Consider the following 116,043-nt stretch of genomic DNA (forward strand, 5'->3'; position numbering starts at 1 on the left):
CGAAGTTCGCCAACCCAACAAAACAACTGTTTTTCGAAAAACGCATTTGAGTTATCGGTGGCCGTGAAACGATGGTGGAACATTTTGGAACAAACGTTTTTAAGAAGAACTGCACTTTTTCCGGGTCGATTTGTGCATTTTTACTGGTTTGAAGCTGGCCAGCTTGTTATCGAAAAACGATAACGAGCCTGGAGCCGCCCTCGTTGAGGAACAAATTGGAACAATTGTAGAACATTTTGGAACAAATCATTCTGCTCCGATTTGTTGTATTTTGAACCTTCTCTGGCAATGTGGGTTGGCCAACTTCAGGGAGGTATTCTCAATTTTATAAGTAATATCTATGAAACATTTTGTCATTCTTTCATTGTGAACCAGTGAATAAAACAATATTGATTGGCATACGTTATCACAGTTAATATTAAGAGAGTCAGTTTAGGGTAGGCTGATCTGAACCAGTTAACGGGGACCAATTATTGTCAAATCCAGTGATTCGTCATATAGAGTCCAATGCCAAGGCTACTCAAGGCTTAATGAACCGACACAATTTATCTTACTCAGGTATGCAATACTGAGTAGTACCAGTTATATTAACTTCAGTGAAGTGAAAGGAATCGTCTCATTAAATCCATTCTTTAATTCACTCACCGCTCAAAACCTGAGTGAGCAGTTCTCGCGAGATGTGATAATTTCGTGTCCTCTCTCTGGTTCTTCCAACCTAAAGTCGATTTTAACCGGGTCTTTTCCTACCTTTATGTTTTTTGACCTTGCGGACAAGGTACAATTCTCATCAAGATGAAATTTTGCCTCCTTCCACCGTTAAATTGCAAGTTTTACCCTAGAATGTAATTTCCGTGGACACTTTTTGATGTCCTACGCTCCAGATTTGGGGCTTCCCGCCTCTACTACAGCCCAAGGAAGTATGAGAAATCGCTTTCGCAAAGTGCAGTTTGTTCTACGCAAGTGAGGCTACGTTTTGACGTGTAGAACGTATCTCTCGGGTAAAATTTGCAGACACAAGATGATTCCGAAAATTGTCTTCCACAACTAAAATTCAAAAAGTCTAAAATCGGTTTTTTGGGACGGTTTTTCTACCTTATGTGCGATCGTTCTGAAACTTTTCTCATATTGTTGGTGCATTCGTTCTACACATTTTGCAAAGTGGCGGAGTAATGTGGCACCATTAGAACGGAAAATATAAAGTTAAATAAGTTCCAAAGCGGCGAAAAAAATGGCCTAGCAAGCAATAAGTGTAATTTCCGTTCCACCCATTGCTTGCAGACCATTCAAAATTTTGATTGCGAACCAATCCTTGTGTGTTTGCCTTGTGGACAAGTTGTTCCAGTAAAATTTTGGTTCCGGTGGCACTTCTGGTTTGGCTTGTACACCTCATTTCATGCAATAATGTAATTTCCGTGGACTGTAATTTCCGTGGACAAAATGAGGTTTTCGTTGCGTTTCACGTGATTTTGGCCTCGCAAGGGGCCTCAGCTCAAAAGTATGTCGATATTTTTCTGTTTTAAACCTCTCTTATGGAGGGAATGCCATTCTGGAGGGAAATAGGCATGGGGAATGGGAAGGCAAGCTGAGGAAAGTCGTGGCGTAGTTTAACACAACATCCATCAGGTCAAACCCGCCGCAAGTCACAAAATGGACCCAAACGAGCAGCGAGCCGACTTTTTGCAAGAGTCTAAGCTTTCGACTCCACTCATCAGATTGGTCAAACACTGTATTTTCTGGACAACCAAGCGGTTTTATGCTGCTTTGTTCGGCGCGGCCGCCATACTGCCTTGACAGTTGTGACTGCGAGTCAGTCAAACCGTTCAACGTTGATTATTCAGATCGGAAAGCTTAAGGGGGCACACCAGTGAAAATCGTCAAATTTTTGCCTTCTTTTTTATTTTATCTTATTTTTCTGCTATTCATCCCGAGTCGAATGCCGCAAACCCCACCCCAAAATTCCAATTACTTTGGCTTGTGCACATTTTTGAAGTTGCTAAAAGGGTTATTATTTTTGGATATTTTAGACCAATTGTGAACGTTCAGGTTTTTCACCCAAAGTTTAATTACAAAACCCTTGAACCACCCAAACGCAGTTAAAAAGAGGGTCATTTTGGCGCAAAACGAACTTAAATACTTCAAAAGGCGCATTTATAATCCGAAAAAACACGTCAAATCTATGTTTCTACTAAAAGGGCTTTTTCTCAAAACACCTTTTTTGTACCTTTGTGCCACTCTCACGGGCGCAAAAATAGAGATAAATTAATGCGGTTTGCGGCAAAATGTTCGTTAAACTTGCGTCTATGGTCTGAACCTCGGAAATGACCATCCTATAAATAGGACGTGAGCTGCAGCCATGAAAGCGCAAAAAATTTGGTTAAAAAAATTGTTTCTATTTTTGCCTTTTGAAAAAACAAATTCAAAATCATTCTTTTTGCATGCCCGTGGTTCAGACCATAGCCACATGTGTCCTGTTGAGAAATTTTCAAATCCCGTGCTCGAGGCTCAATCCAGAGAGGCGGAATCGTGGCAGGAGTGAGACGAGGTCGCAGAAAAATGAAGTGCACTGGCGCTCCGTCTTGCCATCGCCACCCCACCCTCCCATACTGATTTTTCTTTTCTTTGATATGATTTTGAGCCACGAATAAAATATCAATCGAATACGTAGGTTACTTTTCTCACAATGATCGTTTTTCAAAACCTCTACATTTTCACTGGTGTGCCCCCTTAACCGAAAGCTTAGAGTCTTGCGAAAAATAGGCTCGCTGTATTTTGGGATCTAGCTGACCATTTAAGACTTGCGGTGGACTTAACCTGACCGATATGTTAAGCGACATGACGTCTTTCCTTAGCTTGCCGTTCGAATGCTAAGACCCAGTTTATCGAATAAATTGCAGCAATCTGTACCTCAAACTCAAAGAGTAATCTTTCTGAAAATATAGGTTAGTAAACGTGGGTGCCAGATATGCTTCCAGGAGGGCTAAATAGACCGCACCGCGAGCGGGCCGCTGTCTCGACCCGCCGATCAACTTTTCCTTAACTGATCGCACCCATTATTAATTATTTTCCGGACATAGACACGCAGGAGCTGATCAAGAGGGACTTTCCTCCGTTGTCCACTGTAGGGTTCATCATTTGCCAAGTGTGAGAGGTACCGCCTGGGAGGTAAACACTATGCAACCGTGGTCAGAAGAAAATGAATTCCCAGTTGTTCCCGAGACACGGGAATTGAGCCGGGAGAGGTGGACACCGGACTCAGTCCTGCTCAAAGAGGCTGTTCTAGGGTGCCCCCCCCCCGGGGGGGAATGTATTCCTCGTCACATACTGGTCACACTACGAGTGGGACCTTGTAGCCGCATAGGTTCTTCTCCGCCAGTATAACGTGGCACCCCAGTAAGGACGGCCGTGTCCCGTTTGGCAGTGCACGCGGGCATGTGTCGGGCCCGAAACGGCATACGATCAAATTGTGGTCTAGCCCGAAATTTTATTGTGAGGTACGCAACATGGAACCAGAATGCACAGATGTGGAGGGAGCTGCCTAAACTGCTAGGCGTTTGCGTTCGTATCGCACCTATTCTAAAGGCCCATTAAAATGTAATTTCCGTGGACAGTTTCTGAGGCTGTGTAATTTCCGTGGACGGCAAAAAAATTAAAATTGCGATATTTCCTATATTATTGGGGTGATAGCTCGCCCCGATGAATCCATGATCCCTAGTGATGTTCTTAACAAGATAAATGCAAAAAACCCGGTTTCAATTGAACTTTTTTTCAAAAAGTTTCAGGGCCCAAAATTAACCATTTCGCGAGAACTGCTCGAGTCGTCTCTTTGAACCCAATATCAATTCAAACTCTATTAGGATTAAATATACACAACCATACATTGATTCTATTAATAAACACATGTTAGTACTTTTGCACTCTTGTCAGCTTGCAGCATTGCAATAGAATGTATTTCTCGAGTCCAAACTAAGTATGCCTGCTAATTTCAACACAAGTTATTTATGCATTTCCCTGATTTCCTCTACTGTGAAAATTTAAAAAAGAGGATGACACTATAGAAAATGAAACAAGTAGATGCCCACAATACAAAAGGTCAAAATAAAAACATTCTTTTTACACTGCTCTGTCAAAGTGCACTGACCTGAAGAAGATTCCCTTCGAAAGGGGGAGGGGGGAGAGGGGAACGAAACACGTAAATCATTTTCACTGCCATTCTCCATATTTCGCTGTGTTGATACTCTAAAATGGTTTTAATCATTCTAGAATGTGGAAAAACTATGGCCGATCTCATTTCCAAACCCTTCAGCTCGTTATTTTGTTTTATTTGCTTTTGCTTCTGTCCCGTATTTGAGAGCTGCGGCCGCAGGTATGAGAAATTCGTGTGCTGAGTGCTGCCAACCTAACCATGCTAATAACCTGATTCAAAAGTATGTTTTGAATATTTCAAACGATACTAAACAACGATTTGAAACAAACTCGTGTTGGGGGGTACTAAGGCGACGTTAAATACGAAATCTTGAAACTATAGCCACTGTAGTTGCTGAGAATCGTTGGTGAGTACAAACAGACAGACAGACAGACAGACGCACGACCAGTCACTTTTCAGCGCGCCCAAACACGGCAAGGGCTTCGCTATCGCTCAGCCAATAATGGAACGAGAAACAATTGGTAGGAGAAATGAGGCCGCCCGTAGATTTTCACGTTGATATATGGGAGAACAACAACGGTACGTCATTTCGACGGGCATTTTACGTTGACCTCGAGGTTGATTCGACATTCTCTTTTTACGTCTAATCGACGTTTTCTCAACCAAAATTTAACATTGGGAAGGTTAATGTGCGTTCTGTGCAAAAGAGCAGCAGCTGCGTCCTTGGCTGATGAGACAGCTGGTGCTCTTGGGCGATTCCGCGCGTGGAAGTCACTTTGGCAAACTCATGTCAGAGATTTCCATTTCAGCACTAACAAATCTTGTTTCGCACCATTGCCCAGCTTAAAGTACCGTCAACTACCCATACTTCGGACACTTCGGAAGTGTGTTTTTTTTGCCCGTCCCGTACTATTTATAGAATAAATACCGAAGGACGGGCATACTCTGATGCGTGCTGTGCGTTTGTTCGTCCGTCTGTCCGAGGGCTTCCCATGGTCTGATCTTCACCAAATTTGGTCTGCAGCCTCCTTGGGTGACCCTTAACCATCCGGTGGTGGCTTTTTCGATCCGAGCCTCAGGGGCGCTACTGCAGGTGCATGGTGGTAGACATGGGGTGGAGGATTTCGGCAACGGGTGTAGCTAGAAGGGCATGTATGGGTAGTTTTTGAATCGGAGCGACGAGACAAAGTCAACGAACGGCGGTGGTTTCGAGTACATCGGAGAGGTTTGTACCAGGGTTCAAATCCCAGTGGAGTAAATTACGGCTAATCGAGGGGTCGGCAACTCATATATTACTTCGTACGCGGTGGCTATATTACCCGTATATTACCTGTATATTACCATATATTACTTGCATATTACCACAATTTCGCCTCTATAATACCCCTATATTACTTTATATTACTTTGTATTACTTTATTGGCTGAGCGATAGCGAAGCCTGTTACTCCAGTGGGTTTGAAAAATTTTTCCTGTCTGTCTGTCTGTCTGTCCGTGTGTGTGTGTGTGTGTCTGTGTGTCCGCACTACTCCTCCTGAACGGCTCGGCCGATCTCGGTGAGATTTTGCACACTTTTTGGGTATGTCCTTGGCTCGGCACACGCAAAATCTCACCATCCTAGGTCAACTGGTTTAGTTTTTATAGCCAAAAAACACTTAAAAAACGGCGAAAAATCGAGTTTTTTGTAGGCAGATCGCTTCTGTCGTGATAAAAGGGGGGTCTGGGGGGCGGAGCTCGGTTGGGAAAAAGTACAAGGGTCAAGATCGAGTTATCTGGAGATGAAGCAACTCTTTCTAGAATGAAGGGGGGTCTGGGGGGCGGAGCCCCCCAGCACGCAACAAGTTAGGAAAATTGACGATGGAGATGGAGAAGCCATTGCCTGCCGAAGGCAGGCTAGCGCCGCAGGCCAAGGTAGGTACGCCAGGCGCGGATTGGAGAAACAGGCAGCGAGCAGACATCGCGAAGCCTGTTACGACAAGACGCGGTCTGGCGTAAACCTACCTTGTATTACACATATATTACCTATGTTACTGGTAATATACGTATACTCCCTCGTACACGGCCAAGGGAAGTTGCCGACCCCTCGCGGCTAATTTTATTTTTTAAGTTTTCCGATGTATAATATGTTTTTGAGGCTGTTTATGACGAAAATAACATCCATTTTGACCAAGACCCAGGTTCAAATCCCGTTAGGGTTGAACATAGACGAAATTGGCGAATTTTGAAATGAACGGGACGGGCCAAAGTTGCCGATTTTTATCACCACTTTTCCTGTTATTCTTCCCTAAGTCGCCAAATTACATTATGCTGTCCAAAGTAAGGGAAGTTGACGGTAATTACCTGACTCAGGAGAGAGGCCATGACAGTGGGTATTGTAAGTTCCGTTAAGTCCATTCAAGCCTAACACGAATTTTGCGGCTTTTTGGTCGATTTAAATTTTCGCATCACTGAGAATCCAAACGCTATGAGTATAGCGTCAATTGGTGCAATGCAAAAGCATTGCACATGAAGTGCAATGTCTCCCCATTCCCATGCATTAGCATAGGGCCTTTACGGGAAGCATTGCACGTAAGGTGCAATACGGCTATGGCATTGCACGTATGGTGCGATATCTCAGTTGCATTGCACCATACGTGCTATAGGGACATTCCATGTGAAGTCAACCAGGCCTTAGCCACCATGGGCTCCGATCCGGTTCTCGTTTTCGGGGTTTGTTACCCCTATGGTCCCATGAAATAATCGGTACTTGGTTTGGGGTCCGGCCCCCCAGGGGCTGGGCTATGGCCAATTTACTTTTTTGCTATATATTGAAACAACGCAACTTTGGAGGGCAAAACCTAACCCAACCATTCGTCGTAGGTCAAATCCGAGACCAGATTTGGAAAGAGGATGAAAAACTGAATCTTTTTTGTCTTTGAAGTTTTTATGTCCAAAAACTTTTTATAACTTTAAAACTTTAGTGAAGTTTTCAAATTAGCGCCATTTCCTAGATCCTCAACCGATTTTGACCAATCTGGGCTTAAAAGATAGCTTAACACTAGAAGCGCCGGGTTTTCGGATTACCGTAAAGCGCCGAGCGGGCCAATTTGACCCAAGGGCATTTTCGTCGTACGTGTCAACTGTTGAACCGCCATTTCGACTCAAAGGGAACCTAAAACGGATTTGTAGACCCTTAGCAACTCAAAGGACAATATTTGGTGCACAGGGGTCTCAGGGGGGCGAGGTAGGCAACTCGCAAACCATGATTTGCTGTTCTTAGTGTTTTCTACTGTGCCTTGTTGCCGAAACGTTATTGATGATAATAGATGGCATAATTGTAACCGCCTTGTGATCGAGATAGTGATTTTTGGCTGAGCGATAGCGAAGCCCTTGCCGTGTTTGGGCGCGCTGAAAAGTGACTGGTCGTGCGTCTGTCTGTCTGTCTGTTTGTACTCACCAACGATTCTCAGCAACCACAGTGGCTATAGTTTCAAGATTTCGTTTTTAACGTCGCCTTAGTACCCCCCAACACGAGTTTGTTTCAAATCGTTGTTTAGTATCGTTTGAAATATTCAAAACGTATTTTTGAATCAGGTCATTAGCGTGGTTAGGTTGGCAGCGCGGCAGCGCTTACCAATTTCTCATACCTGCGGGTCCGCGGCTCTCAAATACGGGACTTAAGCAGATAAGCAAATAAAACGAAATAAAGAGCAGAAGGGTTTGGAAATGAGATCGGCCTTAGTTTTTCAACATTCTAGAATGATTAAAACCCTTTTGGAACATCAACACAGCGAAATATGGAGAATGGATTCGAAAATGATTTACGTGTTTCGTTCCCCTCTCCCCCCTCCCCCGTCAGAGGGGAATCATCTTCAGGTCAGTGCACTTTGACTAAGCATTGTAAAAAGGATGTTTTTATTTTGGCCTTTTGTATTGTGTGCATCTTATTTCATTCTAGTGTAATCCTCTTTTTAAAATTTTCAAACTAGAGGAAATCAGGGAAATGCATAAATAACTTGTGTTGAAATTGGTAGGCATACTTAGTTTGGACTCGAGAAATTCATTCTATTGCAATGCTGCAGGCTGACAAGAGTGCAAAAGTACTAACATGAGTTTATTAATAGAATCAATATATGGTTGTGTATATTTAATCCTAATGGAGTTTGACTTGATATTGGTTTCAAAGAGACGACTCAGGTTTTGAGCGGTGAGTGAATTGGTGATTGGATGATTCCCGTACGATTTTCCTAATCTGTTTTTCCTAATCTGATTTTCCTAAGGGACTCGTTTCCGAATGGATACTTTTCCTAAGTCATTTTTCCTAAATCTCAAATTTCCTACGATTTCCTAAAATGTTCCTAATAATGTAAATCAGTAGGAAATTTTTAATCAGGGAGATCACTGGCCACACAAGCTGAACGTCTGAATTTCAGTTACAAATTTGGTTCCAAATTCACAATGGCAGAAATAGTTGGAAAACAATTGCATCCTAATGGATTTCTATACTACACAAAAGGAACTCTGTGAAAGGAAAATTTTATTGGATTTGTAAGCGCGGCAAGACCGAAAAAACGTGTAAAGCAACTGCAATTGAGGGATCCTTTGACTTAACTTAGCATTTAACTAACACTGCTTTCGTAACGTAACATAAGACAATGTTCGCTAAAGGTTAAGTGTACGGACTTTTGAAAGTACTTCCAAAAGTATATCCACACAAATTCGAGACAACAAAATAATAACTTATCCTTTTGAAAACTTTTTTAAACGTTAAAGGTAATAATTTTAAGTACCCTATGAAAGGTGATATTCAGCTGTATTCCGTTTTAGGAAAAAAAGCTTTAGGAAAAGCGTCTTTAGGAAAGCCTGATTAGGAAAATTTGCTTTAGGAAGATTGTCTTTAGGAAAAATACACATTAGGAAAAATGGCTTAGGAAAACTGGGCGGGAACGGATTGGATTTAGTGAGACGATTCCTTTAACTTCACCGAAGTTAATATAATTGGTACCACTCAGTATTGTTTACATGAGTAAGATAAATTATGTCGGTACATTAAGCCTTGGGTAGCCTTGGCATTGGACTCTATGTGACGAATCACTGGATTTGACAATAATTGGTCCCCGTTAACTGGTTTAGATCAGCCTACCCTAAACTGACTCTCATAATATTTACTGTGATAACATGTTCCAATCAATATTGTTTTATTCACTGGTTCACAATGAAAGACTGACAAAATGTTTCATAAATATAACTTATAAAATTGTGAATTCATTAGTTAAGAAAAAAGAGTTATCGAATAGTGACCCAAGCATACGAGTAGCCAATTAAGCGATTCAATGCTGGCAATTGAATTTTACTCGACTGAGGGGTTTGCTTTGGTGTGGCATCAGGGAATTGGTGACGACAGAGGGTGCTTCATGAAGACAAATAGGAACAATATACAGAAATTGAGTCTAAAGTATTGTATGTAGTTTGCAGTGTACTGGTCAAAAAACTACATTTATTTCAATGCCAATCCTACATTCTCATCTAGAGCTACGCAATTTGGGGCAAAGCTTTCCAAGTTTAGATTTATGTATTTCCCTGTAGGTTTCAGTGCGCTGACCTCAGTATTGACATTTTAATTGTCCCCTAACCCAAAATTTAACCGATTTTTGGTTAATTTTTTTGAAATGAATTGTACTGTGATTCTTGCAGTTTTTTGAGTGCTGATAACGAAAATAACTCCCATTTTAACACCAGACCTTATTTTCATCCCATATTAGGTCATTTTGGACCAAAAATTTTAAGTCAAGTTTTATGTTGTTTCCTGCAGTTTTTTGTGTGCTGAACTCAAAAATGACTTCCAAAATTTTCCCAGACTCACACTTACCCGAATTTTGACCAATTTTGGACCAAAACTTTTAAATCGAGTTTGACGTTGATCCCAGCAGTTTTTGGTGTGCTGATAACGAAAATCACTTTCATTTCGACTCCGGACTTATATTTTCATCGCAAATTAGATCATTTTGGACCAAAATTTTTATGTCGAGTTTTACATTGTTTCCTGCAGTTTTTGGTGTGCTGAACTCAAAAATGACCTTCAAACTTTTCCCAGACTCATATTTAACCGAATTTTGACCAATTTTGAACCAAAATTTTTAAATCGAGTTTGACATTGATCCCAGCAGTTTTTGGTGTTCTGATAACGAAAATCACTTCCATTTGTACCCTTGGTCTAAAGTTCACTGAATATGAGCCCATAAGATGGACATTTCGTCTACTCAAGCAAAGTCCAAAGTGTACAAAAAATGTCAATTCGCGTCGCTCAGCCACACTACGCGCCCAGACTGAACGGCGCGTACCCCTAGTTAATGAAATTACTGAACCGTAGACCATTAAGACCTGGCCAAACCTTCAAAGCATAGCTGCAAGGCATGCCCGGAAACCAGGATTCATAGCAACGGAGAAGCTCATAGTAAGGAGGATTGAGTGCTCGATTGAGTGTGTGATAAAAAGGCTGGAATGTAAGAGACATGTGTAAACACCCTCGGGTAGTCAATAAACTCGCCATAACCAGCAAGGCGCGAAGTGGGTTCTAATTTGCGTCCGTTCGTCAACTAGCATTCAGTGATCTGTCCTGACCAGTTTTGCGCCTGCTGTATCCCTGAGATGGGTTTCCGTGTCGTTCAACGTCCTGGCCGGCTTGTACAAACATCTAGGGAATGATTAGTTGCCGAACGAGTAAAAATTTATGGGGGCAAGTAAAATACCTTGAAACACTAGACACGAGAGCAACAAAGTGGACATCGGTATATTATTTATCTCTTTACGCATGAGTAAGTGATGGAGTCCTTTGTCCCAAGGATTCGGGCTGAGCGTGCTATGAGTGCCACTGAAGGTAGACTAGCGCCTCAGTGTTCGAGAGACACCCGAAGGCGTTTAGAAGTCAATCGGGTTGCTCAAAATGCCCAAGACATTGGCAGTTTACGTCAAAGGAAGCTGCATGGTGTCTCCAGCCAGAAAATGCATTGCGGGTTGCCTACTTCGTTATAAACGCGGACCTAACGCATTCCTTATGACACGTAAGTTATTTTTAGTGGTGAAGAGTCAGTTAATAGCTCGTTGCGTTGTGTAGAAACGCGAAAATGTGGTCAAAATGCCGTGTGGGTCAATTTGGCCCGCTTGGCGCTTTACGGTAAAAGTCAATTTATCTCGGTCAAATATGGTCCGAGAACGTCAAGATTTCGAATTCAGATGCATTTCATCATTCTAGGAAAAGTCAGAAATTAGGGGGCTGCAACTTTCATTTTCAAAAGTCGAAATTACAGTTCAAAACTCAAAATGGGTCAAATGGGCCCGTTCGGCGCTTCTAGTGTTAAACCCTTCCCTAAACGAAAATGTTAACCAAAAAATGTGTTCGGCTTCGTTACCGAGAACGAGCCATTTTCGTGAACCCCTGCAACCACGTATTTCACCAAATTGTAGTGACGGCCGCACTCGATACCACACTGGACGCTCTCTTGGGTGTTTTCGGCTCAAAGCAAGTTTCCGGGTTGCTTTTCTAGGGTCAGGGGACCCAAGCGCCTGTCAGGTAGGCCAACAACCAGCAGACCTGCAACGCACTAGTGACGACAGGGTGGCCTACACTATAAAATCAAATGTGTGCTTAGTACAAAGCTGCCACTGTTAGAAATCCAGCCGCTTTAGAACGGAAAATTCGTGCAAAGTTTAAAAACGACTACTGATGTTCTCAAACGGCAAATCTCTGTTTTAAAACAAAAAATAATAATTCTAGAACAAAATTTTACCATTTGGTGATGAAAAATGCGCTTTCAAAACAAAAATCTGTTTGGAAACAGAAATTACGTGTTCACAAACGAAAAAACATCATTCGCACAACGCCCTTTTCTGTTATTTCCATTAACGGTAGGCATTGTTTTAAAAATTTGCGTTACTTTTTCCGTTTGAAAATGGTGCAAGTCATTCCTACCTTTGCTCGTCATTTTCACCGAACTGGTTTCAGTTACTGACGGCATTGCAATTCGAAATGGTCATCCGACATGTTGTATATCATATGACACTCTCAGGTTAGACCAGTGGTTCTCAACCTAAGGGTCGCGACCCCAAGTGGGGTCGCGAAAAAATTTTAAGGGGTCGCGGCGAGGTAGCTGGGGTCGTGTTTTGGGCCGATTTTAAGCAGCCACTGCGTCTGATCCGAGGCGGGCACTTTGCTCCCTCAACCGGCAATTGGTCTTTGAACCTTCCTTTAGCATGCCTTTGTTACGGAGTGTGATTATCAGTCTTAGTTTGGGAGCAGTATTGTCTCAAAGTTTACCAAAACGGTCAGAAATGTCTTTGAAAAATCGCGTTTTGGGCCTATTTTAAGCAGCCACTGCGTCTGACCCGAGGCGGTATTTCGTCCTCCTTCAACGGGCAATTGGTCTTTGGACCTTCTTTTAGCATGCCTTTGTTACGGAGTGTGATTATCAGTCTTAGTTTGGGAGCAGTATTGTCTCAAAGTTGGCCGAAACGCTCAGAAATGCACACTAAATTACTATGTAGGTTTTTCTGCGCGCTAATGCACGAAATTGTACATGCACTTCCTAACGCACGAATTTGTGCGCGACAATGCACGATTTCCTGCATACTTGCGCACGAAATCGTGCATTATCGCGCACAAATTCGTGCGTTACGAAGTGCATGTACAATTTCGTGCATTAGCGCGCAGAAAAACCTACATACTAATTTAGTGTGTGTCTTTGAAAAATCGCTGTGCCTAAAGTGGCATGCTAAAGGAGGGGTCCCGTGGGGTCGCGAAACTTTTCCTGGGGGTCGCGGAAATTTTTGGCTACAAATTTGGGGTCGCGAGCCGAGAAAGGTTGAGAACCGCTGGGTTAGACCAAATATTCCTCGTTTCCCGGCAACAAGCAAAAGTATTTTGGCTGCTTACGGCTGAACCGGTCTGTTTGAGAACGGAGAATTTTTAACAGTGTGTGGGAGTATGCTTGGAAGCATACATCTATAGGAGTGTGCTTGTCAAGCATACACTCTTAAAACCTTACGAAGTATTTTAAGCATACGTTTAACAAACTTAAATACTTTGTTATACGAAGAAATAGTTCGTAAATTACGAAGTAATTTCTTTGAAAGCTTATGTATGCTCAAAATACTTTGTTATACAAACTACATTTCTTTGTAAGGCCCAAAATAGTTTGGAAGGTTTTCTCAGTGTACATCTATAGAAGTGTACTTGGGCAAGCATGCATCTATAGATGTGTACTCAGGGAAGAATGCACCTCTAGCTGTGTACTTGGGCAAGCATGCATTCATCTCACCCATTTAAAAGCACACAGCCATAAATGCATGCTTGCCCAAGTAGCTATAGGTGCACATCTATAGACGTATGCTTGTCAAGCAGTTTTCTATAGATGCATGCTTACCCAAGCATACTTCTATAGCTGTGTGCTTACAAAGCAAGTTTCCGGGTTGCTTTTCTAAGGTCAGGGGACCCAAGCGCCTGTTAGGTAGGCCAACAACCAGCAGACCTGCAACGCACTAGTGACAACAGGGTGGCCTACACTACAAAATCAAATGTGTGCTTAGTACAAAGCTGTAGGAGTATGCTTGGAAGTTTACATCCATAGGACTGTGCTTGTCAAGCATACATCTATAGAAGTGTGATTGGGCAAGCACGCATGTATAGATGTGTACTTGGGCAAGCATGCATTCATCTCACCCATTTAAAAGCACACAGCCATAGATGCATGCTTGCCCAAGTACACAGCTATAGGTGCACATCTATAGATGTATGCTTGTCAAGCACTTTTGTATGGATGTGTGCTTGACAAGCACACTCCTACAGATGTATGCTTCCAAGCATACTCCCACAGCTTTGTACTAAGCACACATTTGATTTTATAGTGTAGGCCGCCCTGTCGTCACTAGTGCGTTGCAGGTCTGCTGGTTGTTGGCCTACCTGACAGGCGCTTGGGTCCCCTGACCTTAGAAAAGCTACCCGGAAACTTGCTTTGAGCCGAAAACACCCAAGAGAGCGTCCAGTGTGGTATCGAGTGCGGCCGTCACTACAATTTGGTGAAATACGTGGTTGCAGGGGTTCACGAAAATGGCTCGTTCTCGGAAACGAAGCCGAACACATTTTTTGGTTAACATTTTCGTTTAGGGAAGGGTTTAAGCTATCTTTTAAGCCCAGATTGGTCAAAATCGGTTGAGGATCTAGGAAATGGCGCTAATTTGAAAACTTCACTAAAGTTTTAAAGTTATAAAAAGTTTTTGGACATAAAAACTTCAAAGACAAAAAAGATTCAGTTTTTCATCCTCTTTCCAAATCTGGTCTCGGATTTGACCTACGACGAATGGTTGCTGAGATATCGCCCTCCAAAGTTGCGTTGTTTCAATATATAGCAAAAAAGTAAATTGGCCATAGCCCAGCCCCTGGGGGGCCGGACCCCAAACCAAGTACCGATTATTTCATGGGACCATAGGGGTAACAAACCCCGAAAACGAGAACCGGATCGGAGCCTATGGTGGCTAAGGCCTGGTTGACTTCACATGGAATGTCCCTAGAGCGTTTGGAATTTCAGTGATTTTATGCACAACCATCCAATCTCAAGTGCTTTCATTGACCAAAAAGCTGCAGAGCCGCAAAGTTAGGTGCGAATGGACATAACAAAACTTGAAAAACTCACCGTTATGGCCAAGGCGCCCATTAATGGGACAGCTCCGTCGCTGCCCGGGTTCTGTGCACCCTTTCGTCTATCTTTAGCAAATGAATCATGCACTGTGAAAATGGATTGTAATTTTACGACTTTAAATCCTACAGCTTGTGTTGTGATCTTGATTTATGGCGATGTATTGTTAAGTTACGAAAAGACGCGAAAAAGACGTCATCTTCTCATTATTTTAATTCCTATCTAGTAATACACAATGTAGTTTGTAAAATAACAGCTGCTGTTGTATAAAAGAATAAGTGTAATTTAAATCTTTGTGAATGTTCAAATCAATTTGCGTACATTAATTTCAGTCTTCAATGGTAACTAACACATTTTAACTGAAAGTAAGTCCGACAACATGAAAGTCATGAAAAGGCTGAAATTTACAGACAGCGCACCAAGAGGGAGTTTGGAAACAGGGGAGGGGAGACGCACAGTAGGCTATGGGCAACGCACGAGATCACTGTCCCGCCTTTGTGGGATCGATTCCCGCGCTGCGTCAAAGTACAGTTCGAGAGTTCTTCAGATTAATCATGATGTGGGAGCAGAATCTCACGTCCCAAGCCTCCCCGCAGCAATTTTGTTTTTTAGGCACGAAGTAGCCTTATAGTATACCCAGGATTCAGCCGGCCCGAGATTCGATTTGTGTGGCCCTTTATGCATTTCGGAAATTTTCTATACGATTTTAATGAGATTTTGCAGACTTGTAGAACTTTGAACGCTGATTCTGATGCTGAAATCTGGTTAAAAATTTGGTGGCCAATTTTGAGAAATTTCCTGTCAAAATCGCCGTTTCCATGGCAAAACTCGACTCGTCAAAGGAAAAAGAAGGTAGTGGGGGGAGCCGAGCCGAGCCGGACCAATACACTGTCAGAAAAAAAGTCCGTAAATTTACGGAGAAAGTTACTCTAATTTTGGGAATGGAGGCTCCGTAAATTTTCCATATTTTTACGGAGATTTTCCATATTTTTACGGAGATTTTCCGTATTTTTACGGAGATGAACCGCATTTTTGCAGAAATAAACGCATTTTAACGGTTTACTTCCCTCCTTCCACCTTCGATGTTAATGCAAACAGTGTCCTTTTAGGCGAAAGTGATATTCTCCAAAACTGTTTGAAGATCCACTTGACCGCCATTAGGATTGGATAAATGGACGGAAACCCAAAGGCGAGGTCGCTTTGGAGAAGGCGTACTCTTGGAACACCTTATCAGTTGGTCACCCAACCCAACGATAACGTGAATTAGTGTGTTCTTTTTGATAAGTAAGGCTTCTATTTCATTTATATACCTAACTTCCATATTTTTACGGAGAAAATCCATAATTCAAAAAAAAGGAGATCTCCGTTAAAAAAAATGGACAGTCTCCGTTAAATTTCCGTATTTTTACGGAGTTTTCTGACAGTGTAGCGGAGCTTCTTTTTGGGTCTGTACAGCTTACTCCAAAAGCTGAAATAGCACGTTCGAAATGAAAAATTTCTTTGACTGCAGGTAGACAAGATGCAACAATAGAATTGGTGTCGTTTCGAACGTGGCCATTTGGATCGGCCGGCCGGCCACTGACTTTTTATGAGAGTGTCCCGCACCAATCCCGCACCGCTGCGTCGTTGTTTTTGTTGTTGTTTTGTTGAAAATTTTTGTTACTCTTCAAATTGGAGTGACCCTGGGTGAGGCGCCCATGGGCGATCCATGGGCGGTCCATGGGAAATTGAAAGCGGATATCTATGGACAGTCCATGGACGGCCCATGGACGGCCCATGGAGGGTCCACACTGGCTGCATATTGCTCTGGCAAAGTCCTCCCACTATTAAGCAGTCTTTCCAAGTCAGAATAACATGGTGGGCTCTACATGAACTTTTCGCGCTTCACTCAATTCTAAATTCAGATTTTGTTTCGGACTAACGGCTCAAAAGTTAAAAGGACTTTGTGAAAATTACTTGGAGACTTAGATGCACGAGGAAGTCATTGTCAATTGGCCGTCCATGGACCGTCTGAGGATGACCATTGGTTGTCCATTTGTAATGGATGACCCATGGGCCAACCATGGATTGTCCATGGCCTGTCCACGGATCGACCATGGTCACCCCTTCACGACCATAGGCACCAATGGATTCACCATGGGTGTCTAAGGTTGCAGTATGGACGGACCATTGGTCGCCCATGGGCGCCTCACCCAGGGGAATTGAGCCATTTAACTGCGTACCTGTGCACATGCATCTGTGAATTATCTTTCCTTAATGTAGTTTAAGAGTCGCTTTAAGACTTTTAGTCTCTTTTTGAATAAGCTGGTCATGTAGCTGCTCCTTTTAGCCAGGTTTGATGGTACTTCTGATTCAGTTAGCACCATGATCACTTCGCTCCACCTCGCGACTTTCAGTGCTCATGTTCCTCGAACAAGACTCACCCGCGTTTCGAGACCATCCCTCTCGAGTTTATAAAGTTTGTCAAGCCAACCGTCGTGGTGTTGCTACGTTGTGAGTGAGAACTATTACACAGAATTGAAGAAAACATGACTAGAGAACCGTAGCCTTTTGAAACAAGCCAAACAATTCAACGTCAGCAACAATGGAGGGGCAGTTTTAATGCGCGACTATACTCGTGTTTTCGGCTTCGCGATTTTCGCAAGGGCGCAGACGCCGACAAAATTGTTGCCAACCCGCGAAAATTAATTTACTGCCTTCTTTCTGCTACCAAAATTTTCATAATGATGGACTTCAAAGATGTTCCTTTGTCAGATCACTGTGGAATACATTAGCATTGGAATTTTTCGAATTTCCCGGCATTTTGATTTCTCTTTATTGCCAAGGTTAAATTTTGACGGGTGGCACATCGACCACATTGGTACCACTGCCGCCGTTCGTAGCCACCCTTGAGCCACGCCCTACCTTTTACATAACTTTTTTGCTTTCCCCACTCTCCTACCCAAATTGACTTCGTGACTCCTAGGATTTCTTGAAATCGTATTTTTAATTTCTGCTTTATTTGCCCTTGTTTAGAAAATAACAAGCAGAATCGTAAAACTGCAAAAAATAACAGGAAAAGTAGCGATATACATCGGCAACTTTGGCCCGTCCCGTACATAAACAAATGCGTGAATTTCGCCTTTGTTGAACCCTGACGGGTTTGAACCTGAGTCTGGGGTCAAAATAGATGTTATTTTCGTCATCAGCGCCCTCAAAAAATCAGAAACAATGCAGAAACTCGAATAAAAAGAATGTTCAAAATATACCCCACTAGGATTTGAACCCGGGTCCAAACTTCTCCGATTCGCTTGAAACTGGCACCGTTGGTTTTGTCTCGTCGCCCCGATTCCAAAAATACCCCTACATGCCCTGCTAGCTGAATCCGTTGCCGAAATCCTCCTCGACCCCATGTAGACCATGATAAACCTGCAGCAGCGCCCCCGGAGCTCGGATCGGATTTGCTGCCACCGGGCGGTTCTTAGGGTCACCCAAGGAGGCTGCGTACCAAATTTGGTCAAGATCGGACCACGGGAAGTCCTCGGACGAACGAACGGACGGACGCACAGCATGCATCATACTATATGCCCGCACCTCCGTCATTTTTTTACAAATAACAGGAAAAGTAGCGATATACATCGGCAACTTTGGCCCGTCCCGTTCATTAAGAAACGTACGAATTTCACCTATGTTTGACCCTGACGGGAATTAAACCTGAGTCTGGGGTTAAAATAAATGTCGTTTTCGTCATCAGCACCCTCAAAAACATCAGAAACAATGCAAAAACTCAAATAAAAAGAATATTTAAAAATACCCCGCTGGGATTTGAACCCGGGTCCGAACTTCTCCGATTCACTCGAAACTGGCACCATTGGTTTTCTCCCGTCGCCCCGATTCCAAAAATACCCCTACATGCCCTCCTAGCTGTATCCGTTGCCGAGATCTTCCATGACCCCATGTAGACCATGATGCACCTGCAGCAGCGCAGCGCCCCCGGGGCTCGGATCGGATTTGCTGCCACCGGGCGGTTCTGAGGGTCACCCAAGGAGGCTGCATACCAAATTTGGTCAAGATCGGACCACGGGAAGTCATCGGACGGACGAACGGCCGGGCGGACGCACAGCAGGGATCATACCGGATCATACTATATGCGGGTGATTCCGTGCGAAGGGGGTCATTTCAGGTCACCGGGGCCTTGCGCCTGAACTGAGGGTGATTTGGTAGCTTGGGCAATTCAAATTTGTTTAACTAAACGAAGACCATGTCCTCATGTGGATAAGTCAATCTAACTTCTGTTTTTCTAGGTTTTGTAAGCTGCTAAAGTGTCGTCTTGTAAGTTCCGTCATGGTCACCAACACCTAAATGACAACATTGCCATGCTGTAGTATATGACTCAGCCACATCAAAAGAAAACTGGCTATTTCACTCTCTTCCCTGACTTATTCTTCACCAAATTACGGAAGGTGACCTTTGTATCATCACTTGTTGAACCCGAAACAGCCTATGAGAAAATGTCCACCGTGTGACCATGTGACCTATGTTGCTTTCACAACTGACGGTCTACTGGGGTTCCTTTTCGTTTTAGAACGTTACGACCACTTGGGACCGAAAGAACATAAAAAACGCTTCCAGAAGCCTGTGCCCGCGGGACCTGGGGCGGTGTAACGACGCTTCCAGGCCGTCAGAATTGTTCAAAACGGTAAGGGTGTAAAAATAGATGTAAATTCCGTTTCGGGCCGTAGCTCCTCCATCTAAGGGAGAAAGTTCCCACAACCTTCGCTGAAAAACGCTATTTTGGATGCTCAAAGTGACACCGTCAACAGTTTCTACCTATCTTGCAACCCAGCGGGTCAGGAGACTAAACATTTCGCTTTGTAAATTCCGTAATCTGTAAATTCCGTCATTATTTCTGTAAATTCCGCCGTATTTCATAGGGGGTGAAATTAAAAGTCAACTTGTAGCGCTGCCACGCTCAGAGGGGTACTGTGGGGTACTATGTATGCCATCTACACCAAATTTAGCCCCTCAAGTTGAACTTTTAAAAAAACATTTGGTACATCCAAAATGACCCTCTACGCACGGAATCACCCATGCCCGTCCCTCCGTAATTTTTTTACAAAAAATTAAACGGGACGGGCCAAAAAAATGAACGGAACGGGCCAAAAAAGCAGAATCAAAAATTACATACTGTTTGTGCCAAAAAAAGTAACACTATTTTGTCCGTCATTTGACAAGAACTTTTTTACAGAGTTCATTGCCTATCATGGGAGGAGGCCGGTTGCTGAATAATTTAGGCCCCGAAAGTAGGCGCCATTTGGCGCCCTAAAAACTAGGGTAGGCTTAAAAGGCACACAGTTTGAGGGCATGTCATATTTTGAGTGTACTGTCCCGCTTTGATGGGCACAAACAGGGATACCTCGCACAACGTAAGTTGCGCAATAGACAGCCTCAAAGTTTAGTTACAAAAAGAGCCTAGTCAGGACCAGAATGAGACTGGGCGATTTCTAAAGTGAAGTAGATTGCTATCAGCATACAGCAAATGATGGCTTGTTGACATTAAGTGAGAGTAATCTACAACACAACCAGGTCCGATAAACCTGGTCAAACAGCGGAGTACCTGGTCCGATCTCTTCAAATATAGCAGGTGCCATCCACTTCACAGTCAGCTCTCCGTCGACACCGCAGCAACATGGTTCGTGCTCTGTTCGTTCTCGTCGCCCTAGCGGCGACTGCCTACGCCCGGGCCTGAATAAAATTTCATGTCTTCTTTTGCCAACTTTTAGCATTATTTGAGCAGATAAAATTTGTGTAAGGTCTGTTACCAATACATGTCCACATCAAATTACTTTAAAACATTGAGCGAGATATGATGTGTGCAAATTAAAAGTTTCCCCCAACATTCTAATGGTAAAATTGTTTAAAGAAGGTTGATGCACTGCTGAATTGAACTGTAAAGGCTAAGAATTTTTGTTTTTGAAAGAAACTTGAGTATTGATATTTTACTTTTTCTTCATAATGATTTGAAAATTTCAAGGCAGTTGAAAGCGAAAAAACAAGCGATAGACTCCACGCAAAGGAACATTTACAATTTATTTCACCAAAAACGTGTGTACGGGCAGGCCCTGCTCAGACGTAGAGATTGAGTTGTGATCAAGGCGGCAATGACTTACAGATATACAACAAGCTAGGGCCCGCCCTTCCGTCGAACCGAGTTGCCAGCTCCGCTTCGCTGCGCCGGCAACTCGGTTCGACAGGGGGCCGGCCCAGCTTGGCCTGCCGGCGGCCTTTTCTCGGGCCTTCGGCCCTCGCATCAGACCCAACTTGGCCAGTCGAAGGCCCGGGCCTTCGGCCCGCTCGCATCACACACCCCGTGAGCGGGTAAAGCAAAGTTATCGATGTACCATCGTGACTTAGGCCCGCCCTTCTGTTCACAATATGCAATAGTCCTTACACTTTTTACTCCAACTGTCCTTAGAATATGCCCATTTCATTTGTCTCTTCGCCCTCATTCCGAAAATACCCATATTAGCCATGCTACTGCAACTCCTTGCAATAGAGGCACAGCAGGAGCGCAAAACGAGTCCGTCGCACTTTTTGGCCCGTCCCGTTTATTTTTTGTAAAAAAATGACGGGGGGACGCACAGTGGTCTGGGTGACCGATTTAGGCGGACAAAATAGGCATTTCTATAATCTGTTAAATATCAAATATATCGGCACAAACCGTTAGCATAATGTTTGGGAGAGTTCAAAACAACTCTTTTGGATCAAGGGGTCACCTTATTTTTCACACACGGGGTCTCAAACTTAATGAATGCGCCAACGCTAATTTTCACTTGAAAAAGTTGTCCACAAATTAAGTTCTGTAAAATTGAGTTTTGGTCACAGCTAATTTCTGAAGATATAGCGTGAAAGAGCGTTCTTTGGCGAATACATTTGATTACTCCCTTTTGGGATTCGACCAATTTTTCGTTTTGCTATCGACTCGCGAAGAAAGTGTTGAGCAAACGGTGAAATTCAAACATTTCTAGAAAGTTTCATTCGGCTTCATTCATTTTCATTTCTGGTCTTAAATGTCAGCAATATATTAAGGAAATCGATGCAGAAAGAACCATCTGCTAATATCTGCTACTCTAATTTCTGCACGGTCCAACGCAACCACGGAACGCACAATGAGCGACACCGGCCGGCACACGCGCGCTCGGCGCACAGACGGACATAATACAATACTCCGGTAATACTCAGACAAAAATAATCAAACTGCTGAACGTCAGGTTTTACGGGTCGCTGAATCCGATTCTGTAAAAATTTTGAACCAGGGGCGGCTCAGTTTTCCAGAAAAGGGGGGTAGCTTTTGTTTTCAAGATCTGGCCTTCAAAAGAACAGTGGAAGGGTTTTGAGGACCGCTGAGTCTGATTCTGTAAAAATTTCGGACCAGGGGCGGCTCAGTTTTTCAGAAAAGGGGGTATTTCTTTTGTTTTTCAAGATATGGCCTTAAAAAGTACAGTAATTGGGTTTTGAATGCCGCTGAGTCTGATTCTGTAAACATTTTGGATAACAGGAGGCTTAGTTTTCCAAAAAGGGGGGTATTTTTGGAGTTTTATTTCCCTTTTCTGGAAAACGAACCGCCTCTGGTCCAAAATTTTTACAGAATATCAGACTCAGCGGCCCTCAAAACCCAGGAGCTGTACTTTTGAAGGCCATCCCGTACGAAAATGTTGGAGTCCGAAAAGCAGCCAAAAACAACCGTTTGCGGACCGTCCGAAACGGCTCCAAAAGTCGGACCGGGACAGTTCCTAAATCCGCCCTCGGACAGTTCCCAAAAACATTGAAAAAGACCAAAGTCAGAAAGATTCCGGACTTGTCCTGAGTACCAACGCTAGTCGAAAAACGGACAGTCCGAACAAATGCACCAGCCTGCTGCCCCTCGCCCCTCCCTTTCCCCCTTCCCCTTTCCCTTCGGACGCAGGTTGCTTCGGCCGGCCGGCCGGCCGGGGATTTTCCGCGGGAGCGCGCCCTAGCGCCGGCTGGGCTCACCCTACCTGGCTCGGCTGGGCGGCCACCACTGCCGTGGCGGCTCGGCTCGACTCGGCTCGGGGCACGGTGGCCGGTCAGACACGGCAAGGGACGCGATTTACAGCCTCCAGTGGAATATTACACACAAATTTTGATCATGCACTAACTGTAGCATACCTGCAAGTACATGCCTGCACAAGCGAACTCGTTGAAGCTGTTTGCAAATGATGGGAACACTTGGGGACGAGGGTGAAAGAGGAGAGGCGAATAAAATAATACACCTCCCACCCTCTCACCGCCCGTCCTTCAAGTTTGAGAGACACACACACTTGCGGTAGCCAGCAGCCAGCGGATAGTTGTTTGTTTGGGACACTTAGTACAGCAACGCACTCAAATTCGATCAATGTTTAGGAAAACGCCGTACACGACACCTCACCAAAAATTACTTCTAGAACAGTCGCGAATCGCCTGAACATCGCTCCGAGAAAGTAACGAGTGGAAAGTAGATGTGACTTGTGCGCGTTCCTCTATGTTCACTGATCACAGATGCGCTGCTGTGCGATGTGACTCGCTCAACAGCGCGCCGAAAACTGGCGAAAACTGCATCTCTGGCCGCGTCCGCCAGGTAACCTCGGCGACCCTTCGGGCCTTCGGCTTGCTTCGGCACGCCGGCGAGCGGCGTTTTCCGCGTACCCAGTTGCCGGGACGTCCGGGCGCCCCGACTCGGCCCGGGCCCGGGCCAGCTGCACCTAGGCAGGACTCTTTCGGACAGTCCTTGACTTTGAGTGGTTCAGAAACCAAGAAACGGAACTGTCCGGTCCGGACTCCGATTCGGCCCGGACTCTATTCGGGCCTAACCAGAGGGAAAGCGGAACTGTCCGGGGCTGGTGGACAAGTTTGGAATAGTCCTTGGCTAGGTTTCGGAACTCTTCGCTATTGTAAGGGATATCTTAAAAAACAAAAAAATACCCCCTTTTCTGGAAAACTGAGCCGCCCCTGGTCCAAACTTTCTACAGAATCAGACTCAGCGGCCCTTAAAACCAAGGAGCTGTACTTTTGAAGGCCATATCTTGAAAATAAAAAAATACCCCCTTTCTCTGTAAAACTGAGCCGCCCCTGGTTCGAAATTTTTACAGAATCGGATTCAGCGACCCGTAAAACTTGACCTCCAGCAGTTTCATTAGTTTTGTTTCAGTATTACCGGAGTATTGAATTATGTCCGCCTAAATCGGTGTCCCAGACCACTGTGGGACGGGCATATAGTATGATGCATGCTGTGCGTCCGTTCGTTCGTCCGTTCGTTCGTCCGTCCGAGGACTTCCCGTGGTCCGATCTTGACCAAATTTGGTATGCAGCCTCCTTGGGTGACCCTAAGAACCACCCGGTGGCAGCAAATCCGATCCGAGCCCCGGGGGCGCTGCTGCAGGGGCATCATGGTCTACATGGGGTCAAGGAGGATTTCGGCAACGGATACAGCTAGGGGGGGCATGTAGGGGTATTTTTGGAATCGGGGCGACGAGACAAAACCAACGGTGCCAGTTTCAAGCGAATCGGAGAAGTTTGGACCCGGGTTCAAATCCCAGTGGGGTATATTTTGAACATTCTTTTTCTTCGAGTTTTTGCATTGTTTCTAATGTTTATGAGGGCGCTGATGACGAAAATAACATCTATTTTGACCCCAGACTCAGGTTCAAACCCGTCAGGGTTGAACAAATGCGAAATTCGCACATTTGTTAATGTACGGGACGGGCCAAAGTTGCCGATGTATATCGCTTCTTTTCCTGTTATTCCCATAACTCATGAAGGCGGGCTCCTGGACCCCCCTTCCGACCCCTCGTTGAAGAGGTCTTGCCAAGACCTATCCAAAACTTAAGTAAAAATTTTCAGTCGGTCGACCCCCTTTTTTCAAGATCCTGATGTGACTAATAGACGAAGTCGGGCTCCTGGACCCCCTTTCCGACCCCTCGTCGAAAAGGTCTTGCTGAGACCAATCGAAATCTGCAATAAATTTTTTTAGTCGGTCGACCGGAGTGCATCGCTACACCGACCCCTGTTTTGACCTACCCCGGCTTTTTTTTTCACCGACCCCTTGAAAATATCTTTTTTTTGACCGACTCTTCAAACACCAAATTATACCGTTTTTGTTACACCGACCCCGCATTTGACCGACCCCGCATTTGACCGACCCCGCATTTGACCGACCCCGCATTTCATCGAAGCCAAATTTCACCGACCCCTAAAATAAGCGTCAAAAATGTCCCTTCTCGGGGACCACCCAGCGTGGCTGTGTCAGCCTCAACCAGCGTGGCTGTCTCAGCCTCAACCAGCGTGGCTGTCTCAGCCTCAACCAGCGTGGCTGTGTCAGCCTCAACCAGCGTGGCTGTGTCTGCCTCAAACAGCGTGGCTGTCTCAGCCTCAACCAGCGTGGCTGTCTCAGCCTCAACCAGCGTGGCTGTGTCAGCCTCAACCAGCGTGGCTGTGTCAGCCTCAACCAGCGTGGCTGTGTCAGCCTCAACCAGCGTGGCTGTCTCAGCCCCAACCAGCGTGGCTGTCTCAGCCCGAACCAGCGTGGCTGTCTCAGCCTCAACCAGCGTGGCTGTGTCAGCCTCAAACAGCGTGGCTGTCGCAGCCTCAACCAGCGTGGCTGTGTCAGCCTCAAACAGCGTGGCTGCCTCAGCCTCAACCAGCGTGGCTGTGTCAGCCTCAAACAGCGTGGCTGCCTCAGCCTCAACCAGCGTGGCTGTGTCAGCCTCAAACAGCGTGGCTGTCTCAGCCTCAAACAGCGTGGCTGTCTCAGCCTCAAACAGCGTGGCTGTCTCAGCCTTAAACAGCGTGGCTGTCTCAGCCTCAACCAGCGTGGCTGTGTCAGCCTCAAACAGCGTGGCTGCCTCAGCCTCAACCAGCGTGGCTGAGTCAGCCTCAACCAGCGTGGCTGTCTCAGCCTCAAACAGCGTGGCTGTCTCAGCCTCAAACAGCGTGGCTGTCTCAGCCTCAACCAGCGTGGCTGTCTCAGCCTCAACCAGCGTTGCTGTCTCAGCCCCAACCAGCGTGGCTGTCTCAGCCTCAACCAGCGTGGCTGTCTCAGCCTCAAACAGCGTGGCTGTCTCAGCCTTAACCAGCGTGGCTGTCTCAGCCTAAAACAGCGTGGCTGTCTCAGCCCCAAACAGCGTGGCTGTCTCAGCCTCGACCAGCGTGGCTGTCTCAGCCCCAAACAGCGTGGCTGTCTCAGCCTCAACCAGCGTGGCTGTCTCAGCCTCAACCAGCGTTGCTGTCTCAGCCCCAACCAGCGTGGCTGTCTCAGCCTCAAACAGCGTGGCTGTCTCAGCCTTAACCAGCGTGGCTGTCTCAGCCTAAAACAGCGTGGCTGTCTCAGCCCCAAACAGCGTGGCTGTCTCAGCCTAAAACAGCGTGGCTTTCTCAGCCCCAAACAGCGTGGCTGTCTCAGCCTCGACCAGCGTGGCTGTGTCAGCCTCAACCAGAAAGGGTCATCGCCCTCCCTCTCTGTCGCACTCCCGGGGTGCAGGTGCAAGAGAGACAGAGCGGCATAAGGCGGCCGGCCACGGCCGGCGCTCGGGGGGTTCACAGCCGCTTCAGCCACAAACGAAGAAAGGGGGTATAAAAACATATCTTTCTGGTTGAGGCTGACACAGCCACGCTGGGTGAGGCTGAGACAGCCACGCTGGTTGAGGCTGACACAGCCACGCTGGTTGAGGCTGAGACAGCCACGCTGGTTGAGGCTGAGACAGCCACGCTGGTTAAGGCTGAGACAGCCACGCTGTTTGAGGCTGACACAGCCACGCTGTTTGAGGCCGAGACAGCCACGCTGGTTGAGGCTGAGACAGCCACGCTGGTTAAGGCTGAGACAGCCACGCTGGTTGAGGCTGACACAGCCACGCTGGTTGAGGCTGAAACAGCCACGCTGGTTGAGGCTGAGACAGCCACGCTGGTTGAGGCCGACAGAGCCACGCTGGTTGAGGCTGAGACAGCCACGCTGGTTGAGGCTGAGACAGCCACGCTGGTTGAGGCTGACACAGCCACGCTGGTTGAGGCTGAGACAGCCACGCTGGTGGAGGCTGACACAGCCACGCTGGTTGAGGCTGAGACAGCCACGCTGTTTGAGGCTGAGACAGCCACGCTGGTTGAGGCTGAGACAGCCACGCTGGTTGAGACTGAGACAGCCACGCTGGTTGAGACTGAGACCGCCACGCTGGTTGAGGCTGAGAAAGCCACGCTGGTAGAGGCTGCGACAGCCACGCTGGTTGAGGCTGAGACAGCCACGCTGTTTGAGGCTGACACAGCCACGCTGGTTGAGGCTGAGACAGCCACGCTGGTTGAGGCTGAGACAGCCACGCTGGTTGAGGCTGAGACAGCCACGCTGTTTGAGGCTGACACAGCCACGCTGGTTGAGGCTGAGACAGCCACGCTGGTTGAGGCTGAGACAGCCACGCTAGTTGAGGCCGAGACAGCCACGCTGGTTGAGGCTGAGACAGCCACGCTGGTTGAGGCTGAGACAGCCACGCTGGTTGAGACTGAGACAGCCACGCTGGTTGAGGCTGAGACAGCCACGCTGTTTGAGGCTGACACAGCCACGCTGTTTGAGGCTGAGACAGCCACGCTGTTTGAGGCTGACACAGCCACGCTGGTTGAGGCTGAGACAGCCACGCTGGTTGAGGCTGAACAGCCACGCTGGTTGAGGCTGAGACAGCCACGCTGTTAAGGCTGAGACAGCCACGCTGTTGAGGCTGACACAGACACGCGTTGAGGCTGACACAGCCACGCTGGTTGAGGCTGACACAGCCACGCTGGTTGAGGCTGAGACAGCCACGCTGTTTGAGGCTGACACAGCCACGCTGGTTGGGGCTGAGGCAGCCACGCTGTTTGAGGCTGACACAGCCACGCTGGTTGAGGCTGAGACAGCCACGCTGTTTGAGGCTGACACAGCCACGCTGTTTGAGGCTGACACAGCCACGCTGGTTGAGGCTGAGACAGCCACGCTGGTTGGGGCTGAGACAGCCACGCTGGTTGGGGCTGAGACAGCCACGCTGGTTGAGGCTGACACAGCCACGCTGGTTGAGGCTGAGACAGCCACGCTGTTTGAGGCTGACACAGCCACGCTGGTTGAGGCTGAGACAGCCACGCTGTTTGAGGCAGACACAGCCACGCTGGTTGAGGCTGAGACAGCCACGCTGTTTGAGGCTGAGACAGCCACGCTGGTTGAGGCTGACACAGCCACGCTGGTTGAGGCTGACACAGCCACGCTGGGTGGTCCCCGAGAAGGGACATTTTTGACGCTTATTTTAGGGGTCGGTGAAATTTGGCTTCGATGAAATGCGGGGTCGGTCAAATGCGGGGTCGGTCAAATGCGGGGTCGGTGTAATAAAAACGGCATAATTTGGTGTTTGAAGGGGTCGGTCAAAAAAAAAGATATTTTCAAGGGGTCGGTGAAAAAAAGCCGGGGTGAGTCAAAACAGGGGTCGGTGTAGCGATAGCTACCCCGGTCGACCCCCTTTTTTTGAAGATCCTGATCTGGCCAACTTGTAAAAGTGGCCGATGGGGTCGGGACCGGGTCCATTCATCTTGTCTCGTCGCCCCGATTCCAAAAATACCCCTATGTGCCCTGCTAGCACCAATAATGGCGGAAATCCCCCTCCCGCTCATGTAAACCATGATGCACCTGCAGCAGCCCTTGTGCGACCCGGACGGGATTTGCACCACCGGATTATTTGTTTGGACGGTACTCCTGAAATACCCTCCAAATCTGGTTACTCTAGCTCAACTCCTTCCTTGTACACAGACGCCAACAACAACAACAACAACACACAGACACAAAGGCAAATGCATAGGCCCTCCCCCTATTTTTTGAATAGAAGGGCGGGCCAAAAATACAAGAATACAAAAATGCAAGTGCAGAGATACAAACTAATAAAAATGGTAACACATTCACTGGTAGAACTCACGCGTACTTTTAAGCCTTTCTTCAAGCGTAGGAGAACTACGCTCGGCTTCATGCGTAGTTCTACCCCTCTCCGCCTATGGACGTTGCCAAAATTGTGGGTCCTTTTGAGTCTTTGGGCCACAGTTTTCTTGTTTTTCAACGTATCGACCTGCGGTTTGATTCCTACGACTGGGCTTCATCTCCCCTACTATCCCACACACTAACCGGGCAAGCAGTTCAAGCATTTCCCTGTCAAAACAGGCTAAAGCTGGTCAAAATGTTACTTCCATGCTGTCCATTGTCCAAAAAGTCCGTGTTCCAGGGCAAAAATCTCCTGAACTGTTTGTCGGAGAGCAAATCCACGAACAGGCTTTTGTTCCGTTGGCAATCATTTATGACACCCTTTGACAGCAATTTACTCCAGTGACTCACACCTCCTGCTTTATTGGATGAAAAAAACCCACCGTGTACTGGCTTTCAAAAATCATCAAAGTTTCACGCCTCAGCGCCGAACCTTAGACCGTCCCTTATTTTTTCAAATTGAACCGAGGCAAAAGTTCGTGGTGCCAAATTGTTCCATTTGGTGAGAAAACACCTCTGCCAAAGTTTGGTGGCGCTACGATATCGCATGGCCGAGCCTGAGGGGCCTAAGTGCAAATTTCAAAAATCGGCTGATTTCGGAATTTGAAAGTTGTCTTCTAAGTAAACACGTCATTTTGATGCCCGTAGGGCAAAAATTTCAAGCGTTTTGCCGTAGCTCGAACCGTTATGGCCGGAACGGCGCTCTGAACGCGCTCCGCCACCGCGCGGATCGCCGATCTGGACCCAACTACGACGCTTTTGGGCTGCACCGAGCCGCCCCGGAGGGCAGTGGATCGCTGCGTCGCTGTCAGCACCTTCTCAAAACATGTGTTTGACTAATTGCATAGTAATTGGTAGGTTAGATTTCAATACAGATGTGGTAAAGACCAAATTTTACACCAAAACACGCGAAAAATGCTAAAATGGCTAAATTTGACACTTTGAGGGCATATTTCAGCATTTTCCTGTTGAGTAATCCCACTAACCACATTGGAATTTTCAGAGATAGTTCAGATACATGTTTAGGGAAGGTGCTGACAGCGACGCAGCGATCCACTGCCCTCCGGGGCGGCTCGGTTCAGCCCAAAAGCGTCGTAGTTGGGTCCAGATCGGCGATCCGCGCGGTGGCGGAGCGCGTTCAGAGCGCCGTTTCGGCCATAACGGTTCAAGATACGGCAAGACGCTTGAAATTTTCGCCCTACGGGCATCAAAATGACGTGTTTACTTGGAAGACAACTTTCAAATTCTGGAATCGGCCGATTTTTAAAATTTGCACTTAGGCCCCTCAGGCTCGGCCATGCGATTTCGTAGCACCACCAAACTTTGGCAGAGGTGTTTTCTCACCAAATGGAACAATTTGGCACCACGAACTTTTGCCTCGGTTCAATTTGAAAAAATAAGGGACGGTCTAGCCGAACCTGTTGCGAGAAAAGTTCGGCTCAACCCCCAGAATGAGCAGCACGGTTTCCTCTTTCCGGCGCGGCGGGCGGATTTTCGCTGGAGGGCTCCATTCCGGCTGGCTGGACCATCAAAGGTAAGAATCCGGCATGTGGCAGGTTTGTGTGTAACATTCCGTGTCATCAATAGCCAGCTTTCTACTCGGCCCATCGATTTCGGTCCACCTGGCCATTTTGTGCCTTCACGTCTTCTACACTTGCCTTGTTAGTATGAGTCCCGGACGGAGGAGTCTGGCTTTCAAGTGCCCGCACTGCGTCGAGTTGGCGAGGCAGCGCGATGGCCTCACCGACCACCTCAACACAGAGAGAAGCTCCAGACAAAAAAACCACTAGGAGCGGGCGCTTGTGGTGTTTTATCGGTTCCTTGTATGTATACGAACTGCCGAAAAGACACTTGGACGAAGTCCGACACCCCCTGTGGATTTGGTAAGGGTCTAAACACCCCAAAAACAGCTTTTTTCGAGGGTTTGGGACTAGATGGGTTCTCGCAAACCGAGATCCAAAAAAGTACCCAAATGGGTCTTAGATACTCAAAAAAATGTGCTCTTTCGAATGCCGTGTCGAACGAGGCTCTACGACGTCGGGTTTGGATGCTACGGGCTCTCAAAGTTGCTCAATTTCACTATTTTTACTGAAGATTTGAGCATATCAGGGCCGTTTGAAGTAGACCATCGGCGATTTCGCTCCTCTTTGTCTTAAATGGTGCCTACCCATAGGTAAACACCCCCACAAAATTTCAGCCATGTCAGGCAATCATTAGAGGAACTGTGAACAATTTATGTTTTGGGTCATTTTACCACTCGGCTTAGGTGGTTTTGGGTCCAGAAAAAATAATTTTTTTAGCTATCTACTTTTGATCAGCACCTCTTGAAACGCCTTTTGAACATGGTGCCTCAAAACTTTGTTCGAGGACAAACTTGGAGAAAAAGACAAAAAGACAAAAGTGAAATTGAGCAACTTTGAGAGCCCGTAGCATCCAAACCCGACGTCGTAGAGCCTCGTTCGACACGGCATTCGAAAGAGCACATTTTTTTGAGTATCTAAGACCCATTTGGGTACTTTTTTGGATCTCGGTTTGCGAGAACCCATCTAGTCCCAAACCCTCGAAAAAAGCTGTTTTTGGGGTGTTTAGACCCTTACCAAATCCACAGGGGGTGTCGGACTTCGTCCAAGTGTCTTTTCGGCAGTTCGTATACATACAAGGAACCGATAAAACACCACAAGCGCCCGCTCCTAGGATGTCGCCGACCAAGTGGTTTTTTTTGTGTGGAGCTTCTCAGAGCATGCAGCAGAGGTGGAGGACGCGATCCGAGGCATGAAGGGTGCACAGTCTCGGGCCGTCACGTATCGACTTCAGGGCCTCGGGTGATGGACGAGACTGCGTTCTCCGTACTGCTGTCTCGGCTGCGGCCCCTCATGAGTGGCAAGGCCTTTGAACTGACCACGTCGGCCCTGAATCAGACGGTGGCGCGAATGACGGGCTACATAGGACGCAGTGACGTCGTCATCTTTGATCCTCATGCAGACTACGTTTCCTTCCTGGAAACCGCGATGGGGTAAATAAAAGCCTGCAGTCAGAAACAAAACACAAAGTTAACCTCATTTTCCGTGATGATTGTTAAACACGAAACCTTGTGCTATTTGTTTTGTGCAGAGACGGGGACTTAATTGCCGTCGACCAAGAAGACAACCGAAGGAGTCTGAAGAAGAAATAGGCGGAGAGGAGCAAGAGGAAGAAGATGATGGCACGGACAACAGTGAAGACAGTGATTAAGTATGTTAAATGTTAACAAAACTATGTAAAATTCATATGAAATTACGTTCCTTTTTTGGTTAACCACAGACTTTCCTATTTACACGATTTTTCAAGTAGGAGATGGGTTTTCATAAAGAACAAAGATCGCAAACAGGGTTTGCAATTAGCATGAATTTCATTTAATGAGATGATTAAATTTGAAAATGGTAGAATATTTTGTTGGCTGAGCGATAGCGAAGCCTGTTACTCCAGTGGGGTCGAAAAGTTTTTTCTGTCTGTCTGTGTGTCCGCACTACTCCTGAACGGCTCGGCTGATCTCGGTGAGATTTTGCACACCTTTTGGGCATGTCCTTGGCTCGGCACAGGCGAAATTTTACTATACTAGGTCAACTGGTTCAGTTTTTATAGCCGAAAAACACCTGAAAACGGCAAAAAATCGACTTTTCTGTCTTGAAGAAAGAAGGGTCTGGGGGGCGAAGCCCCCTAGCTAGGGTGGTCCACTTTTTTTAAAAGTTTCAAAAATTGAGGAGCGCCGTTCATATTCTGAAAGTAGGTGTAAAATCATGAATTTTGATACAAATATGATAAGATTTGGACCATCCTTAGGGGTCCATCAACGCGCCTGAACTTTAAAGAAAAGTTGAAAATGTAGCGGTATACTAAAATCGATGCTGTTACGAGAGTCTTTGTCCGATTTTCGATTGCAAAACGGCGATCTTTTCAGAAAAGTGCGCTCTACTTGATGATGTACATAAAATGACGATCCGACGCATTGCCTATTTTCCAGGGGCGTACAATCCCGTTTTTAGCCTCTAAATCCAACATGTTCTTGCGTTTTGAAGGTGTTTGAGTCGTCCGATCGGATTTTTTGGGTCACCATTCGACGCGCCTGATCAAAACCTTTCAAAAATGGCTCAGGCGTCAAAGTCGGTTGGTTTGCCTACTGTACAGGAGCAAAAAACCACTGAAATTCGCTTAAAAATTGCTTTTTCGGGATACGAAATATCCTGTTTGGCATTGGGTCGGATTTCTTGTGGTGCCATTTGTCGCGCCTGGTCAAAAACTTCCAATTACCGTCCTGGGTGTACAAATCCGGTGGATTGCCGACCCTACAAGCAAAAAATGTCGAATGTCGAAAACTTCGTCTGTAGGATACGCGACCCTCTGGATTCAAGCGCTCGAAACGGTAATCGAATGTTTTTGACCGGGTACGTCAAATGGCACCACAAGAAATCCGACCCAATGCCAAACAGGATATTTCGAATCCCGAAAAAGCAATTTTTAAGCGAATTTCAGTGGTTTTTTGCTCCTGTACAGTAGGCAAACCAACCGATTTTGACGCCTGAGACATTTTTCGAAAGGTTTTGATCAGGCGCGTCGAATGGTGACCCAAAAAATTCGATCGGACGACTCAAACACCTTCAAAACGCAAGAACATGTTGGATTTAGAGGCTAAAAACGGGATTGTACGCCCCTGGAAAATAGGCCATGCGTCGGATCGTCATTTTATGTACATGATCAAGTAGAGCGCACTTTTCTGAAAAGATCGCCGTTTTGCAATCGAAAATCGGACAAAGACTCTCGTAACAGCATCGATTTTAGTATACCGCTACATTTTCAACTTTTCTTTAAAGTTCAGGCGCGTTGATGGACCCCTAAGAATGGTCCAAATCTTATCATACTTGTATCAAAATTCACGATTTTACACCTTCTTTCAGAATCTGGACGGCGCTCCTCAATTTTTGAAACTTAAAAAAAAAGTGGACCACCCTACCCCTAGCCTCGACAAGTTAAAAAGTTACAAGAATCAAGATCGTGTTATCTGTAGATGAAGCAACTGTATCCAGAATGAAGGGGCCCCCTAGCATGAAAGAAGTAGGAGGTAACGGGCGATGAACAAGCCAATTCCTGCGGAAGGCAGGCTCGCGCCGCAGGCCAAGGTAGGTACGCCTGGCGCGGATTGGAGGAACAGGCCGCGAGACATCGCGAAGCCTGTTACAAGACGCGGTCTGGCGTAAACCTACCTTGTTGTATTTTTCGGTGTTTTCACTTTGATTTTTTTAGGGCTGAAGTAGCAGTTGAGCGATTCTCACGTTTCGGGGTAGTTTTGGCGTCTCTGATTTGCCGAAAGTGAGAAATATCCAATTAAGTTTTTCTGATTCTTGGGGTCCTGGATGATACTAGAGTTATGGCAATGGTATTTATAGTAAAGACCTTGTACTACCTTCCTAAAAACATGAGCCATAAGGTATTCCCATACGTTTTAGTGGGTGTTTTGATCACGGAAATTACGTTATCACGGAAGTTACAAAGTGTGAAAATCGGCTTTAACGGCTGACTCGGGCTTGCTGTGGCTTAAAAGTCGTTCCAGGGTCAAATGATACTCTAAGCCCGACATTTAAGCGGAAAATTTTTTCACCTAGTGCTGCTGCAACATTGGGTAAAGGGTGCCACGGAAGTTACAGGTAATTGATGATACACGCCATTTTATAATGCTCTAGCCCGCATTGAGACCGTGTACAGCATCTTAGATTTCCGCGACCCATGCAATTATATCTCAGGGACTCCACTTTGATGGCTTGTGTCATGGAAAGTTTAAAGTTTGGCTTGGGGAGAAGTCCACAGCTGCCTTTTCGTAATTTGTGTAGTGAAATTGAATATACGGAGGACATTTTTCGTTGCAGCATAAGTACCTTTGAAAGAAGTCTGGCGTATTGGTCTTCGGTCGAAATTAGCTAGAGACATGCCAAGCTTCGAATCCCCATCGACAGTTGGCAGCATTTTCGAACCACACCACCACACTGGGGGCGGAAAGTTCGAGTATGTTCTCTTTGGACAATCACGGAAGTTACATTTAGGGTATTCCAAACGCTACGTAGACCAAACCAACGAACGTGAACTTTTCGAAATGTGTGCGTTTAGTGGGCAATGGCCCTCCCTAACATCAGAAACAAACCCCATGTCGATATCTGCGCTCGTTTGGGCACAGGAGTCAGAAGAAACGAAACTACCCCGAAACGTGAGAATCGCTCAGTTAAGGGATTGCCAATGAGTTTAATGCACCCTTTATGTGATGCTCTTTCGATATGTGCAAAGCTATTTGCGAGCAATGGCCTAGTTTGAATAATCTCGACGAAGTCCGTGACACCTGCACGGAGCAAGATCGGAGCGAGAGCTTCGCCTCACTGCCGCTTTATGGTGTTACCGACCCCTGCTATGAGGCAGCTCCATAAAGGTAGAAAAGCAGTAGTGTCTCAAGTTACCCTTGCTGTCACAAGTTACCCCGGTTTACACTGTGGCAAAAAGCTACGGAAAATTCTGTACACAGCTTGTGTTAATTCTCCGTAGCCCCGTTATCAATATTCTCCGTAGGCTCTTACAGTGATCTCCGTAGGACTATACAGTCTTCCAGGTCCTACGGAGAAGACTGTGCGGACTTACAGAGAATACTGTACGGCCCTACGGAGAATACTGTAAGAGCCTACGGAGAATATTGATAAGAGGGCTACGGAGAATCCTGGCAAAAAAATTAACAGAATTTTCCGTACCTTTTTGCCACAGTGTACGGTACCCTTTGTTTGTGGTTTTCACGCTCAGCCTCTTTCATAGCAAGTCCTGACCGCTTTGCCGAGCCCACTCTGCAAACTGAAGTGTGTACATAGTACACTCTTACTGGAGCATACTTCTAAGTACACTCTTATTTACAGCATACTTGCTAGGCACACGCTAAAATAGAGTGTACATTGCATGTACACGCTAAATAAGAGTGTACCTGGAAAGTACACTTAAACTAGCCCATGCTTTTAGATAGGGCTAATCGACTGTATTTTAGCGTGTACTTGCAAGGTACACACTTATTTAGCGTGTACATGCCAGGCACACTCTATTTTAGCGTGTGCCTAGCATGTATGCTGTAAATAAGAGTGTACTTGGAAGTATGCTCTAATAAGAGTGTACTATGTACACACTTCAGTTTGCAGAGCAGCTATGCCCAGCCCATCAGTAGATGTGCTTGTAATGGATGCCTGAACCAAGGGCTGAGCCTTCAATTCCGGACTTTTCATGGCTGCTGGACGAGACACCTCCACCCTACTTCAAGACAGTTGCTTCTGAGCCACAGCATTTAAAGAACTCGCGTTCAGGTGCATCTCAGAGGTCACCTTCCCGAAGGAGCTCTTTCTTGGACAGATCCTCTTCAGTGGACAGGTGTCCATCTGCTAGCAATGGAAGATCAGGAACCCCGGACTAGTCCTTCATAGGTAGCAGCCCTCCATCCAAGAAGAGCCCAGGTGATTTTATTTTTTATTAAATTTTATAAAGGTCCTTATAAAAATTCATTGGAGTTTTATATGATGAAGTAAGCTTTTATAAGGGCATTCGTATAAAATTTCATAACATTTTATTAAGATCTTTATAAAATTTTATAAACACCTTTATTAAATCTTATACATGACTGTATATAATTATATACAGCGGTATGCAATCTGTATATGGTTGAATGAATCGATTGGTCATGTATTAAGTTTTATACAGGTGTGTATAAAGTTTTATAAAGGGTTTTATAAAAGTTTATACAGGGTTTTATAAAGGTTTATACAGGGTCCCTTATAAATTTTAATACAAGTTTGTACATTTTAATTAAAACTTAATAAACATTTACAAATGTTTATAAGAACCTTTATAAAATTTTATAAAAAATACTCGCGCTGCTCGCTGGGGGCTCCGCCCCCAGACCCCCGCATGTGTGGAGCGCGTGCCGAAGTATTTTCAGTAAGTCCGTGGTGAACAAAGGCAAATTTTCTAAGGAAGTAAATGTCCTGCTTCTTTGAAAGCTCTATTTAACCGCTTTTGACCATATAATAAGGCTACTTTTACTGCCCAAATAGATAGCTTGTATTGCATTGGCTACTGTGGCAGTCAATGGGTGCATACAAGGTCCGGAAAATATTGAAGACTGCTTTGACAAGGATAGAGGTGAAAGGAAAAAAACCTTAAGTCTCTACGACCACTCCTCGACCCCAAACATTTCTTTGAGTGAGTAAGTGAGTCAGTCAGTCAGTCGGATTGGGGCTATATAGATTCTCGAAGATGATTGCCCAATTGCCGGTGGCGGGGTCCCGATTACGGCACAGTTTCGGAAATTCTCGACCAGACCTACCGATGGGGCGAATAAAATTTTTTAGTCATTCGGTCCCCTTTTTGGAAGATTGAGTAGCTTTGCTCGGAAACAGTGAGAAATTTTCAACTTTTGAGATTTTTCCCAATTTTCCCATTAAATTTGGAATCGAATGGAAAAATCCGCAGGTCTCTACGACCACTCCTTGACCCCCAACATTTCTATGAGTGAGTGAGTCAGTCAGTCGGATTGGGGCTATATGGGTTCTTGATGATTGATGAGTGAGGAAGTCAGTCAGTCGGATTTTGGGGCTTATAGGTTCTTGATGACAATTGATGATTGATTTTGAGTATGTTGCCGGTGACGGAGACCCGATTGTGGCACAGTTTCTGAAATGTCTCGACTTGATTTACCGATTGGGCTAATAAAAATTTGTAGTCGGTCGGTCCCCTTTTTTGAAGATTGAGTGGACTTTGTTAAATTTAGGCCTATTTAATTGTTTTTGAGGATGTTGCCGGTGACAAAAACCCGATTGCGGCACAGTTTCGGAAATGTCTCGACCAGACCTACCGATGGGACGAATAAAAATTATTAGTCGGTCGGTCCCCTTTTTTGAAGATTGAGTGGACTTTGTTAAATTTAGGCCTATTTAATCGTTTTTTAGGATGTTGCCGGTGACCAGGACCCGATTGCGGCACAGTTCCAGAAACCGCTCGACCAGACCTACCGATGGGGCGAATAAAATTTTTTAGTCGGTCGGTCCCCTTTTTTGAAGATTGAGTGGACTTTGATAAATTTAGGCCTATTTAATCGTTTTTGAGGATGTTGCCGGTGACGGGAACCCGATTGCGGCACAGTTTCGGAAATGTCTGGACCAGACCTACCGATGGGGTGAATAAAAATTTTTAGTCGGTCGGTCCCCTTTTTGGAAGATTGAGTGGATTTTGTTGAATTTAGGCCTATTTAATCGTTTTTGAGGATGTTGCCGGTGACGGGAACCCGATTGCGGCACAGTTTCGGAAATGTCTGGACCAGACCTACCGATGGGGTGAATAAAAATTTTTAGTCGGTCGGTCCCCTTTTTGGAAGATTGAGTGGATTTTGTTGAATTTAGGCCTATTTAATCGTTTTTGAGGATGTTGCCGGTGACGGGAACCCGATTGCGGCACAGTTTCGGAAATGTCTGGACCAGACCTACCGATGGGGTGAATAAAAAATTTTTAGTCGGTCGGTCCCCTTTTTGGAAGATTGAGTGGATTTTGTTGAATTTAGGCCTATTTAATCGTTTTTGAGGATGTTGCCGGTGACGGGGACCCGATTGCGGCACAGTTTCGGAAATGTCTCGACCAGACCTACCGATGGGGCGAATAAAAAATTTTAGTCGGTCGGTTCCCTTTTTTGAAGATTGAGTGGATTTTGTTGAATTTAGGCCTATTTAATCGTTTTTGAGGATGTTGCCGGTGACGGGGACCCGATTGCGGCACAGTTTCGGAAATGTCTCGACCAGACCTACCGATGGGGCGAATAAAAATTTTTAGTCGGTCGGTCCCCTTTTTTGAAGATTGAGTGGATTTTGTCGAATTTAGGCCTATTTAATCGTTTTTTGAGGATGTTGCCAGTGACGGGGACCCGATTGCGGCACTGTTTCGGAAATGTCTCGACCAGACCTACCGATGGGGCGAATAAAAATTTTTAGTCGGTCGGTCCCCTTTTTTGAAGATTGAGTGGATTTTGTCGAATTTAGGCCTATTTAATCGTTTTTTGAGGATGTTGCCAGTGACGGAGACCGGATTGCGGCACAGATTCGGAAATGTCTCGACCAGACCTACCGATGGGGCGAATAAAAATTTTTAGTCGGTCGGTCCCCTTTTTTGAAGATTGAGTAGGTTTGCTCGGAAACGGTGAGAAATTTGTTCCCCTTTTTTGTAGATAAAGAAGGTTTTCTCGGAAACGGTGAGGAATTTTCAACTTTTGGGATTTTTCCCAATTTTCCCATAAAATTTGGAATCGAATGGAAAAAACCGCAAGTCTCTACGACCACTCCTTCACCCCAAACATTTCTATGGGTGAGTGAGTCAGTGAGTGAGTGAGTCAGTGAGTCAGTCGGATTGGGGCTTTATAGGTTCTTGAAAATCACCTGGGAGAACCTCTCAGCCCACAGCCAAGTTCAGGTCACCTGATCGAGATTAGTCGTGCTTGGATCGCCCATCAACAGCAGGCAAGAGATCTCCTTCACCTCCATCCAATAGAAGATCAGGAACCCGGGACTGGTCCTTCATGGATAGCAGCCCTTCACCCAAAAAGAGGACCTCTCAGCCTGCAGCAAAGTCGAGGCCACCTGAGCGAGATAGGTCCTATTTAGATCGCCCATCAACAGGAAGAGGTCTCCGTCACCTCCAAGAAATGGAAGGTCCACGAGTGCACGGCAGATTCGGATTCCTCGTTGCATTTTACGTCAGGTCAGAATAGCTTTATCGCTCAACAAAAAATTGCCTTTTAACAAGTTTTTTAAGAGTAAAAACTTAAAATGTCGATACGGACGAAACCACTTGAGATACCGACAATTTGTGGGCATGTTCCTGACCACTAGGGCTACCTTCGTGCCAAATTTGGTCGAAATCGTCAAAGGATAACCAGGTCCATGTAAATCTTATATGGAATGACCTCGAGAGTTTAGGTCCAGCTGAAACTTTCCCAACCAACTTGGGAGTAGTTTTGATTCTTTCTGAACTTTTAACGGCCTTGTAACGGTGTGAAAGCAAAATTTTCGCTTTCCGGAAACCGTACACAGCTCTGGGAATACATAATCCATCAATACAACTGTACGACACTTCAGCAAATGACATAGCTAAATGGGAAATACCACACTTGTCAGAGAGAGCGACCGCCATAGCGCCGCGCTCCCCCTGAACGCAAGCCACACCCACACACCAGCCCGATGGGTGGCCTAACGGCCCGGTGCAACGCCCCCACAGGCACGCCCGGCCCGACAGCCAGCCGCGGCCGTACCCCCCGCGACACGCGCCCGTGACGCGTGCAAGGCAAACGGCCGGGCCCACGACCTCTTCAAGAAAGGCCCAGCCGAGGGCAGGCTGGGGCGGACTCCGGCAGCACGCCGGGGCGGCGCCGCCCTGGACCACGGGCGGCCACTATATAGGAAGGCACCGGCGAAGCGGGCCTCAGTTCTGACCATCACGCTCTGTTGACGATACGCGCAAGCGGCTCCGCGGAAGATCTGAGTCTACGGTCAAGCAGGCGCGCGAGATGGGTTGCCTACCCAGCGCCGCGCCCCTCCCCGTTCTCGCCCCTTCCAGAGTTTCACTTGTTCACTTGTAGCTGTTATCGCACTGGGGTTGTCATTGTTTGGTTTGGTGTCTGCGTTGGACTGGCGTGAAATCGGACATGCGACTGTTCTGAATCGGAGCTTCAATTTTTCAATCATGGATTCTTCAGGTGTGTGTTCTTTGTGGTTTAGTCGAGGATGTCTTGAGTTCGCTCCGTAGTGCTAGAGGGATATAACCTAACCTTTTCATTTCAGAGCCTGATGTAAGCTTCTGCTGTGATCCGTACATAGGCACGAGAAGAAAGTAGTGAAAGGTTTGAGAAAAATTTCTGCCAAAGACATAGCCAGTAATCAAAATCTTATTGCTGGTTCGTTTTGGTGATGGTGAAGAGAAGCTGTATTCTTTGAGAATCATGAAAAGACCTCGCCAATAATCATTCTTAAAGATATTTCAACATTGCTGCACTCTTCTCACAGAACTGGCAAAAGGTCTTTATACATTTATACTATATTGTACACTCCCGACAAAAATTAGCGGAACGCTTTTAGTCATCGTCATATTTTCAAATTACGACACATGTATAGGAATATTCTTATACATTTTCAGCCCATATAGCAGAAAGCTATACAAATCAGAATATTCCTATACATGTATCGAAATTTCAGCCGATACATGTATAGGAATTTTCCTAGACTATTGTATGGTAATATTCCGAACATTTTTATACAGTGTCTGGTTGAAAGAGGATACAGAACATCGAAAGAAGTGTGCCTTGGGTCTTTGCTTGGCATGTGGCCTCCATAAATGCTTAGAAATGTACGAAGCTAAGCCTCCTCTGATGCCTTTAGTATTAAGGGACAGAGTCATGAAAGGTATAAAAGTAGAGTTTAGAGTTTCAGTCCAGAGAAAAATGTGGTATTTGTTTTATCGTTAAATTGTGTTGCAGGCTTGTTTCCTCATATCAAAGTTCGTGAGCAGCAGGGCGCAGCAGAGATCCTACGTCTTTCCTTGGGAAGATTGCAAGAACAATACTCCAACAGATTCCTGCCCTTGAGGAAAACGCATGTTTTAAAACGATTTCTCTCAGTCGTATAAAATTAGTTCTCAAGTCTCTCTATGCACATGTTGTTTACAGATTTGACGCAAGAACAAGAGAAACCACGCCACCGGACAGAGGTTTTGGAGGCTGTATCAAGACGAAAGGTCTTAAATTAATGATTTAATGGAAAAAGTGGTGTTACGATGGTCTTATGCAATAATTATATTTCAGTGGAATGCTCCTTGTGTGAGACATCGTCAGAAACCTACGTGCCGTATACTTCTATCTCATAGCCAACAAAGGCTCTCTAAATTTCTCATAGACGAGCACCCCCCTCCCCTCCAGTCGCGTCAGTCAGGCAAGTGAGTACGCTCTCAGACTCCGACTGGTCATTCATCCCCTCCGCTCGTATACACACCAAGTGGCGACGAGGACTCCCTGCGAAGCACAGCTCAGCTGCAACACTAACACTGACGGAAATTGATCAGAAGACGCACTCAACTCCGATGCAGGATGTACGACTCCCTGAACGAGGACGAGCTGGAGATCGCCACCCTACTCCTCACAGACCGGCCGTCATGCTGGGGCATCGCGGAGGACGCGGACCCCTGGACGCTCGTCACGGAGTAGGCCGCACGGGAGGTCGTGGCCATCACTCCATTGCCGACCTCCCCGGCGCCGCCCGTCCAGCCGGTCGCCCCCACCCCTCGCTCACCTGCACGGCAACCGTGCGGTTCAACTGGGACGAACAACCCCAATGGCTTGCCCCCAATGCGAGGGGTGAATCACTAGTGTACTCATGTGTACAAATTTGCCCGTACTCAGTGTACTCACAACTTAAGGGGAGGTTCTACTGAAAATCTTACTTTCTTCAAATTGAGTCCCATTATCAATATTCATTGTAAATTTAAAGTATTTCATAGTAAATGGTTAAATTTGAAGTTTGGAGAGCAATACCTAGCCCCCAACCCAGTCGAAGAGGAATTTTCTGCTATTTCCAGTCGTAACTTGAAAAATTCTCCTACGCAAAGTATTTCAACGTAAACTGATGTTCTGGGCATTTTTCACTTCTTTGGTTCATAATTGATAAACCGTGGCATTAGTAAGATACTGGGCTGTGTTTTTAAGACAGCATGTCAATAAATTTTCAAGAAAATGTTAAAATTTCTGATATTTTAGTGACTTTTTTTCTGAAAAGCAACGACAAAATAAATTTGTTGGGTCCCATGTCTTGGTGATGTCACGCTTTATTGCATATGAGCCAAAGAAGTGAAAAATGTCCAGAACATCAGTTTACGTTGAAATGCTTTGCGTAGGAGAATTTTTTAAGATATTGCTACAATAGGCTGAAAAAACCTCTTCGACTGGATTTGGAGGGAGGTATTGGGCTCTAAATTTCATGTTTGACCATTGACTATGTATTACTATACATCTGCAACAAATTTTTACACTGGGTCTCAATTTGAAAAATGCAATATTTTCAGTAGAACCTCCCCTTAAATAAGGGCGAAATTCTGTACATTTCCGCTTGATTTGGCGTTGAGTGTCGTTTAAAACGCTACATAAAGCCTTTAAATGTTTACAAATGCGAAATTTGTGAGCAAAGTAAGGTGTACTCACCCGTACTCATGTACTCATGTGTACACCAGAACGCTGAGTCATTCACCCCTCGCCCCAATGGCACTGCACTCACCGCCGCGGCGTTTACCATATCATTTCGTGATGTTGCCATAAATTTTCATTTTCAGCTTCTACGTGACGAACTGAGGCAGTTGTTTAAGAATGGCACAATTTTAAGAGAAAGGACTAATTTTGGAGAAATATTAATGATGGTTGTTTGGATCCTGGCTACACCAGACTCTTATCGAAGTGTAGCACTTCGCTTCGGAGTCCATTCCCGTCAAGTACATAAGCACTATAAGTATGCGATCAAGGGGACAAGTGAGCTTAAGCCCTATTGGGCCCAGGTACATCTAGTGGCCTAAAGAAGCGGAAAGAAACAGGAACAGGACAAAAACTACTCTATCCAGACGCACAGGCTTCCCAGGGATTGTTGAAATGATGGATGCAAAGCACTTCAGTATAACCAAGCCTCTAGAAGATTCTGCAGCACACAGGAATTACCATCACGGATATAATAGTGCAGGCTGTCTGTGACGAGAACCTTACGGTCAGAGATAAAATGTAGGTGAAGCTGGGAGCCTCCATGACTCAAGGATATTTAGAAGAAGTCCCCTGTGCCGTAGTATTCCGTAGAATCAAAATCTGTTTTCCTCTGATGAGCATATACTTGCAGATTCCTCATACCCTCTGCAGATAAGGGTATGTATTTGTAACATTTTCCATGCCTCTTAATGTAATACTTAAACTTCATAACTATCTATGGTACTTTTTTTTGACTGAGAAATCACTTCTTTCCGCAATGACGGACACCTCACAGAGATGCAGAGGAATTACAACAGAACTTTGCTCAGAAATCGTGTCAAAATAGAGCATTTATTTGATAACATTATAATGCTATGGAGACGTACTGACCACCTGCATGTTCGAGACATGGAGTACTGTGCAGAGCGCATAGAAGCTACATTTGTGTCACAGAATTTCCGCGTGTTACATGGAGAAGAGCTGCAAAATATAAGTGATTGCATGCGCTCAAGTACCTCACATTCAGAATTGAGCAAAACACCTTTTTTGGTATTATTCCGTATATTAAGGTTCTGAATGATGATGATGATCCATTCCCCTTCGTTCAAGATGCCGGAAGACAAGCCCAAGCAAGGCCTCAGAATGATGATGATGATGATGACCCACATGGTTTGCATGGGGAAGCAGCTGCACTCTCACGGGATTCCCAAGTTTATAGGAGTAGCAAAGAGGTGGAATATATGTAACAAGTTAGATGTACGCCAGACCGTGTCTTGTCGTAACAGGCTTCGCGATGCTGCGCCAGTTTCGACAATCCACGCCTGGCGTATACACTTACCATGGCCTGCGGCGCTACGGCAGGCTGCTTCCCTAGACAGACCGTAGAAATGGGCGTGATCCCCTCAAACATTAGCATTTGGTCATCAAATTCTACACTAATGGAACTTGACTTTGGGTCGGGGTGCGAATGGGTTCTATCTTCGTCACCAGCAGCCTCAAAAACATAAGAAACGACACGAAACTTGTCAAAAAGTTAAAAGTACATATAAAGTTGTCTTTTTCTGCCGTTTTTTATTTGTTTGTTTTGGTCAATATGACCCAATGGATTAAGATAGACAGCTGAATTCTGGTGTGCGGCGAGCCAAGGACATACCTAACAAGGTAGGTTTACGCCAGACCGCGTCTTGTCGTAACAGGCTTCGCGATGTTTCGCGGCCTGTTCCTCCAATCCGCGCCTGGCGTACCTACCTTGGCCTGCGGCGCTAGCCTGCCTTCGGCAGGCAATGTGTGCCCATCATCAGTGACTTCTGATTTGTTGCATGCTGGAGGGCTCCGCTCCCAGACCCCCTTCACTCTTTATAGAGTTGCTTTATCTACAAATTACACGACCTTGACCCTTGTAACTTTTCAACTTGTCAGGTTGGGGGGCTCCGCCCCCCAGACCCCCCTTTCATCAAGACAGGAGAGATCTACCTGCAGGAAACTCGATTTTTCGCCATTTTTTAGGTGTTTTTCGGCTATAAAAACTGAACCAGTTGAGCTAAAGAAGTGAAATTTCGCGTGTGCCGAGCCAAGAACATACCTAATAAGCCTGCAAAATCTCAGCCAGATCGGCCGAGCCGTTCAGGAGGAGTAGTGTACACAGACAGACAGACAGAAAAAGTTTTTCAACCCCACTGGAGTAACAGGCTTCGCTATCGCTCAGCCAATTACCCTGCAAAATCTCAGTCAGATCGGCCGAGCCGTACAGGAGGAGTAGTGTACTCACTCACAAACAGAAAGACAGTCAAAACTTTTCAACGGCACTGGAGTAACAGGCTTCGCTATCGCTCAGCCAATCAATTGTGGGTATGAGTATGTGGGTATGGGTACGTTGTTTGGTCCATAAAAATAAATGAATCTGTAACCTTATGCAGTCATAACACTACAAATCCAAAGGTCAGACTTCTCGCCACTCCAGAGGCAAGACATAAAAGTCTCGCCAAGATTTTGGTCAGACCTGAAAGTCTCGCCAAAATTTGGTCAGACAAAAAAGTCTCGTCACAAAACGGTCATACACAAAAGTCTGACCCCAAAATGGCGAGACTTTTGTGTCTGACCACCACCGCAGGGCCGTCATGCGCCGGACGGTTACGGCCTTAAGGCCGTGGTCAGACACAAAAGTCTCGCCATTTTGGGGTCAGACTTTTGTGTATGACCGTTTTGTGGCGAGACTTTTTTGTCTGACCAAATTTTAGCGAGACTTTCAGGTCTGACCAAATCTTGGCGAGACTGTAATGTCTCGCCATATTTTGGCGTGAAGTCTTTCCATCCAAATTGCAGTGAAACTGGTATTTGTACATTCAAAACTCTGCATTGTCACTAGCCAGTCACGTCAAGTTTCAAAATAACATATGTTATAGAGATCCACAAAATCAACAAGCTTTTCAAGAAATTCAAAATGCATCATTGTCACTAGCCAAATCACATCAAGGAAGGAATAACATATGCGTTGTAGAGAACCAAAAATGAAATATCAACAAGCTTGTAAAGAAATTCAAAATACGCATCATTGTCACTAGCCAATCACATCAAGTAAGAAATACGAGGTAGGTTTACGCCAGACCGCGTCTCGTCGTAACAGACTTCGCGATGTCTCGCGGCCTGTTCCTCCAATCCGCGCCTGGCGCACAGTACCTACACTCTACCAAAAATGTCCTGTAAATGCCGTTAATTTATTACCAGTTTTCACTGTAGGTCAATTCACAGCGTTTACTGTGATCTGCTCACGGGATTCACTGTGATCTTGTTCACGGTGTTCACTGTGATCTGGTCCCCAGTAAACAAAACACTGTGAGTTTGACGCCGCTGAGCACCGAAGTACTGCAAATCAGGCTCCAATTCACGGCGTTTACTGTGGCCAGATCACAGTGAACACTGTAACCGAGATCACAGTGAACGCCGTGAACTAGTTCACAGCAAACGCCGTGAATTGCATAACAGCAAACATTGGTAATAAATTAACGGCGTTGACAGGACATTTTTTGTAGAGTGTACCTTGGCCTGCGGCGCTAGCTTGCCTTCGGCAGGCAATGGCTTGTCCATCGTCGGCTACTTCTAACTTTTTGCATGCTAGGGGGCTCCGCCCCCCAGACCCCCTTTAGTCAAGATAGAGTTGCTTCATCTACAGATATCACGGTCTTGACCCTTGTAACATTTTACTTGTCGGGGCTGGGGGGGCCCGCCCCCTAGACCCCCCTTTCTTCAAGACAGAAGTGATCTGCCTGCAGAAACCTCGATTTTTCGCCGTTTTTAGGTGTTTTTCGGCTATAAAAACTGAACCACGTGAGCTAGGATGGTGAAATTTCGCGTGAGCCGAGCCAAGAACATTCCTCATAAGCCTGCAAAATATCAGCCAGATCGGCCGAGCCGTTCAGAAGGAGTAGTGTACACAGACAGACAGACAAAACTTTTCAACCGCACTGGAGTAACAGGCTTCGCTATCGCTCAGCCAAAAATACCTCAAAATCTGCAAAATTTGGCATTTTGAGATTTGGAGACAAGAGTTAGCCTCAAAATTCATATGTTTAAGCGTAAACAAGGTAGGTGTACGCCAGGGCGTGTCTTGTCGTAACAGGCTTCGCGATGCTGCGCCAGTTTCGACAATCCACGCCTGGCGTGTACACCTACCTTGGCCTGCGGCATTCCGTCAAACCGTATGAATAAGCGTGATCCCCCCAAAAATTAGAATTTATTGATCAAAATTTTCACTAATGGGACTTAATTTTAGGTCGAGGGTCTGTTTGGGTTCTACTTTCGTCATCAGCACCCTCCGAAACAGAGAAAACGATATTGAACCTGTGTAAAAGTCAAAAGTACCGTTAAAGTTGTCTTTTTTTTCTGCCGATTTTTAACTGTTTTTTGGCTAATATGACCGAATGGATTGAGGTAGAAAGCTGAATTTTGGTGTGTGGCGAGCCAAGGACATACCTAATGACCCTGCAAAATCTCAGCCAGATCGGCCAAGCCGTTCAGGAGGAGTAGTGCACAGACAGACAGATATGAAAAACTTATCAACCCCACTGGAGTAACAGGTATCGCTATCGCTCAGCCAACTAGGATTGGTCTGGTACTTATAAACAGACTTGTTTTTCAGTGCACAGTCGATTAAAACTGCTATTGCGGGCTAGTCAAATCAAGTTCTGACTTCCAAAGTGTTCCTACGGCTTCTTCTTGTTCTGTTCTATTATTCTCCCAACAATTTTTTATTCCGAAACCAGAGGTATCCCCTACAACGCAATTCAAAGTTTTTATGGACCGCACCGGTGACGACCAACGTGACCATATGGTTACAATTCTAACTTCGTTGTTAGTTATCTAATTCTGGAATGGAAGGGCATTTTGCTTTGTCAAGGACCTCAATAAGAGGAAAAACAGGGAGTTCTTCACTAACCCGAATTATCACTTGCCCGAATTGTCACTAACCCGAATCTTCACTAGCCCGAATTATCACTAGCCCGAACATCCCACAAGGCAGTTTCACTAACCCGAATTGTCACTAACCCGAATTATCACTAGCCCGAATTTCCTGAAGTAGTTCCGTCCTTTTGCGATATTATGGTTGTGTCTCACTAGCCCGAATTATCACTAGGCCGAATTGTCACTAACCCGAAGGCCACGTCTGTGGAATAAGTGTTTCACTAGCCCGAAACTCGGCACTGGGGTGGGGGAAGTATCCGCTGCTGCTGGGTTAGATCTGCCGCGAATAGGGCTGGTCTGTCGCGGTTCGAGTAAGAACTGTCGCGATTAGAGTAAGATCTGCCCTAGTTAGAGTAAGATCTGTCTTAGTTAGAGTAAGATCTGTCTTAGAGTAAGATCTGTCGCAGTTAGAGTAAGATCTGTCGCGGTTAGAGTAAGATCTGTGTAAGATAGAGAAAGATCTTAGTTAGAGAAAGATCTGTCTTAGTTAGAGTAAGATCTGTCTTAGTTAGAGAAGGATCTGTCTTAGTTAGAGAAAGATCTGTCGCGAGCCCGTTAGGTTAGGTTAGTATAGGTTGGACAGTTTAGTTTCAGACACTCTTGAAGACACTAGCTGTGGCCACCCCCTCCACATTTCGGGTTAGTGACAATTCGGGTTAGTGAGACAGGGAATGGAAAAGCTCCGCTTTCGGGCTAGTGACAATTCGGGTTAGTGACAATTCGGGCCAGTGAAACAACGCTCCTGCACGCATGTTTTCGGGCTAGTGATAATTCGGGCTAGTGACAATTCGGGTCAGTGAAACAAATTTCGTTTTGGACTAAATGGTCGTGTTTTCGGGTTAGTGATAATTCGGCCTAGTGAAGATTCGGGTTAGTGACAATTCGGGCAAGTGATAACTCGGGTTAGTGAAATAGACTCGAAAAACACCCTAAACAGTAGTTTCAGTCGGTGGGGAGTAGTCTGGCCGTTACAGGGTTAACAGGATTTGCCTTACTTAGAGTACGGTGTTTACCGTACCTAGAGGTAAAGCGTTTACCGTACCCATGTAAGTACGGTGTTTGCCGTACCTAGAAGTACAGCGTTTACTGTACCTGGAAGTACGGCGATCACCTTAAAACTGCCCCTCTATTGTTGCTGGTTTCAAAAGGCTGCGGTTCTGTAGTCATGTTTTCTTCAGTGAAATAGTTCTCACTCACAACGTAACAACACCACGACGGTTGGTTTCACGAACTTCATAAACTCAGGAGGGATTGTTTCAAACCACGGGTGAGTGTTGTTCGAGGAACATGAGCACTGAAAGTCGCGAAGTGGAGCGAAGTGGTAATGGTGCTAACTGAATCAAAAGTACTATCAAACATCGCTAGAAGGAGCAGCTACATGACCAGCTTATCCAAAAAGAAACCTTAAGTCTTAGTCACAACTACATGACTTAACTCCAGAGAACTTGATTTCAGAACACATTTGTGTCAGATATGACTTACTTTAAGACTTTCTAGATCTCCATCCTTAGCAGCAATATTTAGCTTCTTTGCTGCAGACATTTCCACTAAGAATCTTTCCATTTGAAACAATGCCCAGTCAACATTTCAAGTAAAAATGCAACTTAAAACTAAAGAGGCGGTGATAATGGCGATGGATAGAGAAATCTGTTCACACTGTTCTAAGTCTATTAACACTGGACATAAGTCGTCTATCTACTGTGAAAAGTGTCAGAAGTGGCCATATAGACCCTGTTCAAAAGTGGAAAGTGAAACCTTTGAAAAGGTAAAAAGTGGTGAAATCGTGTTCAAGTGTGACAACTGCACGTGTGCTGATAAGGTTAAGGAGGCCACCGGGAATGACAGCTTGAGCTCTGATGACTTAAATCTGAGTACTGAAACCACAGTTGACTCTCAAGAGCAACCACTATACTAGAACTTACTAAGTGTAACAAACAGTTAACAGAAGAAATAACTAATCTCAGACTCAAAGTTGACAACCTAGAGAAGAAGATTGAAAAACTCATCAAGGTGACAAGTGACACAACCGAAAGGATGAATGTCAACAATCTTAAAGTGATTCCGCTCGCTCAACAGGTTAATTCACACCCTGTGATAAAAAGGTAGGTTTACTCCAGACCGCGTCTTGTCGTAACAGGCTTCGCGATGTCTCGCTGCCTGTTCCTCCAATTCGCGCCCGAACCTACCTTCACGGAAAAAAAGAATTTGTTGTGACAACGAAAATGTATGTTGATTTTGGGATAGCAAAAAAAAAAGTTATTGGGCGTACTATAAATTTGTTGTGAGAACGAACACTTTGCTCTCACGACAAATTATTCGTCTGGAGCACAAACATTCATTTTTATTATGTTTAGTACTCCTGACGATATAGTTCGTTGTCAGAACGAAATGTTCGTTCTGACAACAAATTGATAGTACGCCCAACAACTTTTTTTAGCTATCCCAAAATCAACATACATTTTCGGTGTCAGAACAAAGTCTTTTTTTACGTGTTGGCCTGCGGCGCTATCCTGCCTTCGGCAGGCCATGGCTTGCCCATCGTCGGTTACATCTAACTTGTTGCATGCTGGGGCGCTCCGCCCCCCAGACCCCCCTTCATTCCAGATAGAGTTGCTTCATCTACAGATAACACGACCTTGACCCTTGTTACTTTTTAACTTGGCGAGGCTGGGGGGCTTCGTCCCCTTTCTTCAGGGCAGCAGGCATTTGCCTGCAGAAAACTCGATTTTTCGCCGTTTTTTAGGTGTTTTTCGGCTATATAAACTAAACCAGTTGAGCTAGGATAGTGAAATTTCGCGTGTGCTGAGCCAAGAACATACACTAAAAGTGTGCAAAATCTCAGCTAGATCGGCCGAGCCGTTCAGGAGGAGTAGTGCACACAGACAGACAGACATGAAGAACTTTTCAATCCCACTGAAGTAACAGGCTTCGCTATCGCTCAGCCAATTACCTGCTGATAATGCCAATAATGCACATATATCGGTTGTATACGATGAAGGGTCTTTAGTTTCGATTATCGATATTATCGAATGGAAAAATATCGATGCAAAATTTCGATATATCGTGTGGAAAATATCGATATACCGATATCATATAGCCCATCTCTAATTTTTTGATTTTGATTTTTTTTAGGAAGGTCCTGTGGTGGTCTATCACCCTTATTGGTTTTGGGTTTGGCCAATAGAAAACTGAGTAAAAATTACGTTCTCTTTTCGTTTTTTTTTCCGCAATTTTTGGCCCATAGTATCGCCATTTTAAGTCTGACTTAATGAGCGCCGTTAGACTTTTTTTCGCCTTTTCACGATGAATCGATTGATTTAAGTTGCAGTTAAATCAGAGTAATAAATCGCCTTTTTTACGCATCTAGATTATACTTGAATGCCCGCACGAAGCCGGTTTAGGCGGCCATAATTCCATTTTTTCAACTCTCACATCTTCAAGTTTGTAGGCACGAAGTAGCCTTATAGTATCCCCCAGGATTCAGCCTCGCTGGGATTTGATCGCGTGGCCCCTTATGCAAGTCGAAACCTCTCTGTACGATTTTGATGAGATTTTGCAGACTGGTAGAATTCTGAGACGTGATTTCAATTCTGGAATATGGTTGAAATCTTAGCGATAAATTTTGAGAAAATTGCCGTCAAAATCACTGTTTCCATAGCAAAGCTCGACTCGTCAACGAAAAGGGAAGAGAGAGGGGGGAGCCGAGCCAAACCCAACCAATAGCATGGCTCCTTTTCGCTTGTGTACAGGTTACCCCAAAAACGGTCGCTTCTTTGAAAAAGGACGTTCGAATAAAAAACTTTCCGCGACCGTGATAGAACAGATGTAACAAGAGCACAAGAGGGTTTTTTGGACGCAGTCTTTTCATTGGCACTGCCTGATGAAAATTTTTAATGGGAATGTCTTTGCTCATGCGCGGAACATTACACAGTCATACCAACATGAAAACCTACACTCATTGTGAGTTTTGTGTTTGTTTTATTTTCAATGTGTATTTTCTACCTCAAAATTAATCTGTTTAAATTATGACATTATATCTGAATATATTTTGAGGACACATGTTGAAGAAAAGATTTAAAAATATTGAAAAAATAGAACAATTTTTTCATTTGTCAACTCTTTACTGAATCAATAAAACAAAATTATACTTTTTAGCTCTGTCTTAGCTCTAGTTTTTGTTTGATGGTTCTTTTCATTCAGTTAGCACGATGACCACATCGCTCCACCTCGCGACTTTCAGTGCTCATGTTCCTCGAACAAGACTCACCTGCGATTCGAAACCATCCCTCCTGAGTTCATGAAGTTTGTCAAACCAACCGTCGTGGTGTTGTTACGTTGTGAATGAGAACTATTACACAGAATTGAAGAAAACATGACTAGAGAACCGCCTCTTGAAACAAGCCAAACAATTCAACGTCAGCAACAATGGCGGGGCAGTTTTAACGCGCGACTACTCGTGTTTTCGGCTTCGCTATTTTCGCAAGGGCGCAGTTGCCGAGAAGATTGTTGCCAACCCGCGAAAATTAAATTACTGCCTCCTTTCCCCCACGAACATTTTAATAATTAACTTCAAAGATGTTCCACTGTGGAATTCATTAGCATTGGAATTTTTCGAATTTTACGGCATTTTGATTTCTTTTTGTTGCCAAGTTTAAATTTTGACGGGTGGCACATCGACCACACTGGTACCACTGCCATTCGTACCCAAACCATCCCCTATCCCTTTTACACAACTTTTTTCCTTTCTCCACACTCCTACACAATAACCATATTGACTTCGTGACTCCTAGGATTTCTCGAAATCGTATTTTTTTCCATGACATCTCTTCCCAATACTCCAAGGAACCAGGATTGAACAGAATTTTAACGCTGGGACACTGAGGCAAACATACAGGTGGTCAATCACGCAACAAACGATTTGCGCCACTTTGGTGCAGTAAATATGCATGATTTCAAACGCAAAAAATACTTATACATTTTTGTGCAGCAAACTTTTTACTGACACCACGTTAAAGGGCCTTTCTTCACGAACATTTGCATACATTTACTTTTGATTTTGGACGATTTTTGTGGTGTCCAGCTTCATTTTTACTACTCTCTTACAAAATTGTTAAAATTAAACCTTTGCAGAGGCGGCACTTTTTTGTTTAACGCTGTTAAACGGCCTGCTTCAGTCCTTGCGGAAGCCAACATGCCAAAGAACAAAACCCAAAAGAATTTAGCTGCACCTACCTGCACCTTTGAATTGTAGGGTCTCCCAAACATCACCTAAAAGGAGAAAAACGGTCCCGCGCAGCGCAACGCTTCACTTCGTAACGGAGGAGTTGCTGCATAGTTTTCGTTTGTAATGATTAGAGTTGTGCATGTCAGAGTTTTCGTTCAACCTGAGTGCATGTTTTGGTTTTTGCGTTGCTCAATTCATGAAAATGCAGAAAATTTGTCAGACCATGTCCTGGCGTAACAGGTCCATATGCATCAGATATTGTCAAATTTCGCACTTGAGGTGCGAAAGGACGGTCCAATGCATCAGATATTGCCAAAAACGGATTCTCCGCCCCTCACAACCCCCGACTACCAAGTTAAACGTCAAAATAACCATTGGTAAGGCCTGAGAGAATTATGTCCGCCTAAACCGGCTTCGTGGCCCACTTTGCGCCCTTCCCTAGGAAAAAGTGAAAAACGGTAGTTAACAAATAAATTATTTTATACCTGTTGAGAAACATTAACTTCTTTTAGTTCTGAACATTTCAAAGCAAGGTCACTATATTTTTCTTTTTCTCTTGCAAGGGAAAGTTTTAACTTTGCATTCTCACTTCGAAGGTCTCTATTAACTGAAATTACTATAAGAAGGGCAAAAAGAATTATCAGTCGTTGGCAATGAACATTCTTAATCCTCAATTGTAGTTAAATGCTTACAACGACTAGAAACTTTACTCGCAAAGTTGGAGGAAGAATTGAAACTCTTGGCAGGACCTCGGGGGCCCTGGGCCCTTGATTCTCGAAACTGATTGTGTGGACGGCTTCATGATGCCAGTAGACAACTTTAAAATTGGTGGCTACATTTTCAACTTATGTCCGTCTCGGCAACGCCGTTTGAAACTGTAGCAGGGTGATAAAAGCTGCGAAGGCAAAACAAACTGAAACTGTAGCAGGGTAATGGTAAAAGCTGCGAAGGCAAAACAAACGCAGCAAAGCCTCTCGGGCCGCCGCATCGATGGTGTGAGCGTCGTATTACTGCCGTCCGCTGGCGGACGTCGGACCCCTCGCGGCCACATTCTGGCTAGCACGCTGACACAGCTACCGGCTTACCGTTGCGATGCACCGCGCCTGCACCCGGCACCATGTCATCGGTTCCCAAAACTCATTACGGTTGCCTGGACGCCTTTCCGACCCATCGACGAAATAGTCTTTGCTGAGACCAATCGAAAACTGCTATGAAACTTTCAGTCGGACTTTCATTTTCGGACTCGCCACGTTATTCACCAGGGATCCTTAACTTACCTCATAAGGGCATCATAACGTTGTCATAAGAGTTAAAGTTATTACCCTTAACTTCTAACATCTTTTCCAAAGGGTAAGTTATTTTTTTATGTCTCGAATTTGTGTGGATATACTTTTGCAAGTACTTTCATGAGTCCATGCCCTTAACCTATAGCGAACGTTGTCTTATGTTACGTTATGACAGCAGTGTTAGTTAAATGTTGAGTTAAGTTAAGGATCCCTGTTATTCACATGAAAATGCCTACTGCAAGTTCACTCTGTTTCCTTTTATTGAGACGAGGCGCTGTCTACGGTTTCGGGATTGCTTCGCATTCGACTTCCAGGCAAAGAACCGGAGTGCGGCTGGTGCTGGTGCTGCGTGACATTACCCGAAACCGGTAGCGGCCGTACGGTATTACCGGAAAGTTGGGAAACGTCCAGCTCACCGATTCGTTCTTCAAAACGTAAACCCCCTGTAAAGTGAAGAATTGAATCAAAAGTGTGATTTTGCATGATAGGCCAACCAAATAACTCCGAGTGCGTACCGATGGTATGACACAGGGAGTCGCCTTGTCTGTTGGTGCGCCGGTGTGCTTCGCAAGGATGCGGAAGAAGTCGGGAGCATGTTCACGGATTGCAGAGCATCCCAGTCTTGGGAAATTGAGGACGAAGGCGTTCTCTTTCCATTGGTTGTTTGATCGCACGGCCAAGTCAACGCGAGACTGCAACATGATAAAAATGCTCTTCGCGATGCTGTGGGTAGCTACAAGGAACAAAAGAAAGAGGAGACTTTACTGTTCCGAGCGCATACTTACGCCTTACAAGGCAAAAATAATCGCCTAATAACGGAGAGAGTAAACAAGACGTGGATCTAAATCAGGTCGAGCCGGATGACTCTGCCACTCTCAGCCTGGCATGTTTTGTTAATGATGTTGAAAATATGTACTATAGCCTATTGTTTTGAGGTCACAGCTATCATAAAGTTTTTTTTTTTTTTTTCAGTAACTTTAGGAAAAAATCGAGGGGGTATGCACTAGCGTAATAGTCGGTTCACTCTATCTGTAATAGCACGCGTAATAAGACGCGTAGTAGTCGCGTAATAGTCGCGTAATAGCCAAAATTGTCACATTTTTATCAATTTTGGAGTGTTTTAGGCCGTTTTTTCGCTAAATTCCGATTAATTTGTGGCGTAATAGAGCGTAATAGCGTAATAGTCGGTACACAGGTTCAGAGAGTGCATACCCCCTCGGAAAAAATGTTTACAATGTACATTGAACTGTTATTATGTCAATTGATATTTCCTCATTACGTTCATGATACTGATAAGCTCACATTCAAAGAAATATAATCCATTTCCATGGTGAAATTTGGCAGCGGAAACGAAAAGCTGTTCATTTTACAGTGTCTTTCTGAATCGGACACCATGCCCATTTACCTACCAGCCAATACCAAGGAGAGCTGTTGTGAAATGAGGTATACTGCATAACTTACACTGGAATATTTTCTATGTCTCCAGTAAATTTGTCAGTCTATCTATTCGGAGGCGCTGCAGCAGACATACATTGCAACTCACATAACCGGAGGGGCATTCCACGCCAGTTCATCCGGGACCCCAAATTTCACACCTCGGATTTGGGTTCTGATGACTTTTTCTTGAAGTAATCATCACTAACAACAAAACCTTAAAACAGATTTTCAAAATTTCAATTTAAATAGGAGATATGGCCAAAAGAAATTTTCAAAATCACACATTTAAAAAAAAAAATTAGAATATTTTTGTTTGCTTTTTTAATGGTGTGGTGGTCTAAAATAAAGAATGAAAACCCATCTTGGGTCATACGTCTCACCAGTTTGGTTAAAAAGCTGGAAAACATATATATTTTTTTTAAATGTGTGATTCTGAAAATTTCTTTTGGCCATATCTCCTATACAAATTGAAATTTTGGAAAACTGTTTTATGGTTTTGTTGTTAGTGATGATTACTTCAAGAAAAAGTCACCAGAACCCAAATCCGAGGAGTGAAATTTGGGTTCCCGGATGAACTGGCGTGGAATGCCCCCGGACTCAGTCATAAACTGCATCAGAAATAAACAATTTATTTAATTGTTGATATCTTCAAAACTTAAACAAGAGGAAATTAATTTTGCAACACGCACAATCTATTTTTTCAAATAAATCACTGTTGACACACACAAACACTGAGAATGAGTTACCACCATCACCTTTTCATTGAGTGACGCACGCATCGTCGCTCAAATTTGGGTGACGAGCCAGAGCCAGCGGTGACTAAATTTTGGGCAGTTAAAAAAAATCGTCGCCCATATTTGGGTATGGCGTCGTCGGTCACGTCATCTATACCCGATTTCGTCCTGCCAGGGCCACCACGATGACCGCCATGTGGCGTTGAGGCCTCCGGGCCGTCGGTGCCTAACGCTGTAGTTTCGTTCTTCACCCAGTAGCTACTTTCTGAGATGCGAGAACGTACCACGAGGTCGCCGTCCGGGCGGAGGAGGAAGTGGTGATTTTTTCGAGGTCAAAGGAGCTCTGTCTATGAACCTACTTGGTGTTCGGGACTTTTGACTTAAGGGTTGGGTTGAAGGGGTCCTGGCCCACCTGAAAACCATAATTGGTAAAGTTCCGGCCAGCCGTTTGACCAGGATGGAGATGAACTTCATCCAATCAGCAGTAAGGGAAGGTGGGGTACCATGTGACACGGCCACCCTGTGACTTTGGCTTTTTCTCCTAAACGGCTTGCTATCCAACAGCGGTAAGAAGACTCAAAGTAAGGTATCATGAAGGAGAATCGGCGTGCAATGGGTCGCGACTCTCCTTCGAAAAGGACGGGAATGGTAGCGATCAGAATTGAAAACAGTCTTAAAATAGCTCATTGGAAACTTTTTCTATTTCCCGCCGCGTCCGCTTTTTACCTTTAAAACACATTTTAAGGACATATGCTATGCAAGATGTTCTTCTTTGATGTTTTAAGCGCAATATAAGCTTTGGCTCGATTCTCTACGTCATAAACTTTGAGCGTTATTGCTGTTTCCCCTAAAACTGTTGATCTGGGCACCATGTGACACCACTCTCATTCGCTATGGGATTCCACGATTCACTCAGTTGAATGTGTTCAGCCCATGACATTTGTACACTAATAACTAAAACCTTCATTGCTCGGGAACCGAAGATGATAAATTGATAAACTCAACGGAAATAAAAAGCTGGAAGACTTCTTCATTCATTCTTTGCGTATAGGTACGCTGAATAGGATTTAAACCCTGACAAAAGGCCACTGTCACATGGTGCACTAAGGCTGTCACATACTGTACTACGTAGGGTACGAAGTGACACTTTGACTTAGGCCCATTCAACTCGGGATAACTCAGCAACCAAAACAGATAAATTAGAAATCTCAACAGCAATTTTAGGGTGAAGAATCATTCTGTTCACATGACTACTTATGGATGTCATGTGATTGGTAGTATTGGGTTGACGGGAACTTAACAAAAACCGTCACATGGTACCCCACCTTCCCTTAACAGTCTGAAATTCCAGCTGTTCGACGCCATCCTGGACAAACGGCTGGCTCAAACTTGACCAACTATGGTTCAGAGTCTTGTACTCAAAAGTCGCCCGATTTTGAGCTTTATTCATTCTTTGCCAAAGCAGTCCAGGACGCGGTGATAAGGAGGTTCTGCGAAGGTTCGAGCCACGATAGGGTAAATTATGGCCGTCTAAAGTAAAGATAGAAGAGTGTGCAAGTGTCAAGAGTACTCAAAAACAGAAATAACTGCAGATTCAAAGCAGATAGGAACGTACGGCAGGATAGCCGCATTGATAAAAAAAAAATTCGTGTGTGACAACAGTGTGTCGCCTCTCTTCTGTATTTTTAGTTGACATATCGTTTATAAAATTCGGAGTTATTTCTAAAAATGTTATGCGTATTCAAATTATGTTTCTCCAGTCACAACAGCTATTAAATTTTGATTTTATGCCTATCGGAAATTCTGTGTCGCAATTTATGAGTGATCACAGTTATGTGAGTTGCAATGTACGTCTGTTGGAGGCGACTAATCAGATCATAATGTCACAGAAAACTGTTCAGTTACTGTAAAGTAAGACTAAAGATTCTTACCGAGATTTGCCACCTAACATTAATGCGGTCTTTTATAGATTCATTTTTTATCATTCTCTGAACAGTAAACTTTGTGACTTACGCTTTGCAGCTATGAACAAAATTCAAAATTAATATAGCTAGTTTTCATTCACAAGGTCTACAGATAAAAGAAAGCACGCATAGAGGCTGAGAGTGTGATTTGATAATGGTCTTCTTCTTTATACTTTACCCAATAATTGTCCTTCATGTCTTCTTTGAGTGACAAGTTTCCGGAAATGGTCTGCAGATCGTAGGGTCTTGAAGGGTTGAAGTGGCTAACACGGATAAGTACTTCTATGGTTCTGTCCGATGGGCAGGTGTCGAATTTATGGCCAATTGCAATGTACGGGCCCTGAACAGGGATTACATTAATATCAAATTCATGATGTTTCTCCGTTATGTCTGTGGGATGCAAGAAACGGGTGGCACCAAAAACACTAAACCTTCCCGTAGTTTCCTCGCACCGGAGGTTTACCCTCAGACGACCCATCACAAATAAGCTACACTGTAAGAAAACCGTTAAATTTATGTATTCGGGTAAGTGAAAGACGCCACATAAAACGTGAAGTGTCTAAACTTACCCCGGTTCACTGCAAATCCAAAAGGTGATACATGAGTGCACTGTAAAAAAATATCGTGAATTAACGAATATGAGTACACGATTTGTTTCATAAAAAAAAACGTTACAGTTGTGTCAATTCACAAAATGTATCGTAATCCTACACAATCATTACAAAATGTATCGTAATCCTACAAAATCACTTCGTAAAGAGAGAAATCTTTCTAAATTGGCGAATTTACAGACAATATCACTACGAAATGTTTTGTTAAGTGAGGCTTTACGAAATATTGCCAAAAAACAACGATATCAGTTTGAGTTATTTTCTTTTGCAAAGTTGTCGTTTATATATGAAAACTTTTCGTAAACTTTTTGAACTAAAACATTTGTTGTTACAAGAAAAAAAATATTTTTGGAAGATTTTTGACAGCACGCTTGTTAAAGCTGAAAATCTTAATAATGAGCCGAACACATTTCGAAAATGTACGACATATGTCGTATATAAACGACATTTTTGTAAAATCACAAACAGTTCGTAAAAGAAAACTACCCAAACTTTTCTCGTTAATTTACGAGAAATTTTTTACATTGTCTTTTAGCAAAACAATTGAGTACCGAGAAACAATCTTGCCCTCAAAACGGCGATACACAAAAGTATTGCGAAAATGTGGCAATTACAATGAACTAGTCCCCTTGCCATCCCTTGTCATTGTCAAATCCTGGAAATACTCCGAAGTATAGCCAAAATGCGACTCTTTTGTTTATCACCTCTTAGAAGGCCTTTTGTCATCACCTTTGGATTTGGAGTGTTTATGCGTGTGCCAGAGAAACAAAGCACGACTGTGAAGAACTGTTGAAACAGGTCAAAGTACGCTGGCGCTACTTCCGACAACAAGAAACGTATTTTGGGTACTTTGTCCCGTAGCCGATGTGTACCCCGCACTCCCTTACCTGACACGATACCTACAGCAAACGAGTTGATAGTTTTGGTCCGAACTTGGTCAAACGCCATTAGCAGCACGATTGTCCACAGTACGATGAAAGGCAGCAGCACAGACTCCAACCTGACAGAATAGTTGCATCAATGCTGTTACCAGCACCTTCAATTTGGTTGCCTTAACTTGCCGTGATATTTTACACGCAAGATTCGTAAACTGACTCAGCCGGTCTATGAGCACTCGTGTACTTCTTCTAAGTACAGATGTTTGACAAGCTGCCAAGGTAAACAGTTCGGTCACAAAGGGGTGATCTTCAAAGACTATCTTTCAATGAAACAGAAAAAGAGCGCAGGTTAAGTCGAAACACACTGTAATAGATTTGACCTGGCCCACACCCAGAATTTTCACCACGAGCGGGTTTGACCTGTCTGAAAGTGAATTGCTATGCGTGTTCGCCTGCACTTCAGCCCCACACGGTAATGCTGCCCTGCATCCACCCTCATTCCAGGAACGTGACATCACGTTGCAACGAATGTAACAAAATGTCGCGTTCCTTCGAGCGCTGTGTTACATTCTTTTGGGTGTGAATCGGCCATAAATTAGCTTATTCTTATTCAAACGAATGTGACACAATGTTCCAAGGCGCGGTCCGCGCCGCTCACATCTCAACTCCCTCACTTGTAAATTGGGCCAAGTATTCTTGAATATTATAATTACATCGGCGGGTACCCTTTCACATTCAGCCTACTTCTCGCGGCGTGTAAAATAACATTGACGACAAAATGAAGTGGTTGGTATGCAAAAAAATAATCGTTGAACGAAATCTTAACTACGAAGCAGACCGCGCAAGCGTGCGCAGCGAGCTTAACACCAGCTCCTTCATGAGAAATCACGCAGGCGTTTTGTGGCGTATTTGCCATTTTCCGCCATATCTGGATCGGGATCATGGCTAGATCATGGGGCTGCGGCGGACAATTGTGGGGGCGTTCCATGGTAGATTTACACGAGTTTAATCGACCATCTCCGATTTTGCTCATATTTGGCTCAAATGCTGCCCTCATAGGGGGTAACATCCGTGCAAAATCTCACAGCCGTAGCCCCAGTAGTTTCCGAGATATAGCGGTTCAAAGTTTTTATTTAAGACTTTCCAAAACTTTTATATAAAAAGTGAAAAATGGGTCCCATTTCCGTACCGTTCACTCTAAAAGGACGAAAATGGTATCATTTACGTAAAATCACGAGAGGAATCCGAATATGCCCCCGGAAGGATCGTAGCTCAACTCCTTCTATCCGAAATCGCAATTTTGAGCTTATTTTTCAGGCACTTTTGAGGCTTTGGTTGGGGGTGTTCCCAATCGAAAAATCGACTTATTCAGGGTGCAATCGGTAGGTCTCTGACCGTACTTTCAAGTTCAAGTGCCAAAAGTATGAGGTATGGCCCTCGTTTTCGCTCCACAGCCCGTTGAAAAATAAAAAATCGCCAATTTGACCCATTTTGAGGCAAAATGGCACATATTTGAGGCCATATTGCAGGAGATCGGCACCAGGTACAGAGGTCTGCCAGGGCTCATTTGAAAGGAAATTTCATGCCCTTTCGATATGTGAAATAAAAATCGTGGGTATTTGCCTTCTTTTCACGGTACACGCAGATATGTAAAAGTGTACAAACCTCAAAAGCGACATAATTCACCAAAATTTGTTTAATGACTGAAATGAAAGTCTTGTGTGCCTCTACCGCACTAAAAACGGTTTTGTTATTCATTTAGAGTGCAGGTACCTTCTGATACGCACCTCAGTGCGAGCATTTTGGTGCCAAGTCTATCGAATGAGGGATTTATTTGAATGGTACAGCCTCGGCCACCTCGTTGATGGAATAATTGTTTCAAGCATGGCGGCAAGGGGACGTCCATTAACAAAGGAAACGCAGTATTGGACCCTTGGAGACCCGCGCATTTGACATGTGATTGACGTTATTACTCTCATTGCAGGAACGTGACATCACGTTGAAACGAACGTGACAAAATGTAAAAAAAATGACAAAATGTCACGTTCGTTTGAGCAATGTGTCTCGTTTGTTTGAATGTGAACAAGCTGATAATGGGCCAATTCACACCCAAACGAATGTGACACAATGCTCAAACGAACGTGACATTTTGTCTCGTTCGTTTCAACGTCATGTCACGTTCCTGGAATGAGAGTGACTCGTATGAAAGAGCACCGGCAGCAACAAATACAACAAACGACGAACACAAAGCTATGTTGCTCATACCGAGTTACACCATTGGTCCTTGGGGCACTTCGGTCCATTTCAAATTTCTTGGGGATAGAGCAACCGCAGTGACTTCATGCGGGTAATAGAACCTGGGTCTGAACCTCCAGGTTTATTTTCAGAAGTCTCAGAAGACATTTCACGGCAGGCAGACTTATGGCTAGGGAGCGCAGTTTGATTTTGAGAAAACCAGGTAAAAGTAAAATGTTGGCCGCATAAAACCATCTCGTTTACTCTACAAACTCAAGTGTGTACATAGTACACTCCAACCTGGAGCATACCTGGCATGTACACTACGGGTTGGCGCACTCCGACCTGTAGTGTACATGCCAGGTATGCTCCAGGTTAGAGTGTGCCTGCATGTCGACTGCAGGTGGAGTGTACTGTGTACACTTGAGTTAGTAGAGTAGTAGCACTTCCATCAGTCCTTGGCCCAACCAACCATTTCATGTTAAAGCCTGTTAATTTGGCTTTAAGGGGGCAGTAGCGTCTTTTGCACGTGTTTTGACGATTTTCGAACCTCCTGTTTAGACGTTAATATAAAGATAAGTATGAATGCCAGAGGCAAACGGCAGGCACCATTTGAAAGATAAAAGTTTTTACAACATTTTCAAAAAAAAATATTTTGTTTTAGCATTGAATTAGGATGTTTTGTGTTCTATGCAAAAATGGTCTGCAAAATTACATGGTGTCACTGCGCGCACGATTGCAGCCAAAGTTTTTAACTTTTTACCAATCGGTAAAATGCATCTGAAAAAGCATGAAATTGCCCATAAAATGACCCTTGGGTTTTAATATTGGGCCAGAAAAAATGTGGTTCGTTTCCATCTTAAGTTGAAGATGAGCGTTTCAATAGTTTTTCTTGCCCAATATTGAAACCCAAGGGTCATTTTATGGGCAATTTCATGCTTTTTCAGATGCATTTTACCGATTGGTAAAAAGTTAAAAACTTTGGCTGCAATCGTGCGCGCAGTGAAACCATGTAATTTTGCAGACCATTTTTGCATATAACACAAAACATCCTAATTCAATGCTAAAACAAAATATTTTTTTTTGAAAATGTTGTAAAAACTTTTATCTTTCAAATGGTGCCTGCCGTTTGCCTCTGGCATTCATACTTATCTTTATATTAACGTCTAAACAGGAGGTTCGAAAATCGTCAAAACACGTGCAAAAGACGCTACTGCCCCCTTAAAGCCAAATTAACAGGCTTTAACATGAAATGGTTGGTTGGGCCAAGGACTGATGGAAGTGCTACTACTCTACTAACTCAAGTGTACACAGTACACTCCACCTGCAGTCGACATGCAGGCACACTCTAACCTGGAGCATACCTGGCATGTACACTACAGGTCGGAGTGCGCCAACCCGTAGTGTACATGCCAGGTATGCTCCAGGTTGGAGTGTACTATGTACACACTTGAGTTTGTAGAGTAAACGAGATGGTTTTATGCGGCCAACATTTTACTTTTACCTGGTTTTCTCAAAATCAAACTGCGCTCCCTAGCCATAAGTCTGCCTGCCGTGAAATGTCTTCTGAGACTTCTGAAAATAAACCTGGAGGTTCAGACCCAGGTTCTATTACCCGCATGAAGTCACTGCGGTTGCTCTATCCCCAAGAAATTTGAAATGGACCGAAGTGCCCCAAGGACCAATGGTGTAACTCGGTATGAGCAACATAGCTTTGTGTTCGTCGTTTGTTGTATTTGTTGCTGCCGGTGCTCTTTCATACGAGTCACTCTCATTCCAGGAACGTGACATGACGTTGAAACGAACGAGACAAAATGTCACGTTCGTTTGAGCATTGTGTCACATTCGTTTGGGTGTGAATTGGCCCATTATCAGCTTGTTCACATTCAAACAAACGAGACACATTGCTCAAACGAACGTGACATTTTGTCATTTTTTTTACATTTTGTCACGTTCGTTTCAACGTGATGTCACGTTCCTGCAATGAGAGTAATAACGTCAATCACATGTCAAATGCGCGGGTCTCCAAGGGTCCAATACTGCGTTTCCTTTGTTAATGGACGTCCCCTTGCCGCCATGCTTGAAACAATTATTCCATCAACGAGGTGGCCGAGGCTGTACCATTCAAATAAATCCCTCATTCGATAGACTTGGCACCAAAATGCTCGCACTGAGGTGCGTATCAGAAGGTACCTGCACTCTAAATGAATAACAAAACCGTTTTTAGTGCGGTAGAGGCACACAAGACTTTCATTTCAGTCATTAAACAAATTTTGGTGAATTATGTCGCTTTTGAGGTTTGTACACTTTTACATATCTGCGTGTACCGTGAAAAGAAGGCAAATACCCACGATTTTTATTTCACATATCGAAAGGGCATGAAATTTCCTTTCAAATGAGCCCTGGCAGACCTCTGTACCTGGTGCCGATCTCCTGCAATATGGCCTCAAATATGTGCCATTTTGCCTCAAAATGGGTCAAATTGGCGATTTTTTATTTTTCAACGGGCTGTGGAGCGAAAACGAGGGCCATACCTCATACTTTTGGCACTTGAACTTGAAAGTACGGTCAGAGACCTACCGATTGCACCCTGAATAAGTCGATTTTTCGATTGGGAACACCCCCAACCAAAGCCTCAAAAGTGCCTGAAAAATAAGCTCAAAATTGCGATTTCGGATAGAAGGAGTTGAGCTACGATCCTTCCGGGGGCATATTCGGATTCCTCTCGTGATTTTACGTAAATGATACCATTTTCGTCCTTTTAGAGTGAACGGTACGGAAATGGGACCCATTTTTCACTTTTTATATAAAAGTTTTGGAAAGTCTTAAATAAAAACTTTGAACCGCTATATCTCGGAAACTACTGGGGCTACGGCTGTGAGATTTTGCACGGATGTTACCCCCTATGAGGGCAACATTTGAGCCAAATATGAGCAAAATCGGAGATGGTCGATTAAACTCGTGTAAATCTACCATGGAACGCCCCTGTGGCAAACGCGTGGTCTGTCAAGTTAAGGACGCGCGTCAGACGCGCGTCTGCGCGTACGCGCGTCCGGTTTGCGCTGGCTGCTGTTGGAGGACTTTTGATCCATGCATTGCATTAAATTTGTTCAACCCGTACCTTTTTGGAAACGGGAGATGCCACGGAGGAAATTGATAACGATATGGATGAATTAGAGCATTTTGATGACGCGACAGTAGGTTAGGTTATGTTGGTATTATTTGCTCGCTAATGGGTTGGTATATATAATCTCCCATCTAACGTACTTTGGAACATCTTGTCACACACAGGGTTCAATCAAATCAATGGAAGTTATTTTACAAGACAAAAGGGAAAGTAGAATGAAAACCGTCAACAATTCACCAAAATACTGATTTATTAACAGCATAGACACAGCTAGTTTCCAAGGTTATGAAGGGAGCTTTTCAGAGTCAGGACCAGCTGCTCATATTTAGTGAAGTGCGGGCTTTCTCCTGTGGCATGTGCCACCCTTGACTTCATCAAGACGAGATCTTCTTGCACACGCCAATACTGCGAGTACAAAAAACATGAATCAAGCAGAAGAAAGCAATGGGTTTAAAGATTCGAACTACTCAGCACTCACCTCTAGCCACTGTTGTGGTGTTTTTACGGCACCACCGTTTGAGTTCAGCTGTTCTGAAATTATTTCCCGGGTGATTCCGTGCGTAGAGGGTCATTTTGGATGTACCAAATGTTTTTTTAAAAGTTCAACTTGAGGGGCTAAATTTGGTGTAGATGGCATACATAGTACCCCACAGTACCCCTCTGAGCGTGGCAGCGCTACAAGTTGACTTTTAATTTAACCCCCTATGAAATACGGCGGAATTTACAGAAATAATGACGGAATTTACAGATTACGGAATTTACAAAGCGAAATGTTTAGTCTCCTGACCCGCTGGGTTGCAAGATAGGTAGAAACTGTTGACGGTGTCACTTTGAGCATCCAAAATAGCGTTTTTCAGCGAAGGTTGTGGGAACTTTCTCCCTTAGATGGAGGAGCTACGGCCCGAAACGGAATTTACATCTATTTTTACACCCTTACCGTTTTGAACAATTCTGACGGCCTGGAAGCGTCGTTACACCGCCCCAGGTCCCGCGGGCACAGGCTTCTGGAAGCGTTTTTTATGTTCTTTCGGTCCCAAGTGGTCGTAACGTTCTAAAACGAAAAGGAACCCCAGTAGACCGTCAGTTGTGAAAGCAACATAGGTCACATGGTCACACGGTGGACATTTTCTCATAGGCTGTTTCGGGTTCAACAAGTGATGATACAAAGGTCACCTTCCGTAATTTGGTGAAGAATAAGTCAGGGAAGAGAGTGAAATAGCCAGTTTTCTTTTGATGTGGCTGAGTCATATACTACAGCATGGCAATGTTGTCATTTAGGTGTTGGTGACCATGACGGAACTTACAAGACGACACTTTAGCAGCTTACAAAACCTAGAAAAACAGAAGTTAGATTGACTTATCCACATGAGGACATGGTCTTCGTTTAGTTAAACAAATTTGAATTGCCCAAGCTACCAAATCACCCTCAGTTCAGGCGCAAGGCCCCGGTGACCTGAAATGACCCCCTTCGCACGGAATCACCCTCCCATTTTTTCTTTTGCGATGGCTCCAGTACCATTGTTTCGAGCATTGATATGAGGAGATTCTTTTGAGAAACCGTGACAGCCATCTGAAAAAAAAGGAAAAACAATTTTTGAAAATTCCTCTTTAGGGAAGACCGATTGCCCAATTCCTTTAGCACATGTTACAAGCACACTTGTCCCAATGAAAATAAAGATATAAGGAAACATGGTCTTGTGTCAAGACATGTCACAGTGCGAGTTAATTGCCATTCGAATAACCTATCTCCATCCCAGTGCCACCAGGAGAATTATGTGCCACGATTAATTTACCTTTTATCACAATATTTTTCGATACACAGCAATTTTCTTTTTCCCTTATTGTAGTTGAGCTTTGGAGGAACAGGGGTTGAGCCTACTCCAGTCCAGTCTAGGCGCGAAATTTTCAAGTTGAACCGGGGAACCTGTGAATATGTATCGCATCGCCTATTCGCCCTCCGCATTAACGTTCGCCAATTGTTTCGCGTTGCAACTTGTTGGCGGTTTGGCGGTATCGTATCGTGAGCATTACAACGCGTTCGTCGTCGAATTAGAAGGGATGCAGTGAGTGAGCTAGTCAATAATCAAGAAAAACTTGGAAAACCAGTAGGTGTTCTTGAGAATTGGAAGAAATGTCGGAGAATGAAGAGATAAGTCCGAAACGGCCCTGTCACATGGAGACGCCGGAGGCCTTCAGAAGGGAAAGTGTACCATCATCCACCCCAGGTAAACGGAAGTCTTGTGCGAAAAAACTGTATTCAGATGATAACGAGACATCATTTGTGACAATAAAGAACATTCCACACCCATTTATGGAGGTGAGTTGAATCCTTGAAGTCTTGTGTTGTAGGTTATTATGGTGGGCTATCTCTCCTATAACATTTTTATTTTGCTTCAGTTAACTTTCATAAACTTCCTGGAGAAACTCATTCGGAGGAATCACATAGTGAACGAGGAAGATTATCCATCAAGACCGCTAGCTGTCAAGGCAGATGAACCATCGAAACAGAAACCCGACAAGGCGGTGATTCCAAAGATCGTTCTTAGCTGCACTCCGAATGAAAACAATGTCATTGTGGAGGTGAGTAAAAGTTCTATTGATCAAATTCCGTCTTTGCACATTTGTGTTGGAGCTGCATGTCTTATTTGTGTATTGCAGCTCCCATCTAAAGAAATAGCTGCTGGTCTTGTCAAGCTGGTCACAGCGAAGTATTTAAGGAGGACTCTTGTGTTCGAACCTGTGGTGCATTCTGAGGAAGATGATTCTGAGATGTATGACATGTCAACATTAAACGATTCAATTGATTTCATCGATAATGTTGACACTGTTAAAGACAGTGAAAGAGATGTTACTGATGACGTAAATGTTGCCACAAACAGTACATTAGACATAAATGCCAATGTAAATGTGTCTCATTATTATGTGTTTGTGGACAATGTTCCACAATACAATCAGGTAAACTTGAAATACATTATATAGCACAGTGATGCATTACTTAAGTCATCCAGCAGGTTGTTATGTATGTTTTCAGAAATATCTCAAATTTGCACTCAATGATATACTGTTAGATGGAGGCTGTGCGAACGAAACCAATTGCATTATCTCTGTGATTCCTGTTGGAGAAGAGATTATGAAAGTTGAGGTTGGGATGAGCGTTCCTTTCATTGTTAGCACTTTCTTACTGCTCTCGAAAATGTGTTGCCAATAACCTGTTTTTCCAGCTTACAGATGAGAAGTGTGCACATCACTTATTAAGTTTGAAGTCGAATGACTTTCTTGACAGTACAATCAATTTCAAAAGTATTGTACCCACTCCTGTGCCATCTGAAAAATCTATTTTCACACAAGAAGAAGAACAGCTCAACAACAATGAGATTTATGTGGTTGACCTGCCTGAAAAATATAATGTGGTGGGTGTCAAATGAATGTAAAGCCACATCCAGCTAAGTTGCTTCAATCCCCTCGTAAAACGCACAAATAAAAATTAATAAAAATTGTATTAAAATTTTAGTAATTTTCTTTAGTTTTTTGTTTAAACTTAAAAATTGAGTTAAAATTTAATAACAATTGAATATACTTTGATATAAGATTTAATTAAAAGCAATGGCTAATTAAATTCTTGTTAAGAAGTAATTAATTCTGTGAGCACTTAAACAAGCTTTAGTTAAAAGATTTTTAATTAATTTTTATAAAAGTTGACAAATATTTTGTAAAACACTAGTCATATTAAGAGCCACTCAAAATTTGTTAAAACTTAATTAAAATTTGTTCAGAATTGGTTAAATACTTTCAGACTTATTAAAAATTTGTTCAGACTTAGTAAAAAAAAATTAAGACTTATTAAAAACTTGTTCAGACTTAGTCAAAAATTTTTAAGGTGTAATTTTAGGCATCACTTGGGAGCTTACACACTTATAGGGAGCATATGGAAGATCAATATAGACAACAAAATTTTCAAACGCAGTCAATGTATTTCAATATGTGCTTCCCCACACATACATTTAAAGGGACACTTTACTCTTTGTACCACATCTTACACAAAAAAAGAAAACAATTTCTTACATTACAAATTTGATTCATAATGGTTTGGCCTAAGACACACAAAGTCTCTTACTTTTAACACTTTCTCTATGATACTACCCAATTCTACTACACAAACATTGTCCGTTTCCAAGATAGGAACTAGGTGATTTAATATCACACCCGAGTTAGTGTGAGAAATTACTCTCAAGTGGTCGACAGCAAAGCATCTAATCAAAGCCACTTTTAAATCAGGGTTATTCCCAGCAACAGCAAAACATTTGATATCACCATATTCTTTCTGTTTTGTAGCATTGTTGGAAAATGCCACTGTGAAATTATTTCTCTTATTCTCTCTGGTGTACACAGTGGAAGTTAAGGTATAACCTTGGCTCAGTTTGGCCCTTTTGAAAACTTTGTATGCGGCATTAAAATGCTGTGAAAGTAACAAATTTTCCTCGGCACTCAATGTAGTCTTTCTGACCTCATTGCAAAATTCTACAGGTACATCATTGCAGTCTAGCTTTCTTCCATTCACACGTGCATCTAATATTGCTACACCACATGTAATCTGTACAGTATTGACAAGTTCCTGACATTGATTCTTTGTACCATGGATGAGATCTGCTATTGTACCGTTAAAACCCTCTAAGTGGAATGCACCACTTGCCCACAGCGGGCCAAACCGTTTTGTAGCCAGCGGCAGGTGCAGGACATTATGTACATAGTATGTGTAGTGTTCTGCCTTGTAAAGTTTCTTGAAATCTCTGCAGAATATAATTAGCATAAGTTCTGATTTAGCAATGTCAGAGTGGGCAACTTCAGATCCAAGAAGAAGGTGCAGCGATTGCACAAATAATATCCAGTGTTGAAAATACTCTTCTTTCATGCAATTTTTGAAAATGATAGGAGAGTAATACAAAAGAAAAGATCTCAGCTCATTGGCTTTCCATTTAGCAGAGAAAACAGTTGGACGAGGAATTCTTGTGATAAAGTGAGGAACACGAATAGCAAGGAGGAATGCATCAATCTCATCTTGTTTATCTTTTAGACTCCAAGGTCCATCTACCTCAAACCACAAGTGGAAAAACTCCTTGACAAGACACAAAAGCAAATGCATGTATTCTGGGTACACAGCAGAACTCCTATCACATCCAGGAATATTTGACACAACACTTAATCCTTTGACTCCTTTGACTGGTACAAAGTATTTGCTTCTTGAGTTTTGTCGCTTCTGTCTTGACTCTCTGCCTTGTGCATCCATGCGCTTTGATGTGCGAAGCTTGCTCTTGTATTCCTCAAAAGTAAATACCCTTCTTCTTTTCTTTTTCTTTACTCCAGGCAATACTGGTTGTGCTGGCAGCTTTTTCATCTTCTGTTCGCAAATGTTGCAACAGTATGTCCCACCATGGTTTTGAATATTTTGAAGTTGAGCTCTAGCAGGTGCATCAGCACAAAACCCAGGTGTTCTAACAGGACTTATGTGATTTACCTTTGTTTGGGGATGAGTCCATTCCACACCTGGACCAATGTCAATTAATTCATCAACAGTAGGTTTTAAATATGTGTTCATGGAAGGCTTGCACTCATCTAACCAAATGCCACTGATAATTACAAACTTGTACCTCAACTTAGGTGGCACTTCAGCTATCACAAACTCTGTTGGCCAGAGAGTCAAATTTGCACTATCATGAATACTGAGGCCATCAGTATGACCAAGTAAAGTCAAGGAAAAGGGCGAATCAACTTTAGCACCTTTAAAAACAGAGCCATCACATAAATCATACAATACATTCTCATCTTGGCAGGAAGCTTTCCTAAATTCAGAATAATTGGAAATTATGTCAGCTAAATCATGATTTTCAAAAAAGTTTTTAATCTGAGCAGCTATTGACAGTTGCAAAAATTTATGACAGACTTCTCCCTGACAATTCTCACATTTTTGCGGATTGGGCCCAAAATAATAAAGGCAATTGGCACAGTAATAATGAATTTTTTCAGGAGGTAAAGGGCTTAAGTCTTTAACATATTTTAGTAATAAATGCCCTGTCTTTGGCATACTGTGAACTTTAGGCAGAAACTTAAGCATTCCTTTTAAAACGTCACCTATTACTATTTTTTCCAATCGATGTTTTACAAACAATTTCATTAATGTCAGAACGCCTTGATCCACAGTCAAAGGGCACCCTTGATAGACTTCGGGGGAAAAAAACTCATTGTCAGATTCTTCACTCTCTTCCATATCACTACAGCTTGTAGCACTGTCACTACTTTCTTCACTGCTTGTTTCCTCTTCAGAACTTATTTCTATGCCGAATCGTTTTACTGAACCTTCAGAACTACTGCTTTCCGTGCTTGATTCTGATGCACTATTACTGCTTGTGTCACTGCTTGTGTCACTGCTTTCTTCGTCTGCTTCAGACCTGCTGGTGCCATTCGATAAATCGTCCCGTTCTTCCATACTTGTTTCTTTTGTTTGAATTTCATCATTTCTTGCTGCATTGTCTGGCCAGTACTTTGTAGATGAATTAGGTACCTAAAATAAAGAACAAATCGGATTAGTTATTAGGGAATAAATGCAGTACACACACAGGCTACTTAGTCTCATGCATACCTCATTGTAAAACTCATACTTCTTTTTAGTCGAGAATTGTGGTGGAGAAGCAACAGATTCCTCATCACTGGTTTCATCTGATGATACCATGTATCTAAAGTAAAGAAACAAACATTCTGATTACAGAGGGTAAATGGTAAAATAAATAAGTAACTGAGTAAACTTTCACTTTACCACAGACTGGAAGTTGTCGATTAACCTCAAAGTCCTCGCTGTAACTATGTATATCTTCAGTAATGGATAAAAAAAAGTTGGAAATAGAGAGCCTGACCCCAGGCACCTTTATTACAACTAGTTTATCTTGTACCTAACTGATGCACAAATTATTAAAACTTTGAAACATACGTTAATATTATAATATTGTACATAGAGCAAACTAGCCGTCAGCACAACTCTTCTGCTTGAATCGAGGCGTGGTGGCGACGGTGCTGCTCTCTGGTGGGCGGGCCTTCGAACCGCTTTTCATTACTGCCATCACACTGAGTACCTGAAAACCTTTTAATTTCCGTGGATCCATGCATATTTTATCTGTTTGTTTCAAAACTGACAAGGATGACCATTAAAATTAATATTTTTGTGACTTTTCTTTTACACTTTGCCAAAAAAGAAGGATTTTTTTAGTTGGGACTTTTGGTGAGATGAAGGTTTGTAGGTTGGCGGTGGCGTTTTCTCGCCTCCACAATTCCGGTTCCGGTTTGATTGGACGGGACAGTGACAGGTGGAAGCATGGTGGAAGTAAATTCGTAAAGCTGCGCGTACTTACTTTTGTGCTTGCAAAATCTAGGAGAAATATTTTGTCACATCAACATTGGCGGAGACTTCCTCTTTCTTCCCACAATGAGCGACAATAAGCGGTACTTCCTGTTTGACTCGCAGCAGTACTTGTATTGCGTCCCAAGAAATGATGTTGTCTCCACCGATCCTGCTTCGCTGAATGTGACTGACAGTGCTAAATTTCGTTACGGGAATCTGAACCTCTCTGGAACAGTTACCTTCTTTTCTAGTAAGTTTGTCTTTCTTTCTGTTTTATGATGCGATTTTGGGCACCGTATTGTAGTCTAACCTATAGCCAAACATTTGCTCAATGCTTTCCTTCGGTCATTAATAATTTTAAAATTTTATTCGTCTAGGCAAAGAAAGTGATGTGTTAGCAGAAATTAAACGCATGAAGAAGGCTAAGCGTCGTCCAAAGGATGGCAGTTTCCATGAAGACAGGCCACGCAAAGCTGTTTTAAAAACGCAGGCTCAAAAGTCAGCAAACTGTGAGTCATCAGGCAAGCGTTCGAAGAACAGTGATAAGGTATGGGTGTGGAAGTGAGAATCTCTCGCAAACCTGACAATAAATGAATTATCTAGACTAAATGTTTAGCGAGGAGTTGGCGCAGTAATACATGAGTCATTTTGTTAGCTCCTGGGACAGGATCTCACAAGTATTTGTTAATTGTTTTGATATTCCAAATTAGATACATACTGAAATGTACTATTTTTACGAATGAATGTTTTTCATTGATCAGAATGCTTGATGGTAGGCAGTATGTCTTCTCGCTAAAAATTTAGTGGCTATTACGCATCACCTTTTGTCTTTACTTTTGTGTAACAACTGTTTTGTATTATTTCAGGCCCAGGCCAAGAGGCGAAAAAAGGAAATTCGAAAGACACACAGAGAAAATGCAGAAATTAAGACAGAACTACTAATGGAAATGGTAAATAATGAACATGATATCAGTGATGGTTCTGCAGCAACAAATAGCGTTTCAGACGCTTCTTCAATTGCTCCCTCCAGCAAGGTTTGTACTTTACTATGTATAAACTGTTTTTTTGTGCATTTACATTGACCTATTGGTTTCGGTGCTAACAACCTTAAAGCCTACTCGCTCTCAATACTTGTAAATAATGATTAAAGTATTATCTGGCCTTTTAAAGTAATCTATTTTGGCAGAAACATTAAAAACTTTTTGATGTAATTAATGGGAGTCTTAGAGTTAACACTCTTTCGTTGTCAGGGCCAGGATATTTCATATTTTCTTAAGCAGTAAGTGATTGTGCGGCATCTTTTCCCTAGCATTGGCTTCAGATGCTAAGCATTTTTTATCCCAAGCACTAAATGAGCCATTATGAATTGTATAGGAATGATGTTAACATGTTTACAAGCCAGCTACTACAAGAACATTGCTTTTGAAGAGAAATGTAGTATTACTATTGTTAATAGAATGATCATGTTCTTGTTGTTGATTGCATGGAATCGTTTTCGTATTGCACCTATACAATGCAGGATGACCAATTTTATGCTTGGGATAGAACTTGCTTTGCATCTAAAGTCACTGGTAGGGAAGGGATGCCGCCAAATTGCTCGTTCGATGAAAATTTTTGGCACCTCTTTGAGAAAGGTTATAGGACAGTGTCATTTTATTATATTTTATTTAATTAATTACTAAGCACATTTCACAAAGTAAGGTTCATATAATTCATTAAGTTTTCTTCTGTTTTAGATTGTTACTTCCAATAATGAAGAGGCCAAACTGAGGGCACTTAGCAGGGGCACGAGTGATTCACTGGAGCAAACAGTTTCCACCCCAGTTCTTCCGATAGTGAATGAAAAGGATAACCCGGATAAACCAACTGCACCAGAACCCAAGACAACCTCTGTTACTTCTTGTAACGAGGATACCAAGCTGAGAGAAGTAAACAGTAGCATTTGTCATACAACTGACCAAGCAATGGTCATTCAAAATTTTTCCCGAGAGACTCAAATAGAAAAAGACCAATCAGCAGAATGTAAGAGAAGCTCATCTGTAGAGACCCTTCCTGCAGGCAGCACCTCAGAAGAAAATTTCTATCGCTCCAAATCTAAGAAGAAACATAGATCAAGATCCAAAAGGCGTGGCTCTTCAAGAAAACGCAAATCCAAGTCTAGAAAGCGTAGGAGGCGATATTCCTCAACAAGCTCTTCGACTTCTAGTAGCTCATCTGAGTCAAGCTCCTCCTCCACCTCAACTTCTTCCTCCTCGACCTCTTCATCTTCCACTTCGTCCTCCTCCGAGACCTCATCCAGTTATGAAAAAAAGAAGCGCCGCAAGAAGCGCTCCAAGCATTCAAGAAGAAAGTACAAGACAGTTAAAAGGAACATGGAAATATATAGTGGTGTAAACTACCTCTATAATGAGTCTTCCGTTGGGGTGAGTCAAGTTTTAGGATGCATATTGTTTTGCAACTTAATGCGTATTTATTGGACTTCATATTTCAGGTAACAAAGCTATGGGATGAGTATGATGTGTACGTGTTGACAGAGGACCTAGAAAAAACTACGGCATCTGCCAAGTCAGTGACACAGTTTATCAGAAATATGGTGGACAAGGTTTACACCATTGAAGCACTTTTGAATGCAACACCTCAGGGATTCCCTGCACGGAGCAGGGGAAAGAAGAAGCTTCGAAAAGACAATGTCCTTCCCAGACTCCACCCAGATGGAAGACTCGCCATCATAGGTAAGCTCTCAAATAATCTTGAAAGTATAATAGATATGTTTTGCCATAAAATGTAACTATAATTTGGTCCCTTTAATTTGCAGCAAAGGCCAAATTACTTGAACTGCAGAGGAAGGATTGGAGACCCAAGCAAGGGGAACTGAAGATGAACCAGTCATTCACTGGTCGCTGCAGTGAAATTCGAAATGAAGTTTAAATATTTTGGTCATCAATCCATGTTTTTTGTTGTATTTTTTTTTTTTTTTGTATTTGAAAATATTTTAGTTTTGGACTTTGTGTCACTATATGTTGACTACTCTACAAACTCAAGTGTGTACATAGTACACTCCACCTGGAGTGTACATGCATGTACACTTCAACCTGGAGTGTACATGCCAAGTGCACTCCAGGTTGAAGTGTACATGCATGTACACTCCAGGTGGAGTGTACTATGTACACACTTGAGTTTGTAGAGTATGTAACTCAATGCTTTGCCATTAATGTTTTGTTTCGTTTTGCAAGTATAATGGATATCTTCTCCATTAAATGTAATTTAATTTAGTGCCATTAATTCATAGCAAAGACAAAAATGCTTGAACATAAAAGATAGGACTGGAGGCGCAGGCAAGAGGATCTAATGATTGCCTAGTCTTTCGGTTGGTGCAGTGACATACAGAAGGAACCTAGAATTGGTCCAGTCATTCCAGTTTTTTTGATACAATTTTTTTGTATTTTTGTATTGTATGTTATAGTTTTGAACTTTGTTTCACTATATGTTATGTAACTCTCTCAGTGCTTGCCATTTATTTCTGTCATTTTTGTTTGTGGACTGTAACAATTACTCAATTACTCTGCAGTTGTGTAAGGCAAGAGATTGCTATATGTTTTGTGTAAAAGATGTTGAATTTTGAACTGATATTTTTGTCAACTTTTGTTCAATAAATATATTTTTTCTGATAAATTTGTAATTTTACGTCCATCATTTCATCTCTGCAACACTGTTTCCTTCTGATAGACTGTTATTTAGCACTTTTGCCTGATTTAACAAAGTTTTAATAAAGGTTTAACAAAAATGTAAACAAATTTTAACTTCTTTTATACTTTTTTTAACATAAAAAGAAAGCAGCTTTGAATAAAATTTAATTTACTTCATGTTAACTTTAACATAAAGAGCAAAAAAAACACTACAAACAAAATTTAACTTCCTTTATATTAAATTAAATAAAAACAGCGTCTATTAGTCTTAACAAAGTCTAAAAAATTGTATTCAACCAAAACATAAATTTAATAGGAGTAAAATAAATTTTTATTAAATTCTAATGAAAATAGGTAAAAGTTTGACCTGCTGTGGGTCATTGGCGGCCACTGCATAGGACTTTAATAAGGCTTTCTTTAACACTAACTAAGGTGTTTTATTAAAATTTCGTTAAATTCCATTTAAAATTTGTTAATTTTCAGTTAAATTTAATTAATGGCATTTTACGAGGGTCTGTACATGTGATGGTATTTATTTTCAGACACTCTTGAAATTTTCGGTCAATGACTTGCTCTGGGATGCATCTTGTACAGAGAAGGATACAAACGGCATTCTTTCATGCACACAAGTTGGTGAAGAGTGGTTAAACTAAAGGTATGAGTGAACATGTCGAGGGGTCCTATTCAAAAGATCTTATCTGGGCGTTCCCCCCAAGACAATCTTAGGAGGAATAAAAACAGCATTCTTTCATGCACACAAGTTGGTGAAGGAGTTGTTAAATTAGAGGTATGAGTGTACATGTATCTCTTTGGTCCTATGCTTACTGCTCTGAGTTTTTTTAAATAATTTCTCTCTTTATTCCAGCTTGTGAATGAGAAATGTGCTAAGCACTTAAAACATATAGAATCCCTTGCATTCGGAGAATCTGAAATACTGTTCTGTAAAACTAGGGACATTACTGTGAATGAAATCATCAATGTTCCAAGTCTCGGAGACTGTACCTCAACTGCTCAGAAAAAGAATGCCTCATACCTGCTCACCAATGATGGCAAAACTCTTTTCCTAAAGTTATTGGTGGCCACTCGAGACCTTTTCAAGACGAAAAAGAATTACCAAGTTGGATACGCCCGCATCATGGCAGAGTTGGCGAAAGACGGCATTCAAGTAGACTTACATGAACTGGCGACAAGGAGGAAATACTGGTTTGACATTTACAATAAACTTCTCATTGGTGGGTCGACCACAAATGAGATGTACAGGAAGCCGCTTAGTGTAATTTTTGGAGGTGCCCCTGTTGAGACTGTGGCGGAAACCTCTTACCAAACTAATGTTGTTGACACCACAGATGAGGCCAAGGTAGCTGCTACAGCTGCCCTCTTTACTAAGGGTATGTGCCACCATATTTGACTTGGGAAGAGATTCACATTACTTTGTAATGGGTTACCTTAGTCATTGTTACGCGCTCCGCTCAAAAATCCGCGCGACCAGAGCCAGAGCGTCGGAGCGTCGTCTGCTGCGCGTTGGCTGAGCTGCCGTCCGTCGAGAGAGCGCCACTTGTCACGAGCCGACGCTGCCGCCCGGCCCGCCCGATCAGCTGTTCCCCCCCTCCTCTCGCTTGCCGGAACGGGCAGTGCGTGCTGACCGTCTGGAAGGTTCGCGTCGCTCCGTGTCCGAGTCAAAGTGGACGTCGACGGCGTGCTCTGGTGCTCCACGTGTTCGCCTTCAACATGGACTCCTCGGCGCCCCCTATCATGAAGCCCGAAAGGGCTCCAAGTACTGGGCTCACGCCTCGCCCTATGGACGGCTAAACTCGCCAAGATGCCCCTGCTGCCCGCTGCTGTGTTGACCCGGCCGCCGCCATGAAGTGGGCCACCGAGCCGGCCGACGAGTCGCCGCCGAACACCTGGTGGCGTCGCCAGCTCCTCGCCTCCACCAAGACCCCGTTCTTCGTGCCTGCTCGCTTGTTGTGCTGTGGCGAGCGGCGCGACCTGTGTGACGTCATGTGAAGTGCAGTGTAGCGTCCGTGCCGACTTGGACGTTTGTTACGCCGGTCGTGCACTAGTGTCTAACACACTATGGTTACGTAGTGTATGTGTGTGTGAGTAGCCGGGGGGCCCCCCGTGCTATTTTTGTACTTGTCTATAGTATGAATCCATCTCTACAATTTTGGTGAGTGCGCACTCCTTTATTTATTTTCTCCTTGGCCAAGGGTTATTGTTAGTATTGTTTTGCAGTGTAGTGTCAATTGTGGTTGCCGCGGCGTACGCGTACTAGTGTGTATTTGTTACATTCTAATAACTTCTAATTACTCGATGTTACCGCGCGGATAGTACCTTCTGTTAGAATCTTGTGAGTCTTGTTTTCCTGCGGGTTTTTCCCGTTTTGATTGTTAATTTTGCCTCGGTAATTAGAGTAATATTTTGCTCTGTGTACGTCGGTCACGTTATTTGTTTTTCCTGTGCGCGCCGTGAAGTCAGGATTCTAGTCTAGTGTCTCGCTTTTTGGGTACCATGCGTAGCCACGGTGTCTGTTAGTGCGCTTGTAGATTTTATTGTCGTTCCTGTTTTGTCGACTTGTTTCTTGCGCGGCTAAAATGTAGAACCAGCGGTATTATTACGCTACTCTAGTTATCCTCGATGTCGACTCGAGCCGTGGGTTATTATTCACTTGTTTATGTGATTTTTGCTCCGATTAACTGTAGAAAAACCGTTGTATTTTTGACAGTGAATTTTCTGTAGAATGTGGTTTACAGTTTTTATTAGGATTTCCGCGGTCTCTTGTGTTTGATTTTGCAACCATTATTTTCCGATCATTGTTATTGCTATTGATTCATGTGGGTTCGAGCCCCACGTTTTGTACTGCAGTACTTGTTCATGGTCTTTAAGAATATATCTACTTTGCTCTAATTTATGTTGTTGGTCAATTGTCAACACGGTTAGTCCGGTCGGCGGTATAGCCCGGGGTTTGATTATTTATGAAGTGACTTAACCTTCAGTTAAATATTTAATTCTTGGCGTACCTGGCGCCCGTATGAAAAATAAGTCGACCGGTCTAGCTTCACCCTCCTCTCTCATTTCTCGCATACGTGCTACCTTGTAAGCTCCCTGACGCTGCCTAAGAAGATTCACCACTACTGCGCCTTTGTGGCCAAGTATAACCCACCCCCCTTTTAGCAACTGTAACAATAATGGCGCCCAACGTGCTGCAGTAAATTTTCTCAGGTTTTGTCCTTGTATTTTTATGAGAGAGAGGGTGTCTGTTTTCCTTTTTGCATTTTTGGTTTTTCTGGTGTTTGCTGGTATTGCAAGTGTTGTTGTTTACTGCTCCAGTTTTCAATTTGTTTTCTATTGCTGTTATTGTGTTTCAAGTTTGCCTTGTGCTTGAGGGCACTTGTAATTTTTCTTGTGTTTTGTGGTATCTGGTCTTGTATTTTTCTCTTGTTTTGAGCACCTGTTGCTCTTGTTTATCAATGCTTGTGTGTTTTTTTTCAATTTTCTAGTGTTTTCACTATTGTGTTTTTGTAAATTTTCTTTGTTCACTATTTTGTTGTTATGTATTGTGTATCGTGCGGCCTGGCAAGTGGCCTAGTGGTGTAGTAAAATTTAGTGTTCAGTGCAGCAGTGTGTGTGGTAGGGGCTCTCCTTTAAAGGGTTTAGCACTTTATTTTTTAAAGGGGGCCCTAAAAATCTTTTTTTGTCCTTTTTTTTTTTATCTTTTTTTTTTCTTCCATTTCATTCCGAGTCAAACCCCCCCCTAAAATTTCCCCAATTACTTTGGCTTGGGCACTTTTTTAAATTTCCAAAAAGGTAATTTTTTTTTGCATTTTTTACCTCAATTGTTCCCGTTCGGTGTTTCACTTGAAGTCCAATGAAAAACCCTCGTTCGAAAACGAAAAGGGAAAAAATTTTCACAAACCGAACTCAAATATGTCGAAAATTGCGCCCTTAAGGGGAAAAAAGGTGAAAACCTTTTGGGGGTTTCACTTCAAACTGGGTTTTCCCCCCGTTTTTGGCCCTGGTCCCCCGATTGGGGCGCAAAATTTGAGAAAATTTGGTGTTTTTCGGAAAAAGGTTCCTTTAATTTTTCCGCTATCGTTGAACCTGGGATAGGGTCGTCCATTTACAGGGCCTGGGGCCACAGCACGGAAACAAAAATTGGGTAAAAAAATTCGTTTTTTTTTTTGTTTTCCCCAAAAAATTTTTTGGGAAATTGTTTTCCGCCATGTCCTTTTGGTTCACACGTTTGCAATTTGTCCTGTGAAAAATTTTTTTAAAACCCCATGGGGTTTCAATTCGGGGGCTTAAAATTTGGGCCCGTGGACCCTGTCACCTTTTTTTTTGGGGGCCCCCCCTTTCCCTTTTTCCCCGGTTTATTTTTTGGGTTTTAAAATTGACTTTTTATAGTTCAAAAAATTTTCAACCCATTACCTTTTTTTTTTTTAAACTCAGAATCGTTTTTTAGGGCCTCTGCATTTTCACTGGGGAAAATCTTTATTGAACTTTAGAGTGTTATACTCGACCTTAAGTGAACTTTAGAGTTTTATACTCGACTTACCTGACTTAGTGAGAAAGTTTTTCTCTGATTTTGATTCAACGAATCCCCTCAGTTTTGATTGAAATCTTTATCGATTTCTTAACTCTTCTGAACTATTTTGACTCTTCGCATTTCCCTCTTTTCATCACAATGGCAACGGCTTTGGAACCCATCGCTCTGGACTTCGCTGCGTTGTTAGCTGAAGAAGTGCAGCACGAGCTCACCCTTCGGGGAGTGCGCACTACTATGTTGTCTTTGCGCGACAAAGTGAAACTTCTGCATAACCATTGGGATAACAGGATTTTAAGTGACAAACTGGACCTTTTTCATCCTGTTCAAGAACTCGACGTCTTACTATCCAAGGTTGCTGAACTTGAAGCGCTGCAGCGAGAGTTCGCGGGCCAATCTCGTGCTTCTTCCAGACTTCCTACGCTGTTCGTGCATACTGTGCTGCGTTGTCGACGTTCCATGTTCAGGGCCGTAGGGACTGTAGCAGAAAACTTCGTGTTTCTTGCTAAACGTCTGAACCAGCTTGCAGACCGGTTGAAGGCCCAATATCCCGACATTGCTTTTCCTCGGTTATACGTCCCCGACGAGTCTTCTACTTCCGACTTGGAAGAAAACTTGCGGAAGCTCAGAGTGAAGAAAGGAGACAGAAGCCGAGACAGAAGCCGAGGAACAGAAGAGCCCGAGAATGAAACAGAACCAGAGGAGTCACCGGAGAGAAGAAAGCAAGAGAAGAAGAAATCCAAAAAGAAGAAAAAGAAATCCAAGAAGAAGAAAAAGAAGACTAAGAAGAAAAGGAAGAATAGTCACAGATTCTTCGAGCTCCAGTGACAGCTCAACTTCCGATTCTTCGTCTGAATCCTCCTCCAGCCCTGACAGGTCCTACCGTAGCAACCCGGTAGCGAAATGGACCTACAGGTACTCTGGTGGTGGAGGAAACAGCTTGCATTCGTTCCTGTGTGATGTGGAAGAAGCTGCTGAGACTCACCGTGTGTCCGACTCCCAGTTGTTGAAGGGTGTATCTGCTCTGCTGACTGGTGATGCCAAGACGTGGTTCCGAGATAATAAGAAGAAGTTGACCTCGTGGTCCCGCCTCAAGCGTGAGTTGAAAGGTGCCTTCAATCCATGCGAGGACGAAGACGAGGTGATGGCGAAGATCGACGCACTCAGGCAGAAGAGTTCCGAGACCTTCGTGGTTTTTGAAGCTCGTATGGGCGAGCTCATAAATCAACTTCGAAAACCACTGAAAGAGAAGGTGAAGGTCGCCAAGCTGATGAAGGGCCTACACCTGTTTTATAGAGAGAAGATTCGGTCTTCTGACATTGAGTCTCTGCATGCTTTGCGCCGGGAATGCAATAGTCTGGAAAAAGACAAGGCTCAAATTCAGAAATTGAAGCAAGAAGAGAGCCGAAGAAAAGAAGACAAGAAGAGAGAGAGACATAGTGAAGAAAGAAGAGAGAAGCACGAGAAGTATGATAGGCATCCAAAGACTTACCCTGTTGACATCAAGTGTGACGCAGCCTCTGACTCAAGTGCCAGCTCCGGGGAATGTGTTGAAGTCGCAGGCGCAATGAAGAGCGTGCTGAATGCCGTCAAATGCTTCAGATGCCTTGAGTTTGGACACATGGCTGCTACTTGTCCCAAGATCAGGATGTGTCGGACCTGTGGCTATCCTGACGTTGCTGGAGAAGAGTGTCCTCAGTGCATTCGTGCTAAGACATCTGGACTTTGGAAGTGGAAGCCAAGTAGCGAGCCACAGCAGGGAAACACGACGGGGACCGGACTCAGGGGCACACCGGGTCCCATCCAGTTCCCGCCCCCGAATTTCAGCCAACCTCCACCCCAGTTTTCGTCCACTCCAAGAGCCACGCTCACTCACCAGCGGTTCAGCCAGGTAACTCCTCCGGGATCACCTACCAAGAATCCCCAAGGCCCGCCAAGAACAGGAAGAAACTAAGAAGAGTTACTCTGAAGATGAGATTGGGGCATGATCAAAGAGGATATTTGAAGGTCAGCATTCTTGGCCTTGAAGCTCACGGACTTCTCGACTCTGGAGCTGCGCGTACACTTGTCGGCAAGGAAGGTTATGGACTACTGAAAGCAGCTGGGCTAGAAGCCTCTCCTCCACAGAAATTTAAATACATCTCCGTTGCCAACAAGGGCGTTGCTCCTATTCTAGGCGAGTTCTTCGTTCCTTTTGCTGTGGGTGGCATCATCCGTGTTATCCGAGTCCTCTATGTTCCTCAACTGTCTTCACCACTCATTCTTGGCATTGACTTCTGGCGGAGGTTCCACTTGCGTCCTGACTTTGTCGAAGAAACCTGTGACATCGGAGAAGTTGTCATACTACCTGAAGTTGCAGAGGCAGAAGAAGGCCAACCTCAAGAAAACCCTCAAGATGTACTTACTGTTGAGCAGCGCAGAGAACTTCAAGAAATTGTTGATGAATTCAAGCCTAAACTTGACACCGGGAAATTGGGTTGTCTTAAAGGAGTGAGTCACCACATCGACACTGGCAACGCTCCACCCTGTAAACAGAAGTACAACAGCTTGAATCCGAAGATCATGGAGCACGTTGTCCGGGAATTAGACGAAAGGCTGGAAATGGGCATCATCGAACCTTCTACTTCTCCATACTCATCTCCTTTGCTGCTTATTCCAAAGAAGGACAAGGGTTGGCGCTGGGTGGTTGACTTCCGTCAATTGAATGAGACCATACAGAAGCCAAGTGCACATCCTTTGCCGAAGATTGATCCGATGTTGTGGAATGTGAAAGGCGGTGCCATCTTCTCCAGTATTGACGTCAAGGATGCATATCTTCAGATTCCTCTTGACAAGCCTTCTCGCTGTAAGACAGCTTTCACTGTTCCTGGAAGAGGATTATTTCAGTATACAAGATTACCAGCAGGCTTAAAAGATGCAGCAGCCAGGTGGCAAAGCGCCATCGAAGCCGTCCTGGGTAATGATCCTCATGTGCTTGTCTATATGGATGACATTCTTCTATGGTCACCTGCCGGAGACTGGGAACATCACAAAGCTCTTGTCCGGAAGGTCCTCCAGAAACTCGCAGATGCAGGTCTAACAATCAAGATGGACAAATGCGTGTTTGGCAGAGAAGAAACCAAGTACCTGGGACACGTGATTGACAAGCACGGCATCCGCCCTGACCCCACCAAGGTTTCTGCTGTGGTCAACTTCCCTCGTCCAAACACTGTCCGCAAGGTGCGCCAGTTCTTGGGTTTGGCCGGTTGGATGCGGAAGTTCCTGAAGAATTTCAATCTCGTCTCTCGTCCACTGTACAATCTTCTGAAGAAGGACACCAGGTTCAAATGGACTGAAGAAGAAGAGGGTGCCTTTTTGAAGATCAAAGAAATGCTCTGCAAGGACCCAATCCTCAGGAGCCCTGACTTCAATCTTACATTCAAGGTGTACTCCGATGCTTCAGCTGTTGGCACAGGAGCCATCCTCACCCAGGAATTCTCCGACGGAGAGCATGTTGTTGCTTATTCAAGCAGGACCTTGAAAGGGCGTGAGTGCAAGTATTCCGCCACAGAACTTGAGTGTTTAGCAGTACTTCATGCACTCCAGGCCTTCAGGCCATACATTGAAGGGTATCAATTTGAATTGATAACTGACCACAGCTCACTGCAGTGGCTACACAAGCTCAAGAATCCTTCCGGGAGGCTGAGCCGTTGGGCAGTTCAAATCCAGCAGTATGACGCCAAAATCATCCACAGGAAAGGTTCCTCCATGCTGGCTCCTGACGCGCTCAGCCGTAATCCTGAAGAAGCTTCGTGTTCACTTGTGGACTTGGATGGTGAAGTGAAGGACGAGTGGTATCTAGAGCTGAAGAGAAAGGTGATTGAAGATCCAGAAGAATACTCACAATTTGCAGTAAAGGATGATCGCCTCTTCAAGCTCATCACCGTCGGCTCTCACTTGCCTCTTCAATGGGTGCAGGTGATTCCTGCTGAGAAACGTGCAGAGTTGCTGGAGAAGTGTCACACTGATCCAACAAGCGGTCACGGAGGTGTCTACCGTACCTTCCAGAGGCTCCGTCTTCAAGGCTACTGGCCAAAAATGCAAGCTGATGTAGTTGCATTTGTGAAGAAGTGCCCCACCTGTCAGCGAGTGAAGATGGACCGTAAGCCTCCTGCAGGGATGCTGAGCTCCAGCAACACAATTTCTGCTCCCTTTGAAGTCCTGTCAACGGATCTCATCGGGCCCTTACCTCGCTCAAGTGATGGGCATACTTTCTTGTCTGTGACCACCGACCTTTTCTCCAAGTACGTCTTCCTCAAGCCTCTCCGTGACGCCAAGGCTCCTGCGATCTGCAAACACATCAAGAATGACATCTTCCTGGTCCACGGAGCACCGCGGCTGATCTTGGCTGACAATGGACAGCAGTACCGGGGCAAGGAGTTCCAGGAACTCTGCGATCAGTTCAATGTGTCTGTCCGCTACAACGTCCCCTACAACCCTCGCAGCAATCCAACAGAGCGCACTAACCAAACTATTGGTGCCATGCTGCGTGCCTATGTGGATGACAAGCAGAAGAAGTGGGACAAGTACTTGCCTGAATTGCAGTATGCACTCCGTTCTTCAGTCAGCACAGTCACTGGCTACTCTCCTCAGCTCCTCATCTTCGGCCGAGAAGTTGGTGTCGATGGCCGTCACCACGTCCTTGATGTACCTCAAGATTTGCAACATGTCCCTGCATCTGATGAACCAGGAGCTCTACATGCTTCTACTTTGAAGAGACTGCAGCTCGTTCAAGATGAGGTCAATGCTCGTCTTGTTGAGGCACAGAAGCGTGGAGTCCACAAGTACAACTTGCGTCGGAGAGCAGCCAGCTACAGCATCGGCGAAGAGGTCCTGAGAAGAAACTTTGTTAAGTCCAGCAAGGCCAAAGGTTTCTCTAAGAAGCTGGCCGAGAAGTGGATTGGACCATACAAGATCAAGCAGAAGTTGGGAAATGCCTCATACTTACTTGAGAAGGTTGGCGAAGAAGACGTCACTTGTCATGCTGACCAGCTGAAGAAGTACTACGCTTGATGTCTGAAAATCAGCAAGTGATTTTCCCTTGAGTGGGGGGGAGACTGTTACGCGCTCCCTCAAAAATCCGCGCGACCAGAGCCAGAGCGTCGGAGCGTCGTCTGCTGCGCGTTGGCTGAGCTGCCGTCCGTCGAGAGAGCGCCACTTGTCACGAGCCGACGCTGCCGCCCGGCCCGCCCGATCAGCTGTTCCCCCCCTCCTCTCGCTTGCCGGAACGGGCAGTGCGTGCTGACCGTCTGGAAGGTTCGCGTCGCTCCGTGTCCGAGTCAAAGTGGACGTCGACGGCGTGCTCTGGTGCTCCACGTGTTCGCCTTCAACATGGACTCCTCGGCGCCCCCTATCATGAAGCCCGAAAGGGCTCCAAGTACTGGGCTCACGCCTCGCCCTATGGACGGCTAAACTCGCCAAGATGCCCCTGCTGCCCGCTGCTGTGTTGACCCGGCCGCCGCCATGAAGTGGGCCACCGAGCCGGCCGACGAGTCGCCGCCGAACACCTGGTGGCGTCGCCAGCTCCTCGCCTCCACCAAGACCCCGTTCTTCGTGCCTGCTCGCTTGTTGTGCTGTGGCGAGCGGCGCGACCTGTGTGACGTCATGTGAAGTGCAGTGTAGCGTCCGTGCCGACTTGGACGTTTGTTACGCCGGTCGTGCACTAGTGTCTAACACACTATGGTTACGTAGTGTATGTGTGTGTGAGTAGCCGGGGGGGCCCCCCCTGCTATTTTTGTACTTGTCTATAGTATGAATCCATCTCTACAATTTTGGTGGGGCGCACTCCTTTATTTATTTTCTCCTTGGCCCAAAGGGGTTTTTGTTAGTATTGTTTTGCAGTGTAGTGTCAATTGTGGTTGCCGCGGCGTACGCGTACTAGTGTGTATTTGTTACATTCTAATAACTTCTAATTACTCGATGTTACCGCGCGGATAGTACCTTCTGTTAGAATCTTGTGAGTCTTGTTTTCCTGCGGGTTTTTTCCCCTTTTGATTGTTAATTTTGTCCCCGGTAATTAGAGTAATTTTTGCTCTGTGTACGTCGGTCACGTTATTTGTTTTTCCTGTGCGCGCCGTGAAGTCAGGATTCTAGTCTAGTGTCTCGCTTTTTGGGTACCATACGTAGCCACGGTGTCTGTTAGTGCGCTTGTAGATTTTATTGTCGTTCCTGTTTTGTCGACTTGTTTCTTGCGCGGCTAAAATGTAGAACCAGCGGTATTATTACGCTACTCTAGTTATCCTCGATGTCGACTCGAGCCGTGGGTTATTATTCACTTGTTTATGTGATTTTTGCTCCGATTAACTGTAGAAAAACCGTTGTATTTTTGACAGTGAATTTTCTGTAGAATGTGGTTTACAGTTTTTATTAGGATTTCCGCGGTCTCTTGTGTTTGATTTTGCAACCATTATTTTCCGATCATTGTTATTGCTATGGATTCATGTGGGTTCGAGCCCCACGTTTTGTACTGCAGTACTTGTTCATGGTCTTTAAGAATATATCTACTTTGCTCTAATTTATGTTGTTGGTCAATTGTCAACACGGTTAGTCCGGTCGGCGGTATAGCCCGGGGTTTGATTATTTATGAAGTGACTTAACCTTCAGTTAAATATTTAATTCTTGGCGTACCTGGCGCCCGTATGAAAAATAAGTCGACCGGTCTAGCTTCACCCTCCTCTCTCATTTCTCGCATACGTGCTACCTTGTAAGCTCCCTGACGCTGCCTAAGAAGATTCACCACTACTGCGCCTTTGTGGCCAAGTATAACCCACCCCCCTTTTAGCAACTGTAACATCATACTCATTAATCTTTCATTTTGCAGGAGCTGTTTGGACAACAGCAGCTTTGAAATATTTACTAAGAGTGGTAAGGAACAACATTAAAATCCTCCAAAATAGTAAACGACAAGATTTATTTTGGGTGGAGGTTTCCAATCTGTTGAAATTGAAGGGTCATCACTATGAAGGCCCTAGTTGTGGATCCAAATTTGATGAAGCCAAACGGCTGTACAGAAATGAACAGCAGCGCATGCAGAGAACTGGAGAACGAGGAGCAGAATTTGTTCATGGCAATAGATTATGATGCCACACTAACAACAGGAGATGTTGCGACCGTTCCTGTGTCACTTGAAACCTTGTAATTCGTCTATGCACGCATTTATTGGCATAACGAGAATCCGTGGCATCTCCCGTTTCCAAAAAGGTACGGGTTGAACAAATTTAATGCAATGCATGGATCAAAAGTCCTCCAACAGCAGCCAGCGCAAACCGGACGCGCGTACGCGCAGACGCGCGTCTGACGCGCGTCCTTAACTTGACAGACCACACGCGGGCGTTTTCTGTGCGAAGGGGTAATTTAGGGCAAGGCAAGGGGGACGCCGATTTACCATGGAACCATACTTAATCATGACACACAACGAACACTACACGCTTAGAACCCTACAAAGAACTGCTCGTTGTAATACAAAGAAAACGAAGGCTTCGCTGCCTACGAAGGAAATCGTTTGTAAAAGGATTTTGTTTGGATTACAAAAGAAAAATCATTTGTAGCCTACGAAGAACTTCTTCCCAGCCTGCGGAAGATTTTTTTCTTTGAATTACGAATAAAGTCGTTCGTATTACAAACGCTTTATTCGTAGGCTGCGTAGCCCTCGTTTTCTTTGTATTGCAACGAGCACTTCCTTGTAGGAATAGACGCCCTTGCAAAAAGAAAAATTTATATAAAATATGTGTCAATATATGACTCCATATATGTTTCATTGTCAATATAATTGTATCTTGCTCAATATATTGCAAATTATCTTGCGCCATACATGGTTTATATATGGGGTATATCTTGGTGCCCGTTAAGGGGGCAGTAGCGTCTTTTGCACGTGTTTTGACGATTTTTGAACCTCCTGTTTAGACGTTAATATAAAGATAAGTATGAATGCCAGAGGCAAACGGCAGGCACCATTTGAAAGATAAAAGTTTTTACAACATTTTCAAAAAAAAATATTTTGTTTTAGCATTGAATTAGGATGTTTTGTGTTATATGCAAAAATGGTCTGCAAAATTACATGGTTTCACTGCGCGCACAATTGCAGCCAAAGTTTTTAACTTTTTACCAATCGGTAAAATGCATCTGAAAAAGCATGAAATTGCCCATAAAATGACCCTTGGGTTTTAATATTGGGCCAGAAAAAATGTGGTTCGTTTCCATCTTAAGTTGAAGATGAGCGTTTCAATAGTTTTTCTTGCCCAATATTGAAACCCAAGGGTCATTTTATGGGCAATTTCATGCTTTTTCAGATGCATTTTACCGATTGGTAAAAAGTTAAAAACTTTGGCTGCAATCGTGCGCGCAGTGACACCATGTAATTTTGCAGACCATTTTTGCATAGAACACAAAACATCCTAATTCAATGCTAAAACAAAATATTTTTTTTTGAAAATGTTGTAAAAACTTTTATCTTTCAAATGGTGCCTGCCGTTTGTCTCTGGCATTCATACTTATCTTTATATTAACGTCTAAACAGGAGGTTCGAAAATCGTCAAAACACGTGCAAATGACGCTACTGCCCCCTTAATATATGATGCATATATTTCCCCATATAATATTATCATCGCGAAATGTATGTTTCAATATCGGACACCGTGCCCGTCGTGGGATCGGGCAGGGTGGGGAGGGCAGACCTTTCAAGTAATTTTTCTTAAAATCTTGGCACTCGATGTTGAAAGGCGGCTATATTTCTCAACATGGTTTTATCTTGTAAAATATATTGACGCCATATATTGAGCAGGGGCAAGGTTCTTTTCTATGCGTTTAAGTCTCCAAGAAATTTTGAGAAATCCTGTTTAACAAGTTAACTGGAACAGTTCGGAAATTTTAAACGTCTTTTTTGGGTGTAGCGCGAAAAGTTCTTCTAGGTGACCACGGTACTATTAGATGTCCTTTACTATTTACTATTACTATTGGATGTCCTCGCAAGGCGAAGTTTACATTCTTTGTTAATAGTAAAGGAAGACTTTTGAGTCGTCAGACTCAATGGTGTATTCACATTGTATATTTCCCACATATATAGAGCAATGTATGAAATTTATATATTTGCCACATATTTTCTATATCGGAAAAGTATCTTGCTAAATTATCTTTTCCTCATATGTCGTCAATACATGTTGGGCCATATATTTTGTCCATATAATGCCCATATATTTTCCATTTTGCAAGGGCGTAGGAATTTGTCTGTGTGGTTAAGTAACGTACTGTAAGGCAACATTTGTAAAATTTTAGCCTAAAAGTCCTTCAGCAATTGATGGAAAGGGAAGGGTTCCCAAGGCTATAGAACGATTCACGACCCTGAAATGGCGTCAAACACTAAATATGCCGTTACACTGCAAACCTAACTGTCTACTAAGTACACACTTACAGATGCATGCTTGCAAGTACACACTTACAAACGCATGCTTGGCAAGTACACACTTACAAACGCATGCTTGCAAGTACACACTTACAAACGCATGCTTGACGCCGTATAACTCCATGCGTCAAGCATGCGTTTGTAAGTGTGTACTTGCAAGCATGCATTTGTAAGTGTGTACTTGGCCAAGCATGCGTTTGCAAGTGTGTACTTGCAGGCATGCATTTGTAAGTGTGTACTTAGTAGACAGTTAGGTTTGTAGTGTAAGGGAGTACTTTGATTGACATTCTTTTACCAGTGCGGCAGTCAGCATATGTATCAATCTTTCAGTAGTTCTGGGCAACAGGAGTACACTGAAAAATAAAGTGTGTACTCAGTACACACTTGAGTCCTCTGTATGTGTACTCAGTACGCACATACGTTTTCAGTGTACATTAACAAAAAGTGTGTGGTTCGGTACCGTGAAGCGGAGTAATTTCGGACACCCGGGATAATTTTGGACATTCTTGCCCGAAAGCGTTGCGATGATTCTGCCATCTAGCTGCCACCTCGGAGGCTTTGTCCCAATGCGCGCGTCGCATCGGCTTTACTTTAAAACGTCAGGAAACCCTGCAGCGGTAAGCGGTTATGAATCGGCATACACTGAGATTCCAAACGCTATGAGTATAGCACGTATGGTGCAATGCGCTGCGATATCGCACCATACGTGCAATGCCTCAGCCATATTGCACCTTTGGTGCAATGCTTCCCGGAAAGGCCCTATGCTAATGCATGGGAAATGGGAGGCATTGCACTTCATGTGCAATGCTTTTGCATTGCACCAATTGACGCTATACTCATAGCGTTTGGATTCTCAGTGTAGGTGCCGGTACGCGCTTCTCGTTAGGAGGTATAGGTCTGATCATTCACCAGGAGGTGAAAAAAGGGCACTGTAAAAAATTCCGCACTTTTCTACGGAAATGGTGCAGAAAAATATAGTACAAAGGTACGAAGAAAAGTACGGAACGTTCCGTACTTGCTCCATATGAACCCATGTAAATGGGTACGGAAAAGGGTACGGAACGTTCTGTAGTTGGCAAGTACGGACGGTCCAGGCAAATTATTGACCAGACAAGTTCCGTACTTTTTCCGTTCTTTTTTCTCACAGTGGGGTTAACTCCAGAGATAAAGTGATTCTTGTACTTATCACTTTGAACTCTTTGAAGTCTTTGTGTAAACTTTGGCTGGCAAGCTGGAACTGTTCACGGACGGCCCACGAGTTAACCTTCCCTGAAAATCCAAAAGCTATGTATGGGTATTGCGTCAATTGCCCGATGGGCCGAAATCGTTTGGACATTCAGTCACGGACCTACTGGTGGCACGTAATGTTACACGCCGATCTAGCACAAGTTGCGTTTTTTCACCTTTGGAGGAAGATAATGCCGAAACCAGTCTTTTAATCGACGTCACTCTGACTCTTATGAGCTATGACCCAACCTCCTACTACCAAAATTTTGGCGCTGAGAGGTGTTTGAAATTTGGCAAAATGTGTAAAATTGCTGAAATCTGTTACACGGTGTACATTTTTCCGTCCACCAAAGCAGGAAGTTTGCGACACCGCACAGCATTCACGGTTTTAGAATTCAAAGCCAATATCTCAAAAAACTGAAGCAGCCTCATGTCCTTGGCAAAACCACAACTTTCACAATTTCATAAAACTCCCTAAAGTGTCCGAAATGACCCTGTTTCACGGTGACAGGAGGCTTAAGTACTGGTTCAGGTCTAACGTTGCATTGGATGGATACGACGACTTTGAATCACATTTCTTGATATTGTGCCCGGTGTCCGACCACATGGTGTTGGATCATTGCCTGAGGTTACATTGGCCGGTCCAGCGCAGTGCGCTGACGATGGCAACGCGAAGAGTACTTCATTGAAATCCGCGGAACGACAATGAAAAGTGAACAGATAAACATCGGGACACGAGAAACATATGGAACGATGCTGTGGCTGGACCCGACATGCACGGAAACGCTCGAAACAGTGACTCAAAATGGGTTTTTACTTTAAGTTGGAGCGAAAATGTGGGATCGCACTGCCATCAGAACTGCATTTAGGGGGGACCCTGCTGGTGAAAAAATGGCAAAAATTGACAAAAATAATATTTTTTAAGTTCAAAGATAAAAATGTGCATAGAAGGTTTCAGATTCAATAGGTTGATCACCTTTAAGCTAAGTGGGTCGTTTCTTTACCTTTTGGAAAGAAATAATATGGGGAGGGATCGATTTTCGGTTTTTCCTTTTTTTTTCTACTCTTTGGGCCTTGGTACAACCAAACTTGACCGTATTTCGACCCACAACACCCTCAAATCGGCATAGGGAACTTTTAATTCGCACAATCACTGTGAGGTTAGGTCAGGCCCTACTTTAAACAAGTTTTTCTCGGTTACTTTTTGTAGAATGTGAAGAGGAAGAGGAAGAATGTTGTGCGACAGCTTAAAATGATCAGTGTGTATATAGCTAGAAGACAAGGGATAGTTTTTCAATAATACTTATCTCAATTTTTAGTTAAAGGTCAATGAATGTCCAAAAGCGGCATAAAGCAGTCATAATTCTAGTTTTCAAGATTAAAACCGAAATAAAACATGTGTTTGAAATCCGGCTCCCTTGTCTTCTTCACTTTGACTATAAAAAGATGTGGCACCTTCGTCAGAGTTTTGGGTCAATATCTGGATTTGAAATCCTGCGCGCAAGGATTAAAACCCAAATATCGACTCAATCTAAAAAGTTTGCGAAAATTCAAAAAAGTGCCACCAGACCCGCAACCAAAGATGGTAAAATGGTAAAAAGGCATGGTATGGAGAATCCAATGGTGATGTCCATTTTCATGTCAGGGTAAAAGGCTGAAAAAACATAAAAAAAATTGCAAATTTCAACTCCCCCCCCCCCGCCCGCCCAAAAAAGACTTCCTGCCTTCCTGAGCGATTCTCACGTAGTAGGTAGTTTTGGCGTCTCTGATTTTCCGAAAGTGAGAAATATCCAATTAAGTTTTTCTGATTATTGGGTTCCTGGATGATACTAGAGTTATGGCAATGGTATTTATAGTAAAGACCTTGTACTACCTTCCTAAAAACATGAGCCATAAGGTATTCCCATACGTTTTAGTGGGTGTTTTGATCACGGAAATTACGTTATCACGGAAGTTACAAAGTGTGAAAATCGGCTTTAACGGCTGACTCGGGCTTGCTGTGGCTTAAAAGTCGTTCCAGGGTCAAATGATACTCTAAGCCCGACATTTAAGCGGAAAATTTTTTCACCTAGTGCTGCTGCAACATTGGGTAAAGGGTGCCACGGAAGTTACAGGTAATTGTTGATACACGCCATTTTATAATGCTCTAGCCCGCTTTGAGACCGTGTACAGCATCTTAGATTTCCGCGACCCATGCAATTATATCTCAGGGACTCCACTTTGATGGCTTGTGTCATGGAAAGTTTAAAGTTTGGCTTGGGGAGAAGTCCACAGCTGCCTTTTCGAAATTTGTGTAGTGAAATTGAATATACGGAGGACATTTTTCGTTGCAGCATAAGTACCTTTGAAAGAAGTCTGGCGTATTGGTCTTCGGTCGAAATTAGCTCGAGACATGCCAAGCTTCGAATCCCCATCGACAGTTGGCAGCATTTTCGAACCACACCACCACACTGGGGGCGGAAAGTTCGAGTATGTTCTCTTTGGACAATCACGGAAGTTACATTTAGGGTATTCCAAACGCTACGTAGACCAAACCAACGAACGTGAACTTTTCGAAATGTGTGCGTTTAGTGGGCAATGGCCCTCCCTAACATCAGAAACAAACCCCATGTCGATATCTGAGCTCGTTTGGGCACAGGAGTCAAAAGAAACGAAACTACCCCGAAACGTGAGAATCGCTCTCCTGGTTAACGAATTGACACATACTTGAGTCGGCTTGCATGGACTCTATTCTTTGAAGACTTGTCAACAATTTTTTATGACGGAATCTCGATATCATACAAACACAAGAAAGTTTGAAATATTGGCCAAAAAAAACTCACTTTCTGGAAATGTTCTAATTTTAAAATTTGTATCTTGGGACAGAAGTTGAATTTGAAAATTCCAGCACTAAAATCTCTTCTATACATCTTTAGGATAACACAAAAACATTTCCAAGACTATCCGTTCCAATGAAAGGCGCAGGAATATTTTTCCCCAACGCTCAAAGAAATCACTAAAGTCGCACTTTTCTCAGAAACCGTTCAACAATTTGGATTAAATTTTGTTTTGGGAACTCACCATAATAAACCTAATTATTTAGCAGAGTTTGAACTTTCTGGGATTATTTTAAAGCCTACTTAAAAGTTTTACCAGGGTCCCCCCCCCTTTTAACCGCCGGATATCACTGGTTACTTTGACAAAGCGACGAAAGTCCATGATCTCTAATATTGCAGGAGAGCCAGAACACGTCTAAAAATTGAGCTGGAAGATGGAGGTTTCGGATTTGACGGTTGAGTTAAACAGCACAGAATCATGTAAAAATAAGTGTTAGTTGGGTTCAAGGGCCCTTGTAATCATCAACATGCGAGGTACTGAACATTCATTCTCCTTATCTCTGCTTACGAAATCCAGGTCAACGCAGCGGTTTTGAGGAAAGGCTTACCCAGCCGCTATTGAAATGACAACTGCTTTGTTCGATGAGAGGGACTCGCTAAAGGCCATGATTCAGGTTCTCAGTGGAGGGTGGGAAGCTCTGTCCGGACTGCGTCTTCCGTTGCTCACAGACCTATTTCCTCTAACGAATATCGTTCTTCAGCACGTCCTCAGCAACATCCTTAAAAACTGAGGAACGCGAAGCCTCGCACGAGGCTTTGGAAATGCTACCTCGAGAACGTTTCCAGGTGTCAGTCAGCAGATATCCGATTGCTCGGCTTGCTTTCAAAATGGCGATATACAAAAGTATCGCCAAAATTTGGCGATGCTTCAGAGTACTACCAAGATTTGGACATAACCTTTACCTTTGTTTAAATCAGGGAGACTGGTTCTGTGTTTGTTGCCGGATTTTGGTGATACTCGAAAGTATTGCCAAATTTTGCAATACTTTAGTGGAACGCCGTTCTGAAGACAACACTTTTTGGTAGGGCTGCTTGTTGGCGATAGTATCGCCAAAAATCGCATGTATCGCCGCTGGAAGTGCCGTGAAACGCCAGGCGTGGAGATTGTTGGAACTGGCGCAGCATCGAGAAGCATGTCACGACAAAGCCATGGCCTGGCCTGGTGCACCTACCTTGTTTTATGAAAGTCAGTAAGGTTTAGTCGAAGCCAGGGATCCTTAACTTGTCTCATAAGGGCATCATAACGTTATCATAAGAGTTAAAGTTATTACCCTTAACTTCTAACATCTTTTCAAAAGGGTAAGTTATTTTTTTATGTCTCGAATTTGTGTGGATATACAGGGTGAGTTTTCTCAATGTGTCAATAATTTGTAGGTAGTTTGGGCACCCCAAGGGGATCATTTTCTACCGATGAACTAGTGGGTGCAAACGTCTAGGTACGGAGATAATTGGTGTTTTGTAATTAGCCTTCGCGCCTGCGAGGTAGGCACCCGCTGCCACTGATGGGCGCAGGACCTCACGTGGGGGTGTCGCGGGTCTTGGAGGGGTGCTTCGAGTCTCGAAGGGGTGCGGCGTGTTGGGTTCAGGCTGGCGCGGGAATAAACAAGAGTGGTACTGCTGAGTCGGTGGTTTATTCGGAACTGAAGCGGAGCGGACAGGTTGACAAAAACAGACTGAGAGTGATGACTGACAGCGCTACAAGCGGAGGTTACAAGAACTACATGAACTCTGGCGCGCGGGGTATCTACAAGTGCCAAGTGCAAACAGCTAGCATGGAGTATCTCTCTACGGATACAACACCCCTCCCCCCTGAGAAGAATGCACAGAATTTACATCGAGTAAGAACAAGAGGCAAATACGACATTACAGGAGAACATGACTAGTACACACAAGAAGCTAATACAAGCTTGCAGTAGTTAAACGAAACTACACGGTTACATGAGCCAAATAAAAGAGAGGCAAAGCAAACATGCCGGAAACCAACAGCAAAAAAAAACATTTTTACAACAGACAAAGAAGGCGCACACACACAAAAAAAAAAGGAAGGCACACACACACATACACACACATACAGGTGCAAGAAATGCAAGGGCATAGGGCATACAGCGTTACAGGGAACAGAATAACACGCAGAGTGAATAAACTGTAGAGGCCCTCAAGAAACAAGTACAGTAGCGATAATGCTAGAACAATTATTATACAGCATGGCAATATTTACAAGGGTAAGAACTGTACAAATTGCATTCTACAACAGGGCAACAAGAGTACACAAGGAGAAACACTGCACAAAATTATTAATACACAACAATTGATACACGAAATAATTACACAATTACGCAAAGCAAGACACTGTACAAATTTACAAATTACACGATTACGCAAGGTTACGCAAAGCAACACACTGTACAAATTACAAACTAGACAGCAGGGCAATACTGCGCAAAGTGAAACGTTGTACAAAATTTATAAAATTACACAGCAAGGTAATAGTGCGCAAAAGAAACATTGTGAAAAAATTTACAAGATTAGACGGCAGGTCCATAGTATACAGAGTCAAGTACTGTACAAGTTACAACAAGAGAAATCACTCAAAACCAAATCGAGCAGGCGGCCGGATCTGACGGCCGGCTCTGGACATCATAGGAGGGGGGCCAGGCGGAGGCTGTGCCTGGTGTCCTGGCGGACGCAGAGCCTGGTTGGCGTCGAGAGAGCGCCGTGCTCGACCAACGGGCGGCCTGGGCTGCTGGGGGTTCCGGGGTGGTTCGGCGCGGCCAAGGACCTCGCCCAGGCGACGCGCCATGTCGTCCCGGAGATGCTCGCCGTCGAGGCCAGCCAGTCCAGGCTGCTGGGGCACGAGATGCCGGGGCGCGGCCTGCGCGGGCAGCAGCGGAGGCGGCAGCTCCAGCTCGTCCCACTCGTCAAGGTCCTGGAACAAGGGGTTGGGACCGACGTTCCTTGGCGGAGTCCAGGCGCGCTGTCTTGGGCCCGGCGGGACCACCGGGGCGTCGTCGACGTCCTCAAACTGAGCCAGGCGCGGAGGGTACCAGTGCTCCTCAGGTGCGGGCTCCTGCACGCGCGGTGGGTCCTGGGGGACGACGGGCACCTCCTTGACGAGCCTCGCGCGCATGTGGTTGACCGGCACGGACTCGAGGACATGACCGCTGTCCAGGACGACGGCACAGACAGCCGCCCCGCTGCAGTCTCGAACACGTCCTGGGAACCAGTTGTAGTCGTCCTTAGAGCGGAACTTGAGTGCCCAAACAGGCTGACCAACCTTGAATGGATTGGCCCTGGCAGGCGGGTCCTCGTGCACGGGGTCCTTGGGGTGGAGCGGCGTCAGATGAGTCCTGAAGACGCGGCCCATGCAGATCTCGGCTGGGGAACGTCCTGTGGTCCTCGACGGCCTGGTGCGCATGGCCCAGAGCACCCTCGCGACGCGGGCGTGGATGTCCTCCACGTCGAACTTCACCATGAGGCCCTTGAAGGTCTGCACCGTCCTCTCTGCCAGGCCGTTGGACGCTGGGTGCCAAGGGGGCGAGAACAGGTGCTTGACGCCGTTGTTGGACAAGAAGAGCTTGAAGAGTTCTGAAATGAAGGAGCCTCCGTTGTCCGTCACGACGAGCTTGGGGAGTCCAAGGTCTGCAAACACATAGCGTACATGGGGCACCAGGGTCGGAGCAGACATGTCACGAACCACTCTGACAACAGGCCACTTGGAGAAAGCGTCAATCATGATCAAGAAGTAGTGTCCCATGAAAGGTCCAGCATAGTCCATGTGGACTCGCTCCCACGGGGCTTCGGCCTTCGGCCACGAGCTGTACGCTCTTGGGGGGCGGTGCGCGGCCTCCTGACACGGAGTGCACACCTTGACGGCGGTCTCGACGTCCTTGTCGATGTCGGGCCACCAGACGATCGAGCGGGCGATCGCCTTGCTGCACGCGATGCCAGGGTGCGTCGCATGGATGAGTTCAAGTACCTTGTCGCGCAGGGCGGGCGGGACGATCACCCGGTCGCCTCGAAGAAGGCAGTCCTGCATGGTGCTGAGTTGCTCCTTCTTGGCGGCGTAGGGGCGCGCGTCAGGCGGGACGTCCCGGGGCCAACCCTGCATCGTCCAGCGGTGCACCTGGCTCAGGACAGGGTCCAGCTGCGTCGCGGCGGCGATGGCGGCGGCCGAGAGTCCCTGAAGGTCCCTGGCCTCCAGGAGATGGATTCCAGCAGGATCTGGATACTGGGGAAGCGGGCTGTCCTCCACAGGGTTGTTGCTCAAGAATTCTGCGACAAAATGCACATACATAGCGCCCCGCGGGGGCTCAGGGGGGCTCTGCAGCGGAAGGCGGCTCAGGAAGTCTGCGTTGCCGATCGACGGCCCCGGCTTGTACTCGATGGAGTAGTCCATGGCACTCATGGTGAGCACCCAGCGCAGCATGCGCGGGGACAGAGTGTCGGGAATGCGCACGTTGGGCTTGAACACGCCCAGCAGCGGCTTGTGGTCCGTGATGATGCGGAAGTGCCTGTGCCTGAGGTATGGAGAGAACTTCTTGGTGCCAAACATGAGCCCTAGCGCTTCGAGGTCGAACTGGGCGTACCTGCGCTCCGCTGGGGTGAGGGTCCTTGAGGCGAAGGCGATCGGCCGCTCCTCCTGGGCCCCGCTGACGGGGTCGGTGAAGGTGTGGGAGAGGACCGCGCCGACTCCGACGGGGCTGGCGTCGACGGTGAGCGTGACGGGGCGCTCCAGTGAGTAGTGCACCAGGACCTGGTCGCTGGTGATCCTCTTCTTGACCTCCTTGAGGGCGGCGTCGTGCAGCTCCGTCCAGTTCCAGGGGGCGCCCTTCTCGAGCAGGCGATGCAGCGGCTCCAGGATGTGGGCGCGACCCTCGAAAAAGCGACCGTAGAAAGTGATCAGGCCAAGGATTGAAAGCAGCTCACCCTTTCCCTTCGGCACTGGGGCCATCTTGATGGCGATGACCTTGTCCTCCAAGGGATGGAGGCCGTGCTTGGAGATCTTGAAGCCCAGTACGTTGACTTCCGTTGCAGCCCAGGTGCACTTCTCCGCGTTGAGCTTGAGTCCTGCGTCACTGAGGACCTGAAGGACATTGCAAAGGATCTGTTTATACTCAGGCCAAGTAGCAGCCTTGATGTACACGTTGTCCTGGTACGCCACGACGTTCTTGAACCTTGAAATCAAGCTGTCAATGACACGCTGGAACACTGCAGAGGCTACCCGAACGCCGAAAGGCATGCGCGTCACCTTGAACAAGCCTTTGATGGTGTTGACCGCGAGGAGTCTCGAGGTTTCTTCATCAACAGGAATCTGAGTATAGGCGTCTTCTAGATCAATCTCGCCGAAAATGCAGCCACCTGACAGCTTGTTGAGGACCTCATCCACCGTGGGCGTGCGGTACGTGTCGGGAGAAACAAAAGGGTTTACAGTACCTTTGTAATCCGCGCACAGCCTGAGAGACCCGTTCTTCTTGGCGACGGGCACGATGGCAGAGGCCCACCGGTAGTCCTGGTAGGGGATCCACACGCCTTGCGCCACCTTCTTGTCGATGGCCTCCTCCATCTTGGTCGTGAGGGCGAAGGGCACTTGGCGGCACGGCTGGTACCTGGGCTGGGCGTCGGCGGGGACGGCGATGTGCACGGGCGGGCCGGTGAAGCATCCAGGCGAGGGAGACGACACCGTTGGGTACTCCTTGACGATGCTGTAGATTTCAGAGAAGTCAGTTACAACATTGATACCTGTGATGGCCAGGCCCAGGGAAGGAAACCAGTCGCGGCCGAGCAGACTCGGCCCGTTGCCTTCAGACACCAGCAGCGGGAGCACGAGGCGGCGGCCGCGGTAGCACACGTCCGCGTCGAAGAAGCCTCTGAAGGAGATGGGCACGGGGTCCTCGTAGCGGTGCAGCACCGTAATGTTGGGGCGCAGCGCAGGGCGGCTCTCGAGCAGGTTGAACGTGGGGGTGCCGATGATGGTGCGGCACGCACCCGAGTCCACTTGGAACCAGATCGGGGTCCCATTGATCTTGACTTCAAGCATGACGGGCGGCGCCACGCGGCCATGCGCGGCGTCCACCTGAAACAGTCCCTGGTTTCCATACAACAAGTCAAATGAGTCGCGCGCGGGTGGCGCGTGCACAGCGCCGATGGAGGCCGGCGTCGGCGAGGGCCCGGCGTTGGAGGGCTGGGCGGAGGGAACCTGGGGCACGGCGTTGACGGGGTTCTCAACGGAGGCGACCTTGCCAGAGGGGCGCTTGTTGTTGTTGTTTCTCTTGAAGCCCTGACCCTTCTTCTCCCTGCCCTGGCGCTGCGACCTCTTGTACTTGTTGCACGCCTCCAGCACATGGCCCTTGGTCTTGCAGAAAGAGCAGTACAGTTTGTCCCTATCCGCGGTGCACGCCTTGGCCAAATGCCCTTCGGCACAATACCAACACACGACGGGCTGTCGCGAGCCGCCGGCAGCGGGCCCGGACTGGGGACCCACGCGGTAGACTACGGCGTCGGCAGGGCGACGTACGGCCTGCGCCATGCGGCGGTTGGCCTCGGTCTGGACGGCTGTGGTGAGGGCCGAATCCATGGTCAGGTCCTCGGCCTCGAACAGCTTGTCCTGCAGGGCCTTGTCCGAGAGGCCCGCCACAAATTGATGCATACAGAGCAGATCCCATACCTCCTTTTCGTCGACTCCAAAATGGGGGACAATCCGGGTCAACTCCTCCATAAAGGTGGCAGCGGACTCACCAGGTTGTTGATGACGACTGACAAACTCGACGTATTTGACCGTGGTATTCGTCTTGGTCTGGAGGTTGGTCTTGAGCGTGGCGAGGACGGCCGAGAACGTGGCGGTCGGCAGGGGCACCGGGTCGAGCCACGTCTCTAGCCTGTCCAAGGTCCGGTCGTCTAGGGCGGCCAGCAGCATTCCCCTCTTCTGGGCATCGGGAATGTTGCCCTTGGCGTCTAGCAGAATCTGGAACCGGCGAAGGAAGCGGTCCCATTCTTCCGGCTTCTTGCTGTCGAACTTCAGATCCGCGCCGGACATGGCGGCCGTACACAAACACGGGGCACTGGGGCAGCGTGCTGGGGCTGGCTTGTCCCACGATGTGACCGAACGCGCCGCAGCCGGAGGCACGCCGGAGTTCCGAATTTACCGAAGAAGCACCAGCCATAAACACAAAAGAAAGGTTCTTGAATCTTCTTCTATCCTCGTCGCCACTGTTGGGTTCAGGCTGGCGCGGGAATAAACAAGAGTGGTACTGCTGAGTCGGTGGTTTATTCGGAACTGAAGCGGAGCGGACAGGTTGACAAAAACAGACTGAGAGTGATGACTGACAGCGCTACAAGCGGAGGTTACAAGAACTACATGAACTCTGGCGCGCGGGGTATCTGCAAGTGCCAAGTGCAAACAGCTAGCATGGAGTATCTCTCTACGGATACAACACGGCGGACCTTTCAAATGTCTTTTGGGAGGGGTTGCCGCGGGTCTCAAGGGGCTGTAATGGTGGCCCCCGTTACAGTGGATCTCACGGCTGTCTTTGCGAGGGTGGCGGGATTCCACGGATACTTCCGCGAGGTAAGTGGCACTCCCGCGAGTACTGCTAGTCCCGCGACACCCCCTCGACAGGTCCTGCCACCCTCAGTGGCACCGGGTGCCTACCTTGTAGGCGCAAAATCCAAATTCAAAACACCAATTATCTCCGTATCTAGACGTTTGCGCCCACTAGTTCATTGGTGAAAAATGGTCCCCTAGGGATGCCCAAACTGCCTGCAAATTATTGACACATTGAGAAAACTCACCCTGTACTTTTGCAAGTACTTTAATAAGTCCGTACCCTTAACCTATAGCGAACATTGTCTTATGTTACATTATGACAGCAGTGTTAGTTAAATGTTAAGTTAAGGATCCCTGGTTGAAGTATGGGAGTGCCCTAGAAAATAGAGCCCTCGGGAACGATTGTCCCGTGTCATAGACATACGAGAGGCGCAAACTTAATAAACCATGCATCGGCACTGAAAAAAGTTGTCGCAATTTTACGACAAATTTGGCGATGAACGCTTCGTAATTTTAAGAATGGTTTGTTTTATGCTCACTGCGAAAAAATCACAAAGGATCAATTATAAACCGATCGTCACTGCAAATGCAAAGGAGTAACTCCACCCCAAGGTGGACTGAGATCTGGGATTGGGTCACGGATTCAGTTCAAACTTTGTGGGTTTAATAGGTACCACTAGGACCTATCAACCCTAAAAGGAAAGTTGGCTAGCTCAAATAGAACCTGAGATATTTGCATTTTTCTAAATGTGACTAATTTAGCGTAAAAATGTCGCTTTCTGTTTTTTTTTTATGGTAAAAGTTGTCTGCGTAGTTCTGGCTTATGTTTCTTCTTTCTAGTCATAAAAAAGAAGAAAAATGGTGGTAGGCCAAGTTTTGTACGTTGCTTGGTTTGGCCTACTCGAGCAATTTTGTCGAATTCATCGAAACTCTCATACCCAAAATACTCCACCTTGGATTTGACCCTGGTACGTCTCATTTCACTTCTTTTACTCTTATAAACAATTACTTTATAGTCCCTAGCACCAACAATTCCATAAGGGAAGGTGGGGACCCATGTATCACGGGGTCCCATGTATCACGGCGTATTAAATTTCAGTTTCGCCCGCGAGGCGAGTCACGTGGTGCGGAATCGAAACACCATCTAGAGAGCTTCATTTTATGGAAGGATGTGACCTTGAATCTCCAACTAACATGGCGGCGTGACTAAGTGAAAATTTTGGTCCCCAAAACTGAGGGAAAGTAATAAAGAAATTTCTTCAAATATCTTTTATCAGCTTCCTGCTATGGAAACATTGTCGCAATTTTTTGATGTGGGAGTGTGCGGAAGGGCTTTGACAACTATTAGCAGTGCCGAACAGCAACATCCGAGCATAGGTTCTGGCAGTACACCGCGATGTCCAATGCTGCGACAAGTGGGGACCGATGTATCACATTTTTTGGGGTCCCATGTATCACTCAAATATTATGTTAGGGCAAATTAATCACGGAAATTTTCCTGTTTTAATGCCTGAGCTGTAATCATTGCAATTTTTTAATAGAGTGACAGGCGACAGGTGTTACAGTTTAGTTACATTTTGCCATTAAACAAATACCAAAAATAGAGTGATACATGGGTCCCCCCACTTGTGATACATGAATCTTCACCTTCTCTCTTTGACCTCAACTTACCTTAGGAATGGTCAAACTCGGTCAAACTTATAAACATATTGTAGAAATTAATGCTGCAAGGAAATGTTGCATAATTTGTCCTTTTTAAAAAGTTATTTTTGAAGAAAATAGCTGTGATACATGGGGTCCCATGTATCAAATACACGCATTTAGTAGATTGTGCTTCTATCCAAAACCAGATAAGATACATGAACAAATTCAGTTGGCCCTTGTAGAAGGAAGAGGAAGAAAGATTAACTCACGCTTCTGACCCAAAACATTTGATTTATGCCCAAAACCAAAATTTTGACTCTCAAAACAAAAAAAAGTTATACATGGGTCCCCACCTTCCCTTATAAGCCAGAAAAATCAAAAACACTATTTTTTAATTTTCTACTTTGACCTATTTTGGGTGCTTTTGTCAAGATTAGGGTTTCTACACGATCATGGGTGACAGGAAAGATCCTCCCCTGCCGAGGTGAAAATTCGAATTTTAGGGTGCAATTTTTTTTACCCTTTGCTATTTTTTAATCATCTATGCGTTTCTGTTAAAAGATTGTTTGAAACCTGTATAGAAAAAGTTTTATTATTTCGACTGGAATATGCCACAAGCGAGCGGATTAAGCCGCCGGTAATCCCTTGCCGGCCGGACCCTCGGTCCCGGCTGTATCGGGCCGCGCTGGCCGAGCCGAGGTGGTAGGGACAACTTGAGTACCAGCGGCAAAACCGGGACAGCTAACCAGAGTTGACTGTAGTATGGTTCGTAATATAACGATTATTTTTCTTACAGTGAGGACAGCTAAGGAGTTTACACTCTGCACCTTCCGGCCGGAGGCTACAGCCACCTGAAAACCTCAGGAAGTTTCTAACCCAGTACTGGATCAATTCGAAGCACAGCGCCATATCATTGCGCAAACCGCGTTTCTCTATAAAGAGTAGTTTCGTCACCAAGGGGCACGGACATCAAACTGGAACATTTCTGTAGAATGAACCAAATGAAATCTACTTCGTGGCTTCTAGGATTCCGTGAAGTCACTTTGTTTTGTCAGGAGCTTCTCATCGTGATAAGCACATATCGAAATGCCTGTATTACATAGTGCCGCAAAACCCTTTTTTCAATGGCAAATATTTGTCTAGCTTAACAAGCATTATTCATCATTCTGCACGAGCTGCCCGTCGTGGGCGACCTTGGTTTCCGAGTTACTCTGAAACCGGCCCCCTGGGCATTCCAAACACTTTTTAAGGGGGCAGTAGCGTCTTTTGCACGTGTTTTGACGATTTTTGAACCTCCTGTTTAGACGTTAATATAAAGATAAGTATGAATGCCAGAGACAAACGGCAGGCACCATTTGAAAGATAAAAGTTTTTACAACATTTTCAAAAAAAAATATTTTGTTTTAGCATTGAATTAGGATGTTTTGTGTTCTATGCAAAAATGGTCTGCAAAATTACATGGTGTCACTGCGCGCACGATTGCAGCCAAAGTTTTTAACTTTTTACCAATCGGTAAAATGCATCTGAAAAAGCATGAAATTGCCCATAAAATGACCCTTGGGTTTTAATATTGGGCCAAAAAAAATGTGGTTCGTTTCCATCTTAAGTTGAAGATGAGCGTTTCAATAGTTTTTCTTGCCCAATATTGAAACCCAAGGGTCATTTTATGGGCAATTTCATGCTTTTTCAGATGCATTTTACCGATTGGTAAAAAGTTAAAAACTTTGGCTGCAATCGTGCGCGCAGTGACACCATGTAATTTTGCAGACCATTTTTGCATAGAACACAAAACATCCTAATTCAATGCTAAAACAAAATATTTTTTTTTGAAAATGTTGTAAAAACTTTTATCTTTCAAATGGTGCCTGCCGTTTGTCTCTGGCATTCATACTTATCTTTATATTAACGTCTAAACAGGAGGTTCGAAAATCGTCAAAACACGTGCAAATGACGCTACTGCCCCCTTAACTGCTTCGAGGCTATCACCGCGTGATGGGGTTAGTTGCATTCATTTTAAAACGCAGGCCGCGATCCACAACGACTTGTCTACTGACGGTGGTGGGCCACAATGACAGACAAAAGTCCTGTCATCACCGTTAGTTCTGTGGATCCCGCCGAAATTGCCCCGGCTTAACGGCAACCCCTCCCAATTTGGTCGAAATATATAAAAATGTTCAGTAGTTTTGGTCCCAAACGACCATAAAAGTAACAGGAAAAGTAGCCTGGCCATACACATCGCAACTTTGGCCCGTCCCGAACATTTAGAAATGTTCGAATTGCCTGCTGTCTTCAATGAAGGGGCCGACTAGTTGTCCAATATTTTGTGCCCAAATGAATTTGAACCACCACAGTATCGGATTCCAACAGGCCTGAACTTGAGAAAAGGCACTGAAAATTGAATGGTTGGACACATTGCCAAATAGCTGGCGTGGCAGAAAATTCACGCCTAAAATCGGCATGACGTGCAGTGCTACGCGTTAAAGTCGACCCGTTAACCGAACCGAATTAACGGACTCGTTAACGTTAAGGCTCTGTTGAACTTGTTAACGAGTTAACGTTAAATTAACGTGTTAACGCCGTTGAACTTATTTCCACGCTTTGGTGCATCTTAGCAACCGGTAGAGTTCTGAGAGTTTTGAAAAGTTATAATTTTACCAAACTTAAAGTAATTGCAAATTTGATAAAACTATTAATTGAAATGGATGTTTCGTCGATTTTCTTGCGTTTCAGACACATTTTTTCCAGCAGTTTGCCAAAATTTCGGCCATAATCGAACATAAAGAGGAACGTTTTTAACTTCAGCGACGTTAAAAAGTTTACGCACAAAATTAACTTCACTCGTTAACGTTAAGGCCCTTGGATAAAACTAACGAGTTAACGTTAATTCGTTGATTTTCTGTAACGGAGTTAATTAACTTCGTTAATCGTCAAATTAACTTTAACAGCCCTGAGACGTGTGCGTCACACCGTCATTTGGCGTAAAAGTACCGTGTGGATTTGTGCCTACATTGCGTGTGATAAGAAAGGTCGGGCAAAAATCCGGCATGACAGAAAATTCACGCCAAAACTTGGCGTGAATTTCGGAGTCACGTTGACTTTTGGCATTACTTTTTTTGTCAAGCCGTTTTTTTTGCGTGATGGTTTACCAGTGCGCAATGAAATCGTTCCATACGGCATGTTTGACTCTAGGCAACCGTGGTTCAAATAACCTGCTGGGTCTAAATTAAGGTGATTGGCTCGGATTGACTAGTTGTTCAAGATTTTGTGACTAAATAGATTTGAACTACGACAGAAGTCGGATTTTGAAAGCAATGAAGAAATTGTACCGTGTTGCTAAGGGGAGTGCCCCAGATTCGGGTGCACTGCACAAGAAGCTAAGCCCGGAAAGGCCTATTTTCAAACATTCAAACAAACAAGGGTCAATTGTCCAGTGTCATACATAAATCCTTATAAATATCTGTCTTACACTTTTAGTCATTCATGGAGAAGAACTTATAAAACATTCAAAGTAAGGGGGCAGTAGCGCCATTGACATCATTTTGTGGTCAAATTTTGACGAAGTTCCAACTGTTACAGAGTCCGTCTGTTCGTCGTGGGGAAAAAACACTTATTATTAATGAAAAGAGGGTTCTTCAAGGATTGTTTTAAAGACAAAGTGCACACAAAATCTATGTGTGTACTCAGTACACACTTCTAGGTGCGTGCTTACAAGCATGCACTTCTAGGTGTCTACTTGCCTAAGCACCTAGAAGTGTGTACACTTTAAAGTGTGTACTCAGTGAGTGGAAAAAAAACGTTACATTGCTTTAATCCCGAAACCCAAGGTTCATTTTGAGGGGCCGACCACCAAATTTTCATGGCGATAAATCAGACTGTTCTCTCAAAATCCTGCGCGCAAGCACTGAAAATACACAATTGAGAAAAACGGCCTAAAGATTGAACGTGCCTAACCTAACCTGTGTTAATAAATTTACATAAATGACTCTGGAGGAGCCTAAACGGTAGCGAATTCCCGCAAAAGCTTGTCACATTCTTGAAAAGGGTTGTCAGAATATGAAACCTGGACAAAAAACAAAATATCGAGTTTTTAAAAAATAATGGCGCTTATGCCCCCTTAAGGTCCGGTGAGGGCAACTCCCGAAGTCCAGACCCACTTGGTTTCATAAATAAGACGGTACGGGCCTTAGAAGAGGGAAAGAGTTGGCTTTACATTTCGCTTAAAAGTTGACCATAAATATCGCCCCCCCCCCTCCCCTTTTCTGAACTTCTGGGCAAGCCACACGCTACTTGTGACAGTGACAGACACAACATCCGCTACCAAGTTTGGAGAAGGTGATAGTCACTCTCGCTTCCGTGTTTCTGTCAGATGTCATCGATTATGGTGGACGTTTGAGTGGCAGCTTGGTTCAATGTCATCTGTTTGAGCACTTACTGTATTGTCCAATAGGGCACCGCGTCTGTCTTAACGCAGTCGTGGTCAGGTACGTTGAATTCTTTTCAAAAGAATCTGTCTAAAATTATACCAGGACGGTGACAAAACGCTCATGTCACGTTTTGTTTGTGGTTGAGACTAGAAGACAATTGAGGTACGACTCCAAATCCTTTGTGCGTTCGAAGGCAAGATCCGTGTGTCGATCGAGAAAAAAAGAGATTCACTGCTCTACGGGCGCTTAGCTCAACCTTCGAAGACATTCACACAGCATGCTTCTTTTGAAAGTCGGTAACATGGTTCGAGAGAACGTGGGGATGGCCCTATCAACACAGGAGCCAAATGAAACGGAACTACCCCGAAACACGAGAATCCCTCTCCTACACTGAAAAACCAAACGTGGTCCAGACCAGACCACGTTTGGTTTTTCAGTGTATCGAAGGTAATGGCTCTGATTTCAGTGCAGCGATGTCGCAGAGAGAAGTCCGTGATGGCTGCAAGAGTGTCGTCTTTGGTGTGATCCTCGGACTTGTTTTCGGACCACACATCGCCAACAGCAAGGCGGGAAAGGCAATTAACTCGTATGCGGTAAGAAGAGATGCGTTGAGTCGAAAAGTGTCTCGAGGAACAATATTGGATGGTAGGGTAAGGTCCTGCCATTTGGGAAGTCTGTACGTTTTAGCCTAGATGGCATGACAGCATGTATAATTTTGGATACCTTTTTACGTGCTTCATATAAATGCCTCACTTGATGCTAAAACAAAATATTTTTTTTAAATTGTAGTAAAAAGTTTGATGTTTTACATGGTCACCGCCGTTCGTCTCTAGCATTCATGCAAGTCTTTTTTTGAAGGTCCAAGCACCAAAATCGAAAAAATGAAAAAATTCCAATGCTAATCGCATTGCACGGTGTTCCCGTTTCCATAACTGGTTGAAAATCGAGGAAAACATGACAAGACAACCGCAGCCTTTGAGAGCATGCCAAACAATCCAACCTCAGCAACAATGGAGGGGCAGTTTCAATGAGCGCCTGTTCGTTCTTTCAGCCTCGCGATTTTCGAAAGGGCGCAGACGGCAAGCATATTGGTGCCAACCCACGAAAATTAATTTGATGTGTCGTTTCTGCTACGAACTTTTTAGTAGTGACAGACTTTAAAGATGTTCCAACGTTGAGACACCGTGCAATGTGTTAGCATTAGCATTTTCGAATTTCACGGCGTTTAGATTTTTTTTAATGGGCGACTTTAAATTTTGACGGGTGGTACGATGGGACCATGCCGTTGCCATGGAGATTTTTTTTTCATGTTTTGACCATTTGCTCAGAACATATATGATTTCTTGTTACTTTGATGAGCCAGGAGGTTTAGTTTTGAGGAGTGGCACATTTTTTATTTGAACCATTTTTTCATATCATTAACGGTTCTCGTTTTCGATTGTTGCAAATTTATGTTTTTCGCGTTTACGGAAAATTTCCACGATGAATTTTCGAAAAAAATTGGAATTTTCGTTTTTTTCATGGTTGAAATAGTTTAGAGTTGTTTATTTGAAAATCGGAGGGGGGGGGGGGGGAAAGAATCCACGGACCTCGGACAATAGGGGTTCTTGGGAACCCCTAAAAAGAAAAAGAAAGAAACGTGCATAAAGAGCCACTGCCCCTTAAGACAGGAGATATCGTCGGATTTCGCAAGATCTCGTCCAATTTAACGCCCAAAATCTGCCTGTTTTTTTTTTCCTTTTCGGGGAAACATTTCGGATTTCCCAAGATTAGGGTTCCACACTGAAAAACCAAACGTGGTCTAGACCACACCAGGGGTGTGGTCTAGACCACGTTTGGTTTTTCGGTGCAGTGGACACAGGATTTCTTGAGTGGTTGCCCCCTTACCTCGTGCTCCGCTCGCCGCCGTTCCATTGGTAACCTTGGCTGAAAATGCTTCCACCTTTGCCGCGTCTTTGAGCCATGGAAAGTCTGAACTTTGTGCAACAACTTATTTTCAAGGAATCACATGAGCCATTATTCCGCTCGTTTCAGCGTACCATTACATCAATTTACTTCGCTCAGGCAACTACCACCAAGGGAGTTCTTTTCCATTGTTCAGGGAAAATACATCGTTTACACAGACACATTCTACATGTGTGATAGTGAAAATACTTGGTACTGGAACTTGAAGACCACGCACTGGAATCCTGCCAAGCCCAGTGAGCTGCAACGTATAAGTGGCTGGGTGAATGCCACAGGTCCCAGTTTAACGGATGGAAGTTGGGTAAGTGCTATTTGATTGGTATGAAGCGAAAAAAGGGATAACTCACCGTTATTCAATTCTGTGGTAAAACAAAAAGATTAATTAATGTTTGCAGGAAAAAATAAAACGGAACAACTGTCTGATGCAGATGTTTATTTACAATAAAAGCATGAGACCTAATATATTTAAGAGATTTATTTCACTTCTTAGCGGTTTTTTGTAGATGAAAAAGTATTTACGATGAAACTGACTACGGAGTCATGTTTACTACTCCCAAACAAAGTGGAATTTGGAGACAATGTCACCGGAGCTGAGGTCTGCATTTATATTGTACACTGCTCTGGTACATTTTTCGAGTTCTCTCTTTTGTATAACTAGGTAGTAAGATGCCGAATTATGGCATTATCTCTCTCAATGAATGAGTCATGTGGGCTTAGACTCGGTTATCTATATTCCAGCGAATTTAAGACAACAGGGCACAGTAAAAACTCTACGAAGAATCGCTTTGTAATACAAAGAAAATGAAGGCATTGTAAAACCTACGAAGAAATGCTTCGTATTATGAAGCAAAATCCTTCGTATTATGAAGCAAAATCCTTCGTAATACTAAGCATTTCTTCATAATACGAAGCAATTCTACAACGCCTTCATTTTCTTTGTAGCTATGAAGCAAGTGCTTCGAAGGCTTTTAGGAGTGGGGTCGGTTGGTTTACACTTTTATCTCTAATCGGATGTTTTATTATATTGCATGATATGAGTGAATCTAATGATTTGGATCATCTTTGGCGACTATCTTAATATATTAACTCAAATTGGATACTTTAAGTTTAGAGATTCCCTTTAAACTCATCCGGAATCAATTTAAAAAGGTGGCATGCGCTTTCTGCAATTTAAGCTGAAGTTTACACTGACGTTGGCTTTAGTTCGATGTCAATTGGCGTTTAAGGGGGCAGTAGCGTCATTTGCACGTGTTTTGACGATTTTCGAACCTCCTGTTTAGACGTTAATATAAAGATAAGTATGAATGCCAGAGGCAAACGGCAGGCACCATTTGAAAGATAAAAGTTTTTACAACATTTTCAAAAAAAAATATTTTGTTTTAGCATTGAATTAGGATGTTTTGTGTTCTATGCAAAAATGGTCTGCAAAATTACATGGTGTCACTGCGCGCACGATTGCAGCCAAAGTTTTTAACTTTTTACCAATCGGTAAAATGCATCTGAAAAAGCATGAAATTGCCCATAAAATGACCCTTGGGTTTTAATATTGGGCCAGAAAAAATGTGGTTCGTTTCCATCTTAAGTTGAAGATGAGCGTTTCAATAGTTTTTCTTGCCCAATATTGAAACCCAAGGGTCATTTTATGGGCAATTTCATGCTTTTTCAGATGCATTTTACCGATTGGTAAAAAGTTAAAAACTTTGGCTGCAATCGTGCGCGCAGTGACACCATGTAATTTTGCAGACCATTTTTGCATAGAACACAAAACATCCTAATTCAATGCTAAAACAAAATATTTTTTTTTGAAAATGTTGTAAAAACTTTTATCTTTCAAATGGTGCCTGCCGTTTGCCTCTGGCATTCATACTTATCTTTATATTAACGTCTAAACAGGAGGTTCAAAAATCGTCAAAACACGTGCAAAAGACGCTACTGCCCCCTTAACGGACTGACATTTATCCTTTATTAGCAATTTGCACCGTTTACCGCAAACACCTTTCTTTCCGCCAACTTCTAATTTGTATGAGAAATGCATTTCGTATAGGATGTTCTTAATCTAATGACCCAGGTGAATATCATCATGGACGCGCGGGCGAACAACCAGTGGAAGCAGAACGCTTTTGTCTTCAAGTTTCCCAACGGTGCCTGCACTACGATCAAGAAGCAGATCCCAGAATTCTGGAACGTTGTCCTCAAACTGCCGAGGAGCGACAAAACGCCGTGTAGTATTCCACCGGTAGGAAAATTGAACGGACACTGTGTGTGTAGGGTAAAAGGTGGATTTGATTCAGGTTAGAGACTCAAATGGCAGGGACAACTTCATTCCGACCGCTTCACAAACAGAATACAGTATCGCCGTCGGATGAGTTTGAAACTCCGTCAGTCAAAGAAGGAATCTGGTCTGACAGTTTCTGCGCAAGCTACACACTGTGTGGGGTAAGATAGGTAGATTTGATTCGGGTTAGTCCAGGGAAAGACTCATCCGGGGGTGGGAATAGTCCGATCAGTATCTTGGAAAAAGGGGGTCGACTAAATGAAAAATTTTATTGCGGTTTTCTATAGGCCTCGCCAAGACCTTTTTGACAAGTGGTCCCAAGGGGGTTCAACGGGCCCGACTTTGCCAGTTTCCCGATCAGGGAAGGGGTCCAGGAGTCCGTGCGTTGTCGGAATCGATGCAACGGACTCCTCGCGCGCTTCTTCGAGGCCTCCGTCGCAATAGGTTGTTGAAGCAAGACCGAAACGGGTATTTGCGGAATCAAGTGGACGAGACAAATTTAATGGGCCTCGTTTTTTGGATGGTAAGAGTATAAAGAAGAGACTTGTCCATATTTTGAATAGAAGGGTGGCCCTCAGTCACGATATCGTATGATAGAACGATAACATTATGTTGCCCCCTCATGGGGTGTCGGATGCGGTGGCCACCTGCGCCTTGCCAAGTAGGGTCTGATGCGAGGGAGGGCCGAAGGTCCGAGGAAAGGCCACCGGTAGGCTAAGCTGGAGTCGAGGGGCCCCAGCTTGTTTCCAACTCGGTTTTGAGAACCCATCAACTCTCAAACCCTCGAAAACAGCCATTCTTGGGGAGACCCCTACCAACACTAGAGGGGGTGACGGTTTTTGTCCGTGTCTTTTCGGTACTTCTTGTGCATACAAGGAGAGGAACCGATAAAACACCTTGGGTACCCGCTCCTAGGATGTCACCGGCCAAGCGCTTTTGTTGTTCTCTGGAGCTTTCTCTTCATTAACCTAAAATTTCTGCCTGTCATGGGAGAAATGGTCTGAATTAGATTCTGCGTTTTTGACACAGCAATTCTACGAGGTCAACGACGAGGCCATCGCCTGGCTGTTCCCCAGCGTCCCCATCATGCCGTACGGGATGTACCGGTTCCGACTGACCGGGGGGCCGCCCGGCAAGCCCGCCATGGGCTGCTTCGTTGTGGAATGCCACGTCGTCCCCAAGATGTCGTAATCTAACGGTCGCCCCAAGACGCACGCGAAAGGCGGCCTGCATGCGGCCTTCTTTCTGTACAACTGACTTTAGGTTCCTTATCGATAGAGTATAATTCTTAAAACGAGCTAAACAATTACAGAGTATTCATTTATCGGATTTAGGATTTCGTGAATACCTGGTGAGTCACGTAGTTGTCACATATGGACATTTTAACCATGCCACCGTGCCACCCATGCGGGGCTTTAGAGAAAAGATTCTCAAAGGTGAAAACCAGCAAGATAAAATTGGTTGTTGGAAACAAAATTAGTCAAAATATCCGTCCAGTTCGCCCAGTGATTGCCACACTACGGTTTGAGCACATTTTTTTTTCGTTTTTGACAGGTATTGAACCGTCCATTTGAATTGGTTTGCACCGTGCTCGAAGCTTCAGGGTCTTGGGAACTTGAATCTGCTGTGCCTTAGAAAATGTACTGCCAGTGTGTATTCCATAAATTTAGAAATAAAGTTTAAATTTCAAGTTTGGCTTCACTGAGATTCCAAACGCTATGAGTATAGCGTCAATTGGTGCAATGCAAAAGCATTGCACATGAAGTGCAATGCCTCCCCATTCCCATGCATTAGCATAGGGCCTTTTCGGGATGCATTGCACGTAAGGTGCAATATGGGTATGGCATTGCACGTGTGGTGCGATATCTCAGCTGCATTGCACCATACGTGCTATACTCATAGCGTTTGGAATCTCAGTGTTAGAAACGATTCGGTTACGGAAATGATTTCACCTTTATGGTATGGGTACAAAATACATCTTTTCCCCAGATTTGACGCCGATAACTTCTGAAACTCAAGCCTGACCCTACAACATGCTTAATATTTTTTGTTCATCTTGTTGATATTTCCGAAATAGAATTGTTTCTATCGCATATTAAAAATTTTGACTTTAAATAAAAATTTATAATTTACAAACGGTGTCTGAACAGTTTCTGGTGGGTGCAGCGAATGAAGGTGTCCATGAGGCAAGGAGAGTGACACGCCAGATCAGAACCAAGTTATTGCAGGCAACAAACTGGACGCTGGACGGACATGCACGGCGTCGCATCGCTCGCTGCCAAGTCCGCTTCAAAAACACTACTAGTGTGGCCATTACTGGCCGTACACGGTTTCGCCTGCCCAGTAGCAGCCACCACCGCTTTTTCCTCAAATATAACGAAATTTTCCAACAGCAAAAAAATGCGTGCTATCACTCGTAAATTTTGACAGAATGTCAAAAGAATGTCTGAAATCCTGATCAAATTTCGCGCACCACTGAAAGCTGAAATTCTGAAAACCTTTTCTGATATTGATGGCCTGAATTCTACTGAATGTCAGAATAAGTTTTCAGCTTTCAGGGGTGCGCGAATTTTGATCCGGTTTTCAGACAGGATTCTGACATCCTGACAAGATTTACACGAGTGATGGTCAACTTGCCTTCTCTCGGTTCCAAGTCACTGGTACTTTGACAAAGTGGCGAAAGTCCAAGATTTTGACAAACTGAGATTTTCAACTCAAATAATTGTATTTTTCATTCCCTATCACTGGGTGAAAAGGGCATGTCAATATCTTTAATACTTTAGGTGTTAGAAAATACTTAAAATTGACGAAGATCCACCCATCAGATGACAAAAGGCGAAGGTCCTTGGTCGGCTGAAGAAATGGCGAAGGTCCCAACCATAATTTGAAAAAATGACGAAGGTCCCACCATGCTTTGATAAAATGACGAAGGTCCAAACCATAATTCCTTATTGTGGCGAAGGTCCATCAAACTGTGAAAATATGACGAAAGTCCCTACAACACTGTCAGAAAGGCGAAAGTCAATGGAGGAGTTAAAAGTATGCATCTGCATAGTGAAAATAAGTCATCTCACTCTCTGAACCCATCATATATCTGTCAGAGGAGAGGAGGACTCATTCATGAGAAAAAAATTGTTGTTGTAACTCTGTAACCACACTGCAGTCCCAGGTTTCGGACAGGAGAGGCAGATCAGCATGAAGCCTCGAGTAAAGCAGAATAGTAATTTCATCTTTAGCTTGTCTCAACAAATTTAGAAAAATCTATTCTGCCTCCATTTGTTTCACTACTTACATTGAAGCTTATCTCTCAGTGTGGTGATGGTTTGTACACAATGAATGCAGGTTGTTGTACTTCATAGTTTCTTCTGCTGGGTTCTGGAGAGAGTTCACGAAAACGCACAGATCAAAGACAAACTGGGGCTGTGCATTGCTCAAAGGTATCTTTCGGGGGCGAGGAAACAAAGCACT

At 44.5% G+C, this 116,043-nt stretch overlaps 3 protein-coding genes across 7 annotated transcripts; 2 read left to right on the forward strand and 1 right to left on the reverse strand.

Annotated features, from left to right (window-relative positions):
• The first annotated feature begins 20,336 nt into the window (after positions 1-20,336).
• LOC117643450 lies at positions 20,337-32,068 on the forward strand. Of its 3 annotated transcripts, XM_034382364.1 has the most exons (4): positions 20,337-20,481; positions 30,229-30,352; positions 31,556-31,831; positions 31,930-32,068. In XM_034382364.1, exons 2-4 carry the CDS (start codon positions 30,270-30,272, stop codon positions 31,988-31,990), a joined length of 420 nt encoding a protein of 139 aa, XP_034238255.1. In that variant the 5' UTR covers positions 20,337-20,481; positions 30,229-30,269; the 3' UTR covers positions 31,991-32,068. The 3 variants fall into 3 exon arrangements, with proteins under 3 accessions (XP_034238255.1, XP_034238256.1, XP_034238257.1); XM_034382365.1 differs by lacking the exon at positions 20,337-20,481 and having other exon boundaries at positions 30,236-30,352; positions 31,548-31,831; XM_034382366.1 differs by lacking the exon at positions 20,337-20,481 and having other exon boundaries at positions 30,239-30,352; positions 31,633-31,831.
• Positions 32,069-54,825: 22,757 nt separating this feature from the next.
• Positions 54,826-92,518, reverse strand: LOC117643538. Of its 3 annotated transcripts, XM_034382468.1 has the most exons (5): positions 92,388-92,518; positions 60,233-60,329; positions 58,897-59,058; positions 55,099-55,275; positions 54,826-55,026 (listed from the first exon to the last, which is right to left on the reverse strand). In XM_034382468.1, exons 1-5 carry the CDS (start codon positions 92,453-92,455, stop codon positions 54,862-54,864), a joined length of 669 nt encoding a protein of 222 aa, XP_034238359.1. In that variant the 5' UTR covers positions 92,456-92,518; the 3' UTR covers positions 54,826-54,861. The 3 variants fall into 3 exon arrangements, with proteins under 3 accessions (XP_034238359.1, XP_034238361.1, XP_034238360.1); XM_034382470.1 differs by lacking the exons at positions 54,826-55,026; positions 55,099-55,275 and adding an exon at positions 59,288-59,327 and having other exon boundaries at positions 58,918-59,058; XM_034382469.1 differs by lacking the exons at positions 54,826-55,026; positions 55,099-55,275 and adding an exon at positions 59,288-59,327 and having other exon boundaries at positions 58,918-59,058; positions 60,217-60,329.
• A 15,845-nt stretch (positions 92,519-108,363) lies between these two features.
• Positions 108,364-113,872, forward strand: LOC117643598. Its single transcript, XM_034382570.1, has 6 exons — positions 108,364-108,392; positions 108,486-108,497; positions 108,802-108,928; positions 110,437-110,601; positions 112,369-112,536; positions 113,605-113,872. Exons 3-6 carry the CDS (start codon positions 108,809-108,811, stop codon positions 113,764-113,766), a joined length of 615 nt encoding a protein of 204 aa, XP_034238461.1. The 5' UTR covers positions 108,364-108,392; positions 108,486-108,497; positions 108,802-108,808; the 3' UTR covers positions 113,767-113,872.
• The last annotated feature ends 2,171 nt before the right edge of the window (positions 113,873-116,043 follow it).

This window comes from Thrips palmi, unplaced genomic scaffold (assembly GCF_012932325.1).
Source record: "Thrips palmi isolate BJ-2018 unplaced genomic scaffold, TpBJ-2018v1 HiC_scaffold_17, whole genome shotgun sequence".
Lineage (NCBI taxonomy): Eukaryota > Metazoa > Arthropoda > Insecta > Thysanoptera > Thripidae > Thrips > Thrips palmi.

Excerpts from the sequence above, each read along its gene's own strand:
- LOC117643450 (XM_034382364.1), top strand. The coding sequence starts at position 30,270 with ATGAGCAGCACGGTTTCCTCTTTCCGGCGCGGCGGGCGGATTTTCGCT. Across the intron at positions 30,353-31,555 it reads GGCTGGCTGGACCATCAAAG|AGCATGCAGCAGAGGTGGAG; the intron begins GTAAGAATCCGG and ends GGAGCTTCTCAG. Across the intron at positions 31,832-31,929 it reads TTCCTGGAAACCGCGATGGG|AGACGGGGACTTAATTGCCG; the intron begins GTAAATAAAAGC and ends TGTTTTGTGCAG.
- LOC117643538 (XM_034382468.1), bottom strand. The coding sequence starts at position 92,455 with ATGTGGTCGGACACCGGGCACAATATCAAGAAATGTGATTCAAAGTCG. Across the intron at positions 55,276-58,896 it reads ACATGAAGGACAATTATTGG|TCTCGCGTTGACTTGGCCGT; the intron begins GTAAAGTATAAA and ends ATCATGTTGCAG. Across the intron at positions 55,027-55,098 it reads CTCCCTGTGTCATACCATCG|GGGGTTTACGTTTTGAAGAA; the intron begins GTACGCACTCGG and ends TTCACTTTACAG.
- LOC117643598 (XM_034382570.1), top strand. The coding sequence starts at position 108,809 with ATGTCGCAGAGAGAAGTCCGTGATGGCTGCAAGAGTGTCGTCTTTGGT. Across the intron at positions 110,602-112,368 it reads GTTTAACGGATGGAAGTTGG|GTGAATATCATCATGGACGC; the intron begins GTAAGTGCTATT and ends CTAATGACCCAG. Across the intron at positions 112,537-113,604 it reads CGCCGTGTAGTATTCCACCG|CAATTCTACGAGGTCAACGA; the intron begins GTAGGAAAATTG and ends TTTTTGACACAG.